Source organism: Eulemur rufifrons, chromosome 20 (genome assembly GCF_041146395.1).
Source record: "Eulemur rufifrons isolate Redbay chromosome 20, OSU_ERuf_1, whole genome shotgun sequence".
Lineage (NCBI taxonomy): Eukaryota > Metazoa > Chordata > Mammalia > Primates > Lemuridae > Eulemur > Eulemur rufifrons.
In genome coordinates, this window is record NC_091002.1 from 14,046,719 (window position 1) to 14,189,286 (window position 142,568).

The 142,568-nt window shown below is 44.9% G+C and overlaps 6 protein-coding genes across 11 annotated transcripts; 4 read left to right on the forward strand and 2 right to left on the reverse strand.

The window, feature by feature from the left end:
* The first annotated feature begins 8,668 nt into the window (after positions 1-8,668).
* On the forward strand, positions 8,669-12,408 carry NXT1 (nuclear transport factor 2 like export factor 1). Of its 2 annotated transcripts, none has more exons than XM_069495996.1 (2): positions 8,669-8,923; positions 11,639-12,408. In XM_069495996.1, exon 2 carries the CDS (start codon positions 11,700-11,702, stop codon positions 12,120-12,122), a length of 423 nt encoding a protein of 140 aa, XP_069352097.1. In that variant the 5' UTR covers positions 8,669-8,923; positions 11,639-11,699; the 3' UTR covers positions 12,123-12,408. The 2 variants fall into 2 exon arrangements, with proteins under 2 accessions (XP_069352097.1, XP_069352098.1); XM_069495997.1 differs by lacking the exon at positions 8,669-8,923 and adding an exon at positions 8,997-9,059.
* Positions 12,409-24,524: 12,116 nt separating this feature from the next.
* GZF1 (GDNF inducible zinc finger protein 1) lies at positions 24,525-32,950 on the forward strand. Of its 2 annotated transcripts, none has more exons than XM_069495487.1 (6): positions 24,525-24,559; positions 26,752-28,133; positions 29,518-29,612; positions 31,164-31,331; positions 32,007-32,164; positions 32,524-32,950. In XM_069495487.1, exons 2-6 carry the CDS (start codon positions 26,773-26,775, stop codon positions 32,872-32,874), a joined length of 2,133 nt encoding a protein of 710 aa, XP_069351588.1. In that variant the 5' UTR covers positions 24,525-24,559; positions 26,752-26,772; the 3' UTR covers positions 32,875-32,950. The 2 variants fall into 2 exon arrangements, with proteins under 2 accessions (XP_069351588.1, XP_069351589.1); XM_069495488.1 differs by having other exon boundaries at positions 32,570-32,813.
* Positions 32,951-41,406: 8,456 nt separating this feature from the next.
* Positions 41,407-81,546, reverse strand: NAPB (NSF attachment protein beta). Of its 4 annotated transcripts, none has more exons than XM_069496025.1 (11): positions 81,444-81,546; positions 66,125-66,204; positions 61,097-61,213; positions 58,834-58,880; positions 58,608-58,685; positions 52,674-52,729; positions 52,412-52,496; positions 44,236-44,340; positions 43,210-43,278; positions 42,772-42,822; positions 41,407-41,570 (listed from the first exon to the last, which is right to left on the reverse strand). In XM_069496025.1, the coding sequence occupies exons 1-11, from the start codon at positions 81,539-81,541 to the stop codon at positions 41,460-41,462; spliced, it is 897 nt and encodes a 298-aa protein (XP_069352126.1). In that variant the 5' UTR covers positions 81,542-81,546; the 3' UTR covers positions 41,407-41,459. The 4 variants fall into 4 exon arrangements, with proteins under 4 accessions (XP_069352126.1, XP_069352125.1, XP_069352127.1 ...); XM_069496024.1 differs by having other exon boundaries at positions 61,097-61,228; XM_069496026.1 differs by lacking the exon at positions 61,097-61,213.
* A 14,089-nt stretch (positions 81,547-95,635) lies between these two features.
* On the forward strand, positions 95,636-100,462 carry CSTL1 (cystatin like 1). The gene is made up of 3 exons (XM_069495735.1): positions 95,636-95,854; positions 99,185-99,295; positions 100,379-100,462. The coding sequence occupies exons 1-3, from the start codon at positions 95,636-95,638 to the stop codon at positions 100,460-100,462; spliced, it is 414 nt and encodes a 137-aa protein (XP_069351836.1).
* A 4,222-nt stretch (positions 100,463-104,684) lies between these two features.
* On the reverse strand, positions 104,685-107,591 carry CST11 (cystatin 11). The gene is made up of 3 exons (XM_069495736.1): positions 107,367-107,591; positions 106,639-106,743; positions 104,685-104,768 (listed from the first exon to the last, which is right to left on the reverse strand). The coding sequence occupies exons 1-3, from the start codon at positions 107,589-107,591 to the stop codon at positions 104,685-104,687; spliced, it is 414 nt and encodes a 137-aa protein (XP_069351837.1).
* A 21,701-nt stretch (positions 107,592-129,292) lies between these two features.
* CST8 (cystatin 8) lies at positions 129,293-135,110 on the forward strand. Its single transcript, XM_069496125.1, has 3 exons — positions 129,293-129,526; positions 131,499-131,612; positions 135,027-135,110. Exons 1-3 carry the CDS (start codon positions 129,293-129,295, stop codon positions 135,108-135,110), a joined length of 432 nt encoding a protein of 143 aa, XP_069352226.1.
* Positions 135,111-142,568: the final 7,458 nt, after the last annotated feature.

Consider the following 142,568-nt stretch of genomic DNA (forward strand, 5'->3'; position numbering starts at 1 on the left):
AGCAGCAGCATCCCTGCAACTGGTCAGAAATGCAAGCTCTGGGCCGGGCGCGGTGGCTCACGCCTGCAATCCTAGCACTCTGGGAGGCCGAGGTGGGAGGATCGCTCAAGGTCAGGAGTTCGAGACCAGCCTGAGCAAGAGCAAAACCCCGTGTCTCTACTAAAAATAGAAAGAAATTAGCTGGACAACTAAAAATATATATAGAAAAAATTAGCCGGGCATGGTGGCACATGCCTATAAGTCCCAGCTACTCGGGAGTCTGAGGCAGAAGGATCACTTGAGCCCAGGAGTTTGAGGTTGCTGTGAGCTAGGCTGACACACAGCACTCTAGCCTGGGCAACAGAGACTCTGTCTCAAAAAAAAAAAAAGAAAAGAAAAGAAAAAGAAAAGAAAAGAAAAGAAAAGCAAGCTCTGGCCTCACCCGGGGCCTGCTGCGACACAGCTCTGAGGCCAAGGCCCTGGCATTTGGTGACAGCAAGTCCTCCAGTGGACTCTGACACACTCCCTCTCTCTGAGAACTGCTGGCAACAGTTAGGTTTATTGCTGCCTGTCACTGCCTGATAGCCAAGGCACTGCCCCTTCAAGGGACCGGGAAAACTGGTGAGTCTCCAGAAGTTTCAATACTGAGGGACAGTCTTGCTCCCGGGCTTGGTTGGGGTCTCTAGCAGCTCCTGAGACTATCATTGAAGTGCGGGCCACTTACCTGGGAGGTGATCCCAGGAGCACCTGCTGGGCGTGGGGACGTGAGACAGGGCAGGGAGGAGCCATACGGAGTCAGCACTGGGGGTGCCTGGGCTCCATCCCCAGCGAGCGCTGGGCTGGTGTAAGGCAAGTCCCAGAGATGTCTCGCCTGTGGCACAGAAGCCGGGGTATTCACCCTCCAACTCGCCTCTGTCCCTGTTGAGGGCAGCTCTTGGGATTCTAGCGCAGGCATTCCTGCCCTGCTCTGGGTAAGGTCTGAGTCTGTGGCCAGAGAACCCCTGTCCAGGAAGGAAAGTGTAGAGGTGCTTCCGCTGCCTGGTCTGCCCAGCTCCCCAGGCAGCCGGGGAGAAGGGAAGCACTTGCAGCTCACTGCTCAGTTCCCAGGACTATGTGATTCCTCACTCAAAGCCCACTCATCCAGGGCCTCTCTGGAGTCCCCTCTTCCCTGGACATCTTGGTGTCCCCAGAGTGGGAGGTGCCTCTCTGGACACACAGCGCAGCCCGAGAATCAATTCATCGTGCAACAACTCTGCTGACTCAGCAAAACAGGGGCCAGCCTTGAGCCCGCATGGCCTGCTGTGCCCCCACCTCAGGTGGGGAAGTAGGACCCTTCCACAAACGACTAAAACTAAACTAAAACAAATGCCATAAAACGTTCAGAGAAGGGACCATCATAGTTCCTGAAAGTGAAGGTGGCTGCAAAGAGAAGGTGGCATCTGAACTCACCCTGAAGCATGGAGGGAACTCGCTGTGCAGAAATGGGGATGGTGCTCAAAGCAGAGGAATGATGTGAGCAGGAGGCTTGGAGAGAGGCCAGCCTGAGGGCTGGGCAGGCAACGAGGATTTGGTGTGGCTGAAACATGGGAGAGGGGGAGAGAAACGGTGGAAACCCCACTCACGGGTCTAGGACAAGGGGAGGGACATTACAGGGTGAGAGCCATGCCCTGGGCAAATTCCTTTGAGAAGCATGCTTGGATTCAGGATCCGAAAAGCCAGAATCCCAGTTAGGAGAGGAGGGTCAGAGGACACGCAGGTGGCATGTGCAGGTGGCCCGTGAGCTGAGCCTTGAGGGAAAGGGAGTCTTTTTTACTATATAATAATTTATTGAAGTTCACATAACATAAAATAAACCATATAGTGGTCCATAAACTGAACGATTCAGTGGCATTTAGTAATTTCATAATATTGTCCACCCTCTATCCAAAACATTTCAAACATTTCAATCATTTCAAAGTAAAACCTGTACCCATCAAGCTGTTTCTCCTCCCTGCCCTATTGCCTTGCAAACACCAGTCTGCATTCTGTCTCTACAGATTCACCTATTCTGGATGTTTTACATAAATGGAATCATACAATAGGTGACTTTTGTGTCTGGCTTCTTTCCCTTAGCATGTTGTCAGGGTTCATCCACATTGTAGCACATTTTTTATTTGAGACAGAGTCTCACTCTGTTGCCCAGGCTACAGTGCAGTGGTGTCATCATAGCTCACTGTAACCTCAAATTCCTGGCTCAAGTGATCCTCCTGCCCCAGCCTCCTGAATAGCTGGGACTACAGGCACATGCCACAACACTTGGCTAATTTTTCTATTTTTAGTAGAGACAGGGTATCACTCTTGCTCGGGCTGGTCTCCAACTCCTGAGCTCAAGCAATCCTCCTGCCTCGGCCTCTCAGAGTGCTAGGATTACAGGCATGAGCTAGTATTCCATTTTTTATGACTGAATAATATTCCATTGAATGGATATATCACATTTTGTTTATCCATTTATCCATTGGACATTCGGATTGTTTTCAACTTTTGGCTATGATGAACATTCATGAACAAATATTTGTTGGAGTGCCAGTTTTCAATTCTTTTGGGTATTTATCTAGAAGCAGAATTGCTGGGTCATATAGTAACTCTACATTTAGTTTTCTGAGCAGTTGCCCTGCTGTTTTCCACAATGACTACACCATTTTACATTCCTACCGGTGGTGTATGAGGATTCCAATTTCTCCCCATCCTCACCGACACTTGTTATTTTCCATTTTTTCACTCTAGCCATCCTAAGGTTGTGGAGTAGCACCTCATTGGGGGTTTGATTTGCATGTTCAGCAAAGGGCATTCTTGGTAGAGGAAACAAAGCAGAGCAGGCCATTTTACAAGGCCATCTTTCCCTGAGGCCATCACGTTTATAAATGTCATGCCCTCAGCTGCAAGTCTGGCTCACTGAAGTCAGAGATCATAAGACATCTTACTTTTCCTTTGTGTCATCAGCTTTGGCTTAGTAAGGTACACAGCCCCTCCCCACCCAGATCTGCAGTTGGCTTGCATGGGTGGGTGTCTGATGGCAACAGCCACCTTAGAGGCTGTGTCCATAGTCACCAAGTGGTCGCCTGTGAAGGACCTGAGTGTTCTGGGCCATGCAGGGGCTGCTTGTGTAGCCACTTACAATGCCTACAGTGGTTCACACCATCAGTGCCTGCCCAAGGCCTGGGACTTCCTTTTTTAGTGGGTTCCAGCTGATTTCCAAATGTCTAAGGACCTTTTTCCCCATGGGTCTGGGAAAAAAAGCTTCTGTACCCCTCCTGCCAGACAAGAAAATGACACCCTCCCCAGAAGCCCTCAACTCTTAGGCGTCGGTGTGTAAATACCCCAGCTCCCTTACCCATAATTCTGAAGCATGTTTTCTACGCTGAGTTTCACAACATGATTAGTCTGCAGTCACGCAGTGATAGCTGCCTGAGTGATCCATCTACCCTTCCTCTGTCTCAACTCCTCTCATCCCTATACCTTAAAAAAACAATGACTTGCATTGAATCCCTGTCTGCTTCTTAGAAAATCCAAACTAAGACATGAACTTCATACACATTAACTCATAAAACCTGCTTAGAGGCCAAGAAATAAGACTGTCCATGAGAGTTAAAAGCAAGACATTGATTGGGGGAGACACATGCAAGGGTGCCTTTAAGAAAAAGGAGGCCCCTGGCCCACCCATGAGCTCTGATGTAAATGAACAGATTGAGGTATCTACTACCAGAGTGTGGGAACACCCAAAAAGAGGGCTGAAGTAATTCATAGGGGCAAGTGTGGGCAGGGCTGGTGGGAGGGAGCTGTAGGCTCCCTGTGGGGTATCTGGTCTCCCTGGTGACACTTTCCTCACTGGGAACACAGATCCTTCAGGCCCTGTTAGCACTGGGGCCATGCCATCTATGTGTTTCCTCGTCCTGCCTTGCAGCGGCTTCGCTCACAGAGAGACCATGCTGTCAAGTCCCTGGGAAGCTGGCTCTGGCCATAGCTGAACCAACCAACACCCTGCTCTGAAGTGCACCCTTATGACCTGATTCCTGTGACTCTTTCTCTGGCCAACAGAGATTTTTCAGAGATTAAGGAGCCAACCTCAGGATTGTGGTGGCATCACCTCGTAAGGCCCTGTGTGGCCCTGTGTTCAAGGTTCCTTTAGCAGCCAGTGGCAAACCCAGTTCATATTGATGTAAATTTAAAAGCAGGTACTGTCAGCACTAGTCTCTCCCCTGGAGCCTTGGGGCAGGACTGCAGCAGGGACTTGGAGAAGGACAGTAACGAGTAAAAAGTCTGGCTCTCTTACTGCAAAGCAGAGCACTAAGAAATTTAGTGGGTTAACAGGACAAAGATCATTTCTCTTGTTCACAAACCTATAACCTGCAATGCGGGCAGGAATCAGCAGGGCAGGCTCATTTCTGCCCAAACAAAAGATCAGAGGGTCTATTTCCAATGTGACCACAGCTGACGATTGGGTGCTGGCTTTGATCACAGCACAGTGCTGGGTTCCAAGGACGTGCACACCTAAAGACAGTGGCACAGGCTGTTTCTCCTTTTATAGACCAACCTCAGCAGCTAAGCAGCACCATTTCCTCTGAGCTTACATAGTCACCAGGCTTCCTGGTCCAAGGCAGAGGATGACCCAACACCCTCTCCTGACTCGGGGGTGGTAAGGTGAGGTTCTGCAAGAGCAGGTGGGACTGGAAATATTTTTGTGGCCATTTTTGGAAAATATAATCTGCCATAATAAAGAACAAAAAACCACCAGGAGTCAAGGCAGTCACATGGGAGTGTGTGCATGGGTGTGAATGCACGTGTGTGAGTGTGAGTGTGCATGCATGCGTGTCTCAGCCCAGCTCTCCCCTCTCTCCCCGCTCTTTCTGGTCACACGGCCTTTGCCTCTGCTTCATTCTGTCCTGTCTGTGCTCATGGCCACAGCTCAGCTCCTCAGCTTTGAGTCTGTTCTTCCTGCCTTCCCAGAATCCCTTGCCCCTTCCTTTGGGAGCAGCACCCCCACCTCGTTTCCTTTGGGAAACTTCCCAGTGAGTCTTTCCCTCAGTCTTCCTGGCCAGCAGGTGGTGGCACATGGCTGGAGTTGCATCAATCCTACTCTCTCTCCTGGGAATTGGACAGGCGTGGAGAATCTCAGGGGCTGGAAGCTGGTAACAGTTCCATCCGTAGAACACAGCTCTGGAAGCACCTGCTGCCCAGGCCTTGTTCCCAAACCCCAGAAGCAGCCTTACCAGTGCCTGCTGTCAACCCTGCGAGCACCCGGAAGTTTTCTGTTAAATACCTTTTGGCTTACATTAGCCAAAATTAGTTTCTGTTACTTGCAAAGAACCCTGATAAACATCTGTATTTAGTTACACAGAAGTTCTGTAGCCATATCTGACCCCTTCCGCAACTCCAGATGACTGGGTGCTGAGCTGGGGAGAGGGCTATCTGGGGCCTGATCAGCAGTGATCCTTACAACCTTCTCAGACAAAGGACACCACCTCAGACTGGGCAAATGCTCTAGAAGGTGCCTCCTCGATGCACTCCCATTTAATGTCTCCAGTGTTCACACCGCCACGTTACAGACACAGTAACCGAGTGACAGAGAAGGCAGAGCTCAGATTTCACAAAATATTGTCTGACCCTATAGGTTGTGCTTCCCCCAAGGCCCTTAGAGTTCCCCTAAAAGTCAGGTACCCAACTGACCTCTCAAAAATGCAGCCCTAATTCATCCTCATCCAGCAGCAGCTCAGACAATCCTGATGAGTCAGAGAGACTGAGAGATGTGTTTTTTGTGGCAGTGCTTTAGAGACACAACTGCTCAGCCATCGCTGTAGATCAACTGGCTCCAAGTCATGCAGCCTCTCATGGCAAACAAATGCTGTTAAGCTTCTGCCCTGGGGAACAACACTGACAATGGGGGGGAAGCTCAATCCTGTGTTTACGGAGTTAAAGATCCTTAAGTCAGGCCATGGTCAGAGCTGCCAGAGACTCTCCCTGTATGACCAGATGCACCCTTCCTCACTGGAAGGACTCCATGCTGCAAATGGGACCACTGGCTCCATGGTTGCTTAAGCTACTGGGCTCATCTTCAGAAGGTGCCCATGTGATTTGGTGACAAATCCTACCAATTTGTCAATACACTTGTCCCCAGTTTAAAAGCCAATTGTTGGAAGGACTGCTGGCAAATAAGGAAGTTGCTGTCGATGCAAAATTATTCAAAGCACAATTCTGCTCTCCAGATGCTACTTCGTGCTCAGACCCGAGTGAAGAACTTCCCACGCACTGTTCCTTCGCTCCTCACAAGCGCTGGAGGAGATGGATACTATCATTGCCTCCATTCCACAGGGGAGGCAGCTGAGCCCCAGCGAGGCTAACTAACTCACTTGCCACAGTCACCCTGCCAATAGTCCAAGCCACGCCAGTTAAGTTGCAAGTAACTTTATGCTTATGTCCAACTTTAGTATAAAAAATAAAGGGGATTTCTTGGCATTTGTAACTGGGAAGTCCAAACTCGAGAGCTGATTTGATTCCCAACACAGTCATCAAGGGTCTGATTTCTTCTCATCTTTCCTGCCTGCTTCCTTGGCAAGGGATTCCCCCTCAGGGTAGCAAGATGGCTGCAGCAGCACCATCCACACAGCAAGGTCCAGAAGGGAAAACAGAAGAAAGTTCCTTTCCCAGAATTCCCCAGCAAACACCTTTTCCTGGCTCAGTGATCCTAAATGAGCCTCCCACCACCCTCAACTGTGCTCAGGGCATACAGTGCCAGTGGTGTGCCCCTTAGAGCCAGGGGCAGGTCTCTAACCTCCCTAAACCCCAGGAACACAGAGGATATAAATGCTCGTGTTGCCACTAAGAAAAGGGAGAATGAATGTTGGGCAGGGTACATCACTACTGGAAGGTTGTGGAGCAATGATTTGAACCCAGGCCTATCTACTCATTCCAACAGTATTTACTGAACCCTTGCTGTGGGTCAGGCACAATTTTAGATGCTGGAGACACAAGCCTAAAATGTCCTTGCCCTCCTACCCTTCTACTGGAGGCTCTGCTGCCTCTCAAGCTCTACATTTTTAAAAGGATTGGGAGCTGGAAAGATGTTCTCCTAACCAGCTTTTGTAGGTTTGAATTGATTCTGTGACTCCAGGGTTACTCAATTCCTGTCTCTTAGCCTCCTCATCTATAAAATCAGGAACAACAATACCTCCCCCAAAGAATTATACAAAGGAAATGAAAAGGGCTTAGATGGGAAATGAGGAAACTTTAAAAGCAGCACAACACCCAACCTACTGGACAGGCAGTAAGCCAACTCTCATTTCCTTTCCATTGATGCTGTCATTTGGAATTTTGTACGGTAAATTCTAATATCACTACCACGGGGTCTGTAAAGCCATTTTAGTGTGACTACTACTCATTTACCCTCTCTACTCAGCCTCACAATTTATTTTTTTAATGATCCAAACTTTCCACCTACTTAACTGAAGTCGGGGGGGGGGGGGGGGTGGCCTAAATAATCCACCCGTTATCTAAACTTGTCCTGAAATCTGAGGCCAAGTGTTCTCAGGCATGCAAGCAAAGGGAGCCAGAAGGGCACCAAGAAAGTACAGGTTAAACTACATTTAATCTAGCCACACTCAGAAGGTTCTCCTGGCTTTGTAATGAATTATTCAGCCTCAGACCAGCAGATGGAGCTGAGAATTCTGTGTCTGAAGAAATCAAGTTATTAACTTTTTGAGATTTGCACTTTACAGTTTCTCAAGTGTCCACACGAAATGGTTCCTTTCTGTTGAGCCTGTTGTTCCTAACAGTCAGTAAAATTTCAGCCCTCATTCCACAACAGGTGAAATGCAGCTCATTTGGACGCTTAAGAACAGAATCGCACCACCAACCTATCTCTGGGCCAGAGCTGGAACCCCTCAATTCACAGGACACCAGAAGGTAGACGGCCATAGTTTCCCTTTGGCATCCTTCTGTCACTTTCCAGCCTTACCCACATCCTCAACCTCCCCGTCACCTCTTCTCTCACTTTCAGTTATTACGTTTCCATTTGACTAAAGTTGGTTTTCCTCTGTGTCCATTAAGATGTCAACTCTAAGAGGCTTAAACTACAAAGAATAGTGATCGGCTCAGGTGCTTGACCGTGAAGACCTCCGCAGGGGCTCGGCCGGCCTTCGGGAACAGTGAAGTTAAAACATTCCCGGCGCCCCCGCGGGACCTCCTCTGGCGCCCCACATGCTGTGGCCGATTGAAAGCCTTAGTGGGATCAGTCTGCTGTTTGTCGTGCTATTCTGCGTCTGTTTCCCGTGACTGCATCAAGTTGTTAAATTTCATGACTCCTCTTACTAAAATCACTCCAATACAGGTGAATGGGAGGCAAGCACCCCTTCCCCACTCATTGCACGACCTCTACCATGCTAAGTAGAGCCGACACCAACTCCAGTTCCGGGGGCGGAACCTGGGAGCTGTCATTCAAGCACGGATCCCACCTAGCCAATCGCGCTGGAGTCTGTAACCTAGTTGGACCAATGAAAACTCGAGCGCGGACTTGCCGGGGTCTTCTGGGAAGGTGTTACTCCGGAAGCCACCGCCTCCTTCGAGCCACACCTGGGCGGAGCTAGCCTCAGGGCCCGCCAGCCTGCTGACTGACCGAGCTGCCAGTCACAGGGAGGCGGGAGCGGGCCGGGCAGGGTCGCTAGCGTTTGTGCGGACCCCGGCTGGCCGCGCGCGGGAACCGGCGTAACGGCGCCGTAACGTCCCCGGGCCCAGGAGCCCCGGCGACCCGGGCAGAAGAGAAGAGGAGAAGGGCAGTTTGTCCCGTGTCCCCGCCGAAGCCTCGGGAGACCCACCCAGTGACCCGAGCCGGCCCCCCTGTGGAACTGTGGCCAGCGCTGGGGCCGCCTCGATAGTAGGCGCCGCGGCCGGCGCCGCCCTGAACGTCACCGCGTAGGTAGGTTGCCGTCCCCGCCCGGCAGCCGGGGACCCACGGCCTGCGTCGAGGGCCCGTGAGACAGCCCCCACGTGCATCCTCCACGCCCTCCCGGCATTGTCAAGAATAGGACGCGGGTTTGCCATTTGTCCACGAGGTACCCTTGCGGTCTGCATTAGGCTTTTGCTTGTGCCAAAGGCGTGGCAGCAAATTTGCTTTTTGAGGAGGAGAGGAGCATCCGCGCACGGAGCAGTTTTCGGGTGGGAAGGTGGCCGGGAAGAGCGTGCTTCTGTCAAGTGTTTGAGTAAAAGCGACTCGCTGCCAGAAATGAGGCCTGCGCAGCTGTGGCAGCTTCTCTGGTCCGGCTCCAGAACTCCACGGTGTGGGCCGCAGAGAGAAAGGGGCGATCTTTACCGCCTCTTGTTTACTCCACTTATTTCAGTCTTACTCTTTCTCTTTCTGATTTGACAGACACGGACAGGCCATTAGTCCTGTAGGTAACTGAGAACCAAAAGTGGGGGTGATCATTTTATTGGGTATGGGGGCGTGGCGAATTGTTAGATTGCGGGACGCAAAATGCGAGCTGGGAGCAGGGCTGGAGAAGAGGGGCGTCTCTGAAACGGAATTGAGGTGATGAGGTGCTCTGGGAGGGAGAGAGGAGTGACGGGGAGGTCGGGTGCTTGGGAATTCCAGCGAGAGAGAAATGGGGCCTCTGGAAGGAATTTCCAAGCCAGCAGTCCTGGAGTTGTGTTCCTACAGACTTGATTTCAAAAGTGCAGGAACTTAGAAAATAAGCAAGTAAAAGGACAGCATAGTTTTGACAAAATTTTCAGGGCCCCTCACGTTCTTACAGGTGATAAATCAGGAGTGTACTTACTTCCGTGGCCTTGGTCCAGCTCTAAGTTTCCCTTTTCCGGTTTGTAAAACTGTTACAGTAATAACCTCCTCATCCATTTGTGATGAGGTTTAAGTGAGGTAATGTGTGTAAAGCACTTAGCAAAAATAACCCTCCGTATGCCTGGGTTCTGCATCTGTGGATTCAACCAAATGGATTGAAAACATTCAGAAAAAAATAATTCATCTGTACTGAACATGTACAGACTTTGTCATTATTTTCTAAACAGTACAGTATAACAACTATTCACATGACCTTTACATTGTATTAGATATTATAAGTAATCTAGAGATGATTTAACACATTAATGGCCATGAGAGTTGTATTTAACTCACTCTAGTTTTGACCCCAGGGCCATGTGAAGCATACATAAAATCTTCTTGATGTTCTTATTGTTATAATTAGTATTGACAATTTAATTCTAAAAATGTGGATTAAATGAATAGAAGTCAATACATTTAGTTTTTCTACGTATGTTTACCTTTAAATTACAATTGAAGTTTTTATTCTATTTTCATAATAAAATAGTGTGGCCCCAAGGAAAAGTTTCTGATTTTTTTTGTGGCCCCAAGGAAAAGTTTCTGATTTCTTTTGTGTGGCCGTCAATGTGTAAAGTATATGGGAGGATGTGCATAGGTCATAGGCAAATACTGCACCGTTTTATATCAGGGACTTGAGCATCTGCGGATGTTGGTGTCTTTGTGAGGTCCTTGAACCAATCCCCCACGAATATCAAGAGACATCTGTACCCAGTTCAGAGTGTTTATTGAGACTTAGCTTTGAGGTCCTTGCAGGGAGTAGAAAGACCAGCATCTGAGATGGCCTCTGTCTAGGACCAGGCTTCCTCCCAGCTCTTCGCTGGAGGCAATGCTACCACCTTTGTCGGCCTCCAAGAGTACCCCTTTCCCAGCCCTGTGTGGACTCTTATCTTTTTCGTAAGCTGATACTTAAGGAAGGAAATGGGACATTTCAGCTACAATTGAAAGTCTTGAATTCTTTCTCTTGTGGCATTGTAGCTTCATGGGATTTATCTGGTGGGTGGGTATTAGCACCCATAGAAGCTAGGTGTCGTCCCTTCTAATTCCCACTCATCCACAGGGTTTGCTTCTTATAGCTTATCATGGGGATTATGGCCACTGTTTGGGTCCTGTCCTCATGGCTTTTGTTCTACCTTCTTAAGAAGCCTGCCTTCTCTTTGCCCTCCCAGTCCCTGTTGGGTGGCTCACGACAGGCTTTCCCAGACTCACCAGCTGACGAGCATATTTCATTGGTCCTACTGGCCTTTATTGGGCTCATGGCCCCTCTTCCCTTCAACTTGGTCCACTGTCTTTACTCAGGGGCAGTCACACCTGTTCCAAGCTTCCAGGAAAGGGTGGCCTTCCATAGTCAAATGTACTCTATTTTATAATATGAGATTTTTAAAATTTATAGTCCAATTGGCCCTCCTTATCTGCATGGGATTGGTTCCAGGATCCTTCATGGATACCAAATCCCATACATGCTCAAGTTCCTTATATAAAATGGCATAGTACAGTTGGCCCTCTGTATCTGTGGGTTTTGATCCACAATTGGTTGGTTCCTCCAGTGTGAAACCCAACAGAGAGGGCCAACTGTAGTGTGAACATGTAGGTATCAAGTTTTTTAACTGAGCACTTCATGCACACTTTCTCATCAAACTCTCATATTACAACTATGCCACAGTGGTGATATTCCCTTTTTACAGTGAACAAACGAGGCTTTTACAATTTGTTACTGTTTTGCCACTGGTAGGAAAGGAAGATTGTTCCATCGTCAGAGCAGAATGAACTTTGGCATTCACATGGGTTCTTTTCTACCTACAGCCCCTGGCTCCCCAAGTCAGAGTAAACACCCTGGTGGAGGTCTGCGTCCACAGAACCAGAGATGGCGTCCGTGGATTTCAAGACCTATGTGGATCAGGCCTGCAGAGCCGCTGAAGAGTTTGTCAACGTCTACTACACCACCATGGATAAGCGGCGGCGTTTGCTCTCCCGCCTGTACATGGGCACAGCCACCCTGGTTTGGAATGGAAATGCCGTTTCAGGACAAGAATCCTTGAGTGAGTTTTTTGAAATGTTGCCTTCCAGTGAATTCCAGATTAATGTGGTAGACTGCCAGCCTGTTCATGATGAAGCCACGCCAAGCCAGACCACAGTCCTCGTTGTGATCTGTGGAACAGTGAAGTTTGAGGGCAACAAACAGCGGGACTTCAACCAGAACTTCATCCTGACCACGCAGGCCTCTCCCAGCAACACCATGTGGAAGATTGCAAGCGATTGCTTCCGGTTCCAGGACTGGGCCAGCTAGTAGGAGCAACAAAAGCCTCTATGCTTCAGCACAGCTCCGTAGAGACACTCACATCTCAAATCTCGGATGTAGGGTTCACACATTCATTTCTGTCGTTGCAGGGACACTGCAGACTACACTGTGCTGAGGCTGAACTCTATGGACGTTGCTCAAGTTCTAGGAGTATACTTGTTTGTCGTAGTTTCCTTTTAAAAGTAGTAAACTTTTCTATTTTTCTACTTGCCCAGTGGAGACCCTGATTCTGGAAATTCTGACAAATAATATAATAATATAAATGTTTCTACTTCCCTTTGCCTGATGTTTTCACTAGGTTTTGAGGAAGGAGGAGAAAAAGGAGGGTTAAGGGCAAAAAGCTCCTGCAGAGGTGTGAGGTCCGGGGCTGAGCACCTCCCCCAAACACAGGCATGCACATAGGTGACCTGGAGCTGTGGTTCACAGCCCTCTGCACATTAGACTCCCTTGGGATACTGAAAATTACCTGTGCTCAGGACACACTCCAGACCAACTATGCCCAAATTTCTGAGGGTAGTACTGGGCATTAGCATTTTTCCAAAGCAGCCTAGTTGTCTTAATGCATAATTCACCTTAAGGTACATCAGAATCACCTAACAGATGTCTGGGCCATACCTTAGTACCTTAGCTGAGAGTTAAATGATGTGAACAGATGAAAGGCTAAAAAGTTAGCTAATAACTGCTTATAAATGAAGCAGTCATATTGAACTCTCTTATAAAGAGAAAGTGAGCCTGGGCAACACAGACCCCCATCTCTAAAAAAAAATTTTTTAAATGAACCAGGCGTGATGGCGTGTGCCTGTAGTCCCAGCTACTCAGGAGGCTGAGGCAGGAGGATCACTTGAGCTCAGAAGTTCAATGCTGCAGTGAACTATGACTGCATCACTGGGTGGCAGCAAGACCCTGTCTCTAAAAATAAATAATAAAAGAGAGAAAGTGACCGAGCACTGATTCTTAGAGGAAGAAGCACTGGGGTAGTGGGGGGGGGGGGAGCTCATCAGAATCAGAAGCTACTTTTATGGGCCCTAAAGGCCAACCCTAATTGCATTTCTCCAATATAAAGAAAGAATAGAAAACCCTGTAGAAGGTTCCATCATCCTTGAACCAATAGATGACATCTTGTAACCCTGTGGCTTCCCCAGTCTTTGCTAAGAGTGCTAGGTTTGGGGTAGGGTTGTGAGTTAGAATATTGGAATGGAAAAATTTGAGATGGAAAGTATCCTGACATGTACAGTGGCACAGATGGCACTTTCTTCTTCATCCCCCACCCCTTCTGTACTACTTCTGAAGCCCAGTGTTTCAAGGGACAAGAGGCCCACCTAAAAATCTTGACTTTTCAGTTCAATTTATAGCTAGGTTTGACATGTGATTAAGTTCTGTCAAGGAAGTAGAAAGAGACTGGACTTGTGGGGATTTTGCTTCAACAGACCATTCTTCCTCACTTCTCTGTCCTGCAGACAGGAAGCAGTTACGGTGGTCATACCACTGGCTCTGGCTCAGTCTTGGGCCACAAGGACATTCACCTATACTCTCAAGGTAGGAAGGATCCTGTTGAGCTAGAAGGAGCCTGGGTCACTGGTTACTATGTGGAATCACCAAAATCGCCCCAGTTCACCTACTCCAAGACTTTTAAAATGAGAAATCCCATTTTAAGCCCTTACAATTTGGGGTATGTATCATACATCGTAGCAGTTATCCTGAGTAAGGAAAAAGATTTGCAATAGGAGCAGAGAGTGGGTTTACTGTAGGTGTGGCTTCACCATGGCACTCTGGGGAACCACAGTGGGCTTAGCTCAGGTGTGTGCCTTGCAGCAAGAGTGTCCTAATCTAATCAGGAGACAAGACATTGAAGCGGGAAATTTACGTCCTAATCTAATCAGGAGACAAGACATTGAAACGGGAAATTAGGTAAATTCAGTTTCTAAGTTCCATTTAAAGAGTGGCCAAAGGAGTTATACAGACTTGTGCATAGCAGGCTAAGACAAGCAGTTCAGCTGAGACAGTAAAATGTGCGTGAGGTGCCAAAGTGAGGCTCCAAACCAAGATGTAGAATTGTCTGAGAAGCCACACTGTCCAGCAGGAAGACCTGCAAGGAAGGAGAGAGGAGTGGGTGGGGAGGGTCCACAGAGAGTGGTTTGGAGGGAGATACTGCTGGGTTTTGAATCTCAGCCCCCACCCCTCCCAAGGGACAAGGGGGGACACCACCTTCCTTACCTCAAGCCTGGATAGCACTCCTTCCTGGACTCTCTGAATCACATTGGCCAGAGATGCCTGAGGACAACAGGCTTCTTAATCTCACTCCACATTAAATTAGCAGGAACAGTTGTGCACCTTCCCAGCTTGGAACAGGCCAAATGAAGATTGATTTCCCAGTGTCCAGGAATATCTGGAATTGAGTTAACATGGTTCACAAGGACTTCTCAGCTTTGCTCATTGTCCATTTCACAAACCCCTGCCCCTCCCCCATTTCTCTTTAGCCAAAATCCTCCAAGCCACTCTCCCCTTCTCTGCTCCCCTCCCTGAGGCCCTGGCTCCTGCCCCTCTCACCACTGCCCAGATCAACCTACCTCTGCCCTGCCAGAGTGGCCTTGCTTAAACCCAAACCAAAGAAACCAACAGACCTTGCTGTCACCTCCTCCTGGCCACTGGGTCACCCCTGACCTGAGGAGCAGGCCCAGGGACCTCAAGAAGTGAACTCAAAGAGTGAAGCGCAGAGAAAGGGAGATGTCTTCTCTTTTTTCTATGTAACAACCTTTCTTTGTTTGTTTTGGACCAGAAAAAAAAAAATTAACTTGACATTCTTTTTGAGGTTTGTCCTCATTATACTTTTACCCAAAATAATGTATCCTCATTTGTGTAATCTCTATTTCGAGTTCTTTATTGTTGTATCTTAGCCAAATTCATAAACCTTGATTCTGCTGTAATCTGTATTTCACTTCAGGAAAGACATAAGATATTTTAAAATGTCGCCACGCTGCCTTGTTGGAAAACTGCTGAAAACAGTGCATACCCTTAACAGTGAGAGTAAAATTCGTATTTTGCCGCGTTGTCCTTATGCTCAGCAGTGACAGAGACAAGGACAGAGAAACTGGACTCATGCAGGCTTCCGGGGCTCCCCGGGACCCGGCCCTCCTCCCTGGCTCCTCTAGCGTCTCCACCCCCACCCCTCTGGTCGCGCAGGGTCTCTGCCCTGGAGGAACTGCGCAGCAGGAAGCTCCTAAGGATCTGTCCTGAAGACTGGACTTTGGGAGCACAGCATTGTGTCCCCAATGCTGGAGGGCTGGAGGCACACCTCCAGCCAGAATTCCCGGCCACAGAACAAAACCTTTAAAAATGCCCTGCGCAGGCCGGTGTCTGTCCTCCCCGCCCCCGCCCTTCTTTCTCTTGTCCCTTGTTGGAGGAGGAGCGGGGGTGGGGGCAGAAGCAGGAGGAGGCAGGGGAAGGAAGCGGGGGGGGGGGGGGGTCGCGGGGGCCCTCCCGCCTCTCTAGGCAGTTGGGGCGGCCGCCTGGGTTCGACTGAGGCTCGGGGCGGCGCCCGGGCACCACCTCCGGGGTGGCTGCTGGCAGAGGATGCGGCACCCACGGAGGATCCGGGGCCGCCTGTCCCCAGGGCCCAGCGCCCGCGTCTGTGCAACTGGCTTCCCGCGCCCACGGCTCCCCACCGGCGCCTGCCACGCGAACAAAACGCGTAATCCAGACCTTGCTTCGAGGGGTCACGTTCTGGCCCGGGCGACCACAGCACGACGAATAAGGACAATGGGTGATGCCTGTGAAGGACGAAATGGAGCAGACTCAGGGACAGGGCGGCCAAGGAGTGTCATTTTGAACAAGAGCCCGGGAAGCCATTGCGAGAAGGCGAATTTTGAGGAAACACTCAAGGGCGGGCGGGCGCAGCCTGGGACAACTGGGCCGGATCTCCGGGCAGAGGGAACGGCCAGTGCAAAGGCCAGCTGCAAAAAGGGAGGGCAAGTGAAGGAGGGAGGATGACAGCGTGGACCGAGAGGACCCGGGGACGGTCCTGCTTCCCCACGTGGGCAGGGCCGGTGAGGGGAGGATGCGCTGTGTCCCGAGTCCCCACCTATCGACTGCATGAGGCGTGCCCTAGCCGCGTCCCTGGCCAGCCGCAAAGGCGGGATAGGTGCACTCTGTCCACGCCCCGACCACTGGGAAAGGCGGGACAGGTGTGTGCCCGCCCTAGCCTCCTGCCGGCCACCTGGGAAGGCAAGAAAGACAAGTGTGCAGGGCCCATTCCTTCTTCCTACACATCCAGACCAAGTGGCAATGGAGCCGGTACTGGCCAGGGGGCTGGTCTCTGGAGGCAGGGTTTCCCACCTGAGGAAAACCAGTGTCCCCTGCCATTCTGTCCAGCGTGCTGCCCTCCAAGGTCCAGTCCCTAGGCCACAGCCCCCCAAGGCAGCCTTTCCCAAGGAGAGCCCCACCCAGCTAGGGAGGGCCTGGTGATTGGAGCAGGCCAGTGGGAGCCAGGCAGGGGCCCTGGGCCTAAGTAGGGCAGGTGCACTTGGCAGTAGGGAAGGGCCCCGTTTCAACCCCAGTTGTCCCCCTACCTCCATCATTCCTGAGATTACATGACAGTCAGGCAAAGGTTTTCAGGAAGCTGGGAACGAAGTTCTGAATTTTAGAAATGTTTCCCACTCCTACCCTTTGTCTTAATCCCAGCAATAGAACCTTGAAATAAATTCTTTCTATGATGTTTATATTTGAAGCCTGTCAAAACAAATGAAAGGGAATAAGATTTATAAATCTGGTTTAGAAAATTAATTATAAGGCAGATTGAGGTGAAGAGTTTACTGGTGGTTGTTTTTTTTTTTTTTTTTTTTTTGCAACTTTTTGTAAAGTTTAAATTATTCTATCTCAAAAGTTTATTTTATTTATTTATTGAGACAAAGTCTCACTCTGTCACCCTGGGTAGAGTGCCCTGGCATCAGCCCAGCTCACAGCAACCTCAAACTCCTGGGCTCAAGTGATCCTCCTGCCTCAGCTTCCTGAGTAGCTAGGATTACAGGCGTGAGCCACCATGCCTGGCCTCTACCTCAAAAGTTTAAAAAATCAATTGTGCTGAGGAGTGATCACAAACAACCACCAGTTCCAGTTTTTTTGTTTTTTGTTTTTTAATACTGGCCCAAGTCCACAAACCTTATGCTGTGTATTAAGGGAAGAGGAGGCATTCCTCTTCTCTGTGTTTCACCCTCTTTAGTTCACTGCACCTTCCAGGTCCTGGAGGGGTGACAACAAGAGATCTGTTGGTTTCTTTGGTTTGGGTTTGATGAAGGCCACTCTGGCAGGAGAAGGGATGGGCAGCAGGAGCAGAGGGCAGAGGTGGGTTGATCTGAGGAGGGTTGAGGCCCTGACAGGGCGGAGTAGGAGGGGAGGAGGAGAAGGCAGAGTTAGAGTGGCTTGGAAGATTTGGGCTAAAGAGAAATGGGGGAGGCAGCAGAGGGGATTGAAATGGACAACGAACAAAGCTGAGAGGTGTGTGTGAACCATGTTAACTGAAGTCACTATAAGAGCCTTGTGACCTTGGCCCTGTCACTGGCCTTCTCCGGGTTTCGATTTTCTATTTTATAAAATAGGGCTAAGACTGGGCCCGGTGGCTCACGCCTGTAATCCTAGCACTCTGGGAGGCTGAGGCAGGTGGATCATTTGAGCTCAGGAGTTCGAGACCAGCCTGAGCAAGAGCAAGACCCCATCTCTACTAAAAATAGAAAGAAATTATATGGGCAACTAAAAATATATATAGAAAAAATTAGCTGGGCATGGTGGTGCATGCCTGTAGTCCCAGCTACTCGGGAGGCTGAGGCAGAAGGATTGCTTGAGCTCAGGAGTTTGAGGCTGCAGTGAGTTATGATGATGCCACTGCACTCTACCCAGGGCAACAGAGCAAGACTCTGTCTCAAAAAAAAAAAAAAAAAAAAAAAGATTCGGTCCAGAACTATCCTAAGATGATTTAGGAAGATCTTTAAGGAGCAGTGTCTGCAGTTTTTTAATGACAAATGACCTTTCCCAACTCCTTCATCGTTAGTGCTTAGACAGAGCTCCTGCCACCAATTTCCTAAATACCTCTAGGGACCTGGAAGCCATGCAGCTATTGCCAGCAAGACTGAAAGTATGCTGCGCATGGCTTGAGGTTATTGGCAAACACAGGAAGAATCGTGTGAACCTTTGTGACAGGTAAGTCCAGTTGAATAAACCACTATCAGCCTACAGTTCCATTTTCGGTCAAAGCTGTCAAGCATATCAAACCAAAATCTTTTGGTAAACAAGATCTAAGGGATAAGTACGCAATCTTGTGTCAAAAATAAGTCCCTCTGCTGGTTCAGCTTTGGCACTAACTAGGAGTGCTCTGGAGAGAATATGTCAATGGTCTGCACCCCCACAGTCAAGCAGAGATGTGATCTAGTAAAACTGTACATTGGTTCGAGCTTGGAGGATGGAAAGACGTCAGGAAGTGACGTCACTTAGCATAATGTTTTCAATGTCCATCCATGTTGTAGCATGTATCAGAATTTCATTCTCTTTTGACGTTAAGTAATATTCCATTGTATGATTAACCAACCTTAAGCAGTAGTAAGCCTTGGCCTAGTCATAGAATTTTCTCAATTTTTAAACACTTAAAAAATTAGCCCACTCATTTATATCTATTTTTGAGGTAAGCTGAGACTATGGCCCTCTTTTTCCTCTAATGGATGGGCTTCTGGAAGCCTGTGAATACTTTGAAATTGTGTGCAAAATTGCATATATATTTCTTGTTTTTGTTTTGGAAAGGCAGTCCGTAATTGTCCATTAGGTTCTGACAGGGTTGTGCTTAAACTTAAAAAGCTGGTGTTGATTCCTAGATATGGCTACTGTGGTCATAAGGTGAACTTGAAATGATAGGACTACGTGGATTCCTCCTGATGATGGCCAAGACAGCCCCTTCCCCTGCCTCTTAGGCTCCACAGAACATCTGGAGTGTCACACACAGCAGGTGCCTTTAATGCATTTCTCTGGCATTAAGGAAATGAAACAGAAGTGGATGATAGGTGTTTTATTTCTTCTTTTTCAGTGCATCTGAACGGAATTTGGCCAGGACAAGCAGGAAATGCTCATTTCAAATGTAGTTGTCTCCAACTTGGCCTTGTTTAGGATGGCTCAATAGGTCCCACATCCCAAATCATCATACACACGAGAGCACCAAGAGGCAAGGCTGTCAATCAGACCGATGAGCTGTCAGGCAAAGGAATGAGGAGGTTGCAAATAAGAAAGCCTGGGTGTTGCATGGCACCTGTTTTGAAGTTTCCAGAGAACTGAGTACACTGAAGGCACTAGCAGCCCATCAGCCTGGGATCCTATGCAGAAGACAGATGAGTGGCTGGCCATTCTTTCATTCATTCATTTAACAAATATTTACAGGGGCTCCATCCTGGTTAGGGACCTGGGGTCGGCACTCCTAGGTAGGAGACAATTGAATGGAGTCCGAGGTCACGTGTAGGAATTAACTGGGGGAATCAGAATGGGGTGTGCAAATGGCCTGTGGCTAAGGGTTGTGCAGCCACTGCTGGACCTGAGCCATGGCCAGGGGAGTGTAGAGGTGAGAGATGCTGGTGCAGTCAGGCAGGTGAAGGTGGACCTGGCAGGCTCTTGCAAGAAGCCCCATGGTGCCTGCAAGCTGTCTGACAAACCACAATTCTCAGTGATCACTTTTGGATTCATGCAATGCAAAGATGTGGGACTTTTAGAATAGGATCTAATCATACCCTCTCTCTAATTCCCTTTTGATTTTCCACCCAATTTGATAAGAGACACCTCCTTTGTTCTGCTGTAGCCGGGAAGGCAGTCTGGCCTGGGCAGAGCTGGTGCTATGGAGGTTTAAATCCTTGCTCTGTGCTTGCTCCTTGCACTCTGTGTTAAATTTGTTAATCTCCCTGTACCTCTGCTTTCTCAGCTGTAAAATGGAGATAATAATACTACCCCCTCTTAGAGTTTTGTGAGAAGAAATGAATAATGTGCTTCGAATGGTCCCTCACCCATTGTGAGCATGAAACACCTTTTTGTTCTTATTTACATTATAAATTATAATTAACACAAGACTGGGAACTAGTTTGGAGGAAGTTGCAGGGAGGCGATGTGTTTGCAGCAGGAGGAAGGGGGCGGGGTGGGGTGCGTCTTAGATGCACAGAGGAACAGGAGCAGTCCTAGATTCCAGAAACAGTCAATTCTTAGCACAGGTATCTGGGACAAACCTCATCCTCCAGGAATGCACATAGCATCAAGACATCTTCCTGAGAAAAGGGAACTGGGAAAGTGACTGCCCAATGAACTGCAGGGTACAGCCAGGGCAGGAGGAGAGAGGAAGAGGCAACAGGTGTGGGAGAGAAACGAGAGAGCTTATTTGAGCAGGACGGAGTTGTTCTGAAATGATCAGAGGTCAACCATATTTCTTAGCTGCAACAAAGGTGGTAGAGATTATATTAATATATGGGTTTTTCTGGATCAGAAGCTAGAAATTAGGGGAGGGGACAGTTGGTCAAACTTGCCTGTCATTCACTGTGGACAGCAGCTGACCCTCTTTCCTAGCATCTCTGACTTCTGTTTACAGCCAGTGAGGGAAGGTGTGTGCAAGTCACCTGTCATGGTGGCACAGTGGCTCTGGCAGGGCCCAGTAGAAGCTGCAAAGCAGTAATGAGGAAATTGTGGCTGTGCCGAGCAAGTGACTCGTGCAAGGACACACGGCTATCGGGGAAAGCACTACTTCGAGTAGAGGTTCTGGGCTCCACATGTCCCTGCTCTTTTCCACAACACCACACTGCACTGACAACGGTGACTTCTTTTTGCTTTTAATTGATTTGAGAACTTATATCCCTACAAAAAAGAGCTAAATTATGGTCGTTACAATTATTTTCAATTGCTCCCATTCTTCTGGCTATTTCTTTTTGTCCCCTCACTGACAGAATGGAGAGATAGAAACTCCTCCTGAGGCTGGAAGCTGCTGTCGCAGGCTTCTGAGTGTCGTGGTCCCTGTGTAAGCTGGGCCACTGTTGTGCCCTGGTCGAGTGAGCTGTTTGCCTGGGTCCACAAAGCATCTTGGCTGCTTCAAACATTACTTTCAGGGCCTTTGTTTCAGAGATGAGATGTCAGGCATTAAGAAATACGCTATTGTAGATGACATTCGCACAGAGGAATGTACCTCGTTTCTGGAATTTGCCTACACTACAGAAATTGAGACTGAACCAGAAAAATTGCACTGAATGAGATAGGCATCCCAGAGACATGAGGGCAAGGATCACAGGACATTTGAGGAACTGCAGGAAGGGTGCCAGGCTGAGATTTGAGCTTGGGTTTGCAGCAGCAGGTATGTGAGAGTAGTACAGCCTCACGGGTCTCGGGTCCAGGGATGGAAAAAGTAGCCTGAGAGATTCTTCACCAACTATAATGTCTCCAGTGAAGAGAAAACTGTGGGATGTATACAAGTACAGAGCTTGTTGGCAGGGAGCCAGCTCTCGGCTGGGTGCCCAGCGCACCCAGATCTGAATGGCACAGTGGGACCCAGCGTGAAAACAGGAGTGGAGGCAGGCAGCAGCCACCCCACAGACACACTGGACACAGGTGCCTTTCCTTTTGGGGGAAGCCCGGTTAAGTTTCGTAACTGAACTCTCAGGCTGGGATGAAGACACCAGCTCCCTCTCAGGCGCTTACAGCAGCAGCAAGAACACTAACAGGAAAACACAGGTGTGAGGGGAGGCTGGCCGTCCTCTCAACTCCCATATAGAAAAAATTAGCCGGGCATGGTGGCGCATGCCTGTAGTCCCAGCTACTCGGGAGGCTGAGGCAGGAGGATTGCTTGAGCCCAGGAGTTTGAGGTTGCTGTGAGCTAGGCTGACGCCAGGGCACTCACTCTAGCCTGGGCAACAGAGTGAGACTCTGTCTCAAAAAAAAAAAAAAAATTAACTCAGAATGGATGGATCAAAGACCCAAATATATGAGCTTAAACTATAAAACTTTTAGGAGAAAGCATAGGAGCACATCTTCATAACCTTGAATTAGGCAATGGTTTCTTAAATATGACACCAAAAGCACAAGCAACAAAAAATAAATCGGACTTCATCAAAATTAAAAAAATCTTGTGCTTCAAAGGACAAGGTTGTCTTTTCACTTTCATTTGTGAAAAGACAACCTACAGAATTACAGAAAATATTTACAAATCAAGTATCTGATAAGGGACTAGAATATAAAAATATAACAATATAAAATCTAGAATATAAATGTAAATTATCTAGAATATAAAAAAACTTACAATAATAAAAAGACAACCCAATTTAAAAATGGGCAAAAGATCTGAATATAATTTCTTCAAAAGAAATATACAAATGGCCAAACACTGAAGTAAATAAGGATGCAGATCACCTTTTTGTATTTTAAAACAAAATCATGAAGTAAAAAAAATGTTTCTGGGCCTGCTAGAGCCACAGGCGAAAAACGGTATTAGTTCCAATTTCCTGAAATCATGGAATACAGATATGAAGAGTCTGCCTAAGCAAAGATCACTATCAGTATTCAATTTTCAACTATTTATTGAGCACCTACTATGTATAGGAAGCTGGCTCCTTTGGGGAAATATAATTAAAGAAACAATCTCCCAACCCAGAAGTCCTCTCCACAGAGGTAGTAAAGAAAGAACTTTAAAAATTTTTTTTTGGTCTGTTTTGTTTTTATTGGAGATGGGGTCTTGCTATGTTGCCCAGGCTAGTCTTTGAAAGGGCCTCAAACAATCCTCCTGCCTCAGCCTCCTGAGTGAGCAGCCAGGATTACAAGCATGCACCACTGTGCTCCGCACCACTTTTTAATTGAATAAGCGTTAAACTAGAATGTGATGACATCACAGGCAATCCACTAGGAGACTGCAAAGACAGAGATCTTACTCTTTTGTATAGCCAAGCAGATACAATCTACTACATACACGTTTTCAAGATAAAACAATAACTAGTTCTAAAGTAAGAGAACTTGTCAGTTCTATTCATCATACATCTAGTTCGTTCTCCCTTTATCTGGTAATTGGGGTGATTCTCAGTTCCAAAGGAAAAATAAACTTCTCATACCTTTGTGACAGCATATAGTTTTGCAACTTGGAGGAAGCGGCCCACTGGAGTTAGTTAGGCTCTTAGCCTCCAACCCAAACTGGCAGACAGCAGTACTATCTACCTTCATATTTGATTTCAAAGAGATGGCTCCCAAGTCCTAGAGAAAGGCATTTCCAGGTCTTAAAGGGGACAAAAAGGCCTAGCTAGTCTTCAAAAGGATTAAAGAATTAAACCTCTCATTTTTAATTTGTATTTGTCCTTACTCTCCCCAACCATTACCAATACAACCTATTGATAAGACAAGGCTGAGTTTACTGCTGGCTGCACTAAGGGATAACAAGGACCTGGCAAAGCTTTGGCGGTGGCCGGGAGCAGGAAGGCAAACTCAGCTTTACTGAGAACTGCAAGTGTAATTTAAGGCAGGTCTTTCAAGGCGGAGTTTTAGTTAACATTGAGTAAAAATTGGTGAAGATACCAAGACTCCGCTCCAAAGGATTCAAGGAATTTTAGGGCTTATGCTGTGTTTTCCACTCAAGAGTGGATGTGTCTCTGGGGAAGTTCCCTAACGAACAAACCATCCTCCTGGGCTGGAGACTCCTAGAAAGATAAAGTCCTCACTAAAGACAGCAGGGCGCGGTTCCGGCCCCCGGCGCGCCAGATCCCGCAGCAGAGCCGGGACACTGAGGTGAGCAGAAACGCCGCGGTGCCACGCCCGGCCAGTTCTCCGCAGCAGCCGTCAGAGACCGGTCGCCACGGAGCCCGTGCCTCGCCCGAGCCCGCCGGTGCAGTGCCTGCCTTTCCGCGACGGTCCTCCGTGTGGCCGCGGCGCCCTTTGGATGCAGCTCAGCCTCGTAAACCCGCGCAGCTCCTAGTAGGAAACCAGCCACGCGTAGCACCCCGGCTGCCGGCCAGCAAGTTGCCAGGGCCTAGGGACCAGGAGCCAGGAATAGACAGAAATGTGACCACGCGTCGCAGACGCTCACGTGACCTTCTGGGACAGGCCCCGCCCCCGCCGTAGCGTGCCGCATCGCAGTCGTCGTTGGCTCTGCGCAAGCGCACGCCTTGCCTCGCAACGGGTGACGCAATTCAGCCAGACCTGTTGGTCCCGCGGCTCCAGCGTACGTCAGATCACGTAACTCTGCCCGAAAGGCCTCCGCAGCCTGACGTGCGCGCGCAGGCCCTCCCCCGCCCCTCGAGGGGCGGAGCCGGGCGGGGAAAGGGCGGGGCCTGCGGTGGCCAATCGGCGGCGCCCGCGCCGGGTGCCGTGCCCCGCCCAGCCGGGCTGGCAGTTCCTACCAGCCTGGTCCAGCGGACATCGGCGGCGGCGGCGGCGGGGACGCCGGTAGGGAGGTGAGTGCGCGACCCACAGGGCCTGGCCCAACTCCTCGCCTCTCGCCGCCACCTCCTGGTTGTCCGCACGTGCCGGCTGTTACGAGGAGCGGCTGGCTCGGGGATGTGGGGGTTGGGGGCGGCCCGGGGCTCGAGGGACAGGCCGGATCCACGCGGCCCCCGATGCCCGAGTCGGGGAGGCAGCACGTCCGGCCGAGGAGGGGCTTGACTCTACTTGCAGCAGTTTGTTCTCCGTGTCGTCTTCCGAGCGGCCGAGGGGCGCAGGGGGCGGCGAGGTGGCTGTGGCGGGGGCTCGGGCCCGGCGGGGGCGGTGCCGTCAGAGCAGCGGAGGTCCGCAGCTGCTCCCTGTGGCTGTGGACGGGGCTGCGGAGAGCAGGTCTCCCCGGAGGGCCCTGGCCCTGCGAGTCCCGGGGACTCGAGGGGCTGCCTACGTTAGTGCAGATGCTCCGCGCACTGGAAGGTGGCCGGAATGCCAATGAGCGACAGTGGGGCACGCAGCTGTCACTGGGTGCAGATAGCCCTGTCGCCATGATCAATACCCGCTGTGGTAGCCAGGCAAAATAGGAAATCGTGCTCAGAACCCGCTTTGTTGATTGCCTGAGAAGTCACTGCCCTGCTGCCTGTACGAAGGCCCTCTTGGCAGAGGTTTGGGGAAGTAGAGGCCTGTGGTGAGTATGGGCATCAGGCTGAGAGAGCCATCTGTGGCCTTTTCTCCCCAGGAGGGGCCTGGGATCACTGACAATCCTCCCCTTCCCCTATGTATCCTTTACTCTGGCTTTGTGAGTATTCTCACAAAGTTTACTGTGCAGTATCCTTCTGGTGACGTTGCTCCAGTTTCCTAGGTTATTAGTTTTATAGTTGACCTCTCAAGGAACAGTCTTTTTTATGTTTGGGGGGACTGGTGGCTGTGGGGAGCAGTATCATTCATGGCACTAGAGAAGGCGAGAGGGGTGGGACTGGTTTTCAGGAAACATAATGGCAAGTTTTGTTCTAGACATACTTGATCCGAGGTGACATCTAGGATCTGGCTAAAGGAGGAGAGAAGGAAGGCGGGTGCTTGGAATGGGTGGAGACTTTGGAATCAAAGTGAATTGGAAGAGGAAGGTAAATTCAGGAGCAGAAGGTCAGGGAGAAAGCACATATTCAGCGAGTCTGTGGAGAGGGCAGAGCTAGCAAAGCAGAAGAAATGAAGTTGGGGTGGGGTATGATGGAGGCCAAGGAGAGGAGGCCTGGGGTGCCCACTGCACTGGGAGGAGGGGTAATGGTAGCTGTTTGCATTTGATGAGGCTGAGGTGAGGGGTTTGTTGAGATGTTTGGGTTGAATGCAGAGTCCCACCAGGCCCAGGCTCAAGTCTGAGCCAGCCACTTACTGTTACCTGGTTAGTTCCTCACCTGGGGAATGGGCATCACAATAGCACCTCTACCTGTGCGAGGGAGACCAATAACGACTAGCCAGCAGGCTTCCGTATGCATTTGATGTGCTGCACTCACAGAAGCCTCACAACAGCCAGCCAGCCTTCTTCAGAGGAGGGAACAGGGTCAGAGAAATTAAGTTACTCACTCAAAGTAGCACAGCCTGTAAAAGCTGTGAAACTTGTGTTCAGTAGAGTAACAGTTATTCAAATTGTGAGATGTTTGGGGTGTTGGAAATGGTGATGGATTGGGGACTACTTTCTGGGAAGTTTTCCTCATGCAAAGTAGTTGTTTATTTAGTTGGTTGTTTTCAAAGGCAGAAATGATTCCCTAAGGTTTTCAGTTTGCTCCCGGATGGTGTCAGCCGTGTGTTTCATTTTAACTATCTGGTTTCCCGATCAGAGAACTAGACATTATTGTTGCCATAAATTCTATTAGAGTTGTGGGGTCTATGTCTGTAAGCAAATTAGTAACCTTGATAAACAAATCACTGCTTTAATGTCTTTCACTAATCATAGCTTTAATCATTTACGTTTATAATTGGAGGAAATCTTAGCAATATTCTATTTTTTTATGCAAATATTATCCTACGAAAGTGCATCAGGAACTTCACTTCAAAAAACTGTGTTAAGAAGTAAAGTGTGATTTGAATACTTACACAAGAAAGCTAGGTTGTTAATGAGTTTGTATCTTCTCAAGTACTGAAGTAATCCTCATCATTTTTATTTTATTTTATGTCTGGTTCATGGCTGAGATAATTCTCGTTTTTGTTTTCAAAGCTGTCTTTAGAAAGAAGAAAGATGGAAAGTGGTGCAGTTCTGCTGGAATCCAAATCCTCACCATTGAACCTTCTGCATGAAATGCACGAGCTTCGGCTTCTCGGTCACCTGTGTGACGTGACAGTCAGCGTGGAGTATCAGGGCGTCCGCGAAGACTTCATGGCCCATAAAGCAGTGCTGGCAGCCACCAGCAAGTTTTTTAAGGAAATGTTCCTTAATGACAAGAGTGTGGATGGTACTAGGACTAACGTCTACTTAAATGAAGTGCAGGTTGTTGACTTTGCTTCATTTCTTGAGTTTGTCTACACTGCAAAGGTACAGGTGGAAGAAGATCGGGTGCAGCGAATGCTGGAAATGGCTGAAAAGCTGAAATGTTTGGACTTATCAGAAACTTGTTTTCAATTAAAGAAACAGATGTTAGAGTCCGTACTTTTGGAGTTGCAAAACTTCTCAGAGTCTCAGGAGGTGGAGGCGGGCAGTGGCTCCCAAGTCGGTGTTGCTCCAGCGCCCAGGGCCAGTGCGGCCACAGAGGACCTTCACTCCAATGGCCTTGCGGAGTCCTCAGACTCCTCAGTAGAGAGAGTCAGCAACGGCATGTCGTCAGACATGCTACCGAGGAAGTCCAGGGAGAAACTAGACAAGAAGAAAGAAGTAGTTAAGCCTCCCTACCCTAAAATCAGGAGAGCTAGTGGAAGGCTGGCTGGAAGGAAGGTGTTTGTGGAGATCCCGAAAAAGAAATACACGCGAAGACTCCGAGAGCAGCAGAGAAGTGCAGAGGATGAGGTGGCGGACTACAGATGTCCGCAGGACCAAAGCCCGGACAGTGTGGGGACGGAGGTGGAGCCAGTTGAAAAAAACGAGGGGCGCTGTGCAGGTGCTGAGGTAGAGGAAGTGTTGCAAAAAGCAGGGGTGGAGGAGGAAGAAGAGGAGGAAGAGGACGAAGAGGGGGAGAAGAAGAAGAGCAACTTCAAGTGCACCATCTGCGAGAAGGCGTTTCTGTACGAGAAGAGCTTCCTGAAGCACACCAAACACCACCACGGGGTAGCCACGGAGGTGGTGTACCGCTGCGACACCTGCGGCCAGACCTTCGCCAACCGCTGCAACCTGAAGAGCCACCAGCGCCACGTGCACAGCAGCGAGCGCCACTTCCCTTGCGAGCTGTGCGGCAAAAAGTTCAAGCGCAAGAAGGACGTGAAGCGGCACGTGGTGCAGGTGCACGAGGGCGGCGGCGAGCGGCACCGCTGCGGGCAGTGCGGCAAGGGCCTGAGCTCCAAGACGGCGCTGCGGCTGCACGAGCGCACGCACACGGGCGACCGGCCCTACGGCTGCACCGAGTGCGGGGCAAAGTTCTCGCAGCCGTCCGCGCTCAAGACCCACATGAGGTACGTCGTCTCGGAGCCACCCAGAGATGGCTTTGCCTACAGTGTGGCTGGCTTGTGTACAGGGACTGTCTTTCTAGAAGTGCCTGTGGAGAAATTGAGCTTGGCCTGGGATTTGGCCCTGGTGGCCACATCTCTGGGTGTCTCACTTCATTTGTCCCCTCCAAACTTTGGGTGACTACTTCGAGACAGCTTTAAGCTCTCTTTCCAGGTAGAGAAGCTGTGAGAGATGGCTCTTCTTCACCTTCTCAGAAGCCCCTAAGTGTTCCTACAGTCCCTTGTCCTCCTAGGACATGTCCTTTTAGCTCAGAGGCCTGCTCAGGTGGAGCTGCCCTCCTGCAGCAGAGGGCTGGACAGTGGCTTCCCCACAAGGCCCGCCTGCCTGTGCTGCAGCCCAGGGCTGTCCCCTCCCTGTGATGTTCACAGTTCCTGCCATGCTTGAGGAAGAGTGGGGCCGAATTACTTTTATTTCTCTTTTCCTGACTCTTCATTTAGAACTTGGGTTCTGTGACCATCTGGGTCCTATAATCCCATTAAAGATCTCAGTGAGATGCCATTGAGGGTTTGAGGACACGTCTCTGGTCTTATCTGTTCTCAGGGCTTGGAAAATGTGCCCTCTGGTAAGTGGAAACTCCAGAATCAGGAATCTGGAAACTCCAGAATCAATGTTTTCTGTTTGTTAATACGTTTTGAACTGTAGGTGTGTGGTGTTCAGTTTTAAAATAAGTTTCCTTATAGTTCTCAGTATTTACACTTGAAATTCCAACAAGCAGTTTTCTACTCTGTTCTAGACTGTTTCTAGGCCAGTCCTTGGGGTGGTATCATGGTGTTCATCATCTTTTATTCTATATAATTAAAGTTAAAAATACTTAGGAAGTGCTCAGTAAATGACAGTCGATTGCTACTTCACAGTAGTTGTGAAATTAAAATGCTTAGGCACACTCTTCAGAAACCAGATTTCCTCAGCATTTTGAGAACAGTTCTCTTTTCGAGACTGGTTATGTCATATTAGGAAGTGATAGCAAAATTTTTGATCATGTGGCACTTTGTCAACAATAGATCCTAAGGTGTTTGTGGCTGATGGTATGAGAAAGCTTTACAAATGTTAGTGCTCTTGAGTGTTTTAAACAATCTGAAAAGGCATGGCCTCTGCATGTGCCTTACAGCATAAACAGTGAGGCTCCTGAGCAGATGGGGAAGAATGTTCAGGAAATGTGTAGAAACCCAGTTTCTTTTAGGATGGAGATAATGGGCCCCAGACTGTCACTTTTGTCATTCTCATTAGGTCTCTTGGAGTAAACAAGTTTTGCAGGATAGAGTGGACATTGTTTTGCAAAGTGAGCTTTGACATACTTTCTAAGTTATCATCTGAATGTTGTACTTTCAGGATTCATACAGGGGAAAAACCTTTTGTCTGTGATGAATGTGGTGCAAGATTCACTCAGAACCACATGCTGATTTATCATAAAAGGTGTCACACAGGTAAATATTCCTGCTGTTGTGATTCAATGTCTTTCCTAGCTGTAGAAGGAAACTGCTTGATTCATTTAGAAGGTGGCATCCACCAAGGTGGTGCAGTTAAAGCCATGCTCTAGCTTTTCCATCTAGTAAGCTAGCAAAAATGAATGACGACACATCCATTGCCTCCCATGCTGGTGTGCGTGTGGCCATGGCTTTTACGCCACCAGGCAGTAGGATCTGGCTTGCGGGTCTTAGGTATCAAGAGGTATGAAACAGTTTCTACTGTCTTAGCCAAAAATTCCATTTCCAGGAATCTCTTCTAAAGAAATTGTCCAAAATATGGGAAAAGCTGTATGCTATTATCCCTCTTCTTGCTATTTTTTATTAACAAAGAATTGGAAACAACCTGATTGTCCAACCACACAAAAGTGGTTCAGTAAACTCTGGTAAATCACCCCCTGACTTGTGAACTGGCCATTCAGAGTAAGGGCTCTGAATGGTATGAAAAACCATCTGTGCTTGGATGTGGATTTAAAAATGCACAATTAAGCATACAGTTAATCACAACTGTATTGAAAACCTGCATGTAAAAGACCCCTATAAAAGGTGGTAGGTTTATCTCATTTCTATTTTCCAAAATCTTTGTGATATGATTTTATTATATGAGGGAGAAAATTTGACTTTATTTTGGTTCAGCACAGTAACCCTGAGGTTCAGAATCTTGTTATATACAATACAGAAGTATCAGAATCTAAGTATTCTAATTCTATAATGCTAACACACTTCCCTTTTTACTTGCATTTTTTGCCCTTACTTCTAAGCACTGTCATACAGGCCTCAAGTTCAAATGCAGGCAAGACAGAGAGGAAGTGTTTAATTATGTGCATTACAACTACAGAATGAGCAGAATTGGTGTCTAATAGAAGCTTAGGGTTGGGGACAATGTCAGTTTATAGTGAAAGATTGAGTTAAAATTGGTCACCTGATGAGAATATTAATGAATTAATATTTTATTAAAGCCAGTATTTTGATGTTTGTGAAATCAGGGGCATACCTAATAATTCGATGACTCTGATTTATGAGATTTAAACCTTTCTGTTGTCCTGCAGTCCGATCAAGTTGATTGGACTCGTTGCTCTAGAACAGTTGTACATGTGTGTCTGTTGTACACTCCCTCTCCTTTGAAGAGGGACTTTCATTCTGGCAAAGACCCATAGACGTGCTCCTTTGAAAATAACCCAAAAGTCCCTCAAACAGAAGTTGTGAAATTAATTTCTTGTTTGGAATGACTAAATTTCTAAAATGTGAACTAGCTGAACAATACCTCTTTGAATCAGTTTAATGGAATTTTTCTTGGGATTTCCAAGGACATTTTACACCAACTTTCAGCAAGTAGCAATCACCTTACATGAATAAATGTTGTGTAATGGTTTTGAATAGAAAATGTAAGATGCTTCCAGCCAAGGCACTTTTGAGGAGTTTATGTGGTTTTTAAGAGTACAGACCTACTCTTTCCATGTGCTTGTAACGCCTGTATCGTTTCTAACATTATTATTTCATCTTTTTGTGTAGGTGAAAGACCATTCATGTGTGAAACATGTGGCAAGAGTTTTGCTTCCAAGGAATACTTAAAACACCACAATAGAATCCATACTGGATCCAAACCCTTTAAATGTGAAGTATGTTTCAGGACTTTCGCCCAGCGGAATTCACTGTACCAGCATATTAAAGTCCATACAGGTATGGCTGGAATGTCCCAGGGAAGGGAGTTCAGTTTGACAAAAAAAAAAATATCTCGAAGGTTTTAGACTTACTAGAAAAATATTTGGAATGAAGTGTTAGTAGAAAACTTTAGTCAAACTTTTTATGACATAATAACATATTTTTACTTCTGAATTTCTTATCTCTGGCTCTGAGAAACTAAAAAATAGAACAATTTATGTGTGTAAATGAGAGACAGCCAGTCCCATTGCTACTTGGAGTTTTTATTGAAAAGGACAGAAAGCTTACCCATGGTATGAATGTTGGAATACAGATGTGGATATGTGAACATTTTAACATTTTCACAGTATGACTGGGGATAATGATCTAGACATGTTAGTGTACACACACACATGCAAATTCGGTTATTAGAGGATTTGGAATTTTGTCCTCCGTTACTGGAGGAGTCTATAGATACAATACCTACTGCAGGCACGGGCTGTGGCCTGTTTCTGGCATAAGCCATAAACTCTTGGTATTGTAGGGACAGATTTGTGCCTCCGTTGGCCCTTGAGCTGTTCCCAGCACAGCTTTCCTTATGTTGAAATGCTGAGGCTTCCCGGAGGCTTGCAACAGCGTCATTCTGAGTGTATTCGGGATTAAACACAAGAGGTCAAAGAGACCCACCAGCAGTCTCCTCTCCCCCCGCCGCAGGGGAGCGTCCCTACTGCTGTGACCAGTGCGGCAAGCAGTTCACCCAGCTCAACGCCCTGCAGCGCCACCGCCGCATCCACACCGGGGAGAGGCCGTTCATGTGCAACGCGTGCGGACGGACGTTCACCGACAAGTCCACCCTCCGGCGGCACACCTCGGTAAGCAGTGGGGTGGCTTGTTCCAGAAAGAAAACCGTTGGCCCTTAGATACACAGAACCCCCAATAGAAACACCTGCTACCACTCCTCTACAAGGTGAGGAGAGGAGACAACAGGTATTTTCTGTCGAGTGAGTACATTCGGGGTGAATACAGTGGAAAACCAGGCCCTAAGGAAAGCACAGTCCATGAAACATACTTTCTGACAGTGAGGGTCTGGGGCAGGCCAGTATTTGACAGTCAGTGAAGGGGGTTTCACTGCAGTGGAAATCAAACTGAGGCTGGAGAGGGACTGTTGTTTTAAAAGATATACTTGTTCAGAGACACGTTTGGTGACTTTTGTTTTGTGTTCGATTTGTAGATACACGATAAGAATACTCCATGGAAGTCTTTCCTTGTTATTGTAGATGGCTCGCCCAAGAATGATGAAGGGCACAAGACTGAACAGCCTGATGAAGAATATGCATCGTCCAAACTCTCGGATAAATTGCTGTCTTTTGCAGAAAATGGCCATTTCCACAACCTGGCTGCAGTCCAGGGCACTGTACCCACCATGCACGAGAACAGTTCTGCAGACACAGCCTGCAAGTCGGACAACTCCGTAGTGTCCCAGGATGCCCTGCTGGCCACCACCATCAGTGAGCTCAGCGAGCTGGCTCCACAGACAGACTCGATGGCCACACAGCTTCACTCTCTGACTAACATGGAATAGAGCTCGAAGTTACATGCCAGGAAGGTCCCATCCTGTTAGTCTTTGTCTGTGTGTGATAGCTGGCTGGACTCAAGATGGTGTCGGGGCTAAGAAAAATAATTGTCCGTGTGCAAAGTTGTGGGCAAGAATGGCCTCTGCAGATTTTCCCGAACTTCTGCTAACTTGCACGGCTTTATCACAGCATTTTAAATGCTTTCCCTTAACAATCCCGATCTGCATGATCTCAGCTACACTTTATCAACAAACAAGGCAGTGAACATAACCTCGCTTAATTCTGGTGAAGGTTGTGTGTGTTAATCATTCTAGTGCTTATCTATCTTGGTGTTTAGACAACTGCTTGTCTTCATTGCAGAGTACAGAGCATTGATTCAGCTCATGAAATTGCCATTAATGGTCTTCCTGGTCTCTCACCCTGCCTTATATTTCCATGTGGGTTTACTTCTCTGATACTAACAAGGTATTTTTTTTACCAAGCTGAAATAAAACTGGGGCCACATATTTTCAGCTTTTCTTCCCTTTTGAATTGAAGCAAATCAGATTTGCTGTGGGACCCTTGAATAGGACTGAAGAAATGGATTATTATAGGCATTACTCCCCACCCCCATACCTGGGCACTAAAAAAAAGTATGACATATTGAACGCTTGAGAAAGTGCTTAGAATGATCTCTACTCACAGCACATAATGCAGCTAAGAAATTTGTCATTAGTCAATTTATGAAATGAGGCTGTTCAGTTTCAGTCATGAAAAAAATCAGATTAGGTAAAAGCTGTCCTACCAAAGAATCTAGCAAAACAGTATAGTATTTTTTGCAAAGAGGTGTGAAAAATTAAGCAAGAGGGTTTAGAGCACTCAAACATTTGTGTAGTCATTTTATTTGCAAATGAGGTGACTGTGGCAAATCTTAGAACACTGTGTATTAGTATTTTTGCCAGGTTTTTCTGACTTGATTTCTATAATTTACAGAATCCCAGACTTCCTCATTTCCACATCCAGAGATTGAAATAGGCAAGTATTGCCCACGTCTGTTTCCTTGGGAGCATGTGAGAATATGGCAGAAGGGACCAAAAGCCTCAGCACAGTTACCTCTGATTATGCCTTAAAGAGTAGATTGTGAAGAACCAGTAACTGTCTCAAGTGCTCCTTTGACTGTTTCATGCAGGACTTAATTATGGCTTAAAAAAATTCACAACTGAATGAGGACAGTGGTTTACACCTGTAATTCCAGGGCTTTGGGAGGTGGAGGTGGGAGGATTGCTTGAGCCAGGAGTTTGAGACTAGCCTGGGCAACGTAGCAAGACCCCATCTCTATATAAAATAAAAAAATTAGCCTGGTGTAGCGGCACATGCCTGTAGTTGTAGTTACTTGAGAGGCTGAGGTGGGAGGGTTGCTGGAGCCCAGGAGCATGAGGCTGCAGTGAGCTATGATCGTGCCACTGCACTCCAGCCTGGGTAACAGAGCGGAGACCCTGTCTCTTAAAAAAAAAAAAAAAAATCACAATGAAAAGATGATTCTGCTGTATTTGTTAAATGTGACATTTGGTTCCAGGGCTTGGGTATGTGCCATGTGCTTGTGAAATGCTTTGATTTACATGTAACCCTTAAACATAATGATTTAAAAAGAAAACCTTGAGGAGAATTCTTTTGTTCACTAGTTGCTTTTGTTCCCCTACATTTTTAATTTATTAAATTTGCTGTGAAAACACTTTGATTTTCTAAGAGGGAGGTACTTTGTCATAAGTTCCAGGATGAAGATATAGCTGTACTAAGTGAGAAATTGATGAGGGAAGACTTTCTTCCTAAGTGCTTATTTTGTTTTAACTTATAACATGTAGTGAAACCACTACGTGGTGTTTCAGGCACTTGATACAACATGTTTCACACCTGCTCTTGAAGGTCACAGTACTGAATTACTTCAAATTCAGTTAAGACGACATCATTGTATCCTAGTTGTGTTTACAGAACAAATAAGTAGCGACTGTCACACAGCCATTTTAATCTTGGTAAGAGGAGACTGAACCTGCCCAGATGATGTACTGTTTTATGGAATAAAGTCACTTGGGTGAGAAGGAATTTAAACAATAGATTATTTTGTTACCTACTGGAAGAATTTTTGTCTTGAAATTGTTTCTTTAGAAGTTCTAAAAAAAATTGTTAGCGTTAATAAATATCTGCTTTGTAAAAGTAGTTTTGCAATTCTATTTTTATTATAATTTAGGCTCTGCAGAAATAAGCTTCTCAATTAAAACAAGTATAATATGCCTAATTACATGAATAATGAAATTTAAAATCAGGGTTCTCAGTCTTTATTTCCTACAGTCCGAGGGTTAGACCTGTGGAACTGCTTACATCCCAGTTAGTGTCTAGCAGCGGCAGCTCGGAGAAGAGAAACATCACCCTCTGCTCATGCGCAGGCGGCAGCTGGGCCTGTGTGCCTAAGTGCGGTGGAGCTCTCTGCCAGTTTCTTCGATGTAATGTTAAATTAGGCATCAGAGAGACAACTTTTACTATATACATTTCTCTGTCCCCTTCCTGGGAAGGTAAGTCCGTCCTTGAGAACAGAGAAGCCTGCAAACCCCGGAGGAGACTGGTTACAGAAGACCGTGTGGGGCGTCTCCTTGTTCCTCCCGATCCACGCACAGCTGAGGGGAAGGCCGGCCACCCATCCGTCCCAGGTGAGCAATGACGAAAGCGCCCTGGTGCTGGCATACTGCTCTCAGAGCCTTAATGAAGGCCATTTAGGAGGTGACTTAGTGCCTCCCAATCATTTAGAGTAAAGTACTTTTAGGCCAAATGCCAAAGGGCTCTGAAGCCTTTGGTTTTGCCATACTTTTTGTTGTATGGCGTTTGGAAAAAATGAGCCATGTGGTAGGGAAGACCTTTATTAAAGATGATTTTAATAGAGATGTAGTTTTTGCTTTGGTGATTATCCAAACAAATTTGAGTCTATGTTATAATTTAATTTTAACCTGCTAAACGTTTCAATCTTGTCACACCAGGGAGTTCAACATATTTTGGAAATCAAATGGATGCTTGTCCATTTAACTTAATTTGATGGTATTCATGTGTTTAGGAGTAACATTATTTCAGGTGGGGGGAGGGCACTCGTGCAAAGGACGATGGTTCACATGCTGCTGGACGGGGCAGATGTGACTGAGAAGGCCACAAACAGGTCGGAGGGCCATCTAGCACATCACTCTACCTGAGCCTCAAATCACCCTCTGGCAATCTGTACAGGGACTCTTACCAATGCTGACAAAACCAGGCTTTGAACCCACCAAGTGGCTTCTCTTTCTGTTAGGAAATGAGAAGAAACATTTGAAGGATTAGACCTTGAATGATCAACTTCTCAGAATTCCTAGACTGGGATGGCATATTCTACCATCTTTAAAAATTTGGAGGCCTTATGGCGGGCTCTGCTGCAGCGCTACCTTGGCTGGTTATCAGCTGATGCACGCCTGTGGCGACAGTGCACCCTGAGCACCAGCCCCGCGGTGCTGGGAGCGTCGGGCTGGGCCGCCTGTGGTCTCCCGGTTTTCTCAGTCATGGAGCCGGCAGCCCTGCGATTCTCCGTGGGTGTAGTTAACAGCATTTTGAAGTACAGCAGTTAGATTCTTGGAGGAACGTCTGGGGATGTGTACAAAAAGTGATTTGTCAAACTGCATTTCCCCCCTAGCGTTAGAGAAAAGGGATTTTAAAACTAAAGTTGGTGAAAATGACACCAAATTTGGCACTCATTGCTATCCAAAATGGGGGATGAGAGTAAGAGAAAATATTTTCTCTCACCTCAATCTCACCCTAAACCCATCAGTACCTTTTCCAAACCCTTATATTTGCTGTTCCTACTTTGTGAAGAATTGCAGAAATATAACTGAAAAGTCATGATGTTCTTTTTAAACTTTTTAGCAATGCCTAGATGAGAAATTTTTTCCCTCTGTAGTAAAAGTGTCTATTCTCAGCATTTTTATTTTTATTTTTTGTTTGAGACTGAGTCTCACTCTCTTGTCCGGGCTAGAGTGCCGTGGCATCAGCCTAGCTCAGAGCAACCTCAAACTCCCGGGCTCAAACGATCCTCCTGCCTCAGCCTCCCGAGTAGCTGGGACTACAGGCATGTGCCACTATGCCCGGCTAATTTTTTTTCTATATATTTTTAGTTGTCCAGCTAATTTCTTTCTATTTATTTTTAGTAGAGATGGGGTTTTGCTCTTGCTCAGGCTGGTCTCGAACTCCTGAGCTCAAATGATCCACCCACCTCAGCCTCCCAGAGTGTTAGGATTACAGGCGTGAGCCACCATGCCCAGCCCTCAGCATTTTGAAATTTAAATATTTCATTGTATGAAAACTCTTGCATTCCTTTTTTTTTTTTTTTTTTTTTTGAGACAGAGTCTTGCTCTGTTGCCCGGGCTAGAGTGCCATGGCGTCAAGCTCACAGCAACCTCAAACTCCTGGGCTTAAGCAATCCTCCTGCCTCAGCCTCCCGAGTAGCTGGGACTACAGGCATGCGCCACCATGCCCGGCTAATTTTTTCTATATATATTTTAGTTGGTCAGATAATTTCTTTCTATTTTTAGTAGAGATGGGGGGTCTCGCTCTTGCTCAGGCTGGTCTCGAACTCCTGACCTCGAGCCATCTACCCGCCTCGGCCTCCCAGAGTGCTAGGATTACAGGCGTGAGCCACCGTGCCCGGCCTCCTTTTTAAAAACACAAGTATGCAGACTTCCCCTGGAAGATGTGTCCTCTTAATAGCTAGGGAGATTTTCTCCCTAGCAGGTCAGTGCTGAATAATGTGTGGAAACAATTTCAACACTTTAAACAAGATGCTACATAGTACATCTGTACTGTCAAGAGTATACAGATAATGAGGGAATATCAAAAAACTAACATTAAAAATTAGCTTTGAATTAGAGAGTTGTGAATATGCTTTAGGACCTGAAATCAATGCTATGACAGGATGACAGGACCAGCCAGCCTATACCACCCCACATGGGTCCTCCCCAGAACTTCAGGCCCCCATGGTCACTGGGCTTGATGCTTCCCCAGTGGCACCTGCTGCCCCTGTACAGATACCTGCAAAATTAAAATAGTGCCCCACACTGCCCAGATAGTTGGGTGGCACTTTCTCGGGGGGAGTGGCAGGCTTCAGGGTTCCTCGCCTCCCCATCACCCAACAGTCTTCCAGCAACCACTACTTCCTCAACTTTGCAAGTAACTGTGGAGCCTGACGAATGCAAGGAAGTGATGAGAACGCGAGCTCTGCAGAGTTATGCACGTTAATGGGCTGGATCAACAGATGCAACCTGGGTTTCCTGCTAACCCTGCAGTCTGCAAAGCCATCAAACTGCCCTGAACTCCCATCAAGCGACTCAGGTTCAAACAGCCTAGAGAATATTAACGTGCGATGCCTTAAACTTCATGGGAACAACTTCGAGAAAGGGAAGCTACTTTTGTCTGACCTGTGTAAATTTAGCAAGACTAGTCAAAATATTACTTATAATTTCCATTTTATTTACTGTACAGGTTCAAATAAAACAAACATACTCTTTCTGCTAAGGTAGATTTATTATTACATGGTTAGTTTTCATAATGTAATCCCTTGCCGGAGAGCAACTCAGGACTCCGCAGGGCAGGAAACCTGCTGCTGGTCACAGCTCACACGGCAGTGGGCAGGTCACAGGGGCATGCTGTGCTGCCAGATCCTCCAGAGAAAGTCACAAAGGTTTGTATTTGGACATTTCAAATGCACAAAATCAGAGGGAACAATAAATGTACAAGGGCTGGTGCATATACTTTGGTTATGGTGACACCACCACACACGGTCACAACTGTGCAAAAATACTGTTTTCAAATCATTAAATAAAAACAAGGAACTTACACAAGCTATAAAAATGTTGCCACAAAAAGCAAAGCTTTCCTGTAAGAACTTTTAACTGACTTTGACAATGAACCAACCCCACACTTCTAAAGTACAAGAGCTGTACCATAAATATTCATTATATTTTGTTCATAAATAATATCTACAAATCTTGAAGACCTGACTCACAGGCATCTGAAAACATGGCGCTGCCCTACGTCCGCGGGACACTGAAAGGAACTGAGTTTGTACACTGTTGTCTGGGCGCTTCTCTCATTCTCCTTTTAAATTTTGGCAGGTCTATTCTAGTCATTACAATTACTTTTATTCTTTTCATATGAATATTATAGGTAAAAATTAATTCTTAACCCAAGCCCCAGTCCCAGTGTTTATTTGAATACAAAGAAGCGACTCTCTGATGTATGTTACGAACACTGTTAAAAAATCTCTTCTTCAGACAGCTGTCTGTTAGAGGATTGTGATGAAAGATAAACAGAATTGCCCTAAAAGAAATGATATGGTTTATACTTTAAGTGGTCAGACTACAAGAGTCTTTTAACAAGTAGAAACAAACTTTTTAAATTAGTGATGCACCAAGCACGCTGGCTGGCCCGTTTAAATGCTCTCCTAATGGAACAGACTTCAAACCGGAAGACTCAAGCTGCAGAACCACTCCCCATGCCCCATTTTCACAAAGGTGTATCTGGCTGGTTGTAGAATATATCAGGTATAGCAACAAGAAACCACTTTTTTCTCTGATCATTTTTTCACAAGAGAGTCTAAGAGGGAGTGAAGAAGCACCATCTGGGCACCATTCCAGATCTGGCCTTCAGTGACAGTCAAGCTTTCATTTAAGAATCCCAGACCTTGGAAGGAAGGAAGGATTCTCATCAGATTCTAGGCCCATGGCCAGAGTGTCCTCATCTTTTGGCCCATTCCCTCCATCCCAGTGGACACTGACATCATGGATCTTTTTACCAGCCCACCTCGCAAAAACCACCACCATAACTATGGCCATGAGTCCTCACGGCCACCTGGTGTGGAACCTCTATAATCTGCCCTTAGCTGGCCCTTTCAGCTTCATCTCCTGCTACTTTCTCTTTCATCCTAGACTGACCTACTCACCATTCCTCAAATCCCCCTCACTCGGCCCCTGGCGTGAGCACACCCAATCTACTTCTGCCCAACAAAATCCTACTAATCCCAGTCTAGGGCCATCCAAAAATGAAAACACCATTCCAATACTACTTACTACCTGACATGACATGGGAAATTTCATTATCTGTCATTAATGACAGCATCACAATTTAGAAAGAACCACAGGTTATATCTGGCAACAAATGCACAACATTTGTATCTTTTTTTTTTGAGATGAGGTCTCCCTGTGTTGCCCAGGTTAGTCTCAAACTCCTGGGCTCAAACGATCCTCCCACCTCAGCCTCCTGAGTAGCTGGAATTACAGGTGCGTGCCACTGCATCCTGCTTTTAATAAATGCATGTCAAAAACAAATCATTCAACTATAAAATACACACAGAGGAAATTCAGGAAATAAGACCATGTCTAAAGTACAATATCAGCATATAAAATAATAGGTAGGATCAAGTTCACAAATCAAGAGAGCATACATATTTATGTAAGCAGAAATAAACAGGACAAAGTTCAACACACAAGCTAAGAGGAAGATCAAGTCCCCTCGGAAGCAGTTAGGGTTCTTGCCCAGCTGGTCAAAAAGTAAACTTCTGTACCATATTTACCCCACCTAACCCATCAAGTTCAATAAATGAATAAATTAATTACATACATTCTCAAGCTTGACTTAGATAATCTATCCAGCCCTGATCAAAACTTATATGACCATGACACAGAAGACACCAGCTCAATGTGGCAAAGTGTATGAACATGAAAATAAAGAGCAAGATGTGCCAATTAAAACACTCATATGCAAATATAAAGAAAGGGCTTTCCACACCAACTAAAAGTGGAAACTATCTCCAGGGAAAGGAAAAATTCCATTTCTAACAGATCTTATGATTTATGTGTGTACACGTGTGAGTGTGGGTATAAGTATAAATCAATCGAATCCACCTTGACATTGATCCATACACACAAGTGCTGCTAGGAAACGCTTTTCCTCATAATGTAAGTGACGACCACAGACCCTGGCTGCTCTAAATTTCTGTCATGCACATACACGTAAGCATAACAGAACAATATGAAAAACAAAGAAAGTTGTCACTAATACCATCAAAATAATCACAGGAAAACACAAATATAAATGATTTCTAATGATGTTATAAACTCATTCCTAATGTCCTAAAAGTAAACACACACATTTAAAGAATACATCCAGATGCCAACGTATAGAGAAAATGCAAAGCATCTGTTAGAACTGGGTTGGGTACTCCAGTCCAAGGAAAAGAACATCAAAACACATGGCAACATTAAACATGGGCTCTGCAAGTATCAAAGTAACTGGAATGAGATTCTGAAGTAATTCTCAGAAAACACTGGGGGTTCTGATAAGCACAAAACAGCCCATCACAACCACAGACGAACAGAGGCCTCCCCTTCATCCGTTCCATAGCAACACAGACACGGTGAGCTGAAACAATACACGGGCCATTTGGCTCATATGCAACAAAATTAAGCCATTGAATGAGTATCCCATAAAGATCACTTAGCCCTACGACAAAACTAAAGAGGAGTTAGCTACATGCCACAAAGATAGAGACATTTCATTTTAGGTCTCCGTCTCCTTCTCCATCCCCTTGGATGGACTTTTTGATACGAAGCAACATGGTGGTTAGCCACTGATCCAAGCGAGATATTGAGTCAAATTCCTTCACCTAGTGTAAGGAAAGAGGAACAGGAATTATTGCATGGAAATACATTCAAAACACAAAATAACAGTGCCCTCAACTGCATTTATAGTAATAATCCACGAACTTTCTTCATTAGAAATTGTTCATTCCAGTTTATAACTTTCTTCTTCCTTAAGAATTGTTTATTTTTTCATTATCCTGTTACTGTTTTTACTAGTGACAAGTTCCTGGGCTTTTGATACTGTATTGGTGAACGTGTGTATGAGAAAAATTCGTAACACCCATTAAAACTGGAAGAGTACATTTAATGTGACAGACGAAACTAGACACTGTGTAAGAATTAGAAAGGAATGTGGCAAATTAATATTCATTGAACATGGAAAAACATAACTGCAGAATTAGAATGTGTGGAAGCAGAATTCCTTTAACACATTTCAATGCATTACCAAAGAATAAATTTACAATAGGATGAAAATGACTTGGCAAAAAAAGTTATTAATAAATAGGAAAATATTCCTTTCTACTATCACTTCAGAGACATGATGAACATGTGAATGGCAATTATTAAGAAATCTGCTTGAATCTAAACATAAGATGGCAAAAGATGGGAAAACAAAAAAACGATGAGTATAAAGGAAAAAAACTTTCATTTATTTTAAGCCACAAATATAGCAAACGCTCACTACTTGGTTTCTATATTTTAAATTGTATTTTTAACTAATTTTACTTTATACTTCTTTACAGATCATATTGTTTTTGTTTTTTGTTTTTTTGGTCTGTCACCCAGGCTGGAGTACAGTGACATGATCATAGCCCACTGCAGCCTTGAACTCCTGGCTCAAGAATCCTCTCACCTCAGCTTCTGAGTAGCTGGGACTATAGGTGCATGCCACCATGCCTGGCTTAGATCAGATTATTTTCAAAAGAAAATATTAAAATGACGAATCGTAACAGTATATATGTGATATTTGCTCTTGAACTAGCTTGAAAGCTAAATTAGTTTTGAGTGTAAGGAAACAGTGCTGAATATAACTGGCATTTCAGCATGGCTAATGGAACTGTCTAATTTGTAGGAGATATTAAAACAGGACCTTTGGAAAATACAACGTAGGTATGTTGGAATAATATTCAAATAAATGTTCAGAATTTACACAATGAAAAGGAAAAGATATTTCTATAACTTAAGTCTTCACAGCATGTAATATATCCCAAAGGCAGAACTTACTGCTTCAGTATAAGCTTCACTGTTCTGTTCTTCATGAGCCTCTAGAAGTTTCTGGTAGCATAAAAATATGAAAAAATTAGTTTTGTAACATGAAAAAATCCTATTTCTGAATGGATACTTTAAACACAGAAACAGCCTTAGTATCACATTAACTGATATTGCCAAATATCTCACACAATGGGGGAAACATTCAAATACAAGTCAAGATCCAAGTCAGGAATCTAGCTTTTTTTTACTAATATTTCTGAACTGCCTGTTTCAGAACACAATGCTATGTTGCTGACTCTAGTGACGTGTGAACACATATAGCGCAAAGGAAGGAAAATACCAGGTCTCCTCAGCAGACTTTACAGATGAAAACTCCACTGTAAATCCAATTCCACTTAGGTATTGTTACCTGATAGAGAAAAGGCTCTTCAAAGTTCTAATATTACTTACTTTCAATAATTTACATTCTCTTGAATCAGTAAATGCCGGAAACATTTCCTCATACTTCTCAAGAGCAAGCTAAGAAAGAAAAATCACTCATCAATGTCAGACTTTCTGAACTAGGAAACAAAGCTTTTAACATCGTATTAGCTTCAAGAAGAACTATCTACATCCTACGTAAGTGTTTAAGAAGCAGGCTGCTAAATCCAACAATAGAATCAATACAGGAAACCCATTTATTTTGAATTTTCAATTTCAATTAAGAGGGATTTCTAAACCCATTTTTCTAAGTTAGGCCACGTACAGAAGGCAATGTGAAAGAAAATTAATTCTAAAAATTCACAGACCAGGTTTCTGTGTTCATCATTAAATGGAGAAGCTCTTCCTTAACATTGTCCAGATTACAAATAAATCACATTTAGATTCATGCTCGAGGTTGGAGGAAAGAACACTTTTTGTCTCGGGAGGTTTAACCCTGCTCTTCCGACTCTTGACACTGACCACTGCGCCCGCCCCACCTCTGCCTCTCATCTCCCAGCTTCCGCTTCTCCCCAATCCTCATTCCAACTCCATTTCTGTGTAGTTTTTTTTTTTCTTTCAAAGGATGTTAATCTACTTTTATTGTTTCCCCCTTGGTTCCCTAATTTCTTTCTGTCTTTTTGGGGGGATGAAGTCTTGCTCTGCCACCCAGGCTGGAGTGCAGTGGCACCATCACAGCTCACTGTAGCCTCAAACTCCTGGGCTCAAGCGATCCTCCCACCTGGCCTCCCAAAGCGCTGGGATTACAGGCATGAGCCACCGCGCCCAGCCCCCTAATTTCTTTAAAGCAAAACTACTAAAGGAAATTGTGGCTACCCAAAAACTTTAAAAGAATAGCTTTGGCAGCTGTTAAAAGATTTCAGCTGGGACATATGTCACAGAATTATTACTACTTTGAATGAACCCAATTTAGTCTTGCTACTAACACCCAAACAAAATGACACCAAGAACAGCAGAGTACGTGTACGTGAGGGCTGTTCACAGAGGACTCCTTACCTTGGCATTCAACTCGTCCACTATGAAGTGACAGAGGGCTGCTTTGAAGAAGTAATCCTTTGCACTGTACTTCAACAAAGGATTATCCATTGTGTTTGCCCCAACCTAGGCACAGAAAACAGTTACATTTAAAAGGTTTACCTTCTTATATTAGGCAAAGTAATTCTCATCTGTTGCCCTTTAGAAAATACTTACGTATCTTAGTTAGTTTAGCTGTGAGATACATTCTTTTAACCCAACACCATATAGTAGAAAATCTTACTAGACAAGAATATTAAATACACAAAGTGCTAACCTGTTGAAAACAACTTGGAAGACTTCTGCCTCCAGAAAGATGGAGAAGACATCCTTTCCCCCCTTCCTCCCACTAAGCACAACTAAGAGCCCAGGTCATTTAATATAAAACAAATGTCTATGAGTGGTGGACAAAAAAGGGAAGACCAGCTAGGGACTTTAAGGCCCAAGGCAAAACATGATGGTAGGCTCTTGCGTTTTCTTTTTTCTTCCTATATCTATAGCATGGAAGTGAAGAACCAGCAACCCAGAAATGCCAATAGGCGCAGACCAAAAAAGAGAACAGACAGAAGCCTGCTCTCTCTAGCCAGAGGACTGGGAAAGGGGCAGCCTAGCAAGAAAGAAAACATTTAAACAGTACCTCTTTACTCCAGCCAAATACAACAGAAAAATGACCCGCCCCCATATCATCAAGGCTGAGAAGGGAGCCATGGTGCTCATTCTTGCAGGACTGTAAGGAGGAGTCCAGCACCCCGGCCAAGGTGGCCTCAGGGAGGGCAAAACAGGGAGCTGAGGCTTTATCCTGCCCTCCACCCTGCCACTGAGGCAGTGCAGACCACACTGGGAGTCTAGATTCCACCTGCACCCCGCAGGAACAAGGTGTCCCTCCATCTCCCAGCTGGGAGGTGTCGGAAGTGGTCTAGTGGAGGGTGAAGACTTTCACCATCACCAAACAAAAACAACAACCCCCGCACGGTGTTGGTGGACACCAGGTAGGGAGTTGGGATGCCTGCCTCTGCCCAGGGGTAACCAGGCCCCCTCAGATGTCAGTGGAGGCCTAGTGGGGAGCTTGAACTTCCACCTCTACCTGGCAGTAATGAAGCAACACCTCAACTTTCCCCAGCCAGATGAGTGTCATAGAAGGCCAGCCAAAAGAAAAGGTTCAAATGAGATCCAAGGTCTCATAACCTAATGTGAAAATGCCTTGTTTTCAATCAAAAAGCATTTGTAATAGCAAAAACACAGGAAGATCTCAAGCTGAATAAAAAAGACAATAGGTGACAATTCCGAGATGACAGAAATGTTAGAATTATCTAACAAAGATTTTAAAGGAGCCCTCATAAAAATGCTTCAACAAGCAATTGTGAAAACACTTGAAACTAATGAGAAAACAGAAAGCATCAACAAAGAAAAAGCCACTGTGAAAAAACCAAAAGATATAAAGAAAAACAAAATGAAAAATTTAGAACCAAGAAACATGGTAACATACATCAAAAGTAGGTGGGCTCAACAGCAGAAAGGATGGGGCAGAGGAAAGAATCAGCGAACTGGATGACAGAACAATAGAAATTATTCAGTTCTGAACAACAGAGAGAAGCCTAACTTAAAAATGAACACAGCATCACAGACTTACGGGACTATAAAACAAGGTCTAACTTTTCTGTCATCTGAGTTCTAGAAGGGGAAGCGAAGGAGAAAGGGGAGAAAGAGGCTGAAAAAGCACTTGAAGAACTAATTGCTAAAGAATTCTCAAATTTAGCAAGAAATATAAATCTACAGACTCTAGAAGTTTAGTAAAACCCAAATAGAATAAAATCAAATATATTCATGAAAGATATGTTATAATTAAACTTCTAAAAACTGAAGACAAAGAAAGAAATTATGAAAGTGGACAGAGAAAAACACCTTACCTACAGGGGAAAAACATCTTGAATGACAACAAACTTCTCATCAACATTTATGGAGGCCATAAATTGTACTTTTCTTTTTAAATTAAAGGAAAGTAACTATCAACTTAGAATTGTACACCCAGGGAAGATATGCTTCAGGAATGTAGGGGAAATCAAGACATTTCCAGATGAAAGAAAATTAAGAGAATGTGCTGCCAGCAGACCTACCTTAAAAAAATGGCAAAATGATGTTCTCTGAATAGAAAAGAAATAATAAAAGAATGAATCTTGGAAGATCAGGAAGGAAGAAAGAACATGGTAAGTAAAAATACGGGTAAATGGAATGGGCTTTCCTTATCTACTTGAGTTTTTAAAATTATGTTTGATGGCTGAAGCAAAAATTCTGACTAATATAGTTCTAAATGTACGTAGAGGAAACATTTAAGACAATGGAATGGAGAGAGTAAAGTGAGGTAGGATTTCTGCATTTCAACAGAACTGATAAAATGATGATACCATTGGTTTGTGACAAGTTATGTAAATGTCAAGTAATACCTAGAGCAAGCACTAAAAAATCCACTCAAAGAGCTATACAGCTGACCATCAAACAACATGGGTTTGAACTGCGCAGGTCCGCTTATACATGGATTTTTTTCAACTAAATGATGATTGAAAATAAAGTATTTGAGGGAATGAGAAATCCAAGTAAACAGAGGGTAAATATACAACTTTCCACGTACGCAGGTTCCACAGGGCTGATCATGGGACTTGAGTATGTTTGGATTTTGGTATATGAAGGAGGTCCTGGAACTAGTCCTCCACAGGTACTGAGAAACAACTGTACTCAAAAAACACTACAGAAATCAAGTAACCCAAAAAAATTCTCGAAAAAGAAAACATAAATAAAAAGCAAAGCAAAAATAGAAAGAAAAAAATAAAATGGCAGAATTAAGCCCTAATATGTCAATAATTACATTAAATGGGAATGATCTAAATATAGCAATTTGAAAGGATTGGCAGAATGATTAAAAAACAGGACCCAACTATAAGAAACTCAAGGAAATCATTTCAGTTATAATGATACAGACAGATTGAAATAAAAATAATAGAAAAACATATATAAACATTAATAAAAGAAAACAGGAGAAGGTATAAAGTAGATAAAGTAGACTTGAACAAAAAAAATTACTAGAGACAGAGAACATTATATAATGATAAAAGAGTCAATCCATCAAAAAGAACAGCAATCCAAAGCTGCAAAATATGTAAAGAAAGACTGCCAGAATGAAAGGAAAAATAGAGAAACTCACACTTATAGTTGGAGGGTTCAACACCCAACTCTCAACAATGGATAGAAATACAAAGAAAACTGGTAAGTATATTAAAGAACTCAACAATGCCATCAAGCAACAGGAGCTAATCAACAATTTATAGAACACATCATACCGCAACAGAAGGACCATAAAACATATACCAAGACAGACCATATTCTGGGCCATAAAACAAATCTCTACCAATTTTTAAGAATTGAAATCACAGAGTGTATTCTCTCACCACAATGGAATCAAACTAGAAATCAAAAACAGAAAGATTACAGGAAAATCACCAGCAAACACATGGAAATTAAATAAAACACTTCTAAATAATCCATGGATCAATGAAGTCTCAAGGGAAATCAACAAATGCAATGAACTGAATTAAAATCAAAGTAATAATATAACAAAATTGTGAAACACAGTCAATGCAGTGCCGAAAGGGTAAGTGATAGCACTAAAAATGCATACATAACAAAGAAGAAAATCAGTAAGCTAAGCTTCCACCTCAAGTACCTGGAAAAAGAAGAACAAAACAAATCCAAAGCAAGCAGAAGGGAGGAAATAATAATGAAAACAGAAATCAATGAAAACAGAAAAACAGAGAAAATCACTGTATTCTACCAAATACTGAAGGAAAAATTAACACCAATCCTTTATATACTCTTCCAAGAAAACAGAAGAGAAAGGAACACTTTACTTCCTAACTCATTCTGAGGCTAGAGTTACCCTGACATAAAAACCAGACAAAGATACAAGAAAAGAAAACTAATGATCAATATCCCTTATGAATATATAGATGTAAAATCTTCAACAAAATATTAGCAAACCAATTCTGGCACTTACAAAAAAGGATTATATATCATGACTGTGTAGTAAAGGATTAATCTTACCCAAAGAGAGGTCTGGCTTTTGCCTGTGGCTCCTGGGAAGTAATCTCTAAACCCTTAGAATGTCCAACCCAAGGAGAGGTGGAGAATAAGGTTAACCACAAGTGTGGTCCACCATGTCTATGTTACTGAGCCCCACTGGGTTCACATGAGCTTCCATGGTTGACAATACTCTATGTGTATTTTCACACATGACTGTTGGGAGAAGTGTGTGCTGTCTACACAACTCCACTGGGAGAGGACAACTGCAAGCTCCGTAGTTGGAACTCTCCTGGACCCTGCCCTATTAGCCTCTCCTTTGATCGTTTTTAATCTATATCCTTTTGGCTATAATAAACCACAACTGTGAGAATAACAGCTTTCAGTGAGTCCTTCTAACAAACTATCAAACTGTGGGCATTCTTGGGGGCCCCCAAAATTTGCAAGACCAAGTAGGATTTATTCCAGGAATGTAAAGTTGGTTCAACATACAAAAAAATCAATGTAATACACCATATTAATGGAATAAAGTTCAAAAATCATATGCTCAGCTCAATAGATGCAGAAAAAGCATTTGACAAAATCCAACACTCTTTGTTAATAAAAACACTCAACAAACAATGAAGAGAAGGGAACTTCCTCAAACTGATAGAGCTATTTACAAAAAACCCACAGCTAATACCACACTTAATGGTGAAAGACTGAAAGCTTTTCCTATAAGATCAGGAAGAAGACAAGGATGTCTGCTCTTATCATTTCTATTCAACACCATACTAGTGGTTCTAGCCAGGGCAAATGATAAGAAAATGAAGTAAAAGGCATTCAGACCGGAGATGAAAAAGTAAAGCTTCCAGATGACACTTATATGTAGAAAATCCTAAGGAATCCACAAAAAAAATCTATTAGAGCTAATAAACAAGTTCAGCAAGGTTGTAGGATACAATATTGATAAACAAAATTGAATCATATTTCTATACATTATCAACTAACAATCTCAAAAAGAGATTAAGAAAACAATGCCATTTGTAATAGCATCAAAAAGAATAAAATATTTTGGAGTATATTTGACCAACGTACAAAACTTGTACACTTAAAACTACAAAACATCGTTGAACAAAATTAAAGAAGATCTAAATAAATGGAAAAACATCCTGTATTCACAGACTGTCGGACTTAGTACTGTTAGGATGGCTATACTCTTTGTGATGGTTAATTTTATGTGTCAACTCGGGTGGGCCACATGGTGTCCAGATATTTAGAGTTATTCTGGGTGTATCTGTGCAGGTGTTTCTGAATGAGATTAACAACTGCATCAGTAAGAATGAGTTAAGCAGATTGTCCTCCCCACTGTGGGTGGGTCTCATCCAATTCATGGAAAGGCTGAATAAAACAAAAGGTTAAGTAAGGGAGAATTCATTCTCAGTGCCTGACTGTCTTAGAGAGCTGGGACACTGGTTTTCTCCTGCTTTTAGACTCGGACTCAGACTAGAACGTACACCACCAACTCTCCTGGTTCTCAGGCCTTTGGACTTGACTATATCATCAGTTCTCTTGGATCTTCAGTTTGCCCACTGCAGCTCTTAAGACTTCTCAGCCTCCAGGTCAGGCATGGTGGCTCATCCCTGTAATCCTAGCACTCTGGGAGGCCGAGGCGGGAAGATTGCTTGAGCTCAGGAGTTCAAGACCAGCCTGAGCAAGAGTGAGACCCCACCTCTACTAAAAAATATAAAGAAATTTGGCCAGGCAACTAAAAATATATATACATAAAAATAATTAGCCAGGCGTAGTGGTGCATGCCTATAATTCCAGCTACTCAGGAGGCTGAGGCAGGAGGATCGCTTGAGCCCAGGAGTTTGAGGTTGCTATGAGCTAAGCTCACACCATGGCACTCTACCAGGCAACAGAGCAAGACTCTGTCTGGGGGGAAAAAAAAAAAAAGACTTCTCAGCCTCCATAATCAAGTGAGTCAATTCCTTACAATCCTCTCTCTCTCTCTCTCTCTTTACACACACACACAAACACACACACACACACCCCTCCCATTGGTTGTGTTTCTCTGGGAAACCTGACTCTTCAAATTGTTCTATACCTTCAATATCATCTCTATTAAATTCCAAACTGGCTTCTTTGCAAGGATTACCAAGCTGATCCTAATATTCTTATGAACCTTGAAAAAGAATAAAATCACATTTCCTGATTTCAAAACTTTTCTGTCTCATTTTCTTTTTTCTTTGGGAGACAGGGTCTTTCTCTGTCATCCACAGGCTAGAGTGCAGTGGCATGATCACAGCTCACTGAGACTTCAAACTCCTGGACTCAAGCAATCCTCCCACTTCAGTCTCCCCAGTAGGTGGACACCACAATGTCTGGTTAACTTAAATTTTTTTTTTTTTTTTTTTGTAGAGACATCATCTTGCTTTGTTGCCCAGGCTGGCCTCAAGCAATCCTCCCACCTCGGCTTTCCAAAGTGCTGGGATTATAGCTGTGAGCTACTCCATCTGGCCCCAATTTAATAATTTAACACAAAGCTACCGTAATCAAAACAGTGTAACACGGGTAAAAAGATAGATAAATAGATCAATTGAAAAGAGCGCCCAGAAATAAAACCTCTCATACTGGTAAAATAATTTTCACCAAGGGTCCCAATACCATTCAATAGTGAAAAGACAGTCTATTCAACAAACAGTGCTGGAAAAACTGGGTCTCCATATACAAAAGAATAAAGCTGGACCCTTACCTGATACCATATACAAAATTTAAAATGGATAAAAGACCTAAATCTAAGAACTAAAACTATAAAACTCTTAGAACAAAACAGACGGGAAAAGCTTCATTGTATCAGATTTGGCAATAACTTCTTGGCTATGAAAACAAAAGCACACACAACCCAAGAAAAAATAGACAAATTGGACATCATGAAAATTAACAACTTCTGTGCATCAAAGGACACTAATAACAGAGTAAAAAGGAAACCCACAGAATAGAAGAAAATATTTGCAAACCAATATAAGGGATTTATATCCAGAATATATAAAGAATTCCTAAAATTTACCACCAAAAATAATCCAATTAAAAACTGGGGAAAGAACTAAAATAGACATTTCTCTAATGAAGATATAAAATCAACCAATACGCACATGAAAAGATGCTCAACATCATGAATTGTTAGTGAGCTGTAAATTAAAAATACACTGAAGCCAGGTGTGGTGGCACATGCCTGTAGTCCCAGTGACTTGGGAGGCAAGACAACATTTCACACTCATTAAGGTGACTATTATTTAAAAAAAACCCAGAAAACAGTAAGTGTTGGTAAGGATGTAGAGAAACTAGAACCCTTGTGCATTGCTGGTGGGCAGATAAAATAGTGCAGCCACTGTGAAAAAGTTTGGCAGTTCATCAAAAAGTTGCAACATGGCCCAGCAATTGCAATTCCATTCCTAGGTATATAACTAAGAGAACTGAAAACATACTCCCACAAAAACATTAACAAAAATGTTCACAGCAGCATTATTCATAATAGCCCCAAAGTGGAAACAACCCAAATGGCCATCAGTTGATGAATGGATAAACAGAGTATTACCCAGACAGGAAAAGCAGTGAAGTACTGATACATATCACAACGTGGATAATCCTTTTTTTTTAAATAAGCGAGTCAAGCATGGTTGTGGGGGAGACAATGTTAAATCAGCTCAACAATAACCCATAACCCTCAGACCAACTCAATAATCCTTGAGAGCAATATGCTATTGTAAGAGTCCAGTCACAAAAGACCACATATTGTATGACTCCATACATATTAAAGGTTCAGAATAGGCAATCTATGGAAACAGAAAGTAGATTGTGTTTTTCAGGGACTGGGAGAAGGGGAGAATGGGGCACTGGGTTTCTTTTGGGGGCAATGAAAATGTTCTAGAATTAGGTAGCAGCAGTGGTTATACAACTTTGTGAATACACTAAAAACTACTGAATTGTACTCATTAAAAGGATGAATTACATAATGTGTGAATTATATCTCAACGCAAAAAATTAAGTAAGTTTAATTCAAAAAAATAATTCAGAATGACTTCTGAGGAGACACAAGTATCCTCACCTGCTCATAGATCTCGATGGCTTTCTGGTACTGCTCAAGCTGGGCGGCATATGCTGCCACCTTCAGCAGACACTTGTTAGCTGAGCTGAAATCAAGAACCAGAGCAGAGTAAATAACAGGCCAATGGAAAAATAAAGGATGTGCATATGGGCCCCAGTACACCTTCATTTGACATAGTCAAATATACTCAAGAGTATAAAGATCTGTCTTTTATCACATGTAATAAAACCCATTAAATTATATTAAGAAAAATAATACTTGCCTGTTGGATTCTTCTCCTTTGTAATAATCAGCAGATTGTTCATAATGTGCAATAGCCTGAAAATACATGCATATTTTATTCAGGAACCATTCATTTGTAGAGTTGTATTTAAAACTACATTTGCATAGGTATTTTTCCTATAAATAAACCTGTTCAACAGCAAACTCTTCACAACTCCGCCTACTTCATTCAAGGAATATTAAGAAAGTACATACCTCTGGAACCCTCTTGGTGGCAGAATGCTTGCTATCCGTCAAAATCTGTTCTTCCTCCCCCAACCTCCCCAGCCCAGCTACACTATTTGATCAGCTTCTACCGCAGTTAGGGGCAGCCTGTGACTAGTTCTCTCCATGGAATGTAGACAGACATGTTGTGGGCCACATCCAGGCTTAGGCCATACATCTTACTTTGAATCCTTTTCCAGTTCCCATGAGCTAGAATGGCAAAGACCAAGTCCAGTGACATTGAAAACCACAAACTGAAGATGGCAGAACTCTGTCAGTTGGGTCCCTAAATAACTAAAAAGGGCAGAATGTACCCCCAACCCCAGTGTCCCCACCACTGCTAAACCCATAAAAGCTACACTTAGTTGTTATTTTAGAGAGATATGAAGCCCTGTTACACTTTAGGTCTGACTTGCAGCACAGATTACCCTCACTAATACCTGCAGTGTCATCTAGAGTAAGGGTGTTGGCTTCAATCTAAAATGCGTGGCACTCAATTAACAGTCAAGTGGACAGGAACAAAGGTTACAAGCCAGAAAGCTAGAAGTCCTTGTCATGCTGTGGCAGAAGATTTAGTGAAATCAAGCATGTGACAACTCAGAAGGCAGAACACGTGGCTACTGGAGCTGAAAACTCTACATGAAACAGCTAAGAGTCACATGATAGTGTTTATTGCTGTTTTCAGGAAGGTTTTATGAGTGCTGAACTCTGGAAAGAATTAGCTGGTTTGCAGGTAGTTATGAAAGGGAATAGACAAAGTCCAGAAATAAAGGCCTTATAAGACTAGACAAATCAACAGTTTCTTTACCACAAATTATAAGAGATTATCTCTTATAATAAATAAATATTTTAGGTTTTGTAGGCCATACAATCTCTGTTGCAATGACTTAGCTCTCTGGTAGCATGAAGGCAGCCATAAACGATACATAAATGAAGAAGTGTGGTCATGTTCCAATAAAACTTTATTTATAGGAAATGAAATTTCAATTTCATACAGTTTTTACGTGTCACAAAATGTTTTTCTCTCAGTGATTCAAAAATATAAAAAAAATTCTTTGCTCTCAGGCACACGGAAACAGGGGGTAGGTGTGCAGACCACTGCCTTAACTTTCAAAGTTTTCTCAGTAAGCCAAAACGAGGGAGCTAGTGCTACGCAAAAATCAGATTAAAGGTGCTCCCTTCCCACTCAAGCCCATTAGTTGAATGGCTTCAAGGCAGCCCCTAATGAGTTGAGAGACAGGCACAGAAACAAGAAAACAAATAAAACCAAACAGGCTGTGGAACTATGCTAGAAAACCACTTTGGTAGCTGTCATTGGCACAGGGAGCCCCTGGGCCCCCGCTCCCTGCAGGTGGCGCTGGCAATGACTAAGAGAGCAGAATCAGAGCCATCTGAGGCCACAGGCTAGAAGTGGCAAAGCCGGCATCAGGCTGGTCTCTGGACTGCAGAGCACCTCCTAGAACATTCACCTTGAGCAGTTCTGTGAAAAACAGATACTTGTACTGCATTCAAATGATTATACTTTAGGTCTACTGTTTCAGCTACTTAGCCCACCCTAACTAATATGCTCCCCAAACCATATATTTTCTCAGAATTATTTATAACAGGAGAAAAACTGGCAACAATTTAAGTGGTTAAATATAATGGGCTACTGTGGTATGATTAAAGGTAATGGATGGAAAGTATTCATATGGAAAATTCTTCATGAAATATTAAATTTTAAAATGTAGCTATAAAAGAGTAAGTACACTATGGTCCTCTTCTTGCAAATATATAGTCACAGAAACAGTCTGGAAGAAAATATTCCTTTGGAACACTTCTCAGAGCTGTCAGGTACACACACGTGTGGGATTAGCTGATGACTATACATCTTCTCCCACTACAATGTGAGCTCTGTGAGGGCAGGCCCTCGACTGTTCTGCTCCCCATCACACCCCTGGGCCTAGCAACCTGCCTACCATAGTAGTAGGCGCCCAATAAACAGATGCTAAGTGGATGAACACAAACTGCATTGAAAATAAATGTCCCATATGAAACTACTGCCAGTATCTTGATTAATTCGGAATGTCCAGGAAAGAAAAGTTTTTCAGTGAATTTATGATTAATCAAAAATAACTTCCTTTGAACTGGCCTCATTCTGTAAAGGGTTTAGCACTGTAATACGTTGTAATACGTGGGGTAAGGTATGACAAACTTCACCAAATCTCTCTATAAAGAGTATAGGATTATATAACCTCATCCCAGGGCAGAGAACGTGGCTACCTATCTTCCTAGTTATTAAAGCACCAGAACTTAATTAATAGGATTAGCTTGAAACATATGTAACTGCTATTTTTTTAAAAGAGCTGAATATTGACAATTTTGTCTAACTTGATACTTATTAAATAATGGCACTGCCCATCAAAATGTTAGAAATGTAAACTATAAGCTACATTCATCACAGTAAAAGAAAAACTTTAAACCCTGTTTTCAATAATGCTAATTAAACTAATCATCACATTCCACAGTTTTCCCAAGTTTTGTCAGAGACCGGACTTGAAAGGAAAGCACATCCACTGGTTTAATAGAGAAGTTTCAGAGAAAAGAGACTGGCCACAGGTTATCTCTAGATGTTCACATCTACTTTTGAATTTTAACAAATAGTGAAAGTTAACAGGCACTAGCAGACCCTTACACACCACAAATCATCTTCCTCTGACAATTTCAAGGACTACAATAAATATCAAAAGCAGACACAACCATGAATAACAACAGCACACATAAGAACACAGACACTATGACCAGTTTATTATTCTATTATTTAAGTAGACTGCCAAAGGGGATCACGATATTCCTTCCTGGGGAACCTCATCTGGGTTCCCCGAGAACCTCATACATGGAGAATACATGGGGTCCTGAAGTGAGAAACAAGGCCACAGTGACTGCACTGTCATCGGTACCTTAAAGAAAATCCAACTTCCAGGGCTCAAGCTTAACAGTCCATTGTGCAGGTGAAAGAGCCTCACATAGCCTTAAAGTGGGATCGACTCTTTCACAAAAAATACCCCTAGACAGGACCTAACTTGAACCTGCCATATACAGCTATCTTATGCCACAACTAACAGTATTAAATCAGGTTCTCCCAGGGATAAAACAGAAATGAGTCATAGTTCCTCTGGATCATTTAAAAGACCATCTAAAGTGTACCCATTTATTATTTGGTTCAGTGTTTTACTTCATGAAGTAAAAGTAGTAATATAAGCTTATAAAACTTCATACTTCCCTGTTCACTAATCAAAATCTGTGAATGAATCAGAGAACAGACACTGGGCAGTAGTACTAAAAGGGAAGAAATTCATCTGTAACAAACCAGATAGAAGGTACTTTTGGTGCAACCGATTTTTCAAACTTCACACACCACTGACGATCATTTGGTGAGTCCAACTAGGGAAGAGAAGGTAATGATGTTTCTAAACGCAGGAGCCCAAACGTCAGGGACCATAACAAGCTAACCCTGAAGGTTCACTGATACTCTTCTGTTTTTAAAAGAACACGCCACATCAGTGAGAGAAGGCGCCACCTACTGGCCAATTCTCAGAATGGCAGGAACACCATGAGGTAATGGGGGTTTTCAGAAGCTGCCATGACAAATCACCATTTTTTTAAAAAAGAAAAGGGAAAAAAGCAGTGTGCCTCAGGTCATTTTACCCACGCTCAATTTTATGGATACCCATGTGCTGCAGTAGTTGCCTAAGACCACGCCCTGGTGGCAGAGAAGGCGCTGCACTGCGGGCTCCTGCCCCCACTGTGCTCCTCTGACCGCTGTGGGAGAGCAAGCTGGCACAGCAGCCTCTGCTGGCAAAGGTGCTCCACGCACAGTGCTCGTCCCCACAAGACTCGTTCAACCTCAGTAAACGTACCATGCCCATCGCAGACACCCTGACCCGTGCATCCCTCTCCTGTCCCATCATGCACCTCATGCCAGGGAACAAAGGAGGTCCCATTTCAGCTCTGTCATCTTCCTTCAGAATATACAGACAACCTTCCAAAGAGATGGTTCACACACACATGTCAATGCACAGGGTGGCCCTGACTTGATCAAGAGGCTCAGAGGTATTCCCAGAAAGGCATGGCAAAAAAAAAAAATATATATATATATTTATATTTAAAAACCAGCCAAATAATGTACTTTATGTAACAAGCATGAGCAAATTTTATGCTGAATAACCAAAAGGTGGCAGTCAGCATGAAGTCAGAGTGTGAGCGTTAACAACGCCAGTCCAACTTTAGCACTGCCTAAGAGATGCTTCTCTGAATCAAGATTCCATCTGCTATGGCAGAGGTAGTCACTTGCTTATTCGACAAATACTTATTTAGAGCTTACTATGTCCCAGAGTTCTGGGCTCTTGGGACACATCAGTAAAACAGAGGCAAAGCTCTCTGTGGACAGGGGTGCCCATTCAGGGGAGGGAGAGAGAGGAACACCAGGAATGAGGAGCAAGCATATCCCAGGACATGGTGCGAGGTGACAAATGCAGTAAGAGAGAAAAAGCTGAGTGAGGTGTGGGGGGGGGTCTGGTATGGATTCCTGAGGAGCTGAGGTTTTAATTTTAACTATTAATAGGTGGCCATGATAGCCCTCATGGAAGAGGTGATAAATGAGCAAAAACTGAAGGACAGGGGAAGCTGACCATGCAGACTTGAAGGATGTGAGGAGTCAGCCAAGGGGACATTTGGGGAAGAGCTCTGCAGACAGAGGCGACAGCAGTGCAAAGGTCCTGCGCTCACCTACCATGTGTGAGGAGAGCATGGAGGCCAGGGTGGCTGAAGCAGGGTATGTGAGGAGAGGATAGTAAAAGGACAGAGAAGAGGTCCTACAGGTGTAGGAGCGTGTGGAGCGGGGGCCGTGAGGAGCAATTCAGTGGGGCCGTGAAGGCTCTGCAAGGCTCTGACTGTTCCTCTAAAGGAAGAGGGTGCCAACAAAAGGTAATGAGCCATGGAGAAACAGAATCTGATACACTGCTCACAAGGATCACTCTGGCTGCTCTGTGGCATGGGAGTGTGGGGGAAGCAGGGAGTAGAAGCAGGGGGAGGCTCTTGCAGGGATCAAGCGCAAGCTGGGAGACAAGGAGGCAGTGACAAGTGCTGAGACTTGGGAGCAGGGAGGACAGTGCCCACAGAAACTGCTCACAGGTTAGATGTGCAGAAAGAGAGAAAGACAAGGAAGCCTGCAGTTTTGTGGGGGTGGGTGGCGGGCCATGGGGGGTGCTTGAGATCAGAATCCAGTCTCAGACATGCTGGGTTGGAGACATCTGCTGGATGCAAGTGGAGAAGTCAGCAGGCAGGTGGACACAGAAATCTGGAGCTTGGAGAAAGGTCTGGGCTGCAGTCAGATTTGTGAGTTGCTGGATGACAGATGATACTTAAGGCTGTGATGGTTGAGTGAGTACAGAGGTGAGCTCTTACGTTTCCTTCCCAGGGTACTCAGTAATAGAGATGAAGATTCTTTTGGTAATACTAATGTTCTGACACGAATCAAAGAGAGAGCTCTCATGTCTTAGATGCTTCCTCCACGAAAGTAGCCGGACTACTTAGCCAGCCAGGCCCCGAAAGCCTTCATGCGAAGCCATCTATGATCACTCTGCACCACTCAGACTTGATGGGGAGAGAAGAGTTCTCAAGTCAACTTGTCTACGTGCTTCACTCATGAGGAACTGTGCCCGTCGCTTACCTTCTCAATGTCCACAAGTTCAGTCTCATAGATCTCTGCAATAGTGATATGGTGCTTGGCTGCGATTGTAAACCTCCCCTGGGGAAAAAACAAGAATCAGTCACTCGCCCATTTTACCTATTTGAATGCCAATCAGTTTGGGAACAGAAAAAAAAAAAAAAGAACACAACTTGAAGCCATCTCAAGGACTCCACCCCACAGCCGCTCAAGCAATGCAATGTCTTACCATGTCTGTGTAAATGTCGATGGCTGCATTTAAGCAGTTGATAGCCTCTGAAGCGTAGGCATTTAAGAAAAACAATGAAAAATCCATTCAGTCAAAGAGGGTTCAGGTAAGCCTGTCTTCATGGCTGTTATTAGAACGTTAATGAGGTATAATTTTGGGGTGGAGGGTGGGCAGGTTAGTTAGTGAGAAGCAAACAAATCATGCATAAGCACAAAGTCATCAGCATGGCTTTGCTCCCAGCAGCTACAGTGTAATTTGGGGAATTGTAGGTGGAGTAATGTTGGCTCAGTTTCTCTTAACCTTAAAGTGAGGACTCCAACTGCAGCGTGAAATACTGTATTATAAAGAAAACAAAACCATGGAGGTTGTCACCAACACTGATGAATTTTGTCTGCTACAATATAGATGTAAATATATTCTTCATTAATACCATGTATATGTACTAATTTTGGAAGATGGTATCCTGTCACAAAAAGAATCACTTTAATAGATTCTACTCTTCATAAAGCCAAAAGTAAAAGTACTTTGAAATGCGTGTTCAGACAACTCTTAAGCAAAGTCAACATTTTTTATAATGTTCAAAGATACTAGCTTTTGGTATACTAATATATCCATAAAAGAGAGAAAAAAAATTGAATAGACAATAATGTTAATAAATTGTATTAATTTTTTAAAACACTGAGCCAAAAACCTCTATCATAAAATAGTGGTATTTATAATGGTAGCTTATAGCTGATAGCTACAAATTTATTGCTTTTGGTTTAAAAGAGGCAGCAATGTGAAAAGGCCTAAGTGAAGAATTAGAAAGGTAAATAGATTAACAAAAATTAAAGCAATTTCTCTCTAAATTCTATAAAAAAGTGGATTCATTGTTATAGCTATAAAAATACAGAAACATATAAAGAGGAAACTAGCCTATCTATAATCCCACTCAAATCCACTTGTTAGTATTTTGAGGTATTTTTCCTTCCAGTGTTTTTTGTTTGTTTGTTTTGTTTGTTTGTTTGTTTGTTTTTGAGACAGAGTCTTGCTCTGTCACCACAGCTAGAGTGCAGTGGCATCATTATAGTTCACTGCAACCTCAAAATCCTGGGCTCAAGCTATCCTCCTGCCTCAGCTACCTGAGTAACTTGGACTACAGATGCATGCCACCACACCCAGCTAATTTTTTCTATTTTTGGTAGAGACGGGATCTCACTCTTGCTCAGGCTAGTCTTAAATTCCTGACCTGAAGCAATCCTCCTGTCTCAGCCTCCCAGAGTGCTAGGAGCCACCACACCTGGTCCTTTCAGTGGTTTTTAAAATACAATTCTACTTGCACAAACTTTTTTTCTGAAATTGAGATTATACAATATCCAGTCTCATGTGGTTCTTTAACTACCATGTGTACATTTATTAGGTCACTGAAGATAACTTAAAACCAGGGATTTTAATGCTTGTATCATATTCCAAAATACTGATGTATTATAATTTTACCATTCTACTCTAATTGCTCATGTAGGCTGTGTCCAGTTTTTCACTTTTGGAAATAAACTGTGATTAATCTTTATACAAAATCTTTTGAAGAAATCTTATTTCCTTATATTTATAAAAATTGAGATTTTCTATGTTAAACTAAACAAACTGCTAAAAGCAAAAGGGAGATGCAAAGCTCTCTGTGCACATGTGTGGGAGGGAAGAAATTAATGCTTTTAATTGCTAAGTACATTATTCTAACTAAAAAAAAATAACAATTGCAAAATGTTTAAATAACCAATTTCATTCTTCCCTCAAAATCAATACTTTGAAAAACACTTTTAAGAAAATGGATACTGTACGAATAAGAGACTTTTAAACCATCAGATATTATAAACTCCCATTAACTGGATCTTAAAACTCATTATGTACTTAGAAGGGAACATCAGAATTTCTTTTTATGATCAAGATATATTTTCATAAAATTAAGATACAAGAAGTCTTAGATAAAATTAAAGGTAACTTCCAAAAAAATTCCCTACAATTCAACATAAATGGAGTTTGAGAAATGATGTTGACAACTAAAGAACCAAGATTAAATTTAACATACTTTCTCTTTACAAAAGCCCTTAAGTGATTAAAGATGAAAAATTCCTAAAGTCACCAAAATTTCTTTATTTTTCCAAAACACAAAAACTCCTTTTCCCCAGGATACAAAAAGGACACCAGCATCAACCTTAAGGTTGAAGGAAACACTGTCTAGCTGGTTACACAGAGGCGGATGTGCTGTGTGCCCCGCCCGTCTTACCTTGCGGGTCTGCCTTTTTGTAAGCGTTCCCAGCGTCCACAAAGCTGGTTGCAGAGTCATGTTTGCTCTGAAGCTGCATGTGGAGCTTGGCTGCCTGACAAAATGCATTTCCTGCAGCTGAGGAAGAAGACACTACAATTAAACAAAGAGGAACAAGTCCCCCCACAGAATGGCCCATGCTCTAAGTGCTGGACCTACCTAGAAAAGTTACATCCCACTGAAAAGACACATTCCAGTCAGAAGCACATATAAATATGGTCAAGTGCATCTTGGGTGTATATGAAAATAGCCAGAATCAAGTCAAACAGCAATGAAAGCTTTTCCACTTCAGCCCCAGGAGACCTTCCAAAGTGCTCTGGACACCAAGCCTCCCTTCTCTGGCCAGGCCATTCAATACCAATAGCTAAATTCTGGGCTGCTCAATTCTAATCCACAAATATATAATAAACACTAATTAGGGCACCAAGCTATAGGTGATTAATGAAATGTAAAATACTGAGCTCGAGGATATTATTTGCTCATTTTTCTATCTTACAGTGTCTACTGGATTTAGTTGTCATTGTGGAAGAAATCGCTAATAAAGCCTTCATGGAGAAAATAAGTTTCTTGAGTAAAAATCAGATCCACAATTTTGAAATACAAAAAAGTCTAAAAATCCAAAGTTTTTTCTTCAGTTTATTGCAAAACCTGACTGAAATTTCTTTCCCCCACACCTTGATCTCAGACCTAACTGAAATCTATATGAGGTTTAGTCTGTTTTCATCCCGTTTGGTGTGAGAATTTGCACGTTTCCCTGCAGAAACACTGATAGGTCGGGTCGCGGGGTACTGCCCAGGTCTCCAGATATATGAACTAAATTTTTTTTCAGAAAAGGTTTTGAATCAGGGACTTTCTGGAGTGGGAGAATGAGCAAAGGATCCTTGCAGAGGAGTCGCATGAACACGGCACAGGTGCTTGAAGGTAAGAAACAGCTAGAAGTGGAGGCCAGCGACAAGCCTGTCCCAACTGGAGGGCAATGGAAATCAAGGCTGAGGATGCATCAGGCCAGTTCCAAGAGGGTTTAAGCATCAACATGAGGAACTTGCTGAGTTCAGAGAATGCAACAAGGCAGAGGGCTTCCGAGAAATGAGTCAAGTGCAGGATAGATAGATGAGGTAGACACAAGCTTAGCAAAGTCTGAAATAGGGACATCAGTACGACAGGAATGGAGAGGAAAGAATCTGCCCCACTAGGAAAAACATGATTAAGAATATAACAAAACCTTTAGGTTTTGTAAAAAAACAAAACTTTCGTCATGAAGCAGTACCCACTGCTGATATTAAACATTTGCTTTAAATATCTTTATGAGAAACAAAACATCCAATTCTGCTAAAGCTTCACCTGAGTCTCTAGAGGTAACCACATAATTTCCATGTGGGTTTCCGGAACTTTCAGCCAAGGGAAAAGAGGCAGTACAAACTCTGGAGGCAGCCCGTCCAAGTTCAACTCTTGCTCTGTACCTCAGTTTCTGATAAAAAGAATATCCAGGCAGTTTGGAAAATGTTTAACCACCAGTATGACATGGATATTGCTAAATGTTGGTATCCCCTAAAATTTGTATCATTGGAGCCTAATATCCAATATTCAATGTGTATTAAGAGGTAGGGCCTTTGGGGGAAATGATTAAGTCATCATGGCTCCACCCTCATGAATGGGATTAGTGCCTTTATAAAAGAGGTTGAAGGGAGCTTCCTTGCTCCCTTCAGCCATGTGAGGACGTGGCAAGAAGGCACCACCTTAGAAGCAGAAAGCAAGCCATCACGAGACACTGACTCTACTGGTGGCTTTATCCGGGACTTACCAACCTCCAGACCTGTGAGCAATAAATTTCTTCTCTTTATAAATTACCCAGTCTAAGGTATTTGTTATAGCAGCAGGAGTACACTAAGACAGACACTAAATAACCAGAGTGGATGCTGGTCCCAGGGTTGTTGGCCACTGGTGAATCATGAGAGGCTGGGGTCCTGAGGACGGGCCAAGGCCACTGCCAGGCATAGTGAGGCAGGCATCTGGGGTACTTGGGGCAGCAGCTAACCACCAAGTGGCAGTTCAGGATATATCAGCTGAACAGTGGCTTTGGTGGGCTTTGCCTCAGAAGAATGTAGTAGCAACTTTGACCTCCCAAGGAAAGTGCTAAGAAGGACCTGCGTCAGGTTACACACATGTTGGCCACTTTCACTATTATATGCAAATCTAGCCATCGACCACATCTATGGTTTGGCATGTTTAAATGCCATCATTTCTTTACAACCTACATTCTCCCTCTCCTGTCAGCATTTCATTTTTGATAGTTTATCTATGTTTCCTATCCCAGAACCAATCATGATTCATCCTTTTCTTGCCGAGCTGTAATACTATAACATTCAGGCTCTCTTGGGCTACCTCATTTCCCCAGACAATAGTAAATGCTTTAATTTTATATTTTCATGTTCCTACCTTTTAAAAGTGGCAGCTTGCTTACTTTTTCACTCTGAGTACTCACTCCAATCACTGCTAACAAATACCAGCTCAGTTTCTCCAAACTTGGAAGTGTCCTTAAAGGAGGATATGTTAAACTAAATGGCCTCTGGGAAGTCATGCAACTTCTCAGGCTTAATTTCCTCACCTGTAAACTTGGTCTAATACCCACCAGCATAATCTCCCAAAAGGTGAGTATCAAACAAATTAACTTAACCATTTTAAAAAAACTTTTAAAACTATAAAGAGATGCAATGGTGTTATGATCACCACCACTGCAACATGGACATAGTTTCAAAGAGTCTAATATTTATTCATTCACTCAACAAATGTACTAAGCAGCTACTATGTTATAGGTACTTCCCTGGAGATACAGCAGAGATAAAATACAGAACATCTTGGCCTTCCAAGGTTTACATTCTAATGAGGGTCACCATATAATTAAAACAAATATAAATGAATAAAACACTATGTAATTTATTTATTTATTTATTTTTTATTTTTTTTTTTGAGACAGAGTCTTGCTCTGTTGCCTGGGCTAGCGTGCTGTGGCATCAGCCTAGCTCACAGCAACCTCAAAGTCCTGGGCTCAAGCAATCCTCCTGTCTCAGACTCCCAAGTAGCTGGGACTACAGGTGTGTACCACCACGCCAAGCTAATTTTTTCTATTTTTTTGTTGCCTGGCTAATTTCTTTTTATTTTTTAGTTGAGATGGGGGTCTCACTCTTGCTGAGGCTGGTCTTGAACTCCTGACCTCAAGCGATCCTCTCACCTTGGCCTTCCAGAGTGCTAGGATTACAGGCATGAGCCACCATGCCCGGCCTATAATTTATTTTTGCCAGATGGTGATAAGGACATTGGAGAAAAGGAAAGGAAATGTCCCAGAAGGAGAATGTTGCTATTTTTTTAGAAAAAGGGGAAGACCTCACTAAGAAGATGACTCTTGAAAGGCCTGAAGGAAGCAGGGAACCAGCCACATTCTGTCGGGGGCAAGAGTGTGCAGACAGAGGGAACAGCACATGCAAAGGCTCTGAGGTAGGAGCTGCGCACACAAAGGGGAGTGGGTAGGAGACGAGGTCAGAGAAAGGAAGGGGACAGTCCTTGAAAGCCACTGTTAGGAAGTCAGCTCTCATCTGGATTGATATGACCAGACATAACTTGTGTCACGTTGCTTCATTAGAACAGACTGGGAAAGCACAGAAGCCATGAATATGTCAGGAAGCTAGACCGAGGGCATCACCCCAGGCAACAGATTATTTTGGGCAAGAGGGGAGGATACACACAAAGCCTCCTTAGTTACATAAATGATAAATGGCCTCTCTGAAATGGAATTTCCAAAGGTTAGGATATCTGATCACCAGATACAGTAAACAATAAGTGGTCTCTTTAGGTAAGATCAATTTTCACCTATGATTATAGGATCTGAACAAAACGAAAAATGGGATGATGAGATAAAACTGTTTTCTCTTCCATTGTGAAAAATAAAATATAATTCAGATATAAGTGCATTTAGACAGGTTGGTCTACAGAGTGAGACCCTGACTCAAAAAAAAAAAAAAAAAAACCTAAAAAATTCTTTTTAACTAAATAAAGTCTTACCTAAAACTAAACTTATAAAAAAAACTTTAGAGCCAGAAGAAACCTTTCAGATTCATCTAGTTCAAAAGCATTTTCTCCTTTGAAATGATTTTAAAGTATATGCCTTAAAAGCAAATGGGGAAACGGCTTGTAGAGGACGAGGGACCCACTTTCCATCCCGCAGCAGCTGTGAGCTACATCCCGAGACCCACGTCCCCTGCTCCAGTCAAAAGTGGTCTCTATCTTCACAACAGAAATACCCCATCACCAAGCCACATAAAGTCTCTTTGCCATAAGGAGGGGAATAAATTTCTCTCTGAAATCAGTGTTAGAAAGAGCCAGCCCCTCTCAGATCAATGAAAAGAATAATCCTGTGGATTTTGTTATGTGAGATCTCACCGGATAGAAAGCATTACTTTAAAAAATAATGAGTCTTCTTGAGGTTTATGTAAACCCCCTCACCCCACTGTCACGGTTCTCAGTGAAATCACAGTTATCTCGGAGCAGGGAATGGTTAGAAATTCTCAACCAATGTTCAGATAAAGTAAACGAGGCATTTCTATTTATCCCACTAGCTTTCAATGAGTTTTATTCCAACTTTCATTCCTTATGGCACTGTATTTATTTGAGCACACTAGTAAGAAGCAAAAATTATGCTAATTCTAAATAATTTTAACTCTTCTTAGTTACCACATAACTACTGGATTAGGTGGTTTATAGAGATTAAGACAGACATTGTCCCTCTGCTTGAACTTAAGTCAGTCTTTTAAGTTTAGTTCTTTCAGAGCACGCTCCTTTAGTGCCCGTCCACAGTGGCCACATGAGTTATTCAGTATCATCACCTGTCTCTGGGGCCAAGAGTCTCATTCTTTTAGGGAATACTGTCATTTCCTCCTTCAAAGTGATCTTGAAGTACTTGCCTAAAGAGCAAACAAACAAAAACTTTGTACATACCACTCCAATTTTTAGCCATCTTGAACATATTTGCAGCTCTGGTGTACATTTCACATGCCTCTTCTATTCTTGTGTTTCCACTGAGAAAAATTTAAAAATGAGGTTATGTTTATTTGAACAACCATCCCCATCCCTAATCCTCCCTCCGTCAAATAATAAACATTTAATGAACACTTACTGCATGTCAAACAAGCATTACAGAATCTTAACAGCTGTTCAGAGGAGATGATCTTATTATTTCCATTTTCCAGATGAGGAAACCGAGGCAAACAATATCAAAGTAACTATCCCAAGGTCACACAGCAAGGATACCACAGAACTAAGACTCAAATACAGATCTGGCTGACCCCAGAACCCTACACCCTTAACCAGAGTCCTTCCCACGTATAAAAACTGAAGTTTTATATCAGTCTGAGTAGTTAGAAGTAAGTTTTTTCAAAGATTATATTGTGAAGGATGAAGACAACTTTACCTTGTTATTTTCCAAGAGTCTAGCTCTGTTTATTCAGTCTTCAAAATAAAAACAAAACCTAAAGCCAGATCTTATGAGAAAGTGCCATGCTGTTCTACACTTGCATTATCTGTCAGCTCTGCCAGTGGCAAGCCCTTCTCCAATGTGAAAGAGGCTTCAGGATCCAACCCCACACCCTGTGTAGAAATGCATTTTACAACATTCTGGGAGAAGGACACTCCAACGCTGCTTGCATACATACAGTTCTGGGCAGTTTTCACCAGGCAGCTGATTCCACTGAGAGATAGCTTTAGTTGCTTAGAAATTTCTTCTTACATAAAAGTCAAAATAATCCTCATAAATTCCCCAGAGTTTTCTAATTCAATCTTGCTTTTACTAAGGCTATGGCCCCTCCATGAAAGATATTTACCTGTCTTTTCTATCTAGATAATAAACATAAAATGACCAGTAGAAAAACAAGATGCAGTAGACTGTAACTGTGCAATACACACAGCAAGGAACTCAGTGGAGTTATGGACATAAAGACTCAGAGACAGGAGAGGTCAAGGCTGACGCCTGACGACTGGGCACAGTATAAACACATGAACATGAGTAAGTGCACACACATATGCCAGGAACTCCAAGCTCCAGCAAAGCAGCATGCAGCTCTGTGTCAACACAAGTCCTAGTGCAGAGTCGAGGCTGGGCATATAGTGAGGCCCAGGTATGACTCAGACCCTAGACAATAACTACTAACAGTTTGACCCTGGGCTAGTTCTTTACTCCTTTGCACCTAGGTTTCTGCATGTGTAAATTGAGGGCAATATTATCTATACCTTTGAGTTATTATGAGAATCAAAAGAAATAGCTCATATATAGTTGTCAAGGCAGAGCTTGACTCAATCAGTATGGTTATTATAACCAAATCCATGTATTGAAGGCATAAAAACCTCTGGGAATCAATATACATAAGGAATTTATATCTAGACCATTTTGTTCTTTGTGAACTCTTACAACTCAATAATAAAAAGACTAATCACCCAATTAAAAAATGGGTAAATGATCTGAATTGACACTTCTCCAAAGAAGATATACAAATGGCCATTACACATCAAAAGATACTCAACATCATTAGCCATCAGAGAAATGTAAATCAAAACCACATGTGTGATATTACTTGGGTCTTGCTAGGATGGCTAGAATCAAAAGATAGGCAATAGCAAGTGTTACGGAGGACATGGAGAAACTGGAACCCTAGGAGTAATGCAAAATGTTGCAGCTACTTGAAAAATGAGTTAGCAGTTGCTCAAAAGGTTAAACATAAAGTTACCATATAACCCAGCAATTCCACTCCTAGGTACACACCCAAGAGAAATGAAAACATATGTTCACACAAAAACTTGTATGTGAATGTTCACAGTAGCATTAATCATTAATAACCAAAAAGTAGAAACAACCCAACATCCATAAACTGATGAACAGATTAATAAAATGTGGTATACACAGACAATGGAATATTATTGGGCAATAAAAAGAATAAAGTACCAATACATGCTAAGACACGGTTGAGCCCTGAAAACATGCAAAGTGAAAGAAGTCAGACACAATATGATTCCATTAATATGAGAGATCTAGATTTAGGCAAATCTACAGAAACAGAAAACAGATTAGCAGTTGCCTAGTGCTATGTTTGAATGCTTTTGTCCTCTCCAAAATTTAAACTGAAACTTAACCCTTAATGCAACAGAGTTGGGAGGTGGAGCCTAATGGGAGGTGTTTAGGTCATAAGGGCTCTGCCCTCATGAATTGATTAAAGCTTCTATAAAAACAGCTTGTGAGAGTGGGTTCTCTTTCACTTTTCTGCCATATGAAGACACACAATCATTCCAGCTTCCCATTCCATCTTCTGCCATGTGAGGCCACAGCAAGAAGGCCCTCACCAGACAACAGATGCTGGCAACTTGATCTTGGACTTTCCAAACTCCAGAACTGTGAGAAATAAATTTCTGTTCTTTATAAATCACCCAGTCTTGGGTGTTGTGTTATAGGAGACGCAAAATGGACTGGTACCTAGAGCTGGTAGTGCTGGTGGAAAATGGGGAGGTGGGGGGAAATGAAAGCTAAGGGGTTTCTTTTTGGGGTGATGAAGATGTTCTAAAATTGCGATGGTTGCATAGTCCTATGAATATGCTAAAAACCATTGAGATATACACTTTAAATGGGTGAATTGAAATGGTATGTGAATAAAGCTGCCTCCCCCAAATCAAAAAACAAACAAAAATAACCTCTGAGAGCTATGTCACACAGTGAATGACAGGATGGCAACAAGCTACACCACAAATAAAGTGTCAGAATAAGCAAAGATTTCTCTCACATTTTCATGTCCCTTTTTCTCTACTTCAAATCTACATATTAAAAAAAAAAAAATTACTTAACAGGTTGCCCCGATGGAAAATTCCTAACATGAGAACGTTCCCAACCTTAGCTATAGCTCCCTTGGAGCTAACAAAGGCTAGTCACTTTCTTGTGTCTTGTTTTTCTAACGAATACCAGGCATCTTGAACTGTAATTATAGTGCAATCATTCTTATTAAAGGTTTCCAAATAAAACTAGCTTAATTAAAAAGTACTTTATCTTCTTATTTTCAAAGACAGATACAGCTAGGAGTAGCAGAACTCCCACCTTATGCTAGGTTTTTTGCTAGATATTTCCACATGTCATGCCATTTTCATTACTACAACAACCATGGAAGACACTACCTCCATTTGACAGGAAAGAAAACAGTACCTGGATGTCAATGGATCCCCAAGGTCATCCAGCCAAGATCAGTGGTGTCTGACACTTGACTTCAAGTTCAGTGATCTTTATAAAAATACTGCATGTATAAAAATACTGCATGTACCTCACTATACTATGAGACTCTTTCCTCTCCTGAAACAGAATTACCAAAAGTATTCTCACTTTAAAAACACCAGAGAAAACTCACTTGTCATAAATAGAAAATAACTTTAAAACTTCATGAAAAATATACTTTTGAAATTATTCAAAATGTTTATTATATATGAAAGTTAATTTTTATAAGTTTTAAGAACAAATATTCAGAATTTACTTTCAAATAATCCATCTGTTATCCAGAGCCCCCATAGTGGGGTAGAAGATCCCAGAAAACAGTAACAAGATTTTGTGAGGGGAGAATCTATGTTATAAAGTGATATAACATAAGGACATGGTACTAAATTGACATTAAGAAGGCTAAATTGAGCTAAATTAACTCAATGGTATTAAGGATATTAATGGTATTAATGATCAACGGTATTTTTGGTATTACAGGGTTCTGACCTTGAAGAAGAAAATGTATTCTTCACCATGAAAGACAACACTGACCCAGTCGCTGCCACCTGGCAGCCCCAGCGGAACCATCCCCCCTGAGATCCAGGGGCAAGGCAGACTACCTCCTCTTCTTGACCTTACTTATGCAGGAAATATTTATTGAGATCAAGATGCACCAGAAAACACTAAGGAAAAAAATTTTTTGCCTACAAGGAAGTCAGAATGCTGAGGAAAGAATATCAAACTTCAGGGCTGGAAGAGGTCTGAGAGAGAGATCAATGCCACCACATTCCATGTTCCACTGCGGAAACGTGGTCAAAGCCACTACTTGTCCCACTAGGAACCAGGGAACAGCAGAGCCCTGAAAACCAATTAATCCTCAAATAATCTAAAGTCTTGATTTTTCTCCATCCTGAATAATAACTATTTAGGAGCTCTGTAAAACACTGGCAACTATAGTACATACTATTTTAAAACTGGGTGGGAGGAGGGAGACAGTGAAGTAGAACCATGGAAACTAATAGCACGCACATCATGAGATGTACCCGAAAGAACAAGGTGACAACTGCTGAGGTAGTTATAAAGCTGCCTCTAAAATCACAAGATACTAGAGTAGAAGTAGCACAAAAGGTGACAGTGATCGTGCTGTGAGGATGTGCACACATACCTGGAGGCAAAATTCAGCTCTATTGTCAGGATGCCCTGAGGGGGTGTCAAGACCCGTCAACAGACTGAAAGCAGGGATTACTGTTAGAGCCCAGGACCCTGCGGGGGAATCCACCAAACAGGACAGCTCCTTTTTGCTGTTTACCAGCACCTTAGCCACCAGCCTAACGCTCTGCAGAAAGGGACAGCACCAGGCCTGCCACCCGGGCCGCGTAACAATGCCAATGACAGAAGAAACTGTCCACACTATAGTTTTTAAAAAGTTTCCCCACATGTCCCACAACAACCCAGTACAGAAAGTATCCAGAAAAGGAGAGGAAAATTCATAATCTGTTTACAAGTGGCTCTGCCATACAGAGCTATTTCCTTTGTGATAAAAATGTATTATTACCTGATGCTTCATTTCCATAATCTCCACAGATTCTAAAAACTTGGGTATTTCTAGATAAACTTAACCCTTCTAAACTGATTTTATTTCTGGGCTTAACATATTTTGGAACAAACCAATTTCTTTCACATGATGTAAAAAGTAGAGCCTTCTGCAACAGAAGAGATGGAGAGGCCCTGGGGGGACACAAAACAGCTAGAAGAGGTTTATGAATGTTCTCAACACAAAGCAATGATAAATACACGAGGTTACAGATCTGCTAACTGCCCTGATTTGATCATTATACAACATACACATGTATTGAAACACCAAATTGTAGCCCCATAAATATATGCAATTACCTGTCAATTAAAAAATATTAAAAAATTGTTTTAAAAAGGCAGGAGGGAGATAATCTCCTGAATGCTAATTTGAATTCTTACACCAAAAGGCTGTATTTGAAAGTTCCTTTGTTTTTGCATAAACCAGTAATACAGAGCCCAAGGTACAATGGAAAGGTCCAATGAATGCTGTCATTCCCAGGAGCAGTCAGGCCCCTCTCCTGGCCTTGGAGACAAAGAGAAATTCCACCAGGCAAGCCCAGCAAGGGGAGTGCTGTCTCAGTCCTATGCCTGGGCTCTTGGATTCAATTTTCTGAGATCTTTTCACTTTATTTCTGCTTAATTAAGAAAAAATAATCATAGATTCTCAGACACCAGAAACTATCTGAGACATTTAAGCACTGTGACCAAAGTATCTGTGTTTAAGCATAATTTCCTGAAATAAAGTTTATGAGAACAGGGACAACAAGGAAAGCTAGCTGGACTTTATTTTGGCAATAGTCCCAATGCCTCAACTTGGTATAGGGAGTAGTCACCTTTTTTATAAAGGGGAAGTAGGTATAGATTGGATTCATTAATAAAGCAAAGCTAAGATATCCAAATACATAAGAAAGCTAAGAATAGTAACTAGTGGATAAACTCAAATGATTGTTATACACAACCTGACTTGTCAAAAGTAGTTTTTAAACTAAATTTCACTCTTTACAAAAATTTAATCTTTAAAAAGTATTGATGAGACTTGTGATTCCCAAAGGAAAATGGTAGCTACCGAAAGAAAAAGTTGTCCATATGTCCTCCAAAAACCACACAGATCAATAAAGAACAAATATAACCACCCATAATTCATGCCTATAGCAAAAGTAGGAGACAGAATTCAGCAAGCATCTGTTTAAATATAATTGGGGAAATAAAAATCCAAAACTAGCAGAGCCAGCAATACAGCCTGTGCTGGAAGTCAGAAGGGAGCCTGTGGACAGTAGAGGGGAGTGTGGCAGGACCTGGCAATGGTGGTCCAAGCAGGAACTGCCAGCAAGGAAGGGCCCCACCAGGGTGGGGAAGCACAGAGACCAGGGGTAAGACCTGGCAGGTTAGAGCACTGCAGCTGGGAACTTAACAGAGAGCCATGGCCAGAGGCAGCAGTCGCTAGAAGACAATGCTTCTGGGAGAGAAGGAGGCAACTTAGAAGAGAGAGATAGCTCTAAGGAGGCTTGGCAGTAAAAGGAAAGAAGGCAAGTGGCAGAAATAAATTAAATAAATTAGACTTTCTGAAACAAAAAGGTATCACAGATATGGAAGTCACACTACCTACCCCTTCACAACACCATTCATTAAAGAAACTGCACTTAACAGCACCAACACAAGACAGCATGCAAACTAAGAAACCTGTGAAGTCACCCAAACCGCTCATCGCTTGTCATAGAAACATGCGCTACTGTGGGCCCCAAAAACTCTATGACTCTCTAAACTAAACAGAAAAGGGAAGCAGCAACCATACAAAGCTACTATTTAAGAAGCAAGATAAAAACTTTGCAGCGGACAAATATGCTCCCCCAAACAACCACAAGGCAGAGGAAAACAACAATCCCATATGATTTAAAAATTATTAAAAGAACCCTTGCAGATATGCAAGTAAGTCAGAAATTTAAAAACTCCCAAAAAATAAGATGATGAACTTTTGTTTCAAATTCTAGAAGGAAAGAAAGAAAAAGACAAAATGATCTCAGAAATAAAATCTTTGTTATAATATATCTAAGGGCAGAATAGATTTTACTGACAACGAAGAGAAAAATGAAAACAGCCAAGAGAATGAAAATGAAGAGAAAAGGATTGGAGAAAAAATGAGAGGATAGGCAGAGAGCCAATACCCATGTGACTGGAGTCCTAAAGAGGGGAAGGAAGAAAACACCAATTTTTACAATAACAGTATCAGAAAATTTTCTAGAAACAAAAGAAGACCTGAATCTAAATACTGAACAGGCCTACTGTGTACTGGGAATACTGACCCAGAATAATCTACAATGAAACACACCGGTAAGACTATAAGATTTTATAAAGAAAGAAAAACTCTAGGCTTCCAAGTAAGAAGGCAAAATTACATACAAAAATAAGAAAATCAGGTTAGCCTTCAACTTCAACAGCAACATGCAAAGCAAGACAACAGTGGAGCAACATTTTTCAAAAAACTTACGGGGGAAAAAAAGTGCGAGTCAAAGACTATACAGCCAAGCCATCCATCAAGAACATTAACGTAAGCCAGGACTGAAGGGATAATGTATTAACTTCCAACTAAGTATATGACTAGGGAACAGAGGTGAGATGATGGCTGGTGGCACTGAATACATTTTATTATAGATCTAAAATTAAAAAGTAGGGAAAAGGATAGAAACATTAAGTACAAATAGCTAAAAAAAAACCACACACACACATTGGAGAAAAAGGGAAATACAACATGCTCACTGAGAGGCACATAGATAGTCAGTGTTTTCCACAGCAAATAAAATAATAGGTGCTTAAGTAAGAAAAAAGAGCTAAAGACATTAAAAGATTTATAGCATAAAGGTAAGCAGCTGAACAAAATTACAAGCGTTCCTAAAGAAAAAGAGATCACACAAAGAAAAATAGCAATTAAAACAGATATATAGTAAACATAACATAAAGTAGTATGACAGAGTTAGGAACTAATCATATTCGTATAATTTCCAGATTTGCTCACAAAACAAAACCCAACTCTGTGCTCAATACAGGAGACACAACTAAAATAAAGCTATACTGAAAGGCTTAAAATAAACAGATGATCAAAAGTATACCAAATACATAAACCAACTTTTGTTAGATTTGTCACAACAATAAATAACCCCGACATCTCCCAAAGGCTTCTCTTGCTCACTTTCCCTGTTACTGCAGATTGATTGTGGCTGCTGGATCTTTCTGGAATGCAACCCGTATCTAGCATGTACTCTTCTCATTTTCTCACAGAAGGAAAAACGCCATGGTAGAAGCACATGGTGGCCCCTGCACACCTGCTCCGATGGAGCATGCGTCCCTTCCACTCATACTTCATCAGTCTACTCAAAGTCAGTCACATGGCCATGACTGGCTCAATGGGGAGGGGGATGATGGGCAGCAGGCAGAATGTATGATCCTCTTACATAATACAGTCCTAAAGCAGGCAAATGCAAGCAATAAGAAAACAGAGATTTCTATCCTGAAATCAGACAAAATAGACTTTGGGCTCAAAAGCATTAAATGAAATAAAGTAGTTAACCTCAAAATGCTAAAGACACTCATGATGAAATAATATTAGTTGTGAATATCTATGTGCCAAAACACAGTAGCTACCTTTATAAAGCAGAAACTGTAAGAGATACAAGAAGATAGAAATACACTTATGAGAGAAGACATTAATGCACATCTCTTAGTCCAAAGCAGATCAAGTGAACAAAAAATAAATACAGACATGAAAGACCTAGACAATAAAATCAATAACTTGATCTTAGGGATCTCTATCAAACCCTGATAAGAGAATATCCCCCTTTTTCTTAAGTGCACATGGACCATTCACAAACACCAACTATACATTAGGTGACAAAGAAAATCTCAGTAAGTTCTCTGATCATAATGATATAAAACTAGAAAGTAATAATAATACACAAAAAAGACCCTTTCACCTGAAATAAAACCCCTAAACAACTGTTGGATCAAAGGGAAAACAAACAAAAATGAAAACACTACATACCAGGATCTATGGGATACAATTGAAGCAGTTTTAAGGGAAAATTCACAGCCATGAATATTTGGAACCATACAAATAACGAACATGGCGAATGAACAACCCCCTACCCCCAAAGAGCCAGGGGGAAAAGCAAAAGAAAGCCAAAGAATGCTGAAAGAAAGCAATAAAGGTACAAGCAGAAATTAACAAGGCAGAAAACATAAAACCAGTAGAACTAAACTAATAAATCAAAATACTGGTTGTCTGGAGAAAAGGAATTAAGGAGAAAAGAGGAAAAGCACAAATACAAAAATAAGAAGTGATAAGAAGGAAATAACTACTGAAACAGAACATTTTTAAAAGTCATAAAAAAATATTTTGCACAACTCTGCAAATAATTTTTTTTAAAACTTAGATGAAATGAATAATTTCCTAGGAAAATACAATTTATTAAAACTGACCTCAGTAAAGATAGAAAGTTTAAACATTCCAAATTCCAGAGGAAAAAAGAGAAAGTTATCAAAGAAATATCCAACAAAAGTCCCAATGGTTTCACTATAAATAGATTCTTCTTAAAACCTTCAAAGACCAGAGCCTAGGAAAAAAAGAAAAACTTCCAAATTCTTTTTATGAGGCAACTATAACATCAATACTGCAACGTGATGAAGAGTATGCAAAAACAAATTTTAAATTAAAAAAGCTAAATAAGATGTGTAAAAACAGAATTTAATAGAGCCCATTAAAAAATACATTATAATCCAGAGAGGTTTATTCCAGCAATGCAAGGACAGTACAATACGAGGCCTCATATTCACTAATTAACGTATTAGTAACTCTAAGGAGAAAAATCATGTTTATCTCCAAAGATATTGAAAAGGCCTTCAAAGTACAATACTAATCCCTAATAAAAACACCAAATAAAACTGGAATTGACAGATACTTCCTTACCAAGAAAAAAGATATCTTAATTTAAGAATGCATTGATTTATTAATTTCTTAGATTTTGTTATCATTATTTACAATAAGCTCCATTTAAATACAGAAATAGTTAACATTATGAAATTCTACTTCCAAGTTTCCTTACTGTGAACTGTTATCAGTTACCGAAAATCTCTGAAGGTGCAAAAGCTTTACTGATTTTACCATCCAACCAAATGAACACAATGTGAAAGTCTAAGAACAGTATATAAAGCCTACTATAACTAGGGTGATTCTGTGTCCCAGTTGCATGGACGCTCTTGGTTTATATCCATTTTCTTGGCATCTTAAAAATATCCCAATTTGGACAATATATTCACAGCCACTCTCTTAAGTCACAGAAAACATATGAAAATTTCTTAAGGTATAAAATAATTATTTTGATTAGCTTAGAGAATTATTCATTATAGAGAATTGTAGGTTTAAAATAAGCCATTTTTATATAAAATGTCATATTTAGAGATTGAGATATAATTAAGTAAAATTAGGAGGTAAACGGTGAAATGCAAGACCATGTAAATTATGATGAATTCCTCATCATTTTTAGCTGAATCAATAGACACTGTCTAAAATTCAGAAATCAGGAAGTAGAAGTACTCTAAAATTATTTGGAATTATGATAGTAACCATCAGCAGAACTAAAAAGAGATAAAAATGGTTATTTTGAGTTAAAAATGGAGTGAGAGTAAGAAGGAAGACTTGAGAATTTTACTTTTCAACTGAAACTCCTCTGTACTCCTTATACTTTTCTACTCTGTGTAGCTACTATGTTTATAATAAACAAATATTTAAATAAAACATAGAAGAAAGTGACTTGAACTCTCCTTCACTTGGTATGTCTTTGCTCTTGAAAACCAGATAAGAATAAAAGAAAAATCAGCATTTGTATTAGCGTGCTCATACGTCAGCATTGATATATTTATGCTCTCTACCAATATTCACCAAGTGATTACTGCGTGCCACAAGCTGGGTGAAGTGTTGGGCAGTGGCAACAAAATACAACAGACCCAAAGAGCCACATACCACCACTGGGTCCTCCTTACCTCTTCTAAACAACTCTGCACAAGGCTCACAAGAATGAGAGAATATATGGTGAACACTGCAAAAATGCAAACAGAAAAAGGCCAATCAGGTAATAGTTTACCACTGATACCAAACTATAACTTGACCTAAAATTAGAAAACTAAATGACTATCTATACTCAACAATCCTATAACTCTGTGCAACTGAATAAGCATTCTGATATCTCATTCAATCCTTATAACACTGAAAAGTAGATTCAGTCCCTCTGCTCATTTGAAATCTAAAAGAAAAAACAAGTTCTGAGTGTGACTGACTTGGCTATGGTCACCAAATGAAAGAACTAGAGCCTCTACTTGGTCTTCCCATATATAATAATACATATTGTTTCTTATATATTATATAATATATAAAATTATTAATACATGATTATTATTCTATTTCTTATATTACTATAAGAAATATACATATAGATATCTATTTCTTACACTATACCAAATGTCTCTGTAAGTAAATCTGAGCCTAATTTTTTTTAAAGTTCAGTCTCCATTTGAATATCAACTGTAACTGAGAAAGACCTAAATGCTTTATATATGCTATCACATATTTCAGCAAAACTTAGACAGAATCTTTGTTGAAATTAAGCTAAGTGAAGAATACTGATAATTAACAGCCTACAATGCTTAACAAATATTCCCAATTTTCACAAATAGCTAATAAATTATATGTTCATGATTATTTCAAGATAACCCAATAGGGCCTTTCTTTAAAAGGTCAATGTAAACATTGACACTGCCAGATTTATTAGCTCTTTTATAAGCTCTGAAACTAAGGAACATTGAAATGCAAGAGAAGACAGTATTAACCACCAAGAACATCTTCCCATTGTCACTCTTAAAACACTATTTTCTTCGCTGTGCATCATGTAGGTTATCCCTCAATCTGTGGTCTCCTAGCAACAAAATGGAGAGGACAATAAGAGGCTTTTGTGATTCAAAACTATCTTACTGCAAGACTCAGGCCAGTTTTAGATCATACCAGCAGTTCATTAACATTATAAATTAGAATTTGAAATTAACCACAAAACTCAATAGCTCATCTCTGACAATGAACTAAATGACAGTACAACTCTTTTGGTAGTAGTTTTATTATAGGTACGGTACCATACTACACCCATCAGAAGAAGTAAGGTTCAATTTAATTCCATAAACTACAAAAACACCTCACTGTTTAAGCAGCAGTGAAACAGAAAAATAGAACACCAGTGACAGTGGTTTCCTGCAATGTTTGCATCCCCTGTCAGCTCTTTTCTTGGGGAGGGGGCCTGCGGGAGGCACTGCATGGAAGGAACATTGACACCTTGCCTACCAACCAGACAAGGCATGGGACTTGAGCTTTGCACACACAAGAAATGTTTGACATTTTCTCATGAATATCATACATATTTTCATCTAATTTTATGAAAGCAACAAAAAAGCAAGAGCTGTAGAGTAATACTGAGAATACAGTACTGCCACGAAACCAGTGTGGATGGTGGATAAACACTGAGAGGAAGAGGCTTTAATCAGCAGTTAGGACACTGAGAATGTCTGTCATATGAAATATCTGCAATATGCCAAGCACTTTTTAATGGCTGCCACATGCTCCGAACCACCTGTCCTGTCCCCTTTAAAGCACTAGCAGGTCAGCTCTTAAATATGTGAGCTCTGTACGTGTGTTTTGTTAATTTTGTGTTATGTTAATTCAGGAGTCTGACATAGAAATAGATTACACTATGTTTTAAACAAAGGATTACATGTGGACCATTAGAAATGAAAATGAGGAAATTCTACAACTATGGGGACGGGGGTGGGGGGTGAGTAACACGTATTCCAGTTTAGAAAGGTAATAATAGGTACAAGTGATGCCACATATAAGGTAGGAATGTAAACATCTAAAATATAAAAATGATATAAAAACAGTCTTCCCATTGTTTACTCACAGAGAAACTAGGTCTAATTTTTAGCTTCAAATAATTACATAACATTATTAAAACTCACAGATCTCTAAGTATTCATCTTCCCCTAAGCTCTCCTGGAGCCAAATATTACTAGAAATAATACAGTCCGGCTAAACGCTCTTTCAGATACTTTATTTTACTAAAAGACCAATGACCCAGTCTAAAAGGTCTTTGGCTCTGAAATCCTGGAAAAGTCACTTAATCTGTCTGGCCACTGCTTCCTTGATAAATAGAGTTGACAATTTTGATGAATATGCTAATATCTCATAATCACCATCTCCAAAATCCATGCCTCTAAATGTTCTACAAACATAAACCCACTGAGATCTCATAAATTATGAAATGTACTATTATTATCCTCATTTTATATCACAGGAAACTGAGGCACAGAGAGGCTAAGTAACTTGCCCTAGGTCTCAAAGCTAGGATAATAAGCTGACCTGTTGTATCCCTGTTAGACCTAGAATGCAATGACTTCTGTGCAAAGTGAGTGTAAATGGTGAAGATGAAAGACTTCCTATATGTCCTGTCAATGACACAGGGTAGCAGGAATCAAAAGGATATGTTTCTTTAAAAACAAAAGGCTTTTCAAAATCCTTTCAGGTTTACTGGCTGAAGGTTTGGCCTAGTTTCCTAAAAACAACAACGAAACACTTCACCAAAAGGAGTGTTTCCCTGAGACAAGCATCAAGTGCTGTCATGCTTTTTCCTCTGCCAGTTTCAGACTCTCTCCCGGGAAAGCACTTTTTGACTTGAAATACATTGTGACATTAAGATCACCTCCTGGCATGAGGTGTTATGACATTAAATTGTATCTGAATGAATTTTAAATGTTTTGTGAATCAGAGAAAGTGGTTTGATGCCAGCATGGAGTATTAGGCGTCACTCCTTATGTATTCTCGTAAGTTTTAAGTAGAAACAAAAATTATAATTCATAGTTGCATCTTCAAGCTATACATCACATGAGAAATTTAGAAACCAGCTGTGACAAATGCCCTCTGACAGGTTCTGGAGGCCAGGGACCCTTATCTTTATGCATCTTTGCAGCCCACGTTTCTGTGCACTGCATGAAACTTGCCTTTAAGCATTTCCTAAAGACGTATCAATAACGGTAAAGTATTAAAATTTATAGCCAAAAGAATGAAGTTGACAAAACAAGCCAAGAGCCCATTACATATGTTTTCTGAACTAAGAGGAAAAAAAAAAATGTGTCTAATAAAGGAATGGTTAAATATGCATCACTGGTCATTCTCAGGAATAAAAATCTGCTCTTGATGACAGTGAAGGATCTTTCATTTTCAAAAGGAAAAAGCGAAACAAGCACACATGAAATTCTGTCTCTCTCATCATAAACAGCTGAATCATTCACATATTTAACAGTCCAGAATTCTTCCACAAACTGTCACTGTAGGCTCTGGTTTCTGACAGTCCGAATTCAAAACCCTCCCTGGGAGATCAGGGAAGAACCACAGGAATTAACAGATTCCCGAAAGACGCAGACTTAAACAGGAGCTGCGTTACCTTTAATCAAACTGGAGGCCCTGTCTACACGTTCATCTCTGGCGAAGGAAAAATACTACTGCGCTGAGAAAATGTATTTGTTTATCCAAAGAATATTTACTAAATGTCCACTAGGCAATGGGCACATGACCCCTCGCCCCAGCGAGGCCCACCGAACGAGGGGCGCCCCCAGAAGCCTGTGCCAGGCGCCGGGGCGGGGTCTCCCGCACGCGCCCCACCCCCACAGGGGTCTTCCCAGCGATGCGGGCTCAAACGTGACGAAATGAACAAATTCAACTCGCCCGGGCGGCCGGGCCCCTAAACACGCCCTCGACTGCCGCGCCCGCGGGCGGGGCTCGGGGCTCCGCTGACCGGCGAGGCCGTGGGACCCCCGCACCAACGAGGGGCCAGCACCCGGCCCGACGGGCTGGGGGCCCTAGGGGTGCTCTGAAGGGCGCGAGGGGCTAAGAGACCCTGAGAGGTTGTGGAGATCCCAGGGGGGCGTGCTGGGGGCTCTGCAGGGCGCGCCAGGGCTGGGGGACGCTGGGGCGTTCTGGGGAATCCCGGGGGCGTTGGGGGCCCTAGGGAATCTCTGGAAGGCGCGTGGGGGCCGAGGGACCCTGGTAGGTTGTGGAGCTTCCAGCGGGGCGCTGGGGGCTCTGGAGTGCCGGTGGGGGCTGAGGGACCTTGGGAGGATGTGGGGTTTCCAGAGGGGCGCTGGGGGTCCTGGAGGGGGCGTCTCTGGAGGGCAGATGGGAACTAAGGGACCCTGGGAAGTTGAGAGGTTTCCAGGGGGCGGCTGGGGGGTTGGTCTCTGGAGGGCAGGTGGCGGTTGAGGGCCCCTAGGTATGTTCTGCGTGATGCAGGGAATCCGTGGGAGACTCTGGGGGTACAGCCGGCGGGGAAGAGGGCCGAGTACGGAGACCCCCTAGGGCACGCGCGGTCTGGCTCTCACCCAAACAGCCCTCGGAGGAAGGAGTGGGAGGCCTTGACTCGCTTCTCGGCCTCCGCCATCAGCTGCACCGCCTCACGCTCCTTCCCGGCGTTGTCCATGTTGCCCGCCGCGGCCGCCGCAGCCCCTCAGCCGGCTAGCTGCGCGCCCCGGGCGCCCCCGCCCTCCCTGCTCGGCCGCGGTGCGCAGGCGCGGCGCGCGGCCCGTCGGGACCTGTAGTGCTGGCGCGCCCGGCGGCGGGAGGCCCGAGCGTGCCCCGCGGTTCCCGGAAAGCCGCGGAGCTGCGGGCCGCCGGCTCCCAGGGCTTCGGCGCGCGGAGCCAGACCTCTGGGGGGGGCCCTGGGCAGAGGTGCGCTTTAATCTTTCAAGTATGCGGAAGTGGAAGATGACCCGTGGCTTCTAGTAAATATCACCTAAAATACGCAGCATCCGGAATCCCTGTTCGATACAACTGACATGGAAATGGGATGGATGAAGGAACAGCGGTAACGTTGGATGAAATGCTCAACCACATGCAAGTTCTGCAAAAGGGACTCTCTGCAGCCGCCGGAAGCAATGGCATCACATGGTTGATACCACCCACTAAAAAAGGAGCAACAGCTGGCAAAGGAGCCATTTTTTTAATCTCCAAAAGCAACACGTTTAAGAATATATCATCTTCCCCAATATAAATTCAGTTATTTTTAAGCCTCCCTAAACTGCAACTTTCTGTTTGTCCTCATTTCCTTGGTTATAAATGAGTTGCGTGTATGTAATATATGCATAATCCACGCTCTTTATTGACTGAATTATGTTCAGTGGATGCGAGCCATTGAGCACGCTTATCCTTTACATAATGCTGGCCATGGCGGGTGGATCTTCTGGGGCAAAATTCCTGCCTGCCAGGAAGACATCCAGTCTACTGGGAGAAGTATCCATAGATAGACAGAATCCTGTGCCAGCAACTTCCAGGCCTGTCCCAGAGAGAGTTATTTTTGAATAGAGTGTCTAGACCATTTTGGCTTGGCAGTGCTAACATAAAAACCATTGCCAATGAGAATTTATGAAGACCTCAAACTATTGATAAATGCATTGTGGACACTGGCATGCAAAATTATCTAACAAAATGAAGCCTGTCTTTACGGAGCAAAGAGGGATCAAACTCCTAGAAAGAAGGGTTGACTAAAGCATAAGTCACAGAGTTCATACATTGCAGGACACTGTAGAGATAGAGGGAAATCTCAGCTCTTCTTGCAGAGTTTATTTACGATACTACTGTTGACTTAAAAGACATGAGATCTATATATTTGGAGAGAAGATTTTATTTATTCTAACGGGTTACAGTAGGCAAGGTGGCCATTCTGACAAGCTGGGAAGCCTAGCCTCCAGCAGAGCCCAGAAGCAGGCACTTCTAGGAAGGGAGGGGAAGACAGGAGTTTAAACCGAAAGGTTTAGCCAAGTACACATATTCAATGGGTTACAGGAGGAGCTATGAATATTCATGAAGGTGATCCTAACATATGCGTATAGAATAAACATGCATCCCATGTTCACCTAAGGGTGGAGACTTAACATTTAAATGTGTTACAATGTTATAAGTAGGCCCTTTATGTCAAAAGGTCTTTTCAGGGCACAAAGGCACTCAAGTATGTATCCTCTGTAAACTGGCCAGAACCAGTCCATGGTCTGTGGTCTTCTTACTGAAATCAGTCTCTTGTCCAACCAAAACTGTAGTTACGGCTTATAGAACAGGGGGGTCAGCATCTGGCAGTGAATAAGCTGGAATTGTTTTTATATATCTTGAGGCTTGTTTAGGTGCTAGAAAAAACCTTGTGGCAGTTAGAACCTACTTTATTCTTTAAGTGTAGGGATGTGTGATTTAACCCTTGCCCGACATGGCCTTAGGTCCTGTTTATAATTTGGTATCTTAGTGCCACAAAGAGTCCATTCTGTTAATCTTATGATCTCTATTTTAATGTTAATACTGGTCAGTTGTGTCTAAATTGCAAAAGTGAGGGGGTTGTAATTGGGTGTGTCCAACATCCTATCTAGTCATGGCTGGGAGCTCAGTTTTAAGATGTTTTGGGGGTCCCCTTGTCCAAGAGGGGGTCCGTTCAATAGGTTGGGTGGCTTAGGATTTTATTTTTAGTTTACACTACATGCATTATTTTAACTTTGAAAAGCTGATTTGTTTGGTTTTGGGGGAAGAAGGAGGCAGGAAATTTGAGGTGACAGTAAATGCAGCAGAGGAGAGAGAAAAACTGCAAAGAGTGGACATAAGCATTTGAAAAGTAGAGCAGTCTATGGGGATTTAATGGAGAGGGACCAACTCAAAAGCTTCTAAGTGCATTAGAGTGTTGATTAAAGCAGTTCTCAAACCTGGCTCAATGCAGAAGCTCTAAGGGATGTTCAGGAAATACTGATTCCTATGCCACTAGCTTTTGGTATTTAGACCCCAACTCCAGGAGTTGGGGTTTAGAAAGTGTACATTCTTGAAAGAACTGTTTGCCCCTATTTTAAAGCACACAGTTCTAGATTCTCAAATCTGTAATCAGCTGAAAAGGAGCTGGAATGGACTGCCTCCTCTATGCTGGAACTTGCGACTAAGAATGGCAGGGATGTATCTTGACACTTTTGGTAGTTTCTGGTGATTTGCCTCATTCTCTTCTTCCTCACAGTCCCACTCTTCCCCCAGTAGACACCAAAGTGGGAAAAACTTCAAACCTTAATTGCTGGAGCAGGTGTTTCTTCTCCCAGAGGGTAGGGGAGTGGAGGGGGGAGGGCAGAGAGACCAACCTCACAGAATAAGGTCTGAGTAGAGGGACAGATGAGGAATCCTTGAAGCAAGAGGGAAAAGAAAAGGAGAACCATCCCTGGTGCAGAAGGAGTGGAAGGACCTCGAGTAGGAGCTGTCCTGGAGAAGAGCCAAAGAACCCATTGCCTACACCTGTGCCGTCTAGGATAGGGCCATTTGTCACCTGTGGCCATTTAAATTTAAATTAAACAATATTAAATAAAATGTAAAATTCCATTTGTCGGCCACAGTAGCCACTTTTCTTTCTTTCTTTCTCTCTTTTCCTTTCTTCCTTCCTTCTTCCCTCCCTCACTCCCTTCCTTCCTTCCTTTCTTTTTAAAAATCACTTCTCACCTGAAAAAGTAGCCACATTTCAAGCACTCAATAGCCACATGTAGCTAGTGACCACTAGAAGAGTTAAAAATATCACCTAGCATATTGACTATTTAAGTTAGAGACTTGAAAAACAATAGGTCAAGAAGATCACTTTGACCTTCTTCCTTTTTTTTTTTTTTTTAACATACAGCATACACACTAGACACTTTGACCTTCTTATTGCTTAAAAGCCAGAGATGAAATTCCCATGAGAAAAGTGTCCTCCCTATACTGGAAAAAAAGCAATATTTTGACTATGGAAAAACCAAAATGCCAAAATATTTAAAGAGATTTATCTGAGCCAATATGAGTTACTGCAGCCTGAGGAAACACTGTTTCAGGGGGTCCTGAGAAAGTGCACCCAAGGTGGTCGGGGTATGGTTTGGTTTTATACATTTCAGGGAGATGGAAAATGCAGGTAAAATCATAAGTCAATACATGGGAGGTATACATAGGTTTGGCCCAAAAAGGTGGGACATCTCAAAGCGGGGGCTTATAATTTATAGGTGGGTTTAGGGATTCTTTAGTTGGCAATTAGTTGAAAGAGTTAAGCTTTGTTTAAAAACTTGGGGTCAGTAGAAAGGAATGCTTAAGTTAAGGCGTCTGTTATCATTCAAGTGAAGCCATGCCAGAGTCAAATTGGAAAGCAAGCTATAATATACTGGGTGAAAAGATCTATTTAACAAGATTGTATGGCTTATAGGGTATGACTTTCCCCAGGGTCCTTAGAAAGGAATTTGACCAAGGGAAAAAAGTCAAAATTTCAGTCTTCAATTCTTACCATCAAAGAAAGGAAGTTGAGGCCAAGAGAATTCTGTACAAACAAACCCTGTTAATCTTACCTTCCTAGACACTTCTCTACCCAATTAACTACCATAGCCCAAGCCTCTTTGCCTTATCACATTTTCACAGTTTGTTATTGTTTGTCCAATTCAATATATAACTAGTAGACTCTAACTGCTTCTTTGGGCTTTTCTTTCATTGTGACAGCTCCCAAGCCATGTCAAACTAATATTAAATGCACGTGTATTCTTTTCTCCTGTTAATCTGTCTTACGTGAATTCAAATCTTGGACTCAGACAGGACCCAATGAGGATGGAGGTGGAGTCTTGCCTCCCTACACTACCACATTGGACTGCACAGATAGAGAACATTTTTATTATTGCGTATTTCCCAGTGGATGGCACTGGCCTGAGTGCACCTTGCCTTTCAGCAGCCTGGACATGTATAAAAACAAAGGAAAAAGGCGTCAGGCAGTTCTGAGAAGATGGAGCAGGAAAGGAGGAGCCTGCACCCTGAACAAGGCAGAACCAACAGAACCTTCTGTTCTCTCCCTGTGAGCAGATGGACACCTGGACACTCAGACTTCCACACACAGAAAACTGGACTGGAGTGTCTAGTGTCCATTCACTTCTCCCAAGAAATGGCCCACCAAAGCAGGACAGGCCATTTGAGAACACCAGCTCCAAGAGAGGCAGGGTCAGAAAAGGACCCATATGGAGAAAAGGTGAGGTTATCTGTACGTGTTCATGGGGAGAGCGCACCAGGCAAAGATCTATATCGAAAGTTATGGGACATTCTGCTTCACTGAAGCAAATTGAGAAGCCTTATATACATTGAGGGGAAGGGGAATTAGATGCCATCTCTTGATGGGAGGGGTCTGCAAGGATTTGCAGACATTTTAAAACCACACCAGTTAAGTTAGGGAGTCAGTCCTCACCTCGGTCCGCTCTGGTTGCATTGACAAAGTTGCAAAGCTGGAGCGCCCAGGCTGAGACAGCAGCCCTCACCTCATGTGGCCCTGCTGCCCCGAGGGGCCCAGCCCATGTCTTCAGCTGCCTGCTCCAATGACAGCTCAGCCTTGGTCCTACCTGCAATAGTACAAGTGGCTCTGAGTGAGAGCAGTGTGCCCTGCGTCAGCAGGCAGGGAAGAAAGGACTCCATGCCAGCAGCCTCTTCATCCCAAATCATTCAAGGGATGCATTAACGAAAATAAATGTCCTCCATCTCTGTGGATGAGGTTGTGCAACTTTAAGGGCAGAATTAAATTGTTCTATTTACAGTGGTTCTTTTCATTTCCTCATGCACTTGGAAAATCCAAGAGCATTTGAATGACAAATTTCAGAGGGACAATTAGATAAGTATCTTTTATTAATTTTTAATAAGTTTTTAAACATTAGTTTATATGTGTGTGTGTTTGTGTGTGTGGAGGGGGTGACATTTCACATTGTGTCAAAATTGTTACAAATTTTCTCAAATGTAGCTTTGTTAATGTTATTTAATGTTTTCTTAAAAAATTACTCTATAAAATTTAAACCAAAAAATTAGGAAAGGTAAATATACACAAATATCTGTTAAGGGAAACAAAAAGTGGTAAATTAAGTTAATATAAATGCTTATGAGAAAATGCATATTATTGTCATTATTTAATGTTATTTTTTTCATTAGTTGATGTGAAAGTCTACTTACAAGTTTTGAAATTAACTTGATGCTTTTAAATATGGCAAATGAGCATAAAACAAAGATGATAACTTTTATTTATATGATATATTCTAAGACCTTTCTCATCTATGCTTAGAAAAATTCTTCTCAAAGTTATGGTTCTGAGCTGCAAATACAATTACTTAAAGGAAAAAATGGTTTATTTCCCACATACCCTTTGAATTCCCTTCATACTATTATTTAATGTTAAGAGAAATTTTAGGAAAAAAGATATTCATTCATAATTCTACCTATCCAATGAGACTGTTTTCATGTTTTTTATATATATACACATATATGTGTGTGTGTGTTCCTATCTAATCTTTATCCATCAAACTTACAAACATGTAGATATTATTAGGATGTATGTTTATAGTTTGTATTTTTTGTTTATGAAACATGTTTTCCGTGTTGCTATAAGTCTTTATAATTGATTGTTAATGGCCGATAATTGAATGAATCATATTTTACGTAACCTTTTCCCACTGTGGCATATGAGTTGCTTCAAATTTAGCTCCTTTGGAGATATTCAGGTCTGTCCTGAGAAGTGAGTTTTCCCATAACTGGACCACACGGCCCAGGCCTGCTTAGGGGATGGTGCCAGCTTCTTCTCCTCATCAGTCGGGAGGAACTGAGTCTTTACAACCTACTCTGCATGGCAGTAACTGGCTTTGAAAATCCAGTCAATCCTTGTTATTCATGGATTCCACGTTCGCAAATTTATCGCCTTGCTAAAATTTACTTGTAAGCCTAAAATCAATACTTGTGATGCTTTCATGGTCATTCATGTACACTCCCTGAGTGGCAAAGAAATGCGTGAGTGGTCAGACACATATGTTACCCACTGAGGTTAACACAGTGACACTCTGCCTTCTTGGTCCAGCTCTCACACTGTTAAGTGTCCTTTTTTCAGCCTGTTTAGTGCCACGTTTTTGCATTTTTGTGCTTTTTTTTGTTGGTGAGCTTGCTTTTAAAATGGCCTCCAAATATAGAAGGCTGCCATGTGCCTGATGGAGCAAGTGTGTGTCAGATAAACTTCATTCAGACATGCGTTATAGTGCTGTGAGCCACAGGTTTGAGGGTAATGAAGCAACAATATATATTGAAGAAGGTACCTTTGAACAGAAACACACATAAAATGAGGTTATGTCTTGATCAATTGACAAAAATGTTGTAACCAGAGACTCGCAGGAACCATACCTTGTGTTTTTCCTTGGCACAATGGTTCAGCATTCATTAATTCTGTGTTTGCAGAAACTTCATAGAAGATAACTACTGTGAATATGAGAATCCACTGCACATTGGGAAGGTTATCTGGATAAGGAAAATGAAATAAAGCCAGATCATAGAATCTCCCTTTCCCAATCCCTAAAGAAATGGATGAAATGGTAAAAACTAGCAACTCTTGCAGAGAATTAAGACAGGGAGACATTTTTGTGCTGGATAATTTCTGTTTGCCTCTCAGTCCCACTCACTGCCTTTCTTAGATGGTTAATTTTATGTGTCAACTTGTCTGGGCCACGGGATGCCCAGATATCTAGCTAGACATTATTTTTCAGTGGATCTGTGAGTGTGTTTCTGGAAAAGGTTAGCGTTTCAGTCAGTGGACTGAGTAAAGCAGATGGCCCTTCCTAATGTGGGTGGGCAGCACCCACCCAGTCCAACCCGCGGAGGCCCTCAATCGAACAGAAAGGTGAAAGACGGTTGAATTAACTCTGCCTGGCTCTCTGAACCGTGACATCAATCTTCCCCTTCCCTCAGCACTCCTGGTAATTAGGCCTTCAGACTCAGACTCAGAGCAGAAATCTGCTCCATTAGTTCTCCGGCTCTCAGGACTTCCAACTACACCACTGGCTTTCCTGGGTCTCCAGCTTGCAGATGGCAGATTGTGGATTTCTCAGCCTCCATAATTGTGTGAGCCAATCCCTTATAATAAATGTCTTTATACATATATATATGAATACATATATATGAATGTGTGTGTATATATATTTCCTGTATGTTCTGTTTCTCTGGAAAACCCTGACAAATACACCTTCTTCGTGCTGCTCTCTGCCCCAGGACGCTGGCCAGTATAGACTCCATCAGTGGGGTTCCTGTGCCCTATAAATTCTGATTGTGTTTGGCCAAAAAGGTGCCCAGGCATGGAGTGGAAGACAGAAGGTGTGTGAGAGCTCACTCCCCTGTTCCCTCCACAAGGAGGCCAAGCTGATGGTCCCTGACTCCTTCTAGATTGTTCTCCTCATCCTTCAGGCTCAGGACAGCTAGCATGGCCGCCAAGAGCTGCAGAAGATTGCCCTGTCCCCTGTGGTTCCCAGGCACCTGCACCATCATATATAACCCTATAAATAAGCCATTGTGAACTCTCCTGTTTTGAGTGTGCCTGTGTTGACTGCGGAGCCCCTGTCTGATGTGCTCTGCACTTCATTGTGTGAGGCCAGTATAACCTTGAGACACAAGGTTATAGAAAAGAACAATATGAGAAAGAACAATCATAGGTCAGTTTCACTCTCGAACATAGATACAAAAATTCTGAACAAAACATTAACAAACATACCGTGCACAAAAATCTAGATGGATTATGGACATGCAAAACGTTAAAAATTTCAGAAGAAAATACAGGAAAGTAGCTTTATGACCTTAATTTCCTAAATGAGACATCAAAAATGCAAGCCAGAAGAGAGAAAAATCAATACATTGTCTCCATTAAGGTTATGATTTTTTACACCAACGTGCCATAAATAAAATGAAAAGACAAGCCACAACCAGAAAAAGATGTTGCAACACATATACTCAAAAAAGACTTTATTAAGGGTAAAGAAATCCTACAAATCAATGGAAGACAAACCACCAGATAGAGAAATGGGCAAAGGACTTGAAGACTTAAAGATTTTAGCAAACCCTTCACCCTTTTCAGCTTTTTGTTGCTCATTGCTTCAGGGGGACGATCATCTTCTCACAGAAAAACAGGAAGATAGCAGGAGAAAGCAGGAGCAGGAGTGCCACAGCCTGCAGAACCTGCCTGCGTTTTATTTGCTTTCAAAATGGGATCCGATGTCTATTTAAATGCCGTGTCTGGTTAGGAGCTGGCAAATCAATATTGCATTGTGTAAAACATCTGCAGAAAGGATCCCAAAGGCCGGATAGGAGGACAACTTGCCAACATGCCCCTCCACCAGGAAGATGACCTGCCGGGAAGATGGTGTCCTTGTCCATCGCACATCCCCAGGTGGAAGTCTTACGCACACAGAGAGAATGCACAGCCTCTGTGACACGCTCTGACTTTCAGAGCCTTGTGATTGCTCAGATTTCTCAGTCTGAAAAGAGAAACTGTACACTGAGGCTCTTTGGAGCAATGCCAGTTCGCAGCCATCTGTAGCACCACCTTGTCGTTGCTGACATTCTGAGCGCCTGCTGCTGGCCTGCTCCTGGCACCAGAGGGCATTTCCAGCCAAGGTCAGCCCTGTCCTTCTGCCCACACCCGGAGGGGGGAGTGGGCGCTGCTTCCGGCAGCCGTGCCTGGGAGAGTCCTCGAGCAGTCACACAGACTGCCGACCGCTCCTGCTTGGGCCATTTCTGAGGGGCTCCCGGCAGCAGGGAGCATCTCAGATAGATTTGCTTCCTGGCCGGGTTATATCCAGGCCAGCAGCCAGCCTAGAACCAAATTATTTAGGGGACAAAAAAGAGCTTATCATGCTACATTAAAAAAAAGGAGAGTGGAGAGAAGAAACCAACTGAGATCAGCTGTGTTGTTTATAAGGGCTTATTTGTTCCTCCAGAGTGAGGAGCAGATTCTAGATACCAGATGTACGTTCTTGAAGACAGTGTCCCACTGTGACCCTTCTCCCAGCGCGGATGCCGTGTTTACCAGGGAGTGAGTGAGTAAAAGCTACAGCCAGGAAACTCCCTTGTCTGCAGGCTCCTCAGGCCACACAAGCAGAGCCTTACTGCCTGCAGTGACAACACACTTCATCCCTTTGCTTGTAGTTCCTGCTTATTTTCTTCTGGGGGCTGGCCTGATAAATCCCAAGTCTGGTTGTCTGCAGTCAAAACCAGGAAGTTGTGTAGCTCATAGAGGGCCCCCAGGACCCACACCATGTCACCCACACAGCACCCAGCCCCAGGGTGACTTAAGATGAGTCCCATCCACTTGCCACCATAACTGGTCCAGCAGTGGCCTGTTCCCAGCTCACGAGACAGGAGGCCAGGTTTGCAAGGCTCTTGGGAAAGACTTCCTCTTTCTTATGAGACAACTCCCAAAGAGGCTGTCTCTCTTCCTCTAGGTGGCAGCAGATGATAAGGTGGCCAGGGCACATGCAGGTGGGAGGGGCTTTGGCGCAGGCCTCATTGCTCTCAGTCTTGCACCTATGGGGCTTTGGCCAAGGGCAGCCCTTTCTCCTTCAGTGCTCCAGGCAGCAGCCATGAAAAGGGGCGCAGTGGGGGCAGGAGACCTCCGGCGGAGCATCTATTCCATAGGAAGCACTGTGTTTAGATCATCCACTCACCCATCCACCCATCCTCCCATCCATCCATTAATGCATCCATCCAAACTGCTTTATTGAAATACATTGACGTACAATAAGTTGCACATATTTAAAATGCACAATTTGGTGAGTTTTGACACATGTATGCACCCATGGAATCATCGCTACAGTCTACGCAATGAACTATCCATCACCTAAAGCTTTCACATGCCCCTTTGCAGTCCTTCCTGGTCATCCGTATTCCATGGACATACGCAGACCTCATATTTCCTATTATTCCAAGATATAACCGGGGCTCTTACTTCCCTCTTCTTTCATCAACGAAAACAGGGCTCCTATTCGTCATGTTTTCTGGGAACATACCCAGGAATCCTAATTTACCGTTATTCCATGGGAATACTCAGGCCCCTACTTGCCTCGTATTCCTTGGCAGTAACCAGGCAACAAATAGGTCCTCCCTTTCCCCTTATTCTGTAGACATAACCAAGGCCATGGATTTATCCAGGGTGTTTATTTTTGTTATTTCATGGACATAACCAGGTTCCCTATTTTCCCCTTTTCATGGAACTGTCCAGAGGCCTTACTTTGCCCTAGTCCATGGACATGACCAGCTCCCTGTTTCCCCCTATTAAATGGACATGATCAGGGCCCCGTTTCGTCTTCATTCCATGGACTTAACCAGACTCCCATTTTCCCTCTTATTCCATGAACATGACCAGAGTACCCTGTTTCTCCTTTAGTACTAGACATGACCAGAGCTTTCATTTTTGTTGTTGTTGTTGATATTCCATTATTTGTCGGGTCCCAGTTTTCTTCTTATTTCTAGACATCTAGGGCTTCTCCTTCCCATTATTCCATGGAAACAATCAGACCTCATAGTTTTTCCATGGACATTATCAGTCTTAATATTTTCCTCTTCCTGTATGTGCCCAGTTAGGTCCCTTATTCTCCCTCTTTCATGTACATAACTAGGGTTCTTCTCGTGACGCATGGGCATGTCTGGGGCCCCTGCAGTCACCTTGTCACGTGGACACAGTCAGGGACCCCTTCCTTCTTCCCATGGGCCTGACTAGGGTCCCTTATCCCACATTCACACCCAAGCCTCACTTTCCCCATATTCTGTGGACACGAAGAGGCAACTATTTTCCCCTATTTTTGTGACATGAACAGGACCTATTTCCCCCTTTTCCAGAGACCTAGCCAGCCCCTCAACTGCTTTTTAATCTCATGGCCATTAAGACCCCTGGGTTCTTTTTATTCCATGAGCATGGCCAGTCTCCACGTTTCCTCTCATGGACATAATCAGGCCAGGAGGCTTCTCTTACTTCATGGCCGTAATCAGGAACCCTGTTTTCCTATTGTTACATGAAAATAAACAGGTCCTCTATTTTGTCCTTGTTCCATGGACATGACCAGGCACCCTATTTTCTCCTCATTGCATGAAAAAAATCAGGCTTAATATTTTCTCCTTTGCATGGGTTTCCCCAGGCTCAATATTTTCCTCTTAATTTGTAGCCAGGCCTCTTATTTTCACCATATTACATGGACATGTCCAATATTCCTCATATTCTGCAGGCACGACAGAGCCCTTTATTCTCCCCTTATTTTATGGACATCACATTGCTCCCTATTTCCCCTTATTCCGTGGCTATCACCAGACAAGCGATTTCTTCTTTATTCCGTGGTTTTTACCAAGTCCTCTGTTTTCCCTTTATGCTGGGGACCTTACTGGAATCCTGTTTTCTCCCATTCTATGTCCATGTAAGGAGATAGGAAGGCTGGTGGCGTTCTTTGGCTCGTGGCAGCAAACTCCATCTCTGCCTCCACCATTGCCCAGCCGAGGTGGAGACGGGAGTTCTCCTGCCAGAGGGGCCTGGCACGCCCCTTCTTATCTCCTTCTGTGGGGTACCCAGGTCTGTGTTTTCCTTTTCTTCCCCGGACATTAACAGTAACACTTTCCTTTTCATGGACATAACCAACTCCCATATTTCTTTTCTTTTCTTTTTTTTTTTTTTTTTTTTTGAGGCAGAGTCCCGCTCTCTCACCCTGGCTAGAATGCTGTGGCATCAGCCTAGCTCACAGCAACCTCAAACTCCTGGGCTCAAGCAATCCTGCCTCAGCCTCCCAAGTAGCTGGGACTACAGGCATGTGCCACCATGCCCGGCTAATTTTTTCTATATATTTTTAGTTGTCCAGCTAATTGTTTTCTATTTTTTTTAGAAGAGACGGGATCTTGCTCTTGCTCAGGCTGGTCTCGAACTCCTGACCTTGAGCGATCCACCCGCCTTGGCCTCCCAGAGCGCTAGGATTACAGGCGTGAGCCACCGCACCCAGCCCAACTCCCATATTTCTTAAGCAGAAGTTTTTTAATGCTTTTTGCCCCATGTTCATGGGTTTCTAATATGGCACACCAAACAGTTTTCTTCTCTAAGGTCCTTCGTCTGATGAGCGTATGCCAGATTTCCAGGGCAGGCTGAGATTGTCCAGGTCTGAGCAATCTCACATATTACTCAGAATGCTTATTTATCTCTTCTACAGGGACGCTTTGCATCTCAGAGTCCAGGAATTCAATAGATGCCACCTCCACTAGCTGGACAAGTCCCAACAAGGCAGGTTCTGAGGTCAGGGGAGGATGTTGTGTTGAGTCCTAGCAGGGTTGTCATGATGGAGCATGGCCTGAGTTCTGGGGCAGGAGGGGACCAACAGACCATGGCCTCAATTAAACATGTGGGGTCAGAGTCATGGAAGAATCAGGAAGATGTTCGTGAGCACCCACCGATGCCTGACTAGGGAGCAGGTTCTTTGCCTACGTCTGTTTAGTCTCTACCACAATTCATGATGAGTATTTTTCTCCATTCTCATATTATAGATGAAGAAACTGAGACTTCGGGAGATTAAGTAACTCTCCCAGAGTTACCAGCAAAGGACTTCAACCCAGGACAGTTGGTTTCTAAGGCTTGCACTGCCCCTACCATAGCATGATACTTCTCACAGACCAATGTTTTATATATTTGGTTTTGGACATTTTAACCTTTATTTTGAAATAATTTCAGACTTACAAAAAGGTTGCAAAGATAGCAAAAGGTGTTCTCATCTGCCCTTCATATACCCTTCCCACTTCCCCAAATGTTAACATCACAATACAATGGTGAAAACTTAGCAAGTTAACATCTGTACAATACTATTAACTAATCTACAGGTTTTATTTACATTTCATTGATTTTCTGATTAATGTTCTTTTTCTGGTAGGATCCCAGTTAGGATCTCACCTTAACAAATGTTTTAAAAATAGGGCGTTTGTATGGGCTTCTGTGTGCAGAGGACACCTAACCTTCAGGGGTCTGTAGGATAAATTTTTGTATAAGGCCCACAGCTTCTCCCTCCCCCGTAGGGAGGCTGGGGGATTACATCACAAAGCTCCACTGGGATGACAACAAGATAGCAAAAGCTAGTGCAGGGCCTGCAGGTACAGTGGGATCCAGCAGGCAGGATCAGTGGTGAGTAGGTAGCTGGTGAGTAAGGAGAACCTGTCTCTAGAGGAAGCACAGGGAACATCTGATGGTTTGGTAAGATAGTTGGATCCCAAGGTAGGTAAGTAGAATGTACTGTCCCTTGTTCCAAGTTACAGAGTCCTTATATTTCAGTTCAAAGGTTTCCTTCTCCTCCTTCCCATAAAGGGAATCCCTCTGTCCATGACACAGCTCTTACTGCAGAGCACTGTATGGGTCTGTTCTGGGGGCTTCCTTCCCTGCTAGGGGTGAGGACAGGAAGAGGGTCTAGCACACCTTGGCAGGTGTTTAGAAGTTCCGCTTGCCCGGATCACCAAAGAACTGAATGCGTGTCATGAATGGGTGGAAAACGAACTGACTAAAGAGTGGGCTGGGCAGCCCCGCAGGGATACTTCCCTGGCTGGTCTTCAGTCAGGGTTTCGAAGGACAGGGTTCGGGTCTCAGTCTCTGTCTAAATTGCAGGCAAGCCGTCTCCCAGGAAAGCCTGCGTTGACAAGGGTTGCCGTGGACAAGTGAGCGAGCTGCTGTCTGGCACCACCTGCAGCTGGACAGGTGGCTTCTGAGGCTGCAGAGATGGGCGTCGGATGCTGGAGGAACCTCCTGGTGGTGCTGGTTGCCCTGGTCCTGGTGGCCAAGCTGGGTCACTTCCAAAGGTGGGAGGGCTTCCAGGAGAAGCCCATGAGCAAGAAAAACATGGATCCAACACTCAACTTCTTCATTGAATCCTACAACAATGCCAGCAATGACACCTACTTATTTCAAGTCCAGGAGCTACTTAGAAGTCAGATACAGGTTTGTAACTTGCTTTCTCCAGGCACTGGCAGGACCCCCCATTCTTGCTCATTCAGACACACGGGGCTTCCCTTATGATTCCCAAGAGAACCAGTCGATGGTGACTGCAAGTGGGGAGCAGCTTCATTTGGAATGGGCACATTTTAAAGTTGTTCAGGTCCCAGAATTTCCTTAGTTGTGCTTCAAAAGTGCTGGTGTAAGGAGTGGAGGGCACCCTAACTCCATCACTCTTAGCCAGAGGCAAAAATGTCCACTGAGGTTCTCAATTGCTCTTGCCTGGGAAGAACCACCTTCCATTCTGACATTGGGTGAGTGACAGCACATGAGGATGACTTTGTTTTCTCTAGAGGTCCCATTTGGCAAAATGCAAACATTCTCTGTAGGCTCCCCCCGCCAACAATATTTTTTCAATGTCCAAGTTTGTAAAATATAAGACTGGATTTTCTGTGTTCTCCAGAAACTCGGAATTATGCAGAGGGTTTATTTTTTGTGGGGGGAGGTGGACTTGTGGGGAGTGAGGGATATACTTCAACCAGATCACCTCTGCTTTTGTTTTACATATAAAATTTCTCTGAACTATATCAATTGAAGGATGACAGAGGGAAGAAAATTTGAGAGCCACTTTTATTGATCCAACCTCCTTCCCTCAAGGTCAGATAGTAAATTATACAGTCGTCCTTCCATATCCGTGGGGGACTGGTTCCGGTACACCCCCACCCTGATACCAAACCTGCAGAGGCTCCAGTCCTTTATACAAAATGGTGTGTATTTTATAAACTATGCACATCCTTCTGTATACTCTGAATCATCTCTAGATTGCTTATAATACCCGGTACCATGTAAATGCTATGTGAATAGTTCACAGGGAATAATAGCAAGAACAAAATGAACATGTTCAGTGCAGACACAACCATCCATTTTTCTTCCTGAATATTTTTGATCCACGGTTGGTTGGATTCAAGATGTGGAACCCAGGGATACAGAGGGCTGACTGTATATGTTAAGGCAGAGGCAATACTGTGTCTTAGTTCAATTAGCCAGATTTGGGGAAAAACAACTGGCTAGGGAATAAGGTCTCTGACCAGAGAGAAGGACAGCTGTGACAGGAAAACCAGCAAAGTGGGAGGGTGGGGTGGGCAGTGTCACTGTGACACAGAGACTGGCCTCATCACGGCCGAGGTGTCCGGCGGGTCCCGGCTCAGTTAGGTACTTTTACTGCGAGGTGGCAGTGTCGCTCGTTTGGCTTGTCCTTGATCGGTTTCCGAAGCATAAATCTGAGACTCCAAGGAGGCTCGTCTTGTGAAGTCAACCCATTATCATTAACAGTTAACTGTTAAAGAATAGTTTATGAGCAAACTTTGGATATCATTCAAGTTGATAAGTGGACAAAGCGAACCTGCCCCTTGGTGATCTTGGCATGGGTCTCTAGGCAGCCCCACACCCAGCCATAATTGTGTCTGTCCACATACCTCACAGAGGGGTGCAGGGGGCAGGACGGGTGGGCTGCCTGTGCCTGGGCTCTTGGTCAAGTGACATCTAGACTCTCCAGGTCTCAGCTTCCTTTCCTGCAAAGTGAATCAGAATTGGAGGGAAGTGCTGACATACAGTAGCATTTACAAAAATATTTGCTGTTCTTAGGACTATTCCTATTAATATTTAACAATCAAGTCTAATAATGAATAAGAAAATACTCTGCATACTGGGATGTTAGTTTAACTGTATGACCTGTGTGTTAGTTTTTTCACACATACAGAGTGTGCTGAAGGTCAGTGTCACTGTGCTTGGCACAGCCTTGCAAGTAGCTGCCGGGCCAGGATCCCAGCGTTGCCCTCAGGCCTAGTTTCCCTGCTGCTCTGCCCTCAAGTTTTCTTTCTTTTTCTTTTCTTTTCTTTTTCTTTTTCTTTTTTTTTTTTTTTTTGAGACGAGTCTCACTTGGTCGCCCCAGGTAGAGTGCAGTGGCATCGGCATCATCATAGCTCATTGCAACCTCAAACTCCTGGGCTCAAGCCATCCCCCTGCCTCAGCCTCCTAAGTAGCTGGGACTAAAGGGTGTACAAATTTTTCTATTTTTAATAGAGACAGGTCTTGCTCTTGCTTAGGCTGGTCTTGAACTCCTGAGCTCAAGCGATCCTCCTGCCTCTGCCTCCCAGAGTGCTAGGATTACGGGTGTGAGCCCCCATGCCCGGCCTGCCCTGAAGTTTTCTAAGGGTGTAGTCTTCCCAGGAGCAGCGTGGGCACCCTCTGCCTCTGTCACCACCACAGAGAGGACCAAGCCATCTCATTTGGTTCAACTGCTGACATTTGGGCACAGCAGCAGGGCCTTCCAGGAGCTTCTTGCTTCACCAGGGCAGGATTCTCTAACGCACACGTTTCCCTGGGGGAGTCCAGCTCAGTTCCTGAGTTCCTCTGCTGCCGGGTGCGGGACGTCCCGGTCTTCAACCTCTCCGGTGTTCACAGGCCCATACTTGGTCACGAGCGAAGGAAGAAAATCACACCCACAGGAAAGGCCCTGGCCTGTATTCTCTGTGGCTTACACATCCACCACACCCCCTTCCTCCATCCTCACACACCCCAGGAGGAAATCGGCATTATTCTGCCCATTTCTAGATGAGGAAACTGAGATTGAGGGAGGTGGAGGGGACTTGCCCAAGGTGACAGAGTCTGCAGGGGATAAAGCCGGATTTCCAGCACAATTCTTCTGGTTTCTGTTCTGTTGCTCTCCTAGCTCCCTCGCTGCTTCAGAGTAATGTTTCGGATACTTTGCTAAGACATTTAATAATTTATAATTATTAAAATAATTATGTAACCAAAGAAACGGAGGCTGCTAAGTGACTTGCTCATGGCCATAGCATCAGTAAATGGGAAAAGGGTGCCCTAAATCAATTTGAGTCCCAAACCCATGCTTTTAGCTCAACTGCAGTCCTTCAGGTTAGTGGGGGAGGAGGGCGGGCAGGGAGGACACGGCTGAGGGCCTGGGAGGGCAGGGCTGAGACGCTGGCTGTCTGCTTCACGAGGCCCATGCTGAGACCTGGCAGTGGCAGCTCAGCTTGCTGTTCCCTCCCTTGTCCTGAGGGCAGAAAGGAGACGGCTGAGGAGTTCCCTGTGGCTGCCACAGCACAGTCCAGAACACAGGCATGGGGTTGGGGGGGCAGCGGCCTTGACTGCCATTGTGTCCCCTCCCGGCTGGAGGGGAGAAGGGAGCTATTTTTGGCAGACAAGTGGACAAGGACTGCGGCTCTGGGGGCTTTACTCTCAGTCCCAGCTTCTCCAGGAGAGAACCAGCCAGTGGATGCTCGGAGCCAAACTAACAGTGCGATTGCTTCTCGGCAGCTGACAACAGGAGTGGAGTACATGGTCACTGTGAGGATTGCCCGGACGACATGCAAGAAGAATGACACAAAGTATCCTTCCTGCCCCCTGCAGAGAAAGAAGCTGAAAAAGGTGCGTGGTGGGGGCATCCGAATGGGGCTTCTGACCTAATAGGGAAAAGGGAACATTTTGAAAAGCACTACCTGGACATTGGCACCTCTTCCAGCTGTATGGCTGGGGGCCGGCTAGGTCCCAGCCCCGGGGCTGCCTGACACCTCCCGAGGCACCTGGAGGAGGAAGGAAGGCTTTTTACTTGGACAGTCTCGCCAGCCCGAGCTGGCCCAGCCCTGGACCCAGGCCTCCCTCTTCTGGACTCCTCTCCCACTCAGCCCCGGCCTTCAGGGTGAAAGCGGTGTTTGCTTCTCCTTGGGATCCTTGTTCTGGTCTTGGCTGTCACTCTACAGGTCTCTGAGGACGTCCAACTTTTTTCTTGTATTTTTCTGTTTTTCCTGGTCCTTTTTTTTTGAGACAGGGTCTCACTCTGTCACCTGGGCTAGAGTGCAATGGCGTCATCATAGCTCACAGCAACCTCACATTCCTGGGCTCAAGCGATCCTCCTGCCTCAGCTTCTCCAGTGGCTGGGACTATAGGTGCATGCCACCATGCCTGACTAATTTTTTCTATTTTCAGTAGAGACAGGTCTCACTCTTGCTCAGTCTAGTCTTGAACTCCTGGGCTCAAGCAATCCTCCCCCCTTGGCCTCCCAGAGTGCTAGGATTATAGGCATGAGCCACTGCGGCTGGCCTTCCTGGTCCCTTGATAGCACCCCCTGCAAGCTGGTAGATACCAAGGTCTCTCCCTATGCCTGGGAGTACGTGTAGGGGGCAGGGGACAATGCCGTTGGCACTCAGTGTCCTGCCTGCCCTTCATCCCAGGGTCCTGCTAGGCTGCGGGCTCCGGGTGCACTTGCATGGGTCCCGCAGGCTCTGGGTGCACTTGCTGGGTGGGATGAACCCAGGGTGACGTTCCTATTCTGGTTGGCCTCCCTCTCACCCCCACGTGTCTCTGTGGGCAGCTCCTCCTGTGCCCACATGGTCAGTGAGCAGCCACGGTGACGGCTCCAGATTCCCAAACCAGGCCTGAGGAGCAGGAGCTTTTAAAGAAAACATTTCCCCCAAAGCTGATTGTCTGTGTTCTTTCTTCTTCCACTTCCAGAGTTTGATTTGCAACTCTTTGATATACACCGTGCCTTGGATAAAATATTACCAGCTCTGGAACAACTCTTGCCAGGAGGACTGAGGGCTCGTGCAAAGACCTTCGACAGGGCCTCAGATGGCCGCCCTGTGCACTGGCTGTTATAAAATTGTAAAGAACCTTGTCTTCCTCACTGGGGTCTGGATACACACACAGAGATACACACTTCAACACACACCCAGAGCCACACATACGCATGTGCACACACACTTGCACACCTGCTCACACTCCCCCATCTACTCGCTCGTACTCAGATCTCACACACTCACGATCACTCGCGTACACATTTGGTGGTGTTTAAGGGCTTGCGTTATTTGAACAGAATGTTGATAATCTTTGGGGAAACTTAATCATTCTTTTTACCTCGGCCCATCTCTCTACGGCTTTTCTGGATCCAGGCACATCCCTGACCTCTGGCCCAGGTGTGCAGGGCCCCGTTTCTTTCTCTGACACGCGCAGCACTGGGGCTCACGCGTGTCTTTGTGAGTGTGTCTTAAGTTCTGAGGACCAAACCCAGGTTGGGCGACCCGCTAGGAGAACTCACAGGACTCAGGGTGTGTCATGGCTGCCATTTATTACAGTGAAAGGATATAAAGCAAACTCAGCAAAGGGAAAAGATGCACGTGGGAAATCCAGGGAAGACCAGGCGGAGCTTCCCGAGTCTGTTCCCCGTGCCACCACGCAGGACACGCCAATTCCCCCAGCAGCGAGCTGTGACAACATGTGTGAAATGTCGTCTACCAGGAAAGCTCATTAAGACTCAGAGCCCAGGGTCTTTGTTGGGGGCTGGTCACGTAGGCAGCCTCTGCCTGGCACCTGCCCAAATTCCAGACTCCCAGTGTGGACGGGTGTTCAGCACCAGCCCCATCTCCGGGACAGACAGTGCAGACACTAAGTCCCTCCTATCATGCAGGGAAAGTTTTCTATCAGAGTAAGGAACTGTTTGCCATCCAAGTCCCCAGACTCCAGCCAGGGCCGGCGTTGCCATTTACCTTTCTAAGGACAGCGGTTCAGGCTGCCTTGTGAACTCTTTTCCGCACACTGAGTCGCTGAGTCTCCCATGTTCTCATTGCTGCTGAAATGAGACCTTTGCTTTCTTCCCTCCTGTGACCCGCAGTTGAGTAGAAAAGATGCACACTAGACCAGAAATGGGGCACGGTCATGGGTGGAGGGTGTACTGAGTGTATCCTCGAGCGTTCGGCCTCTTCCCAGGCACCAGTGCAGCCAGCGCAGTCATCCTGGCAACCTGGGAGGCTGTTACTAGAGGAGGAGCATGAACTCACAAGCAAGAGCCTGCCAGAAGGGCCCGAGAGAGAAGAGAGCAGGGAGGAAAAGAGTTAAAGTTGGTGACTTCCCTGAGGGGTGGGGGGAAGGCCAGAAAGCATCCGGTTCTGCAAATCTAATGGCATTGAGGGCTGGCTGGGCACCTGACACTGGCCTGCTGCCCTCATCGTCTCACTGTCATCCTGCCAACCCTATGAAAGGAGCCTCCAAAGGTAACCTCTGTCCAGATTCTAACATCCCGGCTTAGTTTGGCATATGGGTTGGATTTTTGGAAAAGGAGTCATACAATATGTATTCTTTCGTTTCTGACTTCTTTCATTCAACATATCGATGCTGATGTTTGCACTTGCAGTTCACTTTTATTTTGGTGTAGAATTCCATTGTGTAAACAAATATACCATAGTTTATTTATCCATTGTATTGATAACATACTTTGGCGTAGTTTTCAGCTTCTAAGAATAATGGCTATTAACAATAAGCATGATTGTACGTGTGTAACAGACATGGATGTGGGTGGATGATACATGTGTTTCTCTTGGGTTCACGCCTGCTGGAAATTGGTTGGTAATAGGATGTACATATGTTCAGCCTTTAGCTATTTTTGCTCAAGACCTTTTAATATGTTTTCTGTTTTACTTATTTAGCCTTTCTAATATTACTTACTGATTGAAATCATATTCAACCTCTAGGTTCTTACTTTTTATATATTTATTTATATAATCCAATTGCTCAGTTTCTATCTTTATGCAGTTTCACATTGACACCATCTTCTTTGTATAATGTTTTACCAAACTTTACAGCATAGCTTTGAATTTTTAAAAGTGAACTCTCCCCACCCCACCCACCCACCTTACTTTTATAATTGGTGAACAGGAAGGGTGGGCATAAGCACGCGCCTGTGACAGGAGTGGGGCATTGATTGGCGCTGATTGAGTAAACAAGAGCAGCACAACAGAGACCTCCGTGATGGACCAGCTCCGTGTGTTCATTGTGGTGGTAGTTCCACAAATGTACACACGTGGCTAAATGGCATGCATGCACACTGTACCAATGTCAATTTCCTGGCTCTGATATTTTCATATAATGACATAAGATGTCAGCATTAGGGGGAACTAGATGAAGGATACAGGGGACTTCTCTGTTGTACCTTTGTACCTTCCTGTGACTATATATTTACTAAAAAAGTACACAACAAGACAATATTGTCTGAGAAGCCAAGAGATGAATGAGCACAAATGTTCCGCCTTCTCTTTTCTTTCTCCACGAGGATAATAATCCCTTCCTTGGGGCCATAATAGCCAAGATGCCAGAAGAATATTGAATGTTGATTAATATTAAATTACCACTGCTACTGCCAGTCTTCCTACTAATCGTTAATATTTATTTGAATATCTGCTTTGTGTTAGACACGGAGTTAAGCAATTTCTACGCATTATCATCGTTAATCTTTAGAACTACTCCAAGAGGTAGGTACCGTTATTCTCAGTGAAAGATGAGGAAATTGCAGGTTCGCGTTATCCCAGACATTTGGCGGAGGGGAGTCCCATCTGGACCCTGCCTGAGACAGCATCCTAAGCATTCCAGAACTTTCGTAGGGAGAGTAAAAGCCAAAACATTTTGTTCTTTCAAAGTTCCCCGCTATTTGCAACTGGTGGAGACTCGGCCTGGCTGCTGTGCATCTCAGTTCACGAGTGCAACGGTATCAGGCCGGCGCTCTGACTAGATTCTTCAGATCTTACCCTTTCTGTGCACACTAGCTCCACTTCCAAATGCCAGCGCCTACGCCCCTTTATCTGAGGCCTCTCTCTGCTGCTTGCTCTGCCCTGGAGCCACCCTGGGCCAGCAGTACTAGGGAATTAATTTCCCCTGGGAGCCACTCTTGGCCACTACTGACTAGGCCCTTTGGATAAATGCTCCAACTCCCTCTCCCCTCAGGTAGACAAATGCTTTGTATGTGTGTGTGTGTGTATTTTCTATGGTGTCCCCAGAGTTTGTCAGTGTTATTAAACCCCAGGGCTTTTGCCTGAGCTCTTGGGGATGAGCTCTTCCCTCTCACTTAGTGGGCGTGAGTGAGGGCAGACGTGACCCAGTGAGCTACTGGCAGCCTTCCTGACACCACCATGCGGAGGAGGTGGAGTAGGATGAGCCTGGTGGACATTGTCTGAAATCCTGGATCAAACCGTTGGTGCCACCCATGGGCAGAGAGCCCCCTTTATGGCACTCTGGGCTCCTCCCTTCCTCAATCGTTCCTCTCCTAGTGGCATTAATCTGATTGGTCTGTTTGGGAAGAACAAAGTGGGCATTGTTGTCCACGTCCTCCTCCTTCCCACAGGGGCGCATATTTTCCTTTGCTCCCCCAGGAGACGAGGGGTCATGGACAGACCTGTTCTGGTCCAATGTTGCTGGCTCAAGGGGGCGGAAGTCTAATTCTGGAGTTTGGAATTAGAAAATGTACTTGCCTACAAAAATACGGCACATCTTTCCACTTAGTTCTTATCATAACAAGGGCCTCATCTTAGTTCTTTGTATTATTGCTCCTCATTTCACACTTTAAGCAAGGAGGGGGTTGAGTTCCAGTAGCCCCTCAGAGATGCCATCATCAGCCATTCTTGCAAATATCTCTTGGTTGTTCAGTTCCTTTGAGCATCTGCTCTCCTCCTTATTCTCCTTTGCCTCATCTTCCCCATTTAGAAAGCTAAAGAATCCTACCGGATGTGGGATTGAAGTTCTGCTTTCATGCAGGTGTAGGCTATAAGGCAGGGACTTATTCAGGTCACCTCATTTGGACTCCAAAGCTGTCCTGGCCCAGCAACCTTTCAGATCGTATTGCTGTGAGCTGAAGAATTTGGAAAAATAGAAATAAAAAGGGGTAGAATCATGACCTTAAGAGAACAGGTTGACAAACATTTATTGTTTGTGTGAGGATTATCGCTCATTGCAGGAGACTCAGCAGTAGTGAGCACAGGCGTGTGCTCGAGGACATCTAGCTATCGATGCATTTTTTTTTCTTAATTTTGTACTTTTCAAACCAGGGTATAGCAAAGACTGAGAAGTTGCACATGATCTGCTAAAACAAACAAACAAAAAACATCATTTAAAAAATATGCAAGGTAAAACTTAAGAGGGGAAAGAAGTGGATATGAGACACGAGGATGAGGAAAAGGACACCAGCTCACCGCCCCTCCAATCCAGATCTGGTTCGATATTTATTTTTATTTCAGCCACCTGATGACAATACTACTAGGATCTTTCCCAAAAATGTCCTGTTTGTGGTCAGATTTGTAAAGTAGTAATAAAGTGGCCGCCCAGGCCATATTGAGCATGAGAATTACTGATTCTTTTCTTCCCCTCTTCATTTTTACTCATGTGGGGCTTTTTGGGTTTGTTTTTTACTTCAAGCCTTGCAGTACCTGGCCTCCGTTGGCTTCATTTATCCATCCATCCATCCATCTATCCTTCCAACCAACCATTTATCCTTCCATTCATGTACCCATCTGTCCCCCAACTATTAATTCATTTATCCTTCCAGCCGTCCACCCATCTATCCATCTATCCACCCATCCGTCTCCATCCATCCATCCGTCCATCCGTCCTTGCTTCCCACCCTCCTTCCTTCATGTGTCTATCAATCTGTCTATTGCAGTATCTATCCTTTCTTTCTCTTTATTCTCTCCTAAATTTACCTTTTTTTTACTTCCTTCTTCTCCCATAATGAAAAATCCTTACTGTAAACACGTTTTGTGTATTATTGATTATCATTTCTTCATCTGATTTTGTTTTCCTGTTTTTCACTGGAAAGCTTGGGGTGGTAGGTGGGAGGCTTAAGTATTTACAGTTCTCTTAAAATAGGATTCAGGATACTAAGTCCACCAATTCAATCTCTCAAGTCAAAAATTCCTTTAATTTTATTTTACTGTTATCTTCAATTATTCTTTTTGTAGATTTCATGATTTTCTTCAGGGAAAAACCAAAGAAGTCTACCTTGCTAGATTTTGAAGAATTATCCATGTAGACAGTGAGGACAAAGCCTATGGATGGGCACATTTCTGTGCTGAGAACACCCAGGCCATTGTGACTACGTGACCATATAATTTATGAACCAACGCAGGACATGTTATAAGCAACAGGGATGTTGTTAATATTATACTTCTTGTGTAGTCTTAGGCATAAATCAGAACTATTCCAGGCAAGGTGGGACATCCGGTCATGGTATTAATAATTGTAATTCATTTGAGGAAAGTCAAGAGATTTGCAGGGCTTGTAGGACTTGTGACGTTCAAGGCCCCTCTGTATGTGGGCCCACCCTGACTGTGACCGGTGTGGTTTGCTGGTATGGGCTGATGTCTGCCCAGCCTCCCTCCAAGGGGCAGCTCTGGGCCGGGATGAAGTATGAGGGGCCTGAGCTGCCTTTGGGGGAGGCAGGTCCTCAGCACATTACACACATGCAGGTTGGTCCCCCTCAAGCCACCCTCACCACCAGCCAGATCATCTCTGAACTCGTTTTCTCATCTCCTCCTCCTCCTGACCAAACACTGCTGGATGAAAGCACTAGAGGGCAGGAGCCCAGAGGCTGCGCACCCTTTGTTATGCTGACGTTCCTACATTCAGCCCATGCACTAGCCGGGTCTCATGAGCTGCTAAAATAGTGTCAGTAATTTGCTGCCTCCCTGGCCCGGAGTGTCTTCCTGCAGCCCGGCTACCTCACCTCTTCCCCTGGACCCCTTGAGCCTTCTGATAACACTTCCAGCAATAAAGAAGCAGCGCCCTGGCTGGCCTCGCCTTCACTGTTCCTTCCTGGTGAAGGAGGTATTATTCGTGCATTCTTTTCAGGCAAGTTTGGATACATCCCAGATAATTCTACCCTGTCTCATCCTAAAAATCACAGAAAACCCCATTGAAAAGTGAATTGTCTAAGATAAAGTGACTTTACCCATTACCTTGTGAAGCTCCCCTTCCTGGGGGGCACAGTTGGTCGTCTCTAGCTTTAGGCAGGTGGTCCGCCGAATGTCCAGGTTAAAGTGATACTCCATGTGGTCAGTTACCTGCGGGCAGCAAGCGGCAAGCTCTAGCCTGACCTTTTCTCCCTGCCCTTCAGCTTTTGTGTGCAGGACTCCTAGTGCTGGGCCGACTGGAGGGCTCCTCTCTCCCCTTCCTATCAGACTCTTCGGTTCATTCTCTCATTCAGAGAGAATTCACCAGAAGCCACCGGAAACACGATCTTTCTGTGGGCAAAGCCACCCCTTGGACAATACAAGTGATACTGATGGTTCCAGGCAGGGGTCTGTAAACTTTTTCTGAGAAAAGCTAGACAGTAAACAGTTTCGGTTTTGTGGGCCACACACTCTGTTGCAACTACTCAACTCAGCCATTGTAGCATGAAAGCAGCCAGACAACACGTTAATACATGCACCTGGTATGGCTGGGTTACAATGACACTGTTTGCAATAGTGCTTTGGCCCTTGGGATGTGATTTGCTGATGACCACTGGTCTTGGGTTTCATTTAAGTATCTTAGCTTTATTCACCCTAGTGAATTTATGTTTCACTTAAAATGCCCACTTTAAACTAAATGAGGCTGCATGTCACTGGAGTGGGACTTTCCCCTGTGCAGCAGTGGTCCCCTGACATAGGCATACGGTGAGGGAGAGGGAGGTAGTCACACTGACCTGCTTCTGGATCTTCAGGACTCGGAAGATCCTGAAATTGTACTTGTCATCACTTTCCTTGTTATACTCGTCCATGACAAACTGCAAGGTGTCCTTCACGGATTTAGACTCTGCGGGCACTTCCTCGATACTTATAAAGGTTTTCTTCCCTGCTTGGTAGGTGAGGGCCACCAGAGTCACCAGAATGGGCAGCAGGGGCCGTGGGGCCTGCCAGGGCCTGGCCATTGTCCCTCAGTTGGGGAGGAACAGGAAGAGCCCTCTCTTTACCCCCCAGGGCAAGTTGGATCACACTGACCCTACCTGTCCTGGGCGGATTTAAGGGGTGCCTGTGCTGGGCACCCACGGCTCTCCCCTCCTCCTCCTCCTCCTCCCTCTTTGTCTGCAGCTGGACTCGGGGGAGAGCAGCAAGGACACATTGCAATGTCTGGCCAGCTCACTCCCACTTTCATTCTTTTTGCATAAGTTCATGTCTCCCTCCTCTCTCTCTCTCTCTCTTTCACACACATACACACACACACACACACCCATTTCTTCTATTTTCAAGGCTGCTCCCTCAGTGACACACGGCCTTCTGTGGACCCAAGGCCTCTACCCACTGAATTCACCTGAGCGGGGGCCTCGGGAGGTCCGAGGACAGAGCAGGCGTAGGTGAGCTGTGGGGCAGGGTCCTGGGGGCTCTGTCTGTCCTAGACGCCTCCTCCCCTGCCGGGCTCCTGGAGACCACTCTGGGCAATTGCCTTCCCCCCAAGGACAAAGAAGCAGGGGGACCCAAGAAAAGTGTGAAATGAGAGAGTCTTACCTCTGACATGGATGACACGTGAGTGTCACCAAATTGTGGAGTGGCCTCAGCTCGACTGGCAGATGTTTTAGAGGCAGAGGAGTGGAGAGGCAGCAGGGGTGGAGGCTCTGCATCTGCAGGTGTGAGGCACTGAGAGCCTTCTGGCTGGTCACTCTTGTCTCCTGTGACAAGACCCCATGGGAGTGCCCAGGCTTGGCATCCAAGTGAAGAAGGAAGAAGGCAGTGGAGGTGGCTGGCACTCAGGTCTAGCGGCACTCAGTGAGGTGTCGACATGATGCAGTTGTCACGTGCTGTCACTAAGAAGCCTTTCATGGTGTTGTTTGGAAAGGTGCAAGGAAAAGATGTGGAGTGATGGCTCCTGTGTGAGGAGGATGTCGTGAGCTCAGCTACGAGGTTCCCGAGGGCCAACACCTGTTTGAGTGCTTCCATTAGTGGTCAGCCAGGTCCCTGAGTGCCTCCCAGGGGAGGTCAGCAAGGAAGAAGCAGCGTCCCTTTCCTGACATGCCTGCCCAGCCTTCCCACAGCCGCTTACACACAACACCCACACTCACAATGCAACACATAGACACACGCCTCCACACAAACACACACACCTATACATATGTTTCATACACTGTTGGCAGAAATACAAACTGAAGAAGTCTAAACAGAAGCGATGCTGTAAGCACGGGCTGTCTCTTGAGTGTGTTTCTTGCTTGCTAGGCCACTGGGAACCACTGACGACCTCACAGCAAGCCACGGTCATGACCAAACCGGCCGTGGTGTGCACACAGCGGCTACAGTGGGCAGCACAGGAGCACTTAGGATAGTCCATGCGTCCAGATGGACTCAGGGAAGAATGGCCTGGCAGGTGGCATGGGAATGCAGGGTGGGGGGAAAGGACTTTATTCGTTCATTCATTCTTGTGTTCATGTATTCATTCACTCAACATATTTTTTGAGCCAGACCCGGAGGACATAGCTGTAAATAAGACCAAGTCCTGCTCCATGCATTTCCATGCCAGTGATCTTTGAGAGGTGTTCTGAAGAATGACCCAACAGGACCTCGTGACTGCTGACTAGGCACAGAGGATGAGCCAGAGGAGAGGACCAAAGCTTAACCCTTGCGCAAGTGCACGCCAGTGTGTTTACATGTGTGAAATAGGACATAGACATATCTATTACACCTGTGTTGCAGAATTGCTGTAAGACTAGAGGTGGTACACGTATGTAAGCATCCAGCACTTGGCGGGGCAGGGCACGGGCAGGTAGGGCTCAGAAAGAATCCCTCCTGCAAATGCCTGCTGGGGGTCTGACCGTGGATCCCCTCCTGTGTGTGCTTACTGCTGCGCAGATCTGGCAATGTTCACTTTTGACCTCGGTGGGCAGCCGGTCTGCGTTCACCATGATCAACTCAAACACACCTTAGCAGCTCCCTCAGGTCCCAGGTAACACGGTGAGAGGGCAGCACCACAGAAGCCAGCTAGGAGCGAGGGGCAGGTCCTCCACTGGGCTGCACTGGCAGCGTTTCCTCTTGACTGGTCTCGCTGGCATCCTGCGTGTTCTCTTCCTGTTGACCACTCACCTTTCTGGCTCTGCATGCACAGGTGAGCAGTGTGCAGAGCACCACATCCTCCTGTCCTCTTAATCCTGTATTTATTCCCTCTGATTTTTCTTCTTGTTATCTTCTCCTCACTCCCCCACTGGCTGGAATACAAGGTCTCCTGCAAGCCCAAAACCTCAGCTTCTTCCTCTGTGTTCATAATTATTTTCTTTCCTTGTTTTTAAAAATTATATATATATATATTTAATATATAGAGACAAGGTCTCAAGCTTGCTCAGGCTGGTCTCGAACTCCTGAACTCAAAGATCCGCCTGCCTTGGCCTCCCAGGGTGCTAGGATTACACCTTGGGAAACGCAGGGACCTCCTCTGAGAAGATGGTGGAAACTGTGGCCCACTCCTCAGAAGATGAAGGGTGTGGTCCTCATGGGGAATGGGCTCCACTTGGGGTACAGTCACAGCTCAGCTTGATGTTCACTTCCCACTGTCCCTTCAGATGGATTCCACTGTGCTCTGTCCCTGTGACCTTTCAAGTGACTCCCAAACAATATGGTCTCAATTCAGTTATTAAAATGCCAATCTCTTGAGATGATCAAAACTTTGAAGGTGTTTTAAAGTTCGCTTCTCCCTCCTGGAGGCCTGTGTTGGGGAGGGAAGAGCACTTGCTTCTTTTTCCTTCCCCTGTTTACCACATCTGCCTCTCCCGTCTCAACAACCATGGTGTTCAGGATCTTTCTGGTGCCAGAACTAGAAGAGGAAGAAGAGACAGAGGACTGGAGTGTTCCCAGTTGGTTCCCCCTGCAGTGCTCCCTGGCCGAGGCAGGATTGCAGGGCTGGCTGCTCTGTGGGTCCCTTCCCAGCTCCTTCCAGCCTCTGTTGCTGGCAGCCCCATGCCCTGCCCCGCCAAGCTGAGCGCTAAGGAATAGATTTTCCTTGTAGCAAACATGTTTGTGCACTGGCTTATCATCCAACGGGCAAGGTCAGGGGCATGGGATGGGGCCCGTCAGCCTCACTCTGGGGTCCTCGGGCATCTGAACCCTAGGAACAGCTTCCACCAGCATCTCTGTCTTCTCCAGAATCCACCTTCTTTTCCAGCAAGGTTCCCTGAGACACCCACAAAAGTATTTTGCCAGATGCCAGGAAGAAAAATTCTTCTTTTTCCAAATGATGAAATAACTGCACTGATGCTTGATCCTGGTTCTGATTTTTGGATGAATGATTGAGGAAAAGGCATTTTTTTGTTTGTTTGTTTTCTATCTAGACCTACTTTTCAGAGCTCTCAAAAGGATGAAATATTTTAATACCAGACAATAACTCTGCTATGTTCTGCTGGGTTTCAATGGTTCTCTGGGAAAAACCAATCTCAAATGGGACACAAGAATTGGACACCTGAGCAGAGATGTTCTGAGACAGTTGAACTCTGCAAAAGTCCAGCAGGCAGAGATTCAGCTTCCAGAGCAGCTACCATTAGCTCCTGGTGGTCTTGGGAGACACCAATGCTTTAGAAAGAGGCAGCAAATCTCAGGCCAGCTGGGAGATCAGAGGAGACCAAGCAGTTCAGAAGTTGGGGATGTGTTTGGGGAAAAGGGAGCTCTCCCTCTGTTTCCCCTCTACTGCCAGACTAGGCGGCGGAAGACTTTACAGGGAACAACTTGCCTTCGAACCATAAACTTCTTTCTTTGGTGGTTCTGAATTCTCCTGAACTCCTGATTTGTTTTTGTATTGTGGTAAAATATACATAACATAAAATTTGCCATTTTAGCCATTTTAAAGTATGCAGTTCAGTGGTATTAAGTACATTTATGTAATTGGGCAACCATCACCACCATCCATCTCTAGAACTCTTTTCATCTTGTAAAATTGAAACTCTGTATCCATTAAACAACAACTCCCAATGCCTCTCTCCCTCCAGCCCCTGGTAACCCCTATGCTGCTTTCTGTCTCTGTGAATTTGACTACCTGGTATGCCTCCTCAAAGTGGAATCGTACAGTATTTGTCCTTCTGTGACTGGATTATTTCATTTAGTATAACATCTTCAAGTTTTATCCATGTTGTAGCATGCACCAGGATTTCTTTCCTTTTTAAGACTGCATAATATGCCATTGCATGGAAATGCCACATTTTGTTTATCCATTCACTCATGATGGACACTTGGGCTGCTTCTACCTCTTGCTATTGCAAACAATGCTTCCATGAACATGGGTGTGTGAATATCTATTCAATCCTGAGCCTCTGGTTTTGCACCTTTGACAATGAAGTCATCACAGAGGAGAGCTGCCAGGACTCTGGCAGGACCCCAGGAGCCTTGACCAGGCAGCTCTTTGATCTGCCCATGTGTCTCCTGAGGGTCCAGTTGCCAAGGGTATGTGTGTGGTCAGCGGAGCTGGTCTATGGCTGGCCCTTGGCTCTGAGAGCTGTCAGGTTCAGAGGGGTGGAGCCTTGTTCATGAACCTCAGGCCCACTGTTCTGGGACAAGGACAGCAGACCCCGGAGCTCTAGTCGGCCTCGCTCACTGGTAGAAGCACCTTTACCTTCACCTCCCTGCTCCATCAGGAGCGCCCGGGGTCCTGCTCCTTTTCAATTTAAATCTGTAGTTTGAGCGCACCCTAAGTGCACCAGGGAGTTTGGCAATGTTTTGAGTGTCCATGCCACACTCTTCAGCCACACTCTTATGGCCCAGGTGCTGGGTTGTTTCACAGTTTCCCCCAATGACTCCCATGAGCTTCTAGTTGGACACCCCAGTAAAATGGGGGTGCCCAATTCTGACTGTGGCCTCTCTGCTGGTTCTCACTCTCAACACATTTGATATTAAAAACATGGGTTTTTAGGAACTGAAGGTCAAGCTTTGCTTTACTGTAGAAGTTACAACAATTCTATCTGTGGTGCCACCTCTACTCACAGTCTCAAAATATGTAAGTAGCACATACCAAACCCGGAAGGTACAGACCAGATCCATAATCCTCGTGGGAGAGTTTCAGGCATCTCTCTTAATTAATACTGAAATCCACAAAGTACAAATTGGAAGAGACACACAAAAATTTAAGAATCTCCATTAAACAAACTCGATCTTTTATTCTATAGAATATCACCGCCAACTGCAGTACGTGCCTTTTTTTTGAGTTGGTGACACATTTATCAAAATTGAAAATATTCGCACTGGATTTCAAAGAACTGATATCACACAGAATATATTCTCTGACCACAGTGAAATTATGTAGAAATTAAGGAGAGGAATATTTGAAAATTCAGCTACACACCTCTAAGTAGCAAACAGGCTGGAGAAGTAATCCTGATTCAGACCAGCACGTGCTGTTCAAAGTCCAGCTGTCATTACAACTTCCTGAAGTGGCCAAGAGGGGGGACGCTGCCGATGCTGGGCTCCGAGGGCTGCGTGGCAGAACGGGAAGCGCACACGCTGGGGATGGATGGCTCACGGTCCCATGTCGAGAATCTAGGACTCCCAAGTTGAACTTGGAGAAGACAGAAGGGAAGACATGACAGCAAAAAGGCATAGATGATGAAAGACAAAGCAGAGATTGACAGAAAGCACCAAGAAATACAATAGCTGGTCCTTTCGAAGGTCTGATAAAATTCCTAACCCTCAGCAAGAGAGAACTAAGATTGGAGAGGCAGCCGTCACCCACACCAGCCATGAAGAGGGGGGTCTCGTTACAGATCCTGCAGACCCCAAAAGACAATAATGTGACATTTTAATCAGCTTGCTGCCAGGAATGGCGAAGATGAATAAGAACTGGGAGCTGCACCTTCTCGATGGGAGGAAACACGGAGGCTCAGCGCCAACGGGAATCCTTTGGTGGGTCCAGCCAGTCGTGTACCATGGCCTGCTTGAGCCTCTTGTCTGCTCTATGGAGAAGCCCAGGAAAGTGGTCATAATTGTGTCCCTCATTCTGTCCACACTGTCATCTCTGGCTTTGTCAGCCCCCATCTTGCCATTACAACCTGTCCCCAATTCGGTGTCCTAGGCCCTGGGACCCTTTATGGGATCGTCAAAGTACATACCCCACAGCCAAGGTAGGGACAATTGTTGCAGCGAGAGCATCCTCATGCAGCTTGGCGCCTTCATACCCGCCCATGTCCTGGCCTTGCTTAGTTCCCAGCAACTCCCCCTGGAGGGAGGCAGGGCATGGGCCAGTTCCTCTGAGAAGAGTAGTGCCACATGGCAAACCGGGCAGAGCTGTGAGAATTTATGTCAGCCGGTGCGTGGCAGGGCTTGCCCCTCACCAGCCCCTGGGCCCTTCTCAGGCCTGTGGCCGCCTGCCACGCCCACCCCTGTGGAGCTCCTGCCTTGGACTTGGCTTCTCTCTTGTCCTGGGAATTCTTACCGCCCACCCTAGGACATTAGTACCCCTGCTCCCCTGCAGATCCAGCCCTCAGGGCAGAAGGGGAATGTGGCAAGTTGGCCAGAGGTGCCAGAGATGGTGGAGAGACCACCCGCCAGCCCTGATGCTGGCCCCTCACTCTGTCCCCTCCTGAAGCTCCCTGAAGGTGTGGGCTGCAACCGAGGTCCCAGGCAGACCTGCTTTCTGCCTCGACTGCTCAGCACTCAGGGCCCAGCACTATTCCCAAGAGTTCCCAAGGCTCTGCGGCTCCTGGGCTGCAGCACCAGGAAGCCAAGCCAGGTGAGCTTGAGACCTCCACTCAGGTCTAGTCAGGGCCAGGCTGGGGCCGGAGGAGGCAGCCCTGGAAAGGTGCAGGCAGCAGGCACGGTGCACGCATGCCTGTGGGCCCAAGGCTACGTGGCCTCCTGCTCTGCCTTCTGTTGGAGATGACGGGAGGGACACGGCGGGGGAGTGGACAGAGGCGCTAGTCACAGGGAGGCGGTGACAGGGAGGTGGTCAGTAGCTCAGGGCTCCCAGTGAGCAGGGCCTTGTGGGTTCCAGAGGTGGGAAGGGTGTCACCAGCAGCAGCTGCCACTGTCCCCTCCACTGAGCACCCCTGGCCTCCAGTGACTGAGCGAGCGTCTCTGGCCTCCAATGCCAAGGCAGAGGACAGCCATGTGGCAGAAAGTGCTCCTGCTGGGGGGGCTCATTGTGCTGCAGACCCAGGACTGCAGCTGCAGATTTGTGGACATTGATAAGAACCTGAATTACTTTGTCACCACTTTGGAGTATGTTGTGTTTCAGTTCAACAAGGAACAGGAAGATGAATTCGCCTATAAGTTTCTGCGGGTTTGGAGGAGCCAGCAGCTGGTGAGTGGCCTCAGTCTCTCCTCTGTGGCTTTGCCAGGTGCCCCGGACCTGGGCAGAGTGGGCCAATCCTTGGTCTGCAGAAAAGAGCAATGGATTTTTAAATTTGGTAGATATATATATATTTTTAAAAATACAAGTTATCATTAGAGGAGCTCCAGCTCTCTGTTTTGTCTCCTTAATGAGTGTAGCACCTGGCACACAGGGTGGGAGAAGGACAGCGATAAGCAGAAGGAAAGGGTTGAAGTCAGGAACTCAGCCTTGGTGAGTGAGGGAGAGAACAGGGTCTGGTGCTGAGGACAGCCGAGACAGGCGGGCGGCGAGGAAGAAGAAGGAGCAGTGGCCGACAGAGCAGAAGCCTGGCAGGGGACACCGCAGCTAGCCCAAGGTCTCCTCTGGGAAAGATTGGACATGGAGTGCCCTGTCGCTCAGGGGAGCTGGGCTGCATGGAGCCAGGCCCCTGGTGACATGGCGTCACTGCTGAGGTGACATTCATGCCAGGAGTTGGCTGATGTAGACTGTGCAGAAGACAGATGGGGACCCACACTTCCATGGCTGTTATGCTGTGTAAGAGAGAGAGAAACAAGCCCCCCAATTCATGAATGACACAGTGAGACGTGGCAGGTGTGGTCCATGCAGGGACGTGGGGACCCGGGGAGGTGAAGAGAGTTGGAAGGGGGCAGCTATCTGGGTGGATGGTCTGAGGGTATGTCTGGAGGGACCCAGCCACGGGGGGCTGTGGGAAATGGAAGTGAAGGCAGCCACAGAGGGGACCTTGGGCTGGGAGGTGAGCTCAGGGGACAACCTGAATGTCCTTGCCCCTGTGTGCCCGGGCAGGAGGCCCTGAGAGGCAGGTGTGGGGGGCCGTGGTGCTGAGGAGTGAGGATGGGAATCCCCCAGACAGTGTCCCCCAGATGCTCTGGCAGGCTCCTTGCTGAGTTTGCAGTGGGCTGCGCAGCACTCGGGCAGGCTCAGGACTGCACAGAGGGGATGGGCACCTGGTCTCCAGAGGCTGACATCCCAGCTCCTGGTCTGCATGGAGGCAGACACCTGTGTACCGATGTGTGTGTGAGGTCAAGGGTGGAGTCGAGGGAGGACCCAGGCGCTTGTCCAGGCATGTCGGGAGAGGGCACTGTCAACTGAGAGACGAGAGAGACAGAGAAGGGGAGCCAAGGATGAAGAGGTCAGGGCAGAATAGGTCACATTTAACATTTCTGAAACAGCCCCGAGGAATGGTCACAGGTGTCCTCAGCATCAGCTTAGGCGAAGCTTTCGAGTAGATGTTCATTCTTGTCACTTCCTGCTTCCTTTGAACAGAGTGACGACTGCTGTCTGGCGCTCAGTGTGCCCATGCCAGAGCTCTCTTCTCCAGATGAAGAGCCCTGGGCCCCACACAATGTCAGCAGGGACTGACCCGGAGGGTCCCACACCTGCTCCCCACTCCTGCAGAAGGGTCAGGGGATCCTCCCTCCTGCCCAGAGCTCACAACTTTTCACATCTTTGCTCATTTCCATGACTGTCTGCCTCTTCCTGGGTTGTACCCCGAGCCCGGGACCTTGGGAGGGAGGCTGCCGGGCCCCTGGGGATCCAAGCACTGGGCCTCTGCGGCCCCAGCCATGGAACCGCTGCGCCAGCTCCGTGCCACAGGGAGGGGCTGGGCGTGCAAGAGTGTTGTCCGTGTGTCAGGACATGAGTGTGTGTGTGCTGCTGTGTGTCAGCCATGAGTGTGTGTGTTTTTGCTGTGTCAGGCATGAGTGTGTGTGATCATGTTGGTGTGTGTGGGGCATGAGTGTGTGTGAGCGTGTCAGGCATGAGTGTGTGTGTTGGTGTGTGTCAGGCATGAGTGTGTGTGAGCCTATTGGTGTGTGTCAGGAATGAGTGTGTGTGAGCCTATTGGTGTGTGTCAGGCATGAGTGTGTGTGAGCGTGTTGCTGTGTGTGGGGCATAAGTGTGTGTGAGCGTGTTGGTGTGTGTCAGGGCATGAGTGGGGACCGTCACCTCCATGGACTGCTGAGCCCCAAACGCCGTCAACATTCTAGTCAATTTTCAGGACAGTGTTCCAGCCCGCACAGACTTCCTGGCTATATTAGTTTCTCTCTCTGTTTGGGTTCTTTCTGAGTTTCATGGGCCTCTACGTTAGGAAATGATATTAATTTTTCAAAACTTTTTATTAAAGCCTAAGAAAGATACACAAGAGCGTGGTGCACATGTGCTTTCACCTCAGACCACATTTGCCAGATGAGCACTTTTGTGCAGGCAGCTCTCACGGGACACAGAACATTCCCAGCTCCCAGGAGCCTCGCTGTGATGCCATCTGAATTCTAGTCCCTGATGGAATCTTGGCATTCTGGTTTCTAATCACAGGCATGAGTCTTACCCAGTTTCCTGCTCCGTGTAGAAGGAATCATTCAGTGTGCACCTCTGTGTCTCAGCCGTGTGTTGGGTTAGTCCCCGCTGTCAGGTGTGGCCGTGGCACGAACAGGCTCACTGCTGTGTGGGATCCCACTGTGTGAACGTGCCATGCCCTACATAGTCAGCCCCCGTCGATGTGACCGCCAGGTGTTAGCCACCGGGAAGAGCGCTGCAGCCAAGATTCCAGTGTGTGTTTCAGGGGCACTGAATGGGCACCTTTCTGGAGACCCAGAGAGAAACGGCACTGTGTATATATCCCTATCTAAATGCACGTGCAGATTCCAGTCTTTTGCCCACTTTCAACTTGTTTCTCCTCCTGTTTTATTGATTTATGAAAAGCAAATATTAAGCAATTGTTTGTATAATTTCTTCTTGACAGAAGTCAACAATGGTATTTTTAATTGATGTCGAATTGGGTCGCACAAGTTGTAAAAAACATGATGAAGACATTGAAAATTGCCCATTGCAAGACGGCGCAGGAGAAAAATCGGTGTGAGAACAAAATCAGCCCCAAATCATCGTGAATCTTCCAGGAATGAAAACAACATCCAGGGGGCGTTTGGGAGGAGGCTCAGGAAAGTTGTCAGGGGTGATCCTGGGACAGAACTAGGGCTCCAAATCCCTCTCCCTCGGGTCTCAGGGTTCCCCCACAGGCCACCTGCACATGCCCACGGACTTCTCCTCTGGGTGGAGCCCTCTCTCTGGGTCCCAGCCCTGGACCTTCCTGAGACCTTTGAGGTCTGGGCAGATGATGCTCTCCCTGTGGTCCTCACTCTTCTTTTGCTCGTGTTTAGTTTATATAGTCACCCAAGCTGTCCCTCTACTCTTGTGTCACTAGGACATTTCTGGGTCAGTCTGAGCTCTGACACCATCATCCTATGACTGACAGGTGATCCATTGGACCCCAGAGCTTGGGCGTGGGCTGTGAGTGGATAGGATGCCTCAGGGGACAGGTGAGGGTCCCAGCCAGGAGCCCTTTCAGGAGTCCCCAGGCTCAGGTGGGAGGATTCAGCCACCTCTGCCCATGGTCCTGGTGGAGCCTTGGGCTTCTCAGGCCCTGCTCCTGGGTGACTGTTTTTGATTTTCATGTTTTGTAGTTTTAATGCATCTTGTCCCTACTGCATGCCAAGTGCTTTAGATGCATTACAGTTTTTCTTTTTTTTTTTTTTTTTTTTGAGACAGAGTCTCACTCTGTTGCCCAGGCTAGAGTGAGTGCCGTGGCGTCAGCCTAGCTCACAGCAACCTCAAACTCCTGAGCTCAAGCGATCCTCCTGTCTCAGCCTCCCGAATAGCTGGGACTACAGGCATGCACCACCATGCCCGGCTAATTTTTTCTATATATATTTTTAGCTGTCCATATAATTTCTTTCTATTTTTAGTAGAGATGGGGTCTCGCTCTTGCTCAGGCTGATCTCGAACTCCTGAGCTCAAACGATCCGCCCACCTCGGCCTCCCAGAGTGCTAGGATTACAGGCGTGAGCCACCGCGCCCGGCCTACAGTTTTTCTTATTTTTGTGTTGCAATTATTTCATTTCAGTTTCGCTGCACTTTTATCGTGGATTCTCGACCTTGGTTTTCCCTCTTCTACCTCCTGAAAAGCACCTGTGAGCAGAAAACGTGATGACGGAGCCCCTGGCTTTTCCCAGCAGAAGTCCCATCTTCCTCTCCAGTGTGACAGTCTGTAGTCCCAGGTCTGTGCAGCACCAGCAGAATTAAAGGCATCTCAGCACTTTCTGGGTCCCTGAGCAGTTTTGTGCTCTCCATCCTGTGTGTCTGCTGTGGATGCTGCTGCCAGTGACACGCGATGGTGAATTGCTTATCAGTATTGTTATTCCCTGGCTGCAGGTGCAGAGTATTGAGTGAGTCCAACTCCCCATTTGATGTGAGGCAGTTCATGTAGGGGCCCACTAGCTGGTTTTTGTGCTCCTTCATTCATTCTTCTGTTCTTTCATTTGTTCATTCATTCGTTCTCCAATTTCTCTATGCCCCCTCATCCATCTACTCCAAAGGAATGCAGAACATTTTGTCAGCTACCTGTGTCCCCTCTGTTTCCATCTCAGGGACCAGGCTCACAGTGGGTGGCCCTTCTGCAGAGGGGCCAGGGCGACACTCAGGAGTCAGGGAAGGTAACTGAAGCTGAGAGGAGGCTCTTCCCTCTGTGGACACCACGGGCTACACAACTGACAAGGTCATCTTCTGTAGGGCTCAGATGACAGCCCAGAGTGTGGCAGCTCCAGTCCCATGTTCCCATCTGTTCCTGATCTCTGAGTTCCACATCCAAGGCCCATCCTGGCCTTCATAGCTGTCAACACCACTCTCTGCCCCGGGTTCAGACCCCCACTCTGATGGGCAAGGCCCTCTGCTGGGGTCCTGGTGGGGGAGCAGCCTTGTGGGGGCACAGAGATGGCGGTGTCGGGGGGGCATGGGTGGGACAGAGAGACAGGGACAACGTCATCTGGGGGAATTGTTCCGAATGGAAGAGTGAGGGGTCTTTCCTCCTCCATGCTGGGTTTCTGGGGACTTTGATTTGAATGTCCATTGGTCAAAAGCCTGCCTTTTTCCTGGCCGGCCCATTCCCATGAATGTGTCATAAGGACTGAGGGGACAGGATTTGAGACACAGCTCTGGGCAGCTCCAGTGGGCACAGCACAAGGACAGGGTCCTGAGCCAGCTTGGGCCTTTTGACCGGCTTGTGTGCAGGATTTGTCACAGCCTCCCACAGTTTGATTGGGCGTATTTACATTAGCAAGGGTATGTGTGTGGTCAGCGGAGCAGGTCTATGGCTGGCCCTTGGCTTTGAGAGCTGTCAGGCTCAGAGGGGTGGAGCCTTGTTCATGAACCCCAGGCCCACTGTTCTGGGACAAGGACAGCAGACCCCGGAGCTCTAGTCGGCCTCGCTCACTGGTGGAAGCACCTTTACCTTCACCTCTCTGCTCCATCAGGAGCGCCGGGGGTCCTGCTCTGTTATACAGTATTCCAGTTGTATTCTGCCTTGATCCACACAAAGCCCTCCTGGTTTCATTTTGCATTTCTCTTCGAGAGCAGGGTTTACCCTTATCTATGGTATAAGAGAATATTTTGGCCTGATGTCAGAAATACGTAAAGTCTCCATGTGATTGGCACTTGGGTCCAAGTGTGTAAGTAGTTTTTTAAGGCTCTCCAGTTTTTAGAAATTGTGTTAATTGCCGTTAGCATATTTGTGGCCCATCTTTCCTCTGGTTCCAGCTCTCACAGGAATTCACATCATGGTCCTATGGTATATTTCACTGAGTTGATACTCAGAGGCCACAACCTGTGTAAAGGTCTTTGATAGGGTTGGTAAATTTTGTGCCTCCCATTTTCATATGATGAACGCAAAGTAGTAGATTTTGAATCCCGTGTCAGTATTCAAGACCTGCCAGAATCCAGGCATCTGTGTTGTGTGACTGTGTTCTGGCAAAGCTTCTCTGCATTCACTCTAGTCATTAGTTGGCCCAAATCGGTGGGGAGTAAAAATATATTTGAATTTCATAGTATACACAAGAAAGTTGATGCATAGTTCAAAAATCCTAGATTTCCATAAAACTCAAAATGTTTGCTATATTTCCTGGGATGCCCTAGAGTGAAGGAATGTAATACAACTGCCGACATCCCTCCTGAGACTGGTACTTCAGCGCAATCTCAGCACTGGAAGATCAAGGGAGGCTCCCAGGGAGGAAGGGAGGGCGGTGGAGGAGGAGGAGGGAGGATCATGCTGCCTGCACAGTGCATGTTGTGACATTCTCACAGTGTGGATCGCATCCCTTAACCCTCACCTCAGCCACCCCCTTTCATCTCAGGGCACTGGGCAGCTACTCTCGTGGGTCATCACTGGGGTTTTCTGAACCTGACCTCAGGGCTGAGTGAGTCCACACCCATATCACCCATTACCCCTTGAACTCAGGTTTCGAATCCCACAGATCCATAGGCATCCCATAAAAGAACAAATCACAGGCACAGCAACACTTGCCACTGCCACTTGTTCTCTCCTTTTTGTGATGTTTCCCAAATATTATTCTTCAGCACAAAATTATCTACCACGGAAACTGCTGTGGTTTATTTCCTCCCTGTGCTCTCTTGTGAGGTTACGTTGTCAGCCCAGGAACTTCATCAGCAGATCAAAGCGGCAAATCTATTCCCCAAACCATCACAGTTATCACGAAGAGCTTCTCGCCTGATCTCCAGCTGCCCCATGCCAGGCTCCATGGACCCTGCACGACCTTCCCATTCCTCTTCCAGCCTCCTGGCAGCACCCGACTTGCACAATTCTGCTCCTCTTTGATGATGATAACTATCATCTCTGCAGTGGTCTGTGTTTTGCACAGATCTGTCCTATGGCTTATGTCCCTGTGCATAGCAGCCAGAAAAATCTAAAATGTCATCCAAATCTGGCAAAGCCTCAAATTATCTCTATATTTTAAAGATGCAGAAGGTTCATTTTAAAATAAATACTAAAGGGAATTCTCTGGACACAAGGAAAACTGTCCTGAATACAGAAATAGTATGGTAGGAAGAAGGAAAGAACACTCAAAAGGGTAAATTTGTGGATAAATCTAGATGATGTGCTGAGTGTAAAAAACCAATATTGTATTGGAGATTGTACAATACGTACAGGATTCGTGTACATGAAAATAACAGCGCAGAGTTAGGATAGAAGAACATGTAGCTAGAATGATGGCAATATGCTGAATGCACTAATTAAAATACAAATTCATCTGACTTTAAAAACCAAAAGAAAAGAACATGAAAAGGAAACACATCTTAAATGTAAGAATATAGAGATTTTGGAAAAATAAGGATGGCTTAAAGTATACTATGCCAACACTAACCAAACGCCAGTGTGGGGGTACTAATATCACATACAACAAACTCTAAGATAAGAAGCATTGCCTGAAGTAAAGATTGATATTTTACTAAAGATATAACACATCTAAGTATGTATGCCCCATCTCAAAATATATAAAGTGAAAATAATGGCAAGAACAAAAAGGAGAACTAATCAAATTCGCAATCGTAGTGACAGAGTATAAAGCACAACTCTCAGAAACTGATGAAACTGAACCAACAAAAAAGAAATCAGTAAAGATACGGAGGTTCTGAACAACACAGGGTCAAATTGTCCTGACTTCTATAGTCACTGAAAACACCAGGTGATTTATTTTCTTTTCAAGTGCACATGCAACATTTTCAGAAGTGATCAATTCTGGTCCAGAAAGCAATTCTCAACAAAATTCACAGGCATGGTGTCATCCAGACTGTGTTCTAGAACCACAATGAAATTGAGCCAAAAGTCAATAACAAAATATTAACTAGAAACTTGCAGATCTCCGAAGAAGCCTCCCGAGTCCTTGCAAATCCTTCTCGTCCCCAGACCTGGCTCTCTATCTGCAGTGACCCAGAGATAGAGGGGGTGCAGCTGGGGGATGTGCTGCTAAGAGAGCGAACCCTTTGGAGGGATGCCTCTCCGGGAATGACAGCTCCAGGACGAAACCTTACACGTACCTTTCAGGTCCCACCACAGGCAACGCCAAGGTTGGCCAGGGAGGCCTCATGGGGAAGGAAGCTGCCCTGCCCACACAGCCAGTCTGGGCCCGTCTCTGCAGGGAGCTGCAGCCAAGGACCCAAGCACTCCTCCCTTGGGGGTGCGGGTGCCCAACTGGGACCCTGCTCAGCCGGGACCTCCTCATGGATGAGGGCCACTGGGAAGCCCCTTTTCTCACTCTGACTCGATTCTCAGTCCTCTCCTACCCTACCCTACCCCCTTCTCCCTTGGCCTCCTTGGGGCCGGGTCCTCTCTGGGTCATCTTTTCCCATTTATTCATTCTCTTTTCTCCCCACACCCACTCCAATTCTCTGCCCCTTTTCTTCTTAGACAGCCATTCTTAGGTCTTTTAGAATATCTTCTATAGCTGGTGTTTTTGAACAATGGGTAGTATTGCTTTGTATGCGTAATATTTATGGAATTGTGTTACTTATCTACTTGGAATTTTTACAGGTTTTTCAGGCAACACTGTCTTTGAAAAGATCCATTCTTGTTTCTACGTGTCCCTCCAGGCCAGCTTCCAACTCTTGCACAGTGCTTTGGGGGCCCCTCACCCACTTTACCCTCCCTTCCTTCCATTCCCAAATTACTTCTGCCATCACATTTGCTGCAATTATCTTCTTCGTTCAAAGTCACTTGTGGATGTCCTTGAGAAATTCTTTGGAGTGCACCCAGGAATGCACTTGCTGTGTCTCAGGGTTTGCAAACTCTTGATTTGCCCTCCAGGATGGAGGTGCCAAGTCTTCCTTTCTACCAGCTGTGCAGGAGGTGCAGCTCCTACGTCCTGTATCCCTGCGGCAGTCTCACCATTATCTGGCTTTCTAATTTTTTTTTTTTTTTTTTTTTTGAGATAGAGTCTCTCTCTGTTGCCCTGGCTAGAGTGCTGTGGCATCATAGTAGCTCACTATAACCTCCAACTCCTGGCTCAAGTGATCCTCCTGCCTCAGCCTCCTGAGTATCTGGGACTACAGGCACACAGCACCATGCCCAGCTAATTTTTCTATATTTTGTAGAGATGGGGTTTCATGCTTGCTCAGCTGGTCTCGAACTCCTGAGCTCAAACGATCCTTCCGCCTCAGCCTCCCAGAGTGCTAGGATTATAGGCATGAGCCACCACGCCTGGCCTAACTTTCTAATTTTTAATAGGCTACTAGGGGAAAAGGAGTACCCATTTCACTGGTGATACTCATTTGCACTTCTTTTTTTTTTTTTTTATTTCATCTTATTGTTATGGGGGATACAGAATTGCAGGTTACATACGTTGCCCATGTACCGCCTTTCCCCCCAAGTCAGAGCTCTAGGCGTGTCCGTTCCCCAGGTAGTGCGTGTCGCACCCATCATGTAGGTATATGTCCCTCCCCCCCACCCCCCCCTTCCCAAGTCAGCACCTTCAAGTGTTACCATTCATTTGCACTTCTTTGGTTAGTGATGGGTTTGAATATCTTTTGATAGGCTACTCAAGCTCAGGAGTTCGAGACCAGCCTGAGCAAGAGTGAAATCCTGTCTCTATAAAAATAGAAAAATTAGCCAGGCCTGTAGTTCCAGCTCTTAGATTTACCATCTGGAAATTACAGCCTCATAATATTAGCTTATTTATTTTTCAAGATTGCGCGCGCGCGCGTGCTCTCTCTTTCTCTCTCTTTTCTGATATTTTTGAGTTTCTTGCGTTTTCTAAGAAACTGCTATTCACAGTACAGTCTGTGGATTGGTGCCCACATGTTTTTTTACTAGCCCGCTGTAAGATAAGTGTGGAAATTGTGAGTAGGGACTGACAGACCTTCGTAGCAATTTGATATGATTGCAATATCCCGGCATGCGATTTTGTATTTTAAAAAGTATCTGTATGCAATGGTTTGAAATTAAAAACAAAACCAAACAATGAAACTGGTCCTTTATAACAGAGATTTTGAGAAACACAGGATGTTCTCTGTTGTTTTTCAGGTTCATCTCCACACTGCTTTTCTGTTCTAGATGGTAATTTTTGTTAGTGCTAGACATGGCCAGTGTCTTCGTCTATACTGTCATCGGCCTATTGACTTTTGTTTATGGTGTCCTTTGTTGATCAGAAATCCTTAATTTGGTAGCTTTTAATGCTGGGCATGGCATTTTATGCTAAAGACTTTTAGAGTATTCTTCTTTTCATCTCTGCTTGTTTTTTGCTTCTCGATCTACCAATTTTAGGCTTGAGAATTATCAGATAAAAAGTTGATCACTTCTTTTGTCCTGCAGTTTTCTCTTTTTCTGTTAGGTATGTGTTAGGCACATAAATATTTTGATGACTGTATTTTTTGTCCTATTTTTTCTTTTGTCTGTTTTTGGTTCTGTGTTAGTTTTCTATATTATGTAACAAATGACCACAAACTTAGCAGCTTAAAACGATACCCACTTGTGATCTCGGTTGCTCAGTTTTGTGAGTCAGACTTCTCTGGGTCCTCTGCAGTCCTGCTGTCAGCCAAAACCAAGGACTCAGACGAGGCTTGGGGTCCTCCTCCAAGCTGCCGTGAGAGTTTGTTTTAGGACACTCAGTTCTATTCCACTGGTCTCTGTATCTATCTTTATGTCAGTACCATACTGTTTGGAATACTGTAGCGTTACAGTAAATTTTGAGATTGGGAAGCATGAGTCCTCTAACTTTGTTCTTTTGCAAGACAGTTTTGCATGGTCTGAGTTCCTTGTGTTTCCATGGGGAATAGGTCCATGAAGCTCCTCAATCTGCCATACTCAAAGTGAAACTTCTCTCTAGACCCTCCTTTAAAGGACTCATTTGATTAGGTAAGGTCCACCCAGGAACATCTCCCTTTATGTTATCTCAAAGTTAACAGATTAGGGACCTTAATTATGTCTACAGTACCACCCATCACCTTTGCCATAAAACCTAACCTAATCACAGGAATGATACTCCATCATACTCCTATGTCCTGCCCACAATCAAGGGGAGAGAATTGCACAGGATGTGTATCTCAGGGGGTATATCTTGGGGACCTCTTAGAATTCTGCCCGCCATAGCTCTTTATGACTTTTTTTGCCTTAAGTTCTATTTTGCTATATATTAAGATTGATGCTCTATTTTTCTTTTTGCTCCATAGTTGCCTAAATGTTTTTCCATACTTTTATTTTTTCTTTTTTGTGTCTTTTGTTTTAAGTGTGCCTTTTGTAGACACTGTGCTGTAAGTCTTTTTAAAAAATTCAATCTGTGAGTCTCACTGTTTTATTGAGTTACATTATGCTAGATATCCTCTATGCTATTTTCAATATTTTGCATTTACTGTATTTACTCGTGTTATGTTTTTGCTCCTTCCTAACATACTTTTCAGTGGATAAATAGTTGTTTCTTGCTGGTTCTGCTCTGTTTTGTTCTTGTGGTCATTGCTCACTTATCTTCAGGGCCATTTTCATGCTCATTTCCCCTGTGTCTCCCAGCTCCTGCCAGGATGGTGAAGTAGCAGGGGCTGCCAGCTTCTTCCTGGAGTCAATGCTAGAGAGACTAGAAATGAGAGGGAAACTTGAATTCCAGTAACAAAGTGGAACAAAACAAAAACTACATTGAGACTCCTGAGTGCCTGGAGGCTACAGGTTTGCTCTTGTTTTGAAGTAATTATTATTTATCTTTTCACCATAGAAATTGGCAGCAAATTCCAAGACTGCAGGTACCAGGGCCCTGGGATAAGAACAGGACAGTGCAAGATGTCTCTCAGCAAGAGGGGCTGATGAAAACCGGTGGGTCAAGAGTCCACTTTCAGGGAGATACGTGGCCCACCCAGATCTCCCGGAATGGTGGGGGTATGTGTTGAGACTAGTGGGATGTTGAGGTGGGGTGCGTGTATTTTGCATGTAGGACTTTGCAGGTGTGATTGAGGATCTGGGAATGGGGAGATTATCCTTGATTATCTGGGTGGGCCCAGTGTAACTGCAAAGGTCCTTCTAAAAGGGAATCAGGAAGGTCAGAATCAGGGTCAGAGATGGAGATGTGATGATGGAAGCAGCAGAGAGAGAGAGAGAGACAGCATGAAAGAGAGATTTGAAGATTTTATATATATATGTAAAAAACTTTAGGAATTGGCTTAATCAACAATTATGGAGGCTGAGAAGTCCCACGATCCACCTCCTCCTGCAAGCTGGAGAGGCAGGAAAGCCAGTGGCGTGATCCAGTCTGAGTATGAAGGCCCAAGACCCAGGAGCTCCAATGTCTGAGGGCAAGAGAACAAGAGAAGATGGATGCCCCAGCTCAAACAGGGAGGGTGTACTTGCCCTTCCTCCACCTTTTGGCTGTATTCCAGCCCTCAGTGGACTGAACGCTGCCCACCCACGCTGGTGAGGGCAGAGCTTCTTTACACAGTCTGCCTATTCAAATGCTAATCTCTTCCAGAAACATTTCACAGACACACCCTCACGGAAATATGTTTCACCGGCTATCTGAGCATCCCTTAACCCAGTCAAGTTGACGCTTTAATAAAATTAACCATCACCATCATAGAGACCACGAGGGGAGGAATTTAGACAGGAATTGAGAAACTGGAAAGGTGAGGAAATACGTTTTCCTTTAGAACTTCCAGAAAGAATGCAGCCCTGCCCATGCCTTGATTTGAGCCCGGTGAAAGCCACTGGACTTCTGACCTCCAGAACTAAAGATAATAAATTTGTGTTCTTTTTAAACCACTACATTTGTGGCAATTTATTACAGCAGCCACAGAAAACTAACGTGGGTGGATTGACAATATTGGGAGACTGCCTCCTCCCAAGATTACTTTACTAAAAGGGGTTTGAAGGTGAATCACTTATTGCAGGTATTGCTTGGTAGAATGGCAGCAAAGGTGGGGGGTGATCAACTTTTTAGGGTCCCTAGGGCTTTATAGTCTGCGGTTCATCACCTTTCCTTTCCTCGAACTCTCCCAGAGTAGAGCCTTAATTCAGATCAGAATTCCAGACAGAGCAGCTGATACATCTTAATGAAACACAGGCTTACTGACCAAAACAAAAAAACACCTGAGGATAACTAAATACAGTTATTAGGCTGATCCACGCGACATCACTATTTTTGTAGATATCAGTCAAATATTGGCAATTCCCTATGGTTCAACTTAACACTCCCAATAGGTGTGGGCAAAGTATGGCCCACGGATCAATCTGGACCACCACACGTTTTTGTGAATGGTTGTATTGGAACAGAGACACACACGTATTAATGTATTGTGTCTGGTTGCTCTCATGCTACAGAATCGAGTCATCGTCACAGAGACCCCACAACCTACAGTGCATAAAATATCCTCTCTCTGCCCCTTCACAGAAAACACTTGCCTGCCCTTGCTATACAATGTACCACCTGAAGCAGAACAGTCAAAAGGAATTTAAAATAGGTAAGATAAAATGCTTAAAAAGATAAGAGAAGATTTTAGTAATATGAAAGAAAGGCAAAAGTTATGAAAGGAAGAATCAAGTGGAAATATCAGATATAAAAATAATAGTTGAAATATAGAATTTAAGGGATGGATAGATGGAGCAGAGAAGGGGATAGGGTGGCAAGACAGACACAGAGAGGAACGGGGCAGTGAGGTGACAGCCTGACGGGGCCTTCAGAAGGCAGCAGTAAAGGAGGGGGAGAAAGGAAAGAGAAAAGTTGGCTGTGACACAGTGGGCAGGAGACCCCGAGAGGTCCTCCGCTCGAGGGCACAGCAAGAGGCGGCCTGCTGTCTGGGGCCCTCTGAGAACTGCATGAACCCAAAGGCCAGAGGAGGGCAGGTGGGAGGTGCCCTCACCGAGCCAGGGCCCAGATGCTAGATTACATCACAAAGTGTGACCTCCCTGCATTGTGTGGCCTCAGAAGGTCAGGCTAGACCCGAGATCAGGACCCACAGAGCCGCCTGAGTGGGGCCCGGGCATGAGCGCAGCGTGCTGAGGGCCAAGAGCACCACAGCCGGGTGGGCGGGTCAGCGCCCACCTCCACAAGGGGGAAGCGGGAGCCGCGGCTGGAGCAGGCTGGGAAGTCCGGGGAGGGCTGGGGGCCAGGAAACCTTGAGGACAGCAACAATTTTTGTGGTCACATTTTACAGGACTGAGAATCAGGTAACAAAAGTGGGTGGTGACAGGCACAGGGTAGGTGTAGGTCTAAGTGGAGGGCAGTTCTCCCCGGAAACACAGACCACATCCAGGGTAAGAGGGAGGATGCTGGTGGCAGAGACTCCTTTATTGGGTCTGTGGGTGGGTTTCCTTGGAGAAGGAAAGGGCTAAAGGGTGACCGTAATGGTTCTGTCTTGAATCCAGCTGGGCTGATGCTGAGAGAAGGCAGCGTGTGGCAGTAAGACCCTTGGATCCGCAGTGGCAGCAGCGGCAGCAGCCACCCCACCCCACCTGCAGCTCCAGCCCCGAGAGGACCAGGAGGAGACTCACCTGTGCCTCCTGACTGAGGGACCATGAGCAGACCCTGGTGGCTCTCCCTGTTCCTCCTCACCCTTCCCATGGCCCTGGTGGCCAGCACAGACCCAGGGAAGAATGAGTTGACAACGCAGTTGAGGACATTTAAAACCATCAACACCACAAGCTCCAATGTGAAGCAGTGTCTGTGGTTTGCCATGCAAGAATACAACAAAGAGAGCGAGGACAAGTACATCTTCCTGGTGGCCAGAGTGCTGCAGGCCCAGCTGCGGGTAAAGGTGTTTTCTTCACATACGAGGGCATTTGCAGATGGGGCACAGAGTGAAGCCAGACTGAGAGAGTGGGCACATGGGAAAAGTACTGATGTACAAAAATCCTAAATATGTGAGTGCTTAGAAGTGTACCCACTCGCACAGTACCATAACAGCAGTGCACGTGCAGAGCACTTTCTGTATATGCTTAGACTGTTCTTCTAGGTACTTTGCATGTATTAACTCGTTTAACCTCAAAACTGCAAATTGAATATTCATGTATTCACTAAAGTGAGGAGACAAATCTAGCGCTGTGAATATTTTCCAATTCTGCTGTCACAGGCAATATTTTAACCCATCCACGTAACATGGAATGTGGGGTTGGACAGAGGCACAAAATTTTAAAAATTTTTTAATTCCACATTTATTTAGTGGAAGTGGAGACGTACCGATTTTCTGTTTATAAAAACGTGGCCTTCTTCACAGGGCCCTGAGATGCCCAACTCTAGGAGGCATTGCTTACTCGGATTCCAAGGGGCATGGTGCTCTCTGGAGTTTGCAACATGGTAGTCAGGGGCCTGCCTGCTCTACTCAGAGAAAGGTGCCCGTTGTTGGAACTCAGCCGACCATGAATATCAGCTTCAGTCAGTCGGGGGGTGGTGTGGCTGGCAATGACACCGTGAAAGGTGCAGGTTTGGGTTACAAAGATACTCAACCAATAGGTCATTGTTGGAGGGGCCATGGGAAAACATGAGTTAAAAAAAAAGTGAACTATGAAGGAGGCCGGGAACAAGAGTGCGGTGGTTAGGGATGCCCGCCGCAGTGCTGGGACACCATGGCTTGATCCCTGGGTCGGCTGCTTGCTAGGTACACAATAACTTAGTCTCTCTGTGCCCCAGTTTCCTTACTTGACAAAGAATGGGGGTGACAGCCTTACCCCAGAAGGCCGGGGTGCAGAGTAACTGGGCTGTTGACTGTGAGGGCCCGAGGCCGGCACTCGGAGGGTCTGCCAGGATGGTTATTGTACTCCTAGGAAGCTCTGTGGAGGGTCAGGTTCCCCTCCACAGTATTTTCAAGGTTTCCTAAGTACAAACCTATCTCCCAAACCCTGCTGGTACCTCTTGATGTTGTCAAACCAGCTTCTCCCCTTCAAGACAGGCCAGAGTCTCCTCTGTTAACTCTTTGGAGCTTGGCTAAGATCTAACACAGCCTTATTGACGCGCGGAGAGAGCAAAGGACAGTGAGTCCAGGTGAACCTGGACCTGACTAGCAGACATCCCTTTGTCTCCTACTGTAATCCGTTACCGCCAGATGAAAGCAGATTTAAAGGGATAGCATGACTAGCTTTAACTGCATTCCATCATCAATGAATTCAGTAAATGCTGATTCCTTACTGTAAACCTACAGCTGTTCTACTCATTAAAGATGCAACAGAGGACAAGGCAGACGAATTCAGGCCTGCAGGGTCTGTGTTCTGAGCTGATGGCAGGGACCTTGGGTGAGGAAACCCCAAAGGGTGGGAGATTTTACAGGAGTCTGAGGGGTGTGTATATGAAAGGGATTGGGCAGGGGGGCCAGTATGGCTGAGGGGGCTGTCATCTCATCAGGCCCAGGTGAACCTTAGCATCTCTAGCCCAGGAGAACTGATGGTTCTGAGGACCCCTTACTCCCCCCGTATCCTTCATAGAGCATACAGCATACCCCAAATTTTGGGATGGAAAATGGAATTAGGTCTTGCCTTTAAGGAGGCCCTAAACTGGAGAGGAGCCTGTTCCCCAAGTGTCTAGCTCCAGGTGGCTCCCGGGGTTGTCACTTGTCTCTGTGTGCAAAGGACTCCAGGCAGTGGGTATCCCAGGCTTTCCCCTAAAGAAACATCTGGGAGCGGGGAGGGGAGAAAAGGGGAGAGGATGAGAGAGTGATTTTTGTGTTTGTCAATGCTTTTTTATAAAAATAAGACTTTTTTGAATAAAATTGCACAATTGCTAATTGACAGGTCACACATTGTCTGGAATACATTATTGATGTTGAAATTGCTCGCAGCAATTGCAAAAAGATGTCAAGCAATAATGAAAGCTGTGCCGTTCAAAGAAACTCTAAACTGGAAAAGGTAGGTGACAAACCAACTGTCAGCGATGACCTTGGCAGCTCTGAGCCCCAGACGGAACACGCTGGGATGCCTGGGCCCTCGCTTTGAGGTCTGGGTGGTTCCAATAACTTTATTTGATTGCCTGTGGTCAGCCCCAGATCGGTCACTTCTGTGGCCTTCAGAACAGAGGACACAGGGACACAGGACGTGGTGGAACCCTTGGGGTCTTTGCCCCATCCTCGTCCTAGGGACAGGATGTTGTGGAGGCCACTCTTACCTCAAGGGCTCCATTGACTCCGGCCTTTTGATGCAGGAACATTGGCCAACACATATTCACTGGAAATCTGTCCTCTTGGGAGACCAGCCACCCACTGTTGCTGGTGCACGGCTGCTTATCCCTGTACGGGCATAAGGACATTCATTCATTCACTCATCCACTCGTATAAACTTACTGAGCACCAGGCACTATGTACGTTGTACCAGGCCTATTCTGGGTGCTGTCAATTAAGCAATGACTAGACCAGACAGTGTCCCTGCTGTCACGGGCTTACCATTGATTCTTGCTGGCCTTATCCAGGGTTTCCACAAAGGTCAGGGAAAACCCAAAGACTTCACCTGAAGGGCTGACTTGACCCAGGGACTTTTGGCATCAAGCCTGTATTTCTTGGTCTCAGAGTTGGGAAAGAGCCCTGTATTGTTTGTCCAACTGTGCTTAGTCCGAGACTGGCAGGGGCCCCAGGCATTCTGCAGGTTTGCCCAGCAGGGTTATCTTTGCCCCTTTCCTTACACTGGTGGTTTGCCAGTGTGAACAGGCATCAGAATCACCTGGGGCAGTTGATAACCCCAGATGGATGGGTCCTACCTGCAGAGTTTCTGATTCAGTAGGTCAGGAAATGGAGTCCAGGAATTTGCATTCTTAACACGTTCCCAAGTGGAGCTGCGCCTGCTTCTGGCATTGGGATCCCATGTTGAGAACCACCACTTTCTCTACGGCCATGGCACAGGAAATGCAAATACAACTAATGACACGGATTCCCATTATGTGTGGCAAAAACTGCCTCCTATACCCTTAAATTAGACAAGTCCTACCATTTCCGAGTAATAGCAGGTAACCCATCAGGACAAACTTTTAAGCTGTGAGCATGTCCTAATGCTATCTGATCTTTTATGTTTGCTTTATCTTTTATTAGTATTAGGAGTATGGCTTTTTTAAGTTTATATTTTATCCTGTTTTGGAGGGGATTATCAGAAAGTTGTTACTTTTGCTTGTTTGAAGAAAATATTAAAGAAAATTTAGGAGACTTGTCCACAGGGAGCCCACTTGTGCCTAAGATTTCCGTGACTCTTCTTGGTTTTTAAGGCATACTTTTAGAAAACATTTATCAGTAGTGGAAACTTTCTTCCTCTCCAAGCCTTTAGGATAATGCTGAAGAGTAATAGTACTGGACAGTTTTGCTTGTTCCCAGCTTTAATAGAAATGTCCCCACTATTTATATTCTACTATTAAATATTACATCAAGTGCTGATTTCTGAAATTTCTTCAATTCTCTCTCTTTACTAAGAGCTATTTTTTAAATTAAGAATGTTTTCTTCTATCCAATGTTCTTTCAATATCTACCAAGTATATTGAATATTTTTCCTCTTTAACCTATTAGTATAATTAATTAAAATAATAGATTCCCCAAAATTGAGCCATTCTCACATTCTCACATCTGGAATAGGGTGTGCTTGTATTTGTGTGTTTGTGTGTGTGTGTTTCGCAGTTTTATGACTTTACTTGATTGCCAGTGGTTAGCTTTTATCCACATTGTCTGTAGGTTTTTGAAAGTGGGGACAGGTACATAGCTTACAAGGGTATTGAGTTTGGGGAACCTTCTTCCTCGGCATGTTTTCTAGGCAACTACACATGGATATGGCGTGGGACACTCCTTGTGTTTCGGCCTGAACAGCTTTGTTGAGATACACATCTTTGTTTCCATTTCTTTCATGGCAAATATCTGGATTTCTCTGAGTGCCCAAGGGACACGCTTCTTGAAAGCCACTCCCTGCATGTACCTGTGAACGTGTTGCTGTACTCTCTGGTACGCAGATGTGCGCTCTGTTGTTATCCTTATTATTATCTTTCGCAGGAGCCAGTCTGCTGGGCCCAGGCCGAAAAGGAAGAACGTGAAGGGTTCTGTCTGCAATTGCTATTTATTTGTTATTTAGAACACAGTGGGGTTTGATAGGCCACTTTTTAATTTAGAAATTTTGCTTTTATATGTATTAACTACTCTCAAACTCTCCCGATGCCCAGAATCACTTGGAGCATGTGGCAAACACACACACACACACACAAGCATACATACATGTATGTATACACACATGCACACATACACAAGTTCCATGGCCTTATCTCAAATCTACTGAATCAAAATTTCCCAGTTCAAACACCCACATGTTTTATATAACTGGGGAAATCTGGGAAGCACTCCATTAGGGACAGTAATTGTTTAATATAAAACTGTCTTTAATTTGCTAGTTTTTTGTTTAGGACATTTGCTGTTTATTTACTAGGTAAGTTTGGGTAATAATTCATTTCCCAGTTATATCTTGGTTCCAGGATTTTGCCGGAGCGGTAAATGAGAACGAGGTTTTTCGATCTTCTTCTGTGTTCTAGATCAGTGTAAAGACCAACGGAGATTTTGGTTTCCAAAGTGTGATGTAATTTGCTTACAAACCCATCTTGATTTAGTCTTTTCATTGCATGTGTCCAGTACTTATTCAGGGACTAAACTTCCTTCTCTCCGACTCCACCTACCTCTTAACTCCTGGAAGTGCCCAATATCTCCAGTCCACTTAAGACGCTGTTTGCTCTTTGCTGTTTTTCTCGTACTATTTTCTCTTTACCTATCCATCCAGCCATTCACTCATTCATTTATCTATTACCCACATATAGAATATCTTATTTGTCATTTCTATGATATTTTGAAAGGGAGAGAAGGGCTCTTTGGAACATAAGATATGGAAGGACCTAGAATCTTCTAAGTTGCTCTTATCCTGACTTCCTCGTTACTAGAACAAAGGGTTTATTTAATCATTAAAATAATATACATTAGTTTCTATCTAATATAGAATTGCTTTATTTACATTGTAGGAAGTGTTAAAGAGAATTGAAAATAAAGTCAAGTTTACCTGTAATCTCACACCAAAATATGATGATTGTTAACATTTGTTATCTACCCGTGGTTAGTAGGGCGCAGAGATCCCCCTGGGTGACTGCTGGTGGCTGTGAAGTCTGCAGCCTCCAGCTCTGCAGCCTCCTGGGATCATCCCTTGAAGGTGGTGAGCCCTCCCCCAGCACATTCCTAAGCTGACACTTAGCAATAGGACAATTTTTTTTTTTTCTTTTTCTTCTGACACACTGCTGATTTTTGTTGTTGTCGTCTTTTTCAGAAAGTAAGTTGCAGATTTTTCGTGGAAGCGCTCCCCTGGAATGGCGAATTCAATTTGATAAAGAAAGAGTGTGAAGACGCCTGACGGTGTTTGCACATCCCTCCAACCCCTGTGTCTACCCCTCTGTGTGGAAAAATAGCAACAGCCGGAGGAGGGCTGCTCCCAACATGCTTTCTGCATGCATGTCTCTCTGCTTGCCGTTTTGTGTTTTAGTCTTATAGTACGTGAGGACGGAAGATGGGCATGTCCAATTCCTCTTTCCTGGCGTTAAGAGTGGCCACTCAGCTTTGGCCAGCTTGATGGTCCACAGCCAGGGACAAGTTCATCACCGGGTACACAGAATAGAGGGAGGTCTGATTCCATTCCTCAGGGCAAATTAGAAGAGGAGTCCCTTTTGATTGGGTAACTGTCCCTCACAGAGGCCTGGACCCAGTGGGTTCCTTCTGGATGCCTCCTTTGGCCTGAGGCTCCTTCCTGTCCTGGGTAGACATGTCACCTTGGCTGGGCTCCCTTGTGGCAGACTGACAGCCCTTCTGTGTGGGATCTCTGGGGATTGGGAGGATTTATGTTTCTTCCCATGTGAATGTAAACAATGGTCACCAAGAGACAGGGGTGAGGGCAATAAATCCTGCAGGGTAAGCTGCGTTGTTCACACGTGTGCACGTGTGTGTCTGTGTGCCTGAGTGTGTGTGCGCGAGAGAGAGGGAGCCCCAGGCATTCTGCAGGTTTGCCGCTTTCCTAACACTGGCGGTGTGAACAGGTGTACAAAGAGGGGATTTGGGGAAGGAAGGAGGCAACAGGGGCAATAGCAGGAGATAAAATTCTCCTGAAGGAAGGGATCATTAAAGATAGGTGTGTCTAATGGGGATTGTTTAATGGGTAGAGCTTCTGTTTTGCAAGATGAAGAGTTCTGGAGACTGGTTGCGTAACAATGCGAATAGACAACATCACTGAACTGTACACTTAAAACGGTGAAGACGTTAAATTTGATGTTATATGCATTTCACCACAATTAAAAAAATAAAAAAATAGACATCTCTATTTTAAGCATAGTGTTCAGTATGATTCAGGAGGCCAATTGTATTTCAGATGTACCCAAGCAAGAGCCAGGTTTCACCTCGATGGCCTGGTAGGAGGCGGAGATTTCAACATTTCTGCCCCCGACAGGATGCGGTTGCAAAGCTCAAAGGCTGTTTGTTTCTTTTCCAGCTAATGGGTGTTTCACGGCTGGGGACCCGCCTTGGGGCCACAGGGACAAGTGGGCCGAATGAAGCCTTGCTTTTCCTTGGCCATCTCCTCCCCTGCAGCCCCTGCCGTGGCTCTCTCCTCCCCATTCCGCCACCGCCAGGCCCGCCCCCGCTGCTTTCCTCTGCCGAGGTGTCCACTCCGCGTCATTGTCTCCCTTCTCAAAGTCCCCGCCAAACTCTGGGACCAGGATTGGGGTCTGAGGCATATTTTTACATTCCTTGAGCTTAACACACGCATCCTGATTGAAAACCGTTCTTTCCTGTGGGCCAGGAAGTCTGAGTCTAGAATGGCTCCCCTGCCTCTCCACACAGACACATGACGCAGACGCGGTGACACACGTGGAACAGCAGGCACAGGAAGACCCACAACCCAGCCTCCTAGGGGCTGGCAGGAACCGGATCAACTTACAGCTCCTTGTGGCTCTTCTGGCTTTGTTGGACATGTGGAAGTGTCTTAGGAAAGATGAGAACAATGTCTTGGAATTATCTCTCCTGGGGACAGATGGGCAGGGACCACCGGGACGCAGATGTCTGGAGAAGACAAACATCAGGCAGTGTGTGACCATTGGGACATGGTGGAATGGGGGGACCACCCACCTGGGCTTGGTACTGGTCTGCTTCCTGCACGGGCTCAGAGACATACCATGTATATGTCTTTCTAAGCACAGATCTATTTCTGAGTATGTTTCTATTTATATTAAAATTTTATTTAATTTAACTTTATCCCTTTTAAACTTTCCTAATCACTTCCCTTTCATTTTCTCTCTCTCTAAACATGGCCCAGCTGAGATGAAATGCAAGTCAGGCCTCACTTCCCCCATCTGGCATTTAATGTCCTCTTTGCTAAGATGTTACAGGAGTATACATGTGTACCTATGATGGACTCACATGTACGCAGGCTTTCCCCGCCCTTTTTCAGAGAAGAGTCCGCTGCAACAGGACGCGCAGCCTCTGCTAGGTTCTCTTAAAGACCTGCCATGGAGATCCCTGGATGTCAGTGCTGTCTGGGCCTGGGGCACAGGACTACTGGGGGCACAGGAGGCTGTGGAAGTCAAAGAAAAGGGGTGTGGCCAGACAAGCTGTGTGGCCTTGGGTGCTGCCAGGCTCAGGATTGGCAAGGGGTCCTTGTCCTCTGCTCTGTCCTCATCCTTGCTGGGACGCATGACCTGTCCACCTAGTGACCAGTCATGGCCACGCTGCTTGTGAGAACAGCAGGAATTCAGCTGTCTCCACAGCCTAGTGGGAAATGAGGTCCGAGACAGGAGCCTGGCGGGACCAGGAGTGGGCTCTCTGGGGACCACAGGGATAGCAGCAGCTCAGAGCTCATGGCCACAGCCCCAGGGAAGGGCCAGGTGGGCTGTGCAGAGAGTGGAGCCCTGTCCTGGTCTTAGAAGACAGTGCTTTCCCAGCTCAGTCAGTTCCTATGTGTAGGCCCTTCATCTCCTGACTTAACCACTGTATGCTCACCCGTGACCTGGGACGGTGTCAGGACTGCTGCCTCTCAGGAGCCTGGTGGAATTGAGGCAATGGGCATGGACCTGTGAGTAATTTCCCGTGTGTATCAGAGGAAGGACTCTTCCCCTTCGAGGTAGTTGGTGCATTTAGAACATTAGATGCATTTGTAGTGTCTACAAAAAAATCAGGGACAGACAATAGTCCAGACCTGGGGACCCCTGAGAGTGTGGGGGTGTGCAGGGTGCTCTCAAAGTCCATGGTGCCCTCCACCAATGACTCTCCTGGGCCTCTGTGCAGTGGGGTCTGGGCAGGGGCAGCCATGATGGGCCCGGGCTTAATGGAATTTAGGCAAAGAGTGTTAGGGGGATGAAATAGAAATCTTTCTCTAGAAAATATATTCTAAAGATACCAAGAAAATACAAATAAAATGTCACTGAATGATACATAATCAAGATATTTTAGGAATGAGAAAAATCACAAACAGAGTAGAAGATTGAGAAATCTCTTTTGGAAGTAGAAAAAAAATTAAGGCTATAGAAGTGGTAGATAAAATAATGAAGCCATTTCGTTTCCCAAGTACATACAAATGCAGATTTGGCTCTAACACATGACACTTGAGGAAATCAACCAGGGCAGACAAAGTCTAAGGGTTGAGCATGGCCACTCCCAGGTGAGGGGCAGCCAGGGAAGAACGACCGGCAAGGGCCTGAGATAACACGGCACAGTGCTGTCCTCAAAGGGAGGGAGTGTCTGCCTGTGCCAGACACCGGCTGGTCAAGGAGGCCGAGAGCCCGGAACTGGCCATTGGGTTCAACCCACGCACAGCATTGCTGGCCTCGGTGGGGGCCGTTTGGGTGCCATCTGGAACACTGACTACTAGAGAGGATTCCCAAGAGCCCCAGAAGAGAGGAACTGGAAACCGTGAGCAAGGACACTTGTTTAGAAATATTTTGCTGTAAAGATGAGGAAACAATGAAGCTTCTTATCTGGGGAATGCAAGCCCCCTTTAATTATCAGGCCCAGAGGGGCACTGAAATGTGACAGCATGTGACAGCAGTTACATCTCACACTCCCCTAGAGCTCAATAATTGCCTCTTGAAGCCACTTGCTACGTGAGGTCTAGACTAACAGACACCAAGTAGCCATAAAACGCCACACACGGGACATCGTAACTCATACCCTGTGGTTCAACAATGTATGGCCTAATCAATGTTATTTCTGTAAACCAGTGAGAACTCTTGCCAAACAACTTTGTGACAGCCCATTCTTTGTTCCCTTTTTAAAAACCCTGCTCGTGACAAAGGTCAAGGGCAACCCGGAAGTGTGTGCCAGGCTGCTGTCTTCAACCTTGGCCCAGATAAACTCTCTGTATTAATTTTGCTTCAGTTTCTTTCTTTAGGTTGACAAAGGGAACATTCCAGAGAAATTCTGGAGAATTTGGAAAGTAAGGGGCTAAAGTAATTTTATTTATAAATACAAATTTCTACCTAGAAAATGCAAGAAAGTCAACTGAAATAATGTACTGTTGTACCTAATGCATATACAGAAAATATGTGGTAAAAATACCATTTATAATACAATGGCAACAACAAAGACAATATAGCTAATATCAAGATATAAAATGAACTCAGGAAGAGAAAACAGAACTTTTACTGATGGAACAAATGATCTGGCAAAATGGAGAGACAGATCATATTCCTGGTAGAAAGATTTAACATTAAATATGTCAAAAGTACTAATCTCCCCAACACTGAAGAGGTTTAGAGCTCATTGTGCTCCTCACAGCTGGTCTAGGAAGGGTGGAAAGAGCCTGCAGTCAGGAATCTTTCCGGAGCTGTAGGTTTCCTTGGGACTCAAATCTTGTGGGGCCGTTCTGAGAATCGGCTGTTGACTCACCTTTTTTTGGTTGAGTTTCCTTAAATTCTGCATTTAAAGCTCTTTTGCAATTGCTGTGGGCAATCTCCATGTCTAAGGTGGCCCATAATCTGCCCCAAAGAAATAGCATAGATTCCAAAGGCAAGAAGCATTTTTGACTGCTGCTTCCAGAAAAGACAAAAGACACCAGCCAAGGGCTGCTCAGGGCGGGGGCTTCCCCTTGCCCTCACAGGAAACCTGCAAGCCCAGGGTTTTCTAGCTGGAAGCTCCTGGGATGAGGCTGGGGTCTGCAAAGTCGTGCAAACTCAGCCCCTGTCTTGGGGCTGGGCACTCTGGGGACAGGTGCAGCTGTGGGAAACCAGCTGGAACTCCTGTCCAGATTTTGGCCACCAGGAAGGCCGGGGAGAGGGGGAGTCTTTTTTCCTAATTTGTGCATAGATGTTTTGAAAAGGAGTATAGAGTACCTACTGAAATTTAAAAATATAGACAAACCAAACCCTCTTCACCTCATCCTTGTAAACATCTACCTCAAAAACCCAACTAGCACTGCAAACTAGTGCAACCTCTGTGGAAAACAACATGGAGATACTTTAAACAGATACAAGTAGACCTACCATTTGATCCAGCAATCCCATTACTGGGCATCTACCCAAAAGAACAAAAGACATCTGCACTCGAATGTTTATAGCAGCACAATTCACAATTGCAAAGACGTGGAAACAACCTAAGTGCCCATCAATACATGAGTGGATTAATAAAATGTGGTATATGTATACCATGGAGTACTACTCAGCTATAAGAAACAATGGTGATCTAGCACCTCTTGTATTTTCCTGGACAGAGCTGGAACCCATTGTACTAAGTGAAGTATCCCAAGAATGGAAAAATAAGCACCACATGTACTCACCATCAAATTGGTTTCACTGATCAACACCTAAGGGCACATATAGGAATAACATTAATCGTGTGTCGGGCAGATAGCTGGGGGGGGGAGGGGATGGGTGTATACACACATAATGAGAGTGATGTGCACCATCTAGGGGATGGACATGCTTTAAGCTCTGACTCGGGGCGGAGGGCAAGGGCAACATATGTAACCTAAACCTTTGTAGCCCCATAATATGCTGAAATAAAAAAAAAAACCCAACCAACTCTGCAAGAACAGGAAATAGTGTGGGCCACACACAGTCTAATTTGCTCCCGATTCTGGCCCTTTCCCTAAGCAACATCCTCACTGAGGTGGGTCCCAAGGGGAATAAGGTGTTTTCTTGCAGGCTGGCTGTGCAGCTGTGGTCCGTGGAGAAGCTGCATCAGCTGCACCTGGGGCCTTGTCACAAGCGCTGACTCGCACACCCATCCCAGACTCACTGATTCAGAATCTGCATTTTCAAAGATCCCAGGTGGTTTGTGTGCACATTAAAGCATGAGAAGCCCTGCCCTAGATCCTTAAAAATTTGTGGATATCAATTTATAACCCCCACCCCCCATTCTATAAATCTACTTGCAGGACAATGGACATTTTTAGGATATAGAATACATTAAATTATTTAAATCCCGCAAATTTTTTTTTTTTTTTTTTTTTGTATCCCTCTCCTCATTTTGCTCCTAAGTAGCTTACAAGTGGTTTTTAGTTGTTGCTGTAAATGGAAAATTTCCCGGTTGCTGATAGTTTGTACTGGAGAATGTGATTTTATTGTATTGTGATATATTGGCACTTTCTTACTTTCTGGTGTAACAAAAGTGAAATATTCATGATTCCTTTGATGGTAACTTGAGGGGCTTACAGGTTATGGGGAAATAACATGGACACCCCAGGAACCAAAGAGGGACCACATGAGGACGCCGTCCAGACATCGTGAGCGTGGGTGCTGTTGGGTCCGCAGCTCCTCCGTCAGGTGTGCTGGGCAGAGCAATGGCTCCCAAAGATGTCCGCATCCTAGTCTCTATGGACGTGGATGTGTTACGCAATCTGGCAAGGGGTCATTAAGGTTGCATATGGAATTAAGGCTGCTAATAGGCTGACCTTAAAATAGGGAGATTATCTGGGTTATCCAGATGGGCCCCCAAATTCCTTAAAAGGTAGAAGAGAGAGGCAGGGAAGTGAGTTGAAGTGATTCGGTGAGAGAAGAACTCAGCTCGCTGCTGGCTTTAAAGATGGAAGGAGATTGCAAGTCAAGAAATGTGAGCAGCCTCTAGGAGCTGGCACAGGCTAGGAAATGGGTTCTTTCCTTGAGCTTCCAGAAGGAATGCAGCCCAGCCGACATGCTGATTTCAGCCCAGAGAGACCCATTTCTGGTTTTTGACTTTCAGAGCTGCACGATAATAAACTTGTGTTATAAGCTGCCAAGTTGGTGGCATTTACTCAGCAGCCACAGTAAGCTAATACCCTGGGCTTGGCAACCACCTTCCTTCAGCCCTTGGGGTGTAGGAATGGAAGGTGTTCCCCTTTTGCTGACCAGAGGTCCTTTAACCTCCCTTGTCTAACTTGGCAAATAATCCTTCCGTTAACTTTTCTCAGATATCCTGTGGAATGTGTCCCTGATTTCCCGGCAGAAGCACACTCAGCACGACTTGCTATCTCCCATCCCTGCATCCTCCCTCTCACTTGGGGCCAATTGTATTACTTTTGTCACAAAACGAAAGGCAAACAGAAAACGCCCTTCTCCTCTTGAAATCAAAGGGCGGTAGAGTGGGTTTGAAGCCTAATCCATGATATTTCTTAGTGCATTCCCCTCACTCACAAAATTAGTTGTTCTTTACCATAGAGCAACGAGAAGTAACAAAAATAAACCTTTTCCTAGTGCACCAGGCTTCTGCTGGTGCCGGACCAACTCAGCACCATCGACCCCTACCAAGAGGATGGGAGCTGCCCCTCAGGCCCTCCTGTGGCCTCCGCCCCTCCTGCGGATGGGCCAGTGCAGAGCCTCAGGCAGAGGAGAGGCAACTTCAGTAGCTGGACACGCCC

Bases quoted from the DNA above. Each gene is read 5' to 3' on its own strand.
- NXT1 (XM_069495996.1), top strand. From the start codon at position 11,700: ATGGCGTCCGTGGATTTCAAGACCTATGTGGATCAGGCCTGCAGAGCC.
- GZF1 (XM_069495487.1), top strand. From the start codon at position 26,773: ATGGAAAGTGGTGCAGTTCTGCTGGAATCCAAATCCTCACCATTGAAC. The intron at 31,332-32,006 runs GTATGGCTGGAA...CCCCCGCCGCAG, and splicing joins GCATATTAAAGTCCATACAG to GGGAGCGTCCCTACTGCTGT. The intron at 32,165-32,523 runs GTAAGCAGTGGG...TTCGATTTGTAG, and splicing joins CCCTCCGGCGGCACACCTCG to ATACACGATAAGAATACTCC.
- NAPB (XM_069496024.1), bottom strand. From the start codon at position 81,541: ATGGACAACGCCGGGAAGGAGCGTGAGGCGGTGCAGCTGATGGCGGAG. The intron at 44,341-52,411 runs GTGAGGATACTT...TTCTGTGCCTAG, and splicing joins CCATCGAGATCTATGAGCAG to GTTGGGGCAAACACAATGGA. The intron at 43,279-44,235 runs GTAAGGAGTCCT...TTTCTTTCTTAG, and splicing joins TGGACGAGTTGAATGCCAAG to CTTGCTCTTGAGAAGTATGA.
- CSTL1 (XM_069495735.1), top strand. From the start codon at position 95,636: ATGGGCGTCGGATGCTGGAGGAACCTCCTGGTGGTGCTGGTTGCCCTG. The intron at 95,855-99,184 runs GTTTGTAACTTG...GCTTCTCGGCAG, and splicing joins TACTTAGAAGTCAGATACAG to CTGACAACAGGAGTGGAGTA. The intron at 99,296-100,378 runs GTGCGTGGTGGG...TTCCACTTCCAG, and splicing joins AGAGAAAGAAGCTGAAAAAG to AGTTTGATTTGCAACTCTTT.
- CST11 (XM_069495736.1), bottom strand. From the start codon at position 107,591: ATGGCCAGGCCCTGGCAGGCCCCACGGCCCCTGCTGCCCATTCTGGTG. The intron at 106,744-107,366 runs GTCAGTGTGACT...TGCTGCCCGCAG, and splicing joins TCCTGAAGATCCAGAAGCAG to GTAACTGACCACATGGAGTA. The intron at 104,769-106,638 runs GTAATGGGTAAA...TGTTTGTTTTAG, and splicing joins AGGAAGGGGAGCTTCACAAG to CAGATCATGTGCAACTTCTC.
- CST8 (XM_069496125.1), top strand. From the start codon at position 129,293: ATGAGCAGACCCTGGTGGCTCTCCCTGTTCCTCCTCACCCTTCCCATG. The intron at 129,527-131,498 runs GTAAAGGTGTTT...GCTAATTGACAG, and splicing joins TGCTGCAGGCCCAGCTGCGG to GTCACACATTGTCTGGAATA. The intron at 131,613-135,026 runs GTAGGTGACAAA...CGTCTTTTTCAG, and splicing joins GAAACTCTAAACTGGAAAAG to AAAGTAAGTTGCAGATTTTT.